Source organism: Lagopus muta, chromosome 5 (genome assembly GCF_023343835.1).
Source record: "Lagopus muta isolate bLagMut1 chromosome 5, bLagMut1 primary, whole genome shotgun sequence".
Lineage (NCBI taxonomy): Eukaryota > Metazoa > Chordata > Aves > Galliformes > Phasianidae > Lagopus > Lagopus muta.
In genome coordinates this window covers 41,253,223-41,369,046 of record NC_064437.1, presented here as the reverse complement: position 1 = coordinate 41,369,046, position 115,824 = coordinate 41,253,223, and the positions used below count along the sequence as shown (strand labels likewise).

Sequence of the window (115,824 nt, the reverse complement as noted above, 5' to 3'; positions counted from 1 at the left end):
ACTTTCTTCCTTAGTTTCCATCTGCTAAATATTAATTTTTCATGTATGGAATTGCTGCAGTTGCCACAGAAATGTTGCATGTTCAGAAATGGGAGGGAAAACATCCAGGAGAGGATCTTTTCCTTCGGATGTGGTCCAGACAGCAAAAGAGTCCGGGAACCTCAGTACTATTGCACAATTTCATCATTTCCTTCCTTCCTTCGCCCATTTCAGTCCCAATCTCACCAAATTTCTTGCATGACTGCGGGTTGCCCTTGCCTTCACCAAAGCCTTGGCTGACATCAAGGACAACAACGGGAGCATCTGTTGGGCAAGAGGAGAGTGTAAAGGCTCCTTTTGCTCCTGGGGCTGTTGTTCATCCTTTCCTCAGCTTTTCCCCTAATTGACCAAGACTACAAGCTGGGCTCAGTGCATTTCTAAAGTGGATTTCTGTCCATTCCCATGCTCAGCCAACATCAGCACCGGGGGCTCAGCCCTACCACCGCACACGTTGCCTTTTGCAAGCTGGGAAAGAAATCCGGGAGAGAGGTGTGAGGTCATCAGTGCTTCAGGGTCGCTATCTAGACTGACATACATGTCTGACAGACAGCCAGGCAGGAGCCCCTGTCTGTTGTTCATAAGCATGAGTTTTCATCAGATTTTAATAATAAGAAATAAGTGGGAACAAATATTTCCCATGGTAACATAGAGGACTCTGCTCATCTCTTTAGCCATGAGCTTCTGCTCACAGCAGTTGAACCAGTCTCGCTTGCCAGCCTCTTGGAAACCCAGAGCTTCTGAGTGAGACAAAGGTGCTGTTAGCTCAGGACAAATTCCACTTTGGCTAACGATGCTTGGTCTGCCTGACTTCCTCTTGTTATTTCCATTGGCTGTCACACTCCTCACGGCCCGTCCTAGAAGTCTGCATGTGGAGACAGGTTCAGGGGTCGCAGGAAGCCAGGATACAGTAGCATATATTGTCAGCACTTCTCTGGTGGTCCCACGCATTTCTGCCAGACTTCAATCTTTCATTATGATATTAAATTTCTAGCCCTTTTTGTTGCAAAGAAAGCCTGGGCTGTGCGTCCTCCTCGCCCTGCAAAAGCACAGACTGCTCTCCAGGAGATGTCTGCACTGACCTATTGCTTTCTTTCCTGTTTCTAACGGCAATAATATAAATGCCAACATCACTACTAGTTTTGTGCCACATCCTTTTAGCATCAGTATGCGCCTGCCTGGGGCAGCTCCCTCCAGAGTCGTGATCTCTTCCCTGTAACCCAAATCTAATGCTGAAATACATTCACTTCAGTGGCCAGCCCTGAAAGCCCCTGGGATAAATGACTGCTGAAGGTTTGCGTGGATCAGGGCTTCCAGCTGTAAAATACTTTCAGACCTTCTGGTGTGGAAGGTGCAACTTTTTGGAAGATTGCTCCATTAAAAGGGACTGTGCTCATATATCTGTGGGAATCCAGTCCACAGCATTTTTGACTTGATGAAAGGGGAAAATAGGTTGTGCAGCAACTACTTCTCCTCGGAACGTCATCTGCAAACTGTTTAAGACATTTTTGCAAGAACAGACAAAAGATGACTACCGTATGTTTAACTTCTCATATTCCTTCATACAAACCAAGTATAGTTACTCCATTGTACATGAATATAAGCCATTTCCTCTGGAAGGACTGTGCTAGAGACAATATAACGTTTCTTTATAATCCTGTGAGATGTCAATACATGGCCTCATTCCTTGCATTACTTCTTCTGATTCACTGTGGGTCTCTTAATAGCTGTAAGAAAACTTCTGCAATAACCTAGCTGTTTTCCTGCAGCCTAAATCATCTGCGCTGAGGTTTTGCATTAGCTAACATTTGAAAAGGAAGCTGTCAACACACTTCTCCCTCTGAAATTGATAGCTACCCAGCTACACTTGAAGGCCCAGCAGTTCAGCAAGCCTGGGTGATAGCAGCAAGCAAGTCCCTACAGCTCAGCTTGCACCATGTGTTTGCGATCTGTCTTTCCGTTTTTCACAAACATGTCTGGTTCAGCGTGTGGCATCCAATGCATGTGAAGCACATGCAGCTGATCCCCCTGGGGTATGTGGGGCCAAGTGCTAACGCACAGATTTCTGAGCCCTCGCATTTGCTTTGTCCCCAGCCCTGCAATCCCTTTGTCTCACCCTCAGAAGTTGTGACATAGCAAAGGACAACTCCATCCCAACACGGGTCCTGAGCACCCACAGTACTTGCTGTTTGTGAGATCCCAAGGTGGACACCACAGACTGGAGACTGCCAGTTCATGCCCCACAAACCATGTCAGTAGCTTGTACACCATAGAGTTTCAGTACTTACAGGTGGACCTGAAATAGAGAAAGAAAAAAAAAAAAAAACCAGGAAAAAAAAAAAAAAAACAAGAATTAATTTTTAATGCAATAAATCCTAAGGAGGATGGCTAATTAAATATGTTATTACTGCCTTTTTGGGCTGATACTGATGTTGCTCCCATTTCGTGATGCACTTCCAACCACCTCCTTCGTCCTTAATTAAGATATTCACACAATTAGCAGCATTGCTTGCCAGTCACCACAAGTACAGGGCAGCCCCAGAAAGCACCATGTTGGGAAGGCTGTAAGTCAGGCTGTACACTCGTTGTTGGTCCCTTGGCACACAGGGGTCTCCTTGAGTGTGACACTGCTAAGCATGGGGGACTCATTACATGCAGAACTCCCCCTCACATCCCACCTGCCCATCAGAGTCAAGAAAGTTAAACCTGGGAAAGTGAGAGCCCCTGTGTTGCTAAGATGCCCACTCATCTGCCATCAGCAAACCCACAGAGGTTCATGAGGAAAACTATAACACATTGTGACAATGTGACTGAACACATTGGGTGCCTTTTCTCCATAGTACAAGCTCATTTTCTCTTTTGCTTTTGCCTCTTCCCATAGGAGGCAATCTGCCCTCTTGGAAGTAATCCTCTCAAAACCTACAGGTTTATTTTTGATTGGAAAGCCTTGCAGAAGCCTTGCAGTGCTTGTGTAGCACTGCATCTCCTTTGTATAGAACCACTGCACCATACAGAAGCACACTTCTTTCATCAGTTCCCAGAAATTTCCTCAAAACCCTGACAGATATTGTGTGCAGAAAGAAATCCTTGGGCTCACTATTTTGTGGTTTCCTCTCTGTGGGAGAATTGAGACACACAATACAACTGTCAGGGGTTTCTACATTTTCCATACTTCCTAGACACTCTTTTTCCCTTTTTTTGTTTTGTTTTGTTTTGTTTGTTTTTTGTCTCCACATCAAGCGCCAAGAGGTAAAACTAAGCAGTATAGCAGGCAAGCTGACAGATAACAGGCAGCAACCCCTACTTTGCACAGGGCGTAGACGTCATGCCAAACACCTGCAGAATACATTGTCATCCTGAAAATGCCCCTGAATGAATGTCCATAAAGTACAGGAGACTTTAGATAAACAAACATTTTCTGTGTTGGAAAAGTCTCATCAATATGATGCTAGCAAACAGTTTGGCTAGCTAGCTTCAGTAACCTAGAATTACATGCTCAGTGTTTTTAGTCCTGTGCTCAGCTTTCATCTAGGTTGATCAAAAAAAGGGTGCTCTTCTCTTAAAATAATGTTAAGAGTTAAGCATGTTGCTGGGGATCAACAGAGCTAGGGCAGAGCCAGAAGGCTTAACAACTCAAAATGAGAACAACTCTACCCAAATTTAGGACAGGAACTCAGTGGGCACCAGATTTGGTTGATCAGCAATTGCCTGCTGCCAGTGTTGGCACTAGTCACTGTCCTACACCATGTGCCACATCTAAACAACAGAAGAGTTTCTGATCAGAGGTCATTTTGGAGGTCAAGGTCAGATTCAGATCCAGGAATCCCAATTTCTGCCAGACTGAGAGGAAAAAAAAAAAAAAAAGAAAAAAAAGAAAAGGTTTTTTGAGTTTGGCTTGGATGACAATGAGGTTCTATGAGAGAACTGTTTTGGAGATATTCTGTTTCGGAGTGAGCACCATGCCACAAGGTCACTGCTTACAGCCTGCCAATACACGGACTTTATTTCCATTAGCAACACTATAGACCCTTAATAATCCGCCTACCTGTCTGCAAGGCTTTGGGGCACCCGTGGGTTGCATGAACCAAACTGCTTAGCTGACATTAACGGCAAACAAACCCTGAGCTACCCCTGCCCTTCCACGCCAAATGCAGCCGGACGGCAGCACAACCGGCAGTGGTACTGCACTACTGCTGAGAGAAAACACGAGCTTGTGTTTGCTCTAGAAGCTGCGTCTGCAGAGCAGAGTAAATCGGCAGTGCCGGCAGCTCTGGGTCCATTGGGCTGTGCACCCCACGCAGATCAAAGGCTGGAGGCATACTGGAGGCCCATCTTTGTTATATGCCCTCTATAAAATTAATGGCTACACAAAGAGGAGCTGTACAGCCTTGTGTAAACATGCATCCGTGAGCTACAGGGACACGGCTTTGGCTGCAGTAACTCAGTCATAGAGACCATCCAGGGATCAGGATTCAAATGTTGTGTGATTCAAAAAGCAAAGCTCTGCAGTCACTCCTAAAGGCCGTGTTACTTTGCATAGGGTAGGGAGGGAGGAAGGAAGAGGCACTGCTGGATGAGCTGCCATGGAGCACCAAGGATTTTACAGATTGAAATAATGCTTCAGCAATGTAGATTTATCGTGTTCTGTCACAGTGATTAACAAGAAGGTTAAGTACAGCTTCTAAAGAGGCTCGGTCTTTACTATAACAAGTAGTTTAATGCATATTAGAGAAAAAAGCGAGTAAGGTGGGAGGGGGCCTTCACGCCTCTACTCCCACTATCCTTGTGAGCAGAGCTACCAAAACCAAGCAAAAGCCTCTGAACACCTGGGCAGAGCTTGGCAGAGCTCCACAGGCTGCCTGTGTTGCTTCTAACAGGTGAGCAAAGGTGCTTAGAAAAAGCCAGGTGAACTGCAGCAGTCACCATAGAGTCACTGCATTTTGAAACCCACCTCACCAGGGCCAGAGCACTCCTGGTGCTGGTGCAAAGGCTGCACCATGACCAATAGACTCCAACAGGAGGGCTGAAAGGCACGGGAGGACTGTAAGTGATTGCTGTTTATCCAGCTGCAGCACTCATCGAGCAGCAGGGGACAGAGGGATGGGACGGAGCAAACGTGTTGGGAGTGGACGAGTGGGAGGAAGCAGCCAGCCTCCTGCAAAGAGGAGACCTCCAGAGCGCCTCTGAAAAGGAACATTAGAATAACAAAAAGTTCTTGTGGGGGTACCTGGGTCCCTCCAAACATATGGCCTCTGGAAATTAGCACCATATGCATCATCACTTCTCTACAGTGCTGGTTTTTAGGCAGATAAAAACTCTCCTTATAGAAGTTTGCCTTTCCTGTAGGCTCAGCAGGTGAAAGAGCAGCCATGGTCTGCAGCCCACCATATTGCACATACAGAGAAGACATGCTTGCAGTGAGCTGCAGGGCTGTGTCACAGAGCCCTCCATTCTCTTGTCCTTCCTCGTGACCTGTTCAGTGACTCTATCTAAAACAAAACTGCAGTGACTCCTTTTCCCTCAGCCACACAAAGAGATAAAAAGTCACTCTCCAAAGTGCAGCCTCTTTGGGCCCAGAGTAGGGGATGCTTAGTTTTGTAAGTGGGTCATATTTATCCTAATCTGGAAAGTCCCATGTCTCTGTACATTGCATCTTAAAAGCCAGACAGCATTAGAGTGGGTCAGCATGGTGTGAGACCTTTCTGCTGATGGCAGAGATATCTCCTAGCAGTTCTCTCCAGACTGAAACTATTCCATCCATTTAAGGGCATTTCCCAACATCTGGAAAAGTGGCCATTCTTAAAACACTCTTAAATGCTGATGCTAAATTTTTGTTCCCCTGGCTTCTTGCAGTCAGTCTACAATGTAGGCGTCTTCCAGCTTGCTCCAAACATGAGGAATATTCTCCACATATGAGGAATTTCTTTATACTCCATGGCACAAACAATATAAAGGAGGGTAGGGAAAACACACAAAGATGTTGTCATTGCTTCCTTGGATCATCCTCACTACACACAGGAGGAGAAATGTAAACATGTAATCCATCCCTGCAAGGAAATCCAGCCATTTCCAGAGCCAGAAGGAAGCCATAGCGAGTTAGAGAGATACAGTTACTTCCTGACTGTTAATTGATGACAAGATAGTTATAGCCAGGCAATTAGTTATGAAATGCAGATTAAAATGTCAGCAGCCCTAGCACAACCCTACTTGGGGCAAGAAGCCACTTTTAGCAGCACAGCCCTATTTCGGAGCAGGCAGAGCCCTGCTGGGTGTGCGGAGCATGGATGGTAGATTTTGCCTGTTTTGAAGACTGGAGAAGTTCTCATAGTCTTCTGGAGATATTTTCCTACCTCCATCCAGGGACAAATGATTCAAGAGAAGGTGGAGGGAGCATTAACTCAGAGAGCTGCAAATGAAAAGGCAAAAATAGCACGTGCCTGCCTGGTAACAATGGAAATACTTGCCATAATTCAATAATCTTAGTTCTAAGTTAAATTAAAGCCAACTGAAAGCTTCAAAACAGAAAACTTTTTATCAGCAGTGATTTCCCTGCTGCATGGCCCCCAGAAAAGTCATTTCAGGTAATGTCAGCTATGTGTAAAACTCCCTCCAAAGAGCACCAACCTCTGCCAAAGGCCAGGCCCTGTCTCCAGAACAGCTCCATGCAGCAAGGCAAGAGATTCTTCAAAGAACCACAGTAATGTTGGACAGCAAAAAGGCTAGCAGGATTTCACTGCCAAAAAATGTGACCAACGCTAAGCTGTGGCACCAGGTTATGCCAGTCACTCATGCTTGCCTCTGAAATCAAACCCATGACATCACTGAAGCTCGGCAGTTGATATCAGCAGCTGTTGAGGATAGAAGTCACTGCTCAGGCACTTTGAGCATCCCCGTGCATCACCACCAGCCCCAGCCAAGGAGGAACCGTCAAACAGAGAGCCAGAAAGAAGACCATGTCAAAAGCGAGCAGCAAGGAGGAGAAATAACTAATGAATTTCTCATGGATAAATTAAGATGATTTAACAGCAAATGCAAAAACAGTAGAGGGAGTCTAATAGTGAAGTTAAGCAACGGACTCAAAAGCATCTCTGAGCATCCACATATTTTAAGAAATGCCTAAAAACACAAAAGAAGCCAAATGAGCCTCCAGAGCCAGAAGAGGAAAATCTGGGCCATCCGCAGCAAGTCCATTAGGCAGAGTAAAATGCTCAAAGGCGAGGGATCAGGAACAGAAATACTCTGACAAACATCTGGGAGAGTCCCTCGTGAAAACAAAGGGAAAGGGCCAAGAGCAGATAACCCACAGGGTGCTATGGCTGCACCCCAGGTGAGCACAGCACCGCTGGCACTGCCACAGGACACAGTGGGATGGCTGGAATGGGGCAGAACAATACTTGCTTTGGGCAGGCATTCATGGGTCAATTTGCTCTTTCCAAGCAGCAAACAATCGTGTTTGTGCTGCCATGCTGAAACACTTAGCACCACAGAAAGCGAAGAAAACAGGATTGGGAAGGGCCCCTGGGGTCAGCGCTCTCAGTGGGTTTTCTCTCTTGGGATCTGGAGGCCCCCTCTGGGTTTTCCAGAAGCAGCACGGGCCCCTGGATGGTAAATTAAAACCGGATGGCAGCAGGCTCGCTGTGCTTCACCACCTTCTGCCAAAGAGCCGGTGTGCCCTTGGGCTCCTGTAAACTGTCAGATGAAATCCACAGCTCTCAACTGTCCCATTTCTCTCCCCCTCCTGCCTCCCTCAGGCAAAGCAAACAGAGATGAAAAGATTCCTGGGGAATGAGAGGGACATGAAATCAAGAAGGGAACATCTTCAAAGCAACCAGAGGAAAAAAGTCTCTACCTAGCCCATTTGGGCAAATATTTCTCTAACCTGCTCCTGTCCCTCTGCAGATGTAAAATTCCACACTCTTGCCTCGTGATCCAGTCCAGGGAATACTCATGCCCTGATTCATAAGGCCCTATTTATTATCTTTCTTAGAGGCTACCCAAAATTTCCAGTGTTGTTTAAGCCAACCGATGATCTCTCTGATGTACAGCAGGCTTGAAGAACAGACTTGTTTTATTTCTCTCCTCTTTGCGGTCACCTTTTACATGTTTGAAGTCTGCTTTCCTGCTCCCACTAGTCTTCTCTTGTCTTCAGACTAAACAAAACCTAATTCTTCCAGTCCCTCTGCAGCAGCCATGGACCTCCGGTCATTCTCATCAGCTTGCTGCCTAAGTCAATGGCAGAAGGCTTGGCAAAGGCAGAAGACATGGTGTCAACATACCTCACCCATGAGCTCTTAGTCACAGGGGGAAAGTGAGTTTCTTCCTGACACTGCCTTTGCTTGATGTCCTCGTGCCTAGTGTCCACTCTCCTGCTCCTCTGCAGGTCTTCTCACTTACCACAAATTTCTGCATTTTCTTGGTGTCCTTGATAGTCCTACAGTACACTATGCTTTCAAGTTTTCTTCTTGCATACTCATTTGTTTCAAATCCTTCCAGCTTCACTTTCCTCGTTGTGAATCCCAGCTGATTAAGGAGTTTATGATTTTCTTTTGTTGATTCCTTCCTATATCCTTTAAACCAGGATGGTTTCAGCACATACCTCTATTAACTCTCCTCAAATCCTTCCCAAGGGACCCCACCACACTATTTCTCTTGCTCCTTCTTTTGAAGTCCATCTCAAAGAACTGATCATTTGCATGAGCACCTCACAACTTTTAGTCTGAAGATATCCAATGCAAAAAGCTATCAGCCCAATGAAATCCTACTCTTGGCAGAGTAGATGTTTGACAGTCTTTTTGCAGTCACCTTTCCGTATCTAACACGTCCTCCAACACACCCTATTCCACACCAGAAACCTGGAAGATAGTGTCTGAAAGCTCTAGAGATCCAAGCTGGTTTGAAAATCACATCTGGTTATTCAAAAGATCTGAAATTCCTCCACCAAGATGCTGACTACTTCCTGCTTGGTCGTTCCCTGTACAAGTCCTACTCCCCAGTGAGCTGCAGAATTAGAACCACAAGGAAGAACTGGACAAAGTAAATCACGGCTGGTAAAGAGAAAAACAAAATTCACTGCACTTTTACTTCCTGCTGAAAAATCTCTCTCGTAATGCGGTTGTCTGGGAACAGCAGAAATTTGGAGCTTACTACAGCTAATAATTATTTAAATCCATTCTCTAATCCCACACTTAAAATGCAAATGATGCATTTCACTTGTCAAATTTCATACATTAATTTTCTTCCTACGTCACTTTCGCAATTTGTAGTTTATTTTAGTGCACTGTTACTATTTTTCTTTAATTCTTGTCTTTTTTTCTCTCTCCTCCATCTGCTAACTCTTTTCTTCTTCCTTCCTCCTTCCAAAATATTTTGCAACTTTTGTAACAGCAATTTCTGTCACCTACTCAGGAAGAAACAAAAGACTATTGTGTTCCATTTATCTTATTTATAATAGATTCCTTCCTCAAATACCTTGTGGACTGCCAATGCCGTCTTCCAGATCTTGTCTCACACCCTTTTGAGTTATAAAAATGCTTGGGAGGGTCTTTCCTTTAACCGAGACGTTTTTCCACCCAAGTTGATTGATAGCTCCCAGTTACCACTAATTACCCTATCAGCAGTTGGACATAAGCCTAGCCACAGTGCTCTTCCTCCAGAGGCCAGCAATACATCCCTGTCACTTGTTGTCCTCTTCTTCAAGGATGGAACAAACTGACTAATTAAAGACACCATAAATTCTTCCTTTGGGCTCTTTCCTGATGTACTGCCTTGTTTCCAAACAGACCATGTGGAGGAGAGCAGGGCTGGTGCTAGTCCTTTCAAAAGGAAAAATGCGACAGGGTTTCTGAGCCCAAGTGGGTTTGCACAGCATGTTTTATTGCACGGGAAGAGAAGGGCACCCATTCATTCATTCAAATCTAGTTAACACTTTCTTAGCACACCTCAGACTCTGAAAGGTTTGCTTAGCTTGGCTCCTACCCTTGTGCAGGGCTCTGCCTGGGGCAGCTCACACAGATGGGGACAACCCATGCTGGCTAACAGCAATAAAAGGATTCACAATTATTCCTGCCTAGAATGAACTGGCATGCAGATCTCTTCCATGAAACCTCCAGTGCCCAAATCAGATGTATTGCACAGCTTGTGTTACAGAGAGCCACAGGACTGGAAAGGACAAAAAATAAAAATAAAAAGAAAGAAAAAACAACCCCCAACCAACTCTCTGCTACATTCTCGGCCACACTCGAGAAAGCATGTGTATTCTGTCATCTTCTCACTCTTGCAAATCAAACTTAATGAATAAATTTGCTAAACTCTACATAGGTTTTTTGTCCAGGTGCTATATATACCTGTCAGGGCCTCCATCTTGAGGCCAAAAAAATTTTTTCTTCATCATATAAGTTCCTATTATTTAAGGTAGTTTCTTGAGAATCTCAAGAAGAAAAGAAAGCAATGAAGATGGAAAAGTGAGATATTTCCCCCTGGAGAAGAGGAAAAATAACTTGGAAGAAAGCCAATGAAGGCAATGGCTGAATGCACAATGAACCAACCAGTCCAAGGACAGAACATGTCCCACACCAGCCCTTGATCCAAGAGTTGCACAGCTGAAATTCCCCTTCCTAAAGGACCTGAGAACCCACCATCTTCCCAAATCATGAATCCCACCATCTTCCCAAAAACTCCGGGACCCCTTCCCATGAAAAATCAGGTTAATGCGATGGCAGAAGATGGTAACCCATCCGGGAATGCCTTTGAAATTCAGGAAAAGAGGAAGTCATGAGCCAGTCAACAGCCCCCATTCCCTACTGTTTCCTCAGGAGGATAGATAGACAGACAGACAGACAGACAGATAGATAGATAGATAGATAGAAATTTGCCATAAGTGCACAGTGTTCATCTGTAAGCAAAAGTAAAAATCAATACACACGCAAACCAGCAGGGAACTGAGCAACAAGTTATAATGTCTTTCCAAAATACATATTTCTTTCCACTTCACCTTTCCTTCTGTTTTTAACAGCAAGTTAAATCACACTGCACTCAAGATGCCAAACAGAGCTTCACAACATCACTGCAACTCGTCAGATTGTGCCACAGACCCATAAGCGCTGTGCACTTTTGAGCTCAATCATTCTTTCATGTTGCACATAGTAGCGCTGATGGGGGAGTTGATCTGTAGGCTACCTTTAGGGGAGACAAAATTACTTCCCTTTTGCTGCCAAAATCCTTCTACTAAGGAACTAATATTTTAAAAGTAAATAAAAGAGACAAAAAATTAAAAATTAAAAAAATCCCAGTCCATTGTATGCTGCAGCTCTGTTAGGGACCAGCACAGAACTCTCCGCAGCTGCTGCTGCCTCCAGCAACATCTCTTGGACAGCAGCAGTTGATGATGGAGGACAACAAACACTGAGCAACCACATGGATCCGGCTACATCCCAGTGCTGGGTCTGCCCTCAGAAGGACCCTTTCCCAAGGTAAAGCACAGTCCACACCCCCAAGACCCTCTACCTGCTGCTGGTTCGTCCATATAGTGAAGGGAGCTGATGTGGTCGGGATCACTGGGTGGTCCCCAGCGTAGCGTGCGTGCTGCCCAGAGCAATACCAAATCATAATAAACAAGGTCCCTCACACAAAGCACTGTCAGTTCAAATTCCAGTTTGGTTGATATAATCTTCATCTTCTCTTTGAAATAAAGGTTTAAGAAAAAAAAAGAAAGAAAAAGAAAAAGAAGAAAAAAAAAAGAAAGAAAAGCAGACATCCTAAGGGAGAGGAATGAAGCAAGCGATGGATTGAGACTGTTCATGTGTGCTTCAGCCCCCCGGCGTGGGGAAAATGTGCTGTTAATCAGCTCCCTCCCTGGGGGATATGCTGATTTAATTACCTCCCGTCTGCATGGTCCAGCCACGATGCTGCTCGCCCAAGACATTGCATGAAGAAAAAGCAGACAGTGAGCCTCAGCAGCTGAGTTGGAGCAGGATGGGAGAGCAAAGCAGGAACTCCTTCAGCCACATTTGGGGAACAGGGGGTGAATCAGTCCAAGGAGACTGTGCAAGGGGGCTGCCTCTTGAACTCCCCACACAAGAAGAGGGCACATCACCACCCCACCAGAGCCATAGGCATCACAGAGGAGATGGATGCACTGAGGGGTCAGTTCTATACCTGAAAAGGGAGCTGGTTTGGGGAAGTGCAGCAAAGACATAAAACAAGGATGTTTCCAGATGGGAAAAGAGAAATAGCCAGATGATATGAAGTGGCCCAGTTAGTAGCACCTGATAGCCTGGGTGTTAGCAGGCCACCCTTCAGCTCCCATGGGGAAGGCAGCTGTGACATAGTGTCACAGCTGCACCACCCGTGCAGCACAGACCCTTCATATGAGTGTGTCTCTTCAGCCCTCCAATTGTCACGCTGTTGGCATTTTGTGACGCTAAACATGGGATGCATCAAAGCACTGCTCCAATGCAGACACATGTTTTCCAGGGCTAGTGTTTCACAATGCTCACAAACGTCAAAGAAGAAGCACACAGCAGAGCAGCATGCCAGGAAAGCAGGGTGTGAGCTATGGTGAGCCCATCAGCGAGTATGTGAGCAAGAGAGACCTCTGAGCTAGGGGTTATACAGGGGCTGGGGCAGGGAAAAATGTGAGAGCAAAGGGCCACTGAGCTTTCCCTGCAGAGAGGGCACATCCCTGTGTCAAGTGGGTTCAATGAATCTGGGACATTCTGCAGCAGAAAGTGCTGGGACCAAGCATCACACCTATGGTACTGCCTGCCAACACCCTACAGTCATTTTCCAGGAGCTGAGAGGAGATAACTGCACCGTAGAACTGAAGTTCCTCCCTTTGCTTTCTTTTACAGCCCCAGTTGGGTCCTGACCCAAGGCAGGAGCTCAACCACAAAGCTTGGTTCAGCTCCTGGACAAGAGGAGTTGCATCAGGAGCATCTCCCTTGAAAACAACGCACTGGACAGTCACTTTGAAGTGGATTCAGCACTTCACAACACATGAGCTTCTGTTCTGCTACCTGAGGGGCAACCAGGATGTTTAATAATTAATGTCCCTACGCTTGCCTGTGCAAAAAGCATTGCTGCATCTTTAATGGCTGCCAGCGATGGGAAACTCATTGGAGTGTGCATTTGGAGGGGGAAAAGGTTAAGATGATTAACTGGTGCTAACAAGTTTAGGATGTGGAAGAAGTATTTTCTTGGACGTCCATCAAAGGGAGGATTGAATGTTCCCCGGGTGGGGGGGCGGGTGGTATGTGTTTAACAGATGAGGTTTCTGCCTCTACCAGCTCTGCCTCCCAAGGCCTCCCAACCCTGCATAATGCAACCTCTCCTTTTTAAACTTCTCCCCAGGCCCCATCAGCTGTACCTGTGGCCCCACTGCCTGGCACAGAGGCTGAAAGTTGATCTGGGGGGAGGAAAGCCGCCCCGCCGCTCTTCCTGTTGATCTGCGCCCTGGGACACCTTTTTGGGCACCAGCACATCAGCCTTGCTCTCTCCCCACGGCTGCGAAGACACAAGCAGATGCCCGGAAGAGCAGACAGGGAATCGGGTATCGCCTGACGCCTCACAGAACAGGGCTCCTCGTGTCCCCACTGCAAAACCCTGCTCCCTGCCTGGGACACCAAGCAGAGCCATCCCCACCAGCAGCAGCTTGCTTTGTACCACCCCATCACCATTAAGCATGCTGCAGCAGCTAACACTGGCACCAGTGCAAAGTCCCCTTTGGAGCGAGCTGCTTGGCGCCTGCAACATCCCCTTTGGCCCATCCTGGATATTTTCGGTGCTCCTCGTGGGCTGGCAGACGCTCACGCTTTGCGCAAGTGCCCTGCCATAGGGCCTGGCGGACGGTGCAGCTCACCCTCATTCCTCCCACCACCACAAAGCTGTCGGGATGGGCAGCACACGTGAGACCCGCATCGCAAGGCCCGGACATGCGTCAGTGGCTGACGCAAACCAGCCCGGCCATGTGCACGCAGCCCAGGCCTGGGAAAACTCCTCCACCCCAGTAGCGCTCGCACTGAATCAAAGCCCTCGAGTACAGTAGCAGCGCATTGCGCTCCTTGGGTTTCCCCAACCATCTGGGATGTCTTTGCCTTGCTTTGTCACGGAGCTGATTTATGCCCATATGTACCATATACATTGCAAGCACAGGCACGCAATGGTGTAAACACTTCCACCAAACATCTGTACATAAACCCATTAAATATGCAGAAGCTCTCTGCCACAGCCATCCACATGAATCCTGGGTGCCCTGCAGGCAACCTGCTGGGTCCTGGTCTGAATAAAGGGTGCCAATCCCCACTAGGCCCATTATTTGAATGTCTGTGGCAGCAGTAACTAAAGATCACAGTGGGACAGTTTCCTCTTACAAATGCAGTCCTCCAGTAGTAGAGGGTCAAGAGTGGAGCCCAGGGTTCCCAGGAGACAGGCCCAAACATGGCAGTAGGGAATTACACAAACAAGCAGATGGGCCCAAACAAACAGGCCACCTTCTCGCAGAGCACCTGCGTCCATCATTGTACCTCAGCACCTTCTTTTTTGACTGCATCAACTCTGTTTCTAAGCATCTGCTGGACAAAGAGGGAAGGCAGAAGTTCTTCCCTCCCTAGCTCGTCTCAGTGACAGCAGCATCAGGGTGAGCTTGTACACCAGTTGTCTCGCAGCCTGAGCAATACTTTCAGCTGTATTAACTGCTCACGTGAGCCCACAATAGCAGGTTCACTAAAATCGCTTAAACAAATGTGAATTAAGCCACTTTACATCCCAAACGTAGACTAAGCAGGATGAGCTGATGCTTAGGAGAGCAAGGAGCATCCTTGCTCCCTGCTACCATCCCTCAGAGGTGGATGCGGTAAGCTCCAGGTGAGGCGAGGCCTCGATCTGCCCCAGGCAGTTGAGTAAGAGCACAGCTGCCTACGTGTTCTGAGAAAGAGTTAGTTGACCAAACAAACTGTTTGTTTGTTTTTTTCTGAGTCGCTCATCCCCATCTATTCATAACTGCTCTCAGAATCTGTGGAATTCATTGTGTGGTTTGCATCTTCAAAACAAATGAAACAACAGTATGCCTAAACCAAACAAACCCCAACCCAAAATACAGCCAGCAGGCCATGGCGCATGAGCAACCTTCGAGGCTGAAGTGTGTGTATACTCTAGAGGGCCAGAAAAATGTGGACGGGAGAACACAGTTAAATTTCAGGGAATAATAGAATTCCCAGGGAGAATTCTTAAAAAGGAGGGAGAAATGAGCAGAAGTATTTAAGCAATGATGATGCTGCAACTTTGCTTCCAGACGTGCTGCACCATGGGGTGCTGTGCCAGCTAACAGCACTTTCTGATGCAGCAATGTGCTGCTCCAGCCACAGCACTGCTGGATGCTCGGCCATGGCAGCCCAGAGGAGCTCGGCTCTCCAGCAGCCCACTCACAAGGGCTTTGCTGGTATATTCAGGGAAAGAGGAGATGCATAAAGTTTCATTCTCTCTTTTTTTTTTTTTTTTTTTTTTTTTTTTGCCTTAGAGGTTGTTAATAAGCTGCATTTAGACATTTTTAGAGCAGAAAAATCATTGCCTTACAGCCCAGACCATCCTCTGTGTAGCCAACACAGAAAACTGCTGACTTATCCCAAAAACGGGTCAAACAAAAACATAGCACTTCAAACACACCTCCTGACAGAGGGGCTGTGAGCCTGAGTGTTTCATTATCTGCTCCTGCCTCACATTTCTCTTGGCTCTGAGTCAGAGCCACCGACTCAGCTTGTAGCCCCTGGCATTTAAATAGCCACGGATTGACCTTTCCACTCCACACCAGGGCTCCAAAATCCTGCTTGGGTGCTGCGATGCTGCTCAGCCCACACTGCCCAGGATCACTCTCCATCCCTACCATCCACATCCGCCAGACCTGGTCATGCCCTTCCCAATGTTTCCTCCCTGTGCCGGGCCAGGCAGGGGTCAGGACGTGGGAAATCCTGCTGCCTCCTGCCAGCTGGCCTTGCCGGCACTGGGTGACACATCCTGGGTGGGAGCCAAGGCCCCGCCTCAGCCCTGCAACACTTCTTGCTGACCTCCTCCTGGGGCAAGCAGGATGCTTGGACCAAGTGTGCACGCTATGCATTACACAGCCCAGGCCACTTTGGGGCCACCACTGCACCTCTGCTCTCACCAGCCACCTTACAAGGTAAACGTAGCAACATTCTGAGTTGCAGTGGCTACTACTAGTAATATTGAATGGCCAAACAGAACTGACAAGAACAGCCAAGAGGTTGGGGCAGGCAATGGGGTACACAGGTGAGGTTCTATGCAAGCTGCACCGGGGCTGAGTGACCTCCTGCTGACCACCCAGCTCATTCCCAGGAGCTGAAGGGCAAGAGCTACCATCTTCCCAAGCCCACCTCCCTCCTGGGCCCTGGGGGGGATGGAAATCATCCCTCCGAGCTGTTTCCCTGCCTGTGCAGCTGACCGCCTCCAGCACTGCAGACTCCCAACCTGCCTAAGGAGAAACCGGACCAAAACAAGCAGTGCGGAGGCAGAGGGAAAGGAGCCAGCCCTTTATTTTTTTAAGGGATATTGAAGACTGGAGTAGTGAGCCAGCAAAGTGAAAAACAGTCGTGTGGGGACTGTGAAAATAGGAGCTGAAGAGAGAGAGATGGGAAAGGTCTAATAAAAAGAGTTACAGTATATAAAATACACAGGCGCCCACCTCCGCCAGGAAGGCTGTGGGAGGGGGTCTTGGTGGTAATCTTTGGCTGTTTGAGATTGTCCAGGCAGACAATGTCTGTACTGCAACTGGGTCTGGATCAGACCGGTAAGGATCAGTGTTTCACTCTCTCAAACTCAAACACAATGCTTTTCCCTTACAGCATTTCATTACTGTGTTATTCTGTGGCAGAAATCAAGGGAGGTCACAAGAGGCTCCTCTGAAACTCAGGTAGCTGTCCTGAGCTCTCAGCTATGCCCAGACCTCGTGTGGAAAAGAAACACTTCCCTCATGTAAACAAAAGCTACAAGGGAAGGCTCTATCCAAGAAATCAGACCCAGGTCCCACCAAAATCCCACAAGTATTGCCCTGTGCTGAAATCCCCACCTACATGTTGCCTTGCTGCCAGGCAAAGTGTGGAGCTAATGAGCAATTCAGTACAGTTATTGCTGCCAGTGAGGCTTCAGAGCCTTATCCTAACTCGCATGAAGCTTACCAGAGTGGTGGAGAATCCCACTGTGACCTCTGAACTTGAAAAAAACGCCACAGAGCAACATCTCACTCACAGGTAGTAACGCCCAGTCCCAGCCCAAGTGATCTGAAGTACCAGCTTCCCAGCTGAAGGAAACATATAATTCCTTATCGTTTGCTATAAATACAGCTGTGCTGTTTTCCTGACCGTGTTATTCTTACAGTCCTTATCGTGTGCACTCAGATAGCCACGGCACAGTCACACACTTCACAGCCTTCTTGCTCCCCTGTTCCCAGTTTTCCCAAACCACTTACATTCTCAGACTCTCATGTCCTGAAGCCCTCCTATGGCAACGGGTGACCCTGCCCAGGACCTCCACATCCGTACCAAACAGCTCAGCAGATGAACTTATCTTCCTTTTCCCCTTCTTTGCCACACAGAGACCTTACTCAGAATTAGGGATGTACTGAAATGTCACTTCTGATAAACATTTATTTCTGGTGAGGAACATGATGTGTGCTTGTTTATAGGTGGTGGAGTAGGCCGATGAGAAGGAATACGCATGTGCTAAGTCTTGCAACATCTTAAATGTTTCTGAGTGTCTCAGAAGGATCACACGGTCTGGTCCTCAGGGCATTTGGACACACAAAAAAAAATGCACTGGGGAAGAAAATTCCCAAGGTCTTGGCCCAGAGACTGAAGGGAAACATGCCACAGTAAAATATCTCAGATGAGACAATGGCTGGCCAAAGGTACCTTCATTTCTGCACTGCTCACAGCCAACCAAGACTTTACCTGCCACAACTTCACATTTGGACCAAGGGAAAATTTGGTGTAGGATATGGATTCTTAGAAACAGATTATGTGGCCACAGAGTATTTGATGAAGACATGAAACTTTCACAGGTAGCCAGGAAGCCTGACCCTTTGAGACATTCACTGTCCTTCCAAATCGTAGCTGTCTTTCAGAAATACAGTGAGCTCCACGAAATGAGCAGGTACCTTGAGTTTGCTACAAGAAATTCAGCATCAACTGCTGCCAGGGTTTCACAAAAGGAATGTGAGTATCTGTAACCAGGTATTATGACCTTGATGCTCAAATGCCCAGGTTGTAAATCTTATCACACACACTTATTGCAGGAGAGTCACACTCAGATGGCCTCAAAGATCGGGGAATCTCTGTTTCGTCCTGTTTTGCATTTAAGTCCTACAACTCCTTCTCCAAGCTGGCTCAGAAACACCAGGAGAATATTCATTCCTGTGGTTTTATGGCATTTCTAAGTCAAGTCTAGGCAGGAACTTGAAAATGGAGTAGAGATATAGTTTGTGTTTCCATTGAAATAAAAAGGTGAAACTTAAAAACAGTTGAACACAGTTTTGATCTAATTTTGCAGAAGTTGAGAAGGCATTTCATTTGTATGGTCTTTTAAATCTGAGCCAAAACGGTTCCTGTTGTTTAAGGGACATTTTCCACTGTTACGCAGATCTGACCCCTAGATTTTAGTTCTCTTACATCACAAACCTGTAGAGCTTTACATCTTGCTTTTGCAATCTACCTTGCAAATCCATTTTAATTTGAAAAGAGAATATACTTCCTACGCTTGTACAAAGACCTAAATGTGCTGAGTATGAGCAAATACTGGTTATAAAAAAGACGGACTCTTTCATCACTTCTTTGACTGAAGACAGGCCCCTTTATCAATTCTTCTACAAGTGTCCCATTGCTGATCATACTAAAATACACTTTGACATTTACATTACCAAACATTGTAAAATACCAAGGCAGCCAAGAAAGAAACCACAGAATATGCAAATGCAAGTCTTAGATACTTATTCAAGCACAACTTTCCCTGCCCTTCTTTTTGAGATGAAGTTCAGCTACTCAGTTTGGTTGTACACATTCAAGCTCTTCCAAAACTTCAACAAGTTTAGAAGAATGCTGGCTATCCTTCACATCCATTTCTTCTACACAGTGAAATGTACCAAAAGACAATGAGGAAGGCTGTATGATTCATATTAATGGAATGAAATGCCATTCACAAATGTTTTTTCCATAGCAATTTGTCACTTATTGTATTGAAACCACTTCAGAAGAAGAGTCTCAAAGAGCCTTTTGATATTAGCATGATTAAAAACATAATGTAATTAAGCAATCCCATAAGATTTCTGTATGTTATGAGTAGGACCTTCAGTGACCACTTCATTCAACCACCCTAATATACGGGTGCTTGTAAGAGAAGGCTATTATTCTGCAAGATGCCTCAGATAGTTGTATAACACCAAGGAATTCAAATCTCCTTGCTCAGAGCAATTTTGTCTCACCAAAATTTAGTTATTCAGCTTTGGCACTGGATCTAGCCTCTGTGCCTCAAACACTTCTCAAATTACCCAAAAAGACAACTCCTAAGAGTCATTCTGCCCTCCTCAATGTTGATATCTAAAGCTAATGGGATCATTCGCCCCCTGGATGCATCTTTCTCTCTTCATTGACTAGCCAGATGACTTTCTGGATATCTGTAGGTTTTCCTGCTGTTTCTGTCATATGCATAATTAGCATTTACGTACGTACTCATTACGTGCTTGTCCACGTTCATTTCCTATAGCCCAAGCATGCATAACTTCACATTCATATACAATGCAGCACTATACAAGCCTTCAATGAGAAGCAAACAAAAAACACCCTTCCAAGGTGCACGCAGTCACAGACCCCTACCTGCTGGGCAGTTGCATCGCTGGTGAGTCTCTCGAACTTCTCGATGTCTCGGCAAGTGAAACTTCAGTTTCTGTTAAGGAAGGGAAAAGAGTAAAAGGAGTCACTAGCACAGCTGAAACCCAAAGCTTCAAATTCTTGGAAAAGTGGGACTGGAAGACAATATCCAAGCAGAGATGGGAGAGAGAGAGAGCAGACCAGCTTGGGAATGAAAAGAGGCATTAGAGTTCACAGTCTTTAACTAGGGTTTGATTAGAAGCAGACTGACGGAGTTTCATAATGGCCTCCAAATGTGGTCCTTCTGACAGGCGTTACAAAGTCAACAGCCATTAGTGGGGATCACATCCTCATGAGAAAGCTGCATTTCTCAGAAGACCCACTTGGAAGACAGAAAAATAGAGATGTGAAGAATGCACTCTTCCCTCCATGGTAGACTTCATATACCCACAGATATACCTGGACAGGCAGAAAGGTTGCATCAAAAATTACAGCTGAAAGTGGCCTGAAAACAGCAATGGCATTTCATTAAACCATCAAGGCTTTGAAGTTTAATGTTACCACAGCGCAGAACAAAACAAAACCTACTGAGAGCCTTCACAAGGTGGAATCATGTCAAAATGCTCGTTTCCAATGAGTTAGTATTTCTTAATAGAACTGATGTGTAGGTCCACTCAAGGCCATGGCCTCCTCACTCAATGGAAATGTCAATAAAACTGTTCCATATCCAGCGCAAAATGCACTTTGGGGTCAACATCCCCACTACCTCTTGTAGACATAATTAAAATAACTGCAATTTAGTGAAGAAAATGCAAATCAATCTGAATAAGTTATTTATTAATGCCTGTGAATCACACTTGGTTAATGATTTCAGCTGCTTTGAGAATACTGAGCTGCAAGGGTGTTGTGCTAAAGAGATCTTCCCTCTTACCATGTAACCCTCAAGCCCAACCGTGCAACCTGCATCTTACAGTCCAATCTAGTAGCTTCATAGCCAGGGCTGATATTGAGAAAGAAACAGTCCTGTGCCAGGCTAAAAGAAGACCATGCCCAGGATCATATACAATTGATCTGATTATCACAAGTTAATGAGAAGTGTCCTGCAAGTAAGCATCAGTTTGGAGTTTTATCAGTTTTATTTTAGGAAGGAAAAAAAGGCACATTTCTTCCTAGGTCAGAGAGCAGTAGAACTGGCTGGAATGCTTCTATTTTTCACTTTGAAAAGACTGGCTTCCTTATTGCAAGTCTAAATCAAAATGAGCTGTTAGAACTGACCAGAGACTGAATATTTCCAGAGCATCTTTGTTCACTGTATGCTGAAATGTTTTGATAGTGACTTGATTTGATATCAGGGAGGGGAGAGGGTTTCACATGAGAAAAGCTACCAGTTCCCACATAGCATTTAATCTGTGTCTGCTGTCTCAGTCTAAAAGCAGAGATACTTGAATCTTTGCATTTGGGCACCTTCCCATCTAGCTGCCACCCCAAACGGCACAGCTCTGTTCCACAGCACTGTCTGCTTTGAACACATTTTGCTAATGGTCAAGCATGAGCACAAACAGGACAGCAGAGCCTTTATTTGGATAGTCAATGGTATGCAGACTCAAGCATTCTCATTTCCATCTACACACATGCCAACTAAAATGTCTCAACATGAGACTGCCACATCTGGGTGAGGTTCATGTATTTGGGAATCAGGCTTCACACAGCTTTCATGATTATACAGGAAGAGTTGGTGGTTCACATGGATGGGGCAGGAAGTCAGTTCCTAATCAGCAAGGGTCTGACACTCTGCCTACAGCAGGACCCTGCAAGGAAACACACAACACAGAGGTCCCTAAGGACCAGGGAGGAATAGTCCATGGTTGGGCAGAGTTAGGATTTGCTACAAGAAGCCTTGGCTGCATCTCTGCTCACACACAAGGAGAAGAACAGCATGACCAGACTTATCAGGGGAAGTGACGATCCAGCAGGACGCAAGCATGACCAGGAGAGGAACAAGAGTGACAGCATTTCCCCACAACTTTATCTGCAGGGTTGGGGGACTGGAAGCAGCCAGGTCTGCTGAAGTAGCCTCCCCGTGGAAAACAGGCCCTGCAGGTGGGAAGACAGGAGTGCTACTCTGCAGGGCAAGCACTGGTACAAAGCGTCCACTAGGCAATCATCAGTGCTGGGCATTTTCCCCATCCCTGGCCATCTAGGTGCCTCCCCAGAGTCCAGGAGCTCCACAGGCCCTGTGCAAAGGGCAGTGCTGCTGTGGGATTGCTCCTCTTTAGCAGGAGTCAAACCTAGCAGGAATTTTGGAACGCCTGGATTTCCTGCAGAGTCTACTGAACAAACACTGACAGCAATAGAAAAAGACCTCAGGTCAAATTTGGACTGAGATGGCAAAGCAAAACAAATTCCCAACGTTTTCTGCTTCCCTCATTACCACTGTGCAAAATCCTGCCTGGTCCAGCATGAGAAGCTAGATTTGCTCAAGACAGCAAAAAAAAAGGCTTTCCTCTAAAAGTGGCTTTTCCAGCACAACAGAAAGCAGTCATTTTAGGGCAAAGGCTGACTTCTGTAAGCAAAAATGAAATGATTCGGTCTCTGCAAATCTTAAGTTTTTGTGATCTCCTGAGACCTGTGGTTGGCTTTTCACCTGGGTGATATCTAGAGCACTAGGCATCAGAACAGACAGTGGCAACCTCTTGCTTAGACAGAAATGCTAAAAACACTTCTTAGAACATCAGCCTGCCCATATGGCATGCTTGCTCTCGCCTGTCATACTTTCCAGTGACTTATCTTCCCCCTACACATACGAATGTGGCTGAAGAAGCCCGTGCCAGCGGCAGGGCTGACCAGCTCCTACAAGGGGCCTCCTAAGGCTTGCAACTGTCTATTTTGGATGGGCACTTGAGATTAGGTGAAAGAGAGGGCACTTCTTCAAAGGGGGCAGATTAATAGCTCTTTAGCAGATGCAGTTGTTTGCAGTCACCCGGGGAGGTGAAATCATTTCCCACCACTATCTCCAGCAGCTAAAAGAAACATGTCTTAAATAGATAATCTATTACAACCATCAGGAGGATTTCAAGGGCTGGTGGTTCTGTTAACTCTCATTGTTTTATTTCCAATTTTGCTGTTTTTTCTTAAAGGTCCAGTCCCTAGAAACTCAGGACTATGTGTCAGAAGCAAAAGCAAGCAGCAAGATGAAAGAAAGGGGGATTTAGGTAGCAGAAGAATCAGAAGGAAAAACAGAAGAACTCTCATGATTTTATCTTAATGTTTTCCACTCCTAGAAGTAAGGCTTAGAGGAAAACCTTCTGACACTTGGGAATACATTTTTCACTGTAGTTCTGAAGATATTTACGCAAATGATAAAAAAAAAAAAAAAAAAAAAAAAGGAAAGAAAAAAAGAAAGAAAGCTTCAAGTGAGGTGGGAAATTGAGTTTTCAGGTGCTCTTCCTTTGCTTGCTTAAGTAAGGAGAGTGTCCCAGGGAAATCAGACTACTGGGACAGCAGCGATGACCAAAGCCCCCTTCCCATTCATGGCACAGCCCCTCAGCATCACTAGACAGGTGACAAATACCTTTGATCCAAACCGGAGAAGCCAAGGGCACCCATCAGGGAACAGAAGGGCATCTGATCTTCCCCCAGGCATTAGAGGATACCTGCTTTTGTTTTACTCACACACAACTCCTGCTCTTTTTCCCCCGCCAGCAGCATTAAACCCATCCTGCTCTCCACCCTGCCAAGCTTTTGGCAAGCAAAACAGTACCAAATGTTACCCAGCATGGGAAAGGACCTTGTTTTCTTCTTTGGAAAGTTTTCTTTCTACTACTAATGCCAATAATGAGTTTATTCGTGATCTTTATATGATTTTCTGTTGCCTTATAAATGCAGAGGAATTCCTACACAGAGCCAAAGTTCTCTCTGAAGTACCCGTTCTGGCCCACTCCATGCAGACATTTTCGGGGGAAAACAGTCAATTTGTGCCTTGCAGAAAACTCCCCTCTGGTGTTCGCTGTAACCAGGAAGAGCTTTTTACTGTAGCAAGCAAAGCAGTGCTGGCCAGGCTGCCTCACAGAAAGATTCTCTCTCTGCTTGTCTTGCTGATCTGAGATGGAACATTCCCACCAGTTGGCTTAAACTTAATGCTTTATACAAACCAACCCATCTCCTCTCCCTGTCAGTTCTGCTTTATTTCTGTTTGTCCAGCAGGCACCTGCCACATCTCTGGCATTTTGCACTTCTTGGTGCAATCCTTATGGTGTCCCCAAGGCTGCCTGCACACCCTGGGGACACCCAGATGTGAACACGTCACACTCTGGAGGGCACCATGTGCTCTAGCTAACAGCAATATGAGTTTAAGCACAAACTTAGAGTTCCTCTACCAGGCTTCAGAAGCTTTGCTTCTTACATTCCGTCAGCTCATGGGCAGACAAGATAGGGAATGGATAGCAATGAAGAGGAGCAACAGAGATTTAACTCATCCATAGCAAAAAATGGAGCATGCCCTGGGCAAGAGCCTCTGGCTCTCAGCACCTTGTCCTTTCCTGCTGTGCTCACCAGCAGCACTCCCCTAAACCCACAAAATTTCAAGGGCTGACCTCAGCCTTGCTTCAGTGCCCTCCTATGTCCATCACCTCCCACTTCCCCACCCATCATGGTGAGCTCCTTGCAAAGCTGAGGCTTCTTTAAAGCCTTGCTACCTTTTTTTTTTTTCTTTTTGTGTGTGTGATGGATAATGCGGAGTTGGAAGCTGTGAAACCCATTAAGGTCAAAACAGGAGGAAACTGTGGCAGTGAAGCAGCAAGGCAGGAGGAGGAATGAATATCTCATATTCACACCCACCACAGCCATTCTGGCCACAGCCACTATTTCCCCAGCCCAACTCACCACTGTCTCTTATTTTCCCAGTCTTTCTTCTCTCATCTTTCCCTATTCCCTTCCTCCTTTTCTGTTTTTCTCTCTCCTTCTTGTCCCTCACCATCCATTCTGGGAGACCATAAAACTTAACCTCACTTCAGACATAACAAAAAGAATGGCGAGGTTGTGTGTGCCAGCCAACCATCATAGCAGATCTCCACCCTGCACCTTCAGCTGCTTGTTCCATGCCACCACCTCCAAAACGTCTGCTTCAGGAGCTGAGCCAAAGCAGGCAGAGAGGGCAAGGAAAGTCCTGCAGTAGGGTGCACAGCCCTCCTGCTACGCCTGCAGGCAGCAGCTCTCCCCTGAATGTTAAAAACTCAAGACCCGAGCCAGGCATCTCCTGCTTGGGCTCTGGTGCCTTTCTCCAAGCTGTTTTTGATGCTTTGGCCAAGCAGACAGCTGTCAGTCTCAGCAATATCAGTCGTGGAAGCAGGAGCCCCTGTCCTGTAGCTGCTCCGTGCACTGGCTGTGGGACTGGGACCACCACAGGGCTGCTCAGAAAGCAGTGGTGCTGCTGGGCATGTGGGCAGTGCGATAGCCCCATTTCCTTGCTAAGCTGTGCTATAAAAAGGCAGAAAGGTGCCACAGGCATGAGGACGCTCTGTCCATCCAGCCCCCCGGCACTGCTCCCAGGAGGGGTCCTGCAGCACGTCTCAAATCACCCAGGATAAACCCTGGCTTCCCCTGAGACTCACGCAATCAGTGATGAGGAGGACGCTACACATCATCCTCTGCCCGCTGGTGGGAATGCAACCCCTGCACAAGGGTGCAGCCGTGCAGTACAAGTCTGACCAGTGGCACTTGCGCTTACTCTCCTCACAGCTCTCCACTCTGGGATGTTGCTTGTGTAGCCTCTGATGTATCAAAATGACTTCAACATCCTGATGAAGCAAGGGCTCCTGCAGGGAGCTCCCTCCAGGGGCAAAGACCCCCATACAAACCCCACTAGCATCAGCTCAGTGAAAGGAAAGACTTTACCAGATCAATGGTGGAAGTCCGTGCTTTTCCACCCTCTCTACTGGCTCAAGCTCAGGCTTCTTCAGCAGCAGCTCTCCTGTCCTCATCCTTAGAGGAATAGCCTGTTGGCTCTAGTGGGGTTTGGATGGGACCCAAATGGGTGTAGCATGGCCATATGCTTTGCAGTGATGCCCCAGCAGTACCAGAAATTATCTTGGCAGCACCAGCACAACTCACTTCCCAAGCCAAACACAGCAGAAAGGGTCAGGGCAAACACAACAGAGAAGCCAGCCTGTCACGACTTTGGCCTTTTAGCAGCTACCTGCTGCTACAGCACAGCTTGGGCTTTCCCTCCTCCCATGGTCACACCAGCTATAGTGTACCTTGCCTGTCCCTCTCCCAGGTCTCAAACCAACACTGAATTCACAAATTTAATCTCCAGCCTCAGCTGTTTAAGCAGGCAATGCCACCAGTCACCAAACAGAGAGTGCTGGAGGCTCTTCTCCCCTGCAGGGAATGGGAATGAGGTTTCCCCTTTTGCAAAGAGCTAGGGCTCAGACACAGCATGGGCTAGGGCTGAGGGAAGCAAACAGCAGGCAGGTTTGAGAGATGGGAGGGACCTGAAAGCACGGGAAATTCAGCCTAGCAGCATCACTCCCACAGAAATACATTTCTAAAGTGGGGAGAAACACGCAATGCAAATATATGTGTGCACACATTAAAACGTATAGTAAGGCATACCATCCACACAAAACGAAAGGACACCAACCTCATCAAGCAGTTGGTCAACTCTTCCCAAAATAGCCGTCTCCATTTGGTCTGCTGAGAGCCAGGCAGGGAGCTGCGTGGATCTGTCCGCTTCCAAGTGGGACACCCGGGATTGCAGATCAGAGGTCCGAAAGTACAGCAGAAGGCTGAGCACCAGAGAGAGCAGGGAGATGCCAGGCAGCCCCGAGCCCAGCAGCAGCGGGAGGCGGCAGCATCTCTCCCCGTCGCTGGCCCTGGGGGTAGCCACGCACCCCCTTTCAAAAGCTGTTTCGCCAACACCTTTCCAGCTCTTCTCCTCCAACATTCCCTCCCTGTCCTGAGAAACAATAAATAAATAAATAGAATAAATAAAGCCTCCCTCCTATTTCAAGAAGCACAATCCAGAAGGCATAGAAAACAAATGTCCAAGGAGATCCCGGTGCCAGCAAATGACAGTTAACAGCAAGAATGACAAAAGTGGACGGGGGTGTCCAAAAAATGCAAAATAAAAACACACATACAAAAAGGGGCGCAGAAAAAAAAAAAAAAAAAAAAAAAAAAAAAGAAAGAAAAGAAAAAGAAAAAGAAAAAAATGGATCCAACTGCAGCAAAGATTCAGAGAGAAAAAAATCTTATGAGAATTTTTTTTTTTTTTTTCTGTCTTTCAGTCTTTTGAGTCGCTGGTAGGTTTTGATTTCCTTTTAAGCTGCTAGTTTCAGTTCCTTCGCAGACCGGCCAGGAGCTCACACATGAAAGTCCCCATTAGAGAGAGGTAATTCTCAGCTGTTCCGGCGACGCTGCGCTCTGGCTGATCGTGGCTCCTCTGTAACATGACACACTCCCTCCAAAAGACGGGGCTGGGATGAGCGAGCCGCGGCTTCCCAAAGTAACCTCCTCTGCTCGCCCGCTCCCTCCACCTCTCCTTCTCCGCATGATTTATTTATTTATGCAAAGCGCCGGGGTGGGATCGGGCTGTGAGACGCCCCGGTCCCGCTCGGTCTCCGAACCACCTCTCCGCCGCCAGCCCTTCCCTTTGAAGTGGCTCTCGCTGAGGTTATTTATAGCGGCAGGAAAGAGATTGTAAAGCAGAGGCTGGGCTCGCACCAGCCCGCGCCTTGCTTTCCTCCCGGCAGCCGGAGTGCGCAAATGGGACGGCACAAGTGGGCTGCCGAGCCCCCAGCCGGACCCCAAGGCGGCACCGAGGCAAGGGGCCGTGGGGTATTTTGACCCCAGGATTCGGGAGGAACAGCTGGGCAGGGGGAGAGCCAGAGAGAAACAGCTGGGGATCAAAGCCAAGGATGCTCACAAAAACTTAACCAAAGGCAGAGGAGAGTGATGCCCCAGGCAGGCAAACCACAGCACGAGGTGGGAAACGCCTGGGGCTTGAGCTGGTCCTAAGACCCAACAAGCCCAGGAAACACAGACGTTCAAAGGAATTAATCTGCTGAGGCCCTCTAGTGAAGCAGAGCTTCCCATCATCTCCCCCACATCCCACTGGACATAGGGCAACAGGCAGAACCCCCCTCAGCAGAAGGCAGCCTCCCCAAAACGTGCTACAGGGGAGCCCCAAGCCACGCATCCAGGAAACAAAGCCCCTTTCTGTTCTTCAAGAATAAGAGGCCCACCTCCCCCAGATTTTCCAAGCATGACATACAATATTTTACCCTCCAGAGTGACACACGGGCTCTGCTGAGCCCCTGCCTGTCCGTCCATCCTTTGATCTACATCTTGTGCACACACAGCAGCGAAGCAGCACAGGGCCCATTGCTGCACGCACTCGTTAAAAGCCGGGCAGCAAATTGGTCTCTTAAAATCTGGCTCCCTTGTGGCTCCTTTGCTGTCATTTACACATTTTAAATGAAGATTTTGCGTGCAGTCTGTGCTGGAAATTATTGGCAGAGAAAACTCATATTCATCTCTCGCCCGCTCTCCATTTCAGAGGGCTGGAAGAAATAGACCTTTGGGGAGCAGGCTAAAGCAAGCAAGACTTGTTTCTTCTCCTCCAGACAAACCCTTGGAGGGCCCAGTAGCACACAGCCCCAATTCTTTGAACCGCCTCATGCCTTTTGCAGCCACTCGCTTCCCAAAGTGGGGTTTTAGTGTCTGCAAGGCAGGAAATCCATTCTTTATTTCTTTTAGCAGGTTTGTTGTCATCTCACTGATCGAATTCTCCTCACCACTCTGGTGTGCATGGAGAACAGTCCTCTGATGGCTGCAGCTTTTCATCAGTTTCTCATATGAGCAAACAGGGCTGTGTAACACACAGACCAGATGCATGCAGGGTGTCTATTTGTTCAGGAGGTGCAGCTCCCCCATCTGACACCCCTTGCTCAGTCACTCACACACATTCACAGCCTATTTTCTGGCAGAGGGAAAGGACTCTTCAAGGCCATGGCTCTGCCTCTTGGTGCTGGACAGAAATCATTGGTCCACAGAGCCACCTAAAATGCCATCTGCCATCATAGCAATATTTTTTCTAAATACTGAGACAATGAGAAGTGAAGAAGAGATGCTGAGAAGCTGAGGATAAAAACATTTGGAAATTGTTGATGTAGATGGGGAAATAACTGGGATGCTAGGCATCCTAGAGGATACTGAAGTAACATGACTTAAAGGCCAGGGTTCAGCTGCTGAGGACAGCAACAACCTGCTTCTATCATACATAGCTTTAACCGAAGGCTGTCTCATTTATACCAGCCGAAGCATCAGAAATCAGGAAAATACACCCACTAAGCTGAAAGTGGAAATCTGCTGGGTGTCTACATTTCATTTCCCTGCACCAGCTGGGGAGAGCTCTCTACTCTTTCCCTCTGATTTGCAGTAAAGATCCTGCTGTCCAGTCATGAGCATCGCCTGAATGACTCTGTAAGTGCCTTTTCCTGCCTCCCCGCCAGCTCCTCTCCAGCTGATCAGTTCACTTACAGGATATGTTATAGCTGCCACAGGCTGGGGAAGCTGCAGTCAGCTGGGTTTCACAGGGAAGCCTGGGTTGTAGAGGGGTAATTTTTCTATCTACAATGCATTTAGGAGGCCTGTCAACCCATGCCAGTACAAATGGACTAATTTAGCTACAAACCTTGAGCCAACTGTGCGTGTAGAGCATGCAGCACTGCCTGTTGAACAAGCTGCCTCCAGAGACCGCCCCAGCACACAGAGTCATCTCACAGCTCCTGGAGTTAAGCTAAGCCCAACATTCAGCTCCCTCTGCAGCTTAAGAGGTGGTCGGTGCCAGCCTGAAACCAGCCCTCGTGTAAGTTCGTGACTCTTGAATTCGGTCAAGTAGAAGCAGATGCTCAGCAAATCAGTGACCAGCAATTCTCAGAGCCTCTTCTCCAGGAGGCTGATCCAGTTCTTGACAAGGACAGTGACCATACATTTGCACTACTTATAACTGGTCCTCCAGGGGTGGTTACAGACCTCAGCACATATATGCAATGAAATCTGGAGCAAATATAAGGTAATATGCATCTCCCAAGACAACCAAATATATCCATACAACAGAACACAGTGTTTCACATCTAGCACATGGCATTGGGTCAAACAGGGTACTGGACATGGTTACATACAGGTAAGAGAGCCACCAGGTTTGCCAGTCGGTAGCTGGCACCAGCACTTTATCCATCCTGGGACATTCACATGTGGGCATCAAAGTCCTCCACAGAGAGGTTCCTCAGTGTTTCTCTGCTACAGACACACAGTGCTCAAAGGGGAATGATGTGTGGGGACTCCTCATAGGGCATAGCAAGCAACCAAGAGGTCTCATTGCAGAAGACCACAATCCCTCTGACTCCAGAAGATACCACCATACACAGCCAGTCAGAAATGAGATAGCCGGGCACAGACGAGATTTCAAGCTTCTGCACACATGGTTCAAGCCAACAAATTACCTAGAGAGTCTTCATTTGGCCTGGAAAAGGGTGGGCAACAGCAGCAGACCTTCCTTACTACACTTTAAGTGGAGCTTTTCATTAAAAAAAAAAAAAGCAAACACGCTCTTCCTGTCACTAACTGGAAGCTGGAAGCTGAGGCCAACTGCATGGAGATGGCTGTGCACTCAATCCCATCAGTAATCTCTAAAGCTGCCTTGTAGAGAGATTCTCCTTTTCAGTCCATTTAGTAAGGAGAAAATAAGCCCAACCCCACTTCTCTTTTTATCCTCCTCCCACCCCCCCAGGAAATGTGGGGGTCTTGATGTGCTCAAACGAGCCATTAACTAGCAGCTGACATCTCCAGCTATTGTAAATATATGAACTCAAGGCCTTTTGCTGCGTTTATTAGACTCAAGAACAACATCTGGAAACAGATGTTTTCTGAGAGCAAAGGAGGGGAGGGAGGAGGGAGGAAAAAACAAGAGGGAAGAAAAGGACTCTTCCAAGTGGAAGTGCACGGGTCTGCAGACCATCCCTTCACAAAACACTGTTCAGAAGAAGCATTGCGAGGGGCTGAGGACAGTGTAGCCACGTCACTCCTACATAAGGCAGGGAGAGCAGGTCATCCCAGGGGGGCTGTTGGAGAGAGGCAATGAATGGGGAGGGGGCTGAGGGGGGAAAATATAGAAAAGCTTGTCTACTGAGAACAGTCACAGAGCTCACAAAAATGAGCTCTCCTCATCACGAGCATCCCAGTCCTCAGCTATTCTGTGTCCCACAGAATACCAGGCTTGTGGCAGGGCACTGTTCCCCATCCTGCAGTCTGGCAGCATCTGCCACAGTGACCCACTTGCCTTTTGGTTGGGGCACAAAGCAGGCAAGGCCTGGGATTCCCAAGGAACACTACCAAAGTCCCATCAGCCACAGGGAGCCCTTTCCCAAATGGCAAGCAAGGTGGGATGCTCCCACCTGAAGGCTGTGAAGGACCATGGGGCCCTACTCTGACTTAGTGATCTCTCAATGATTCCACACCTCATGTTTAGACAATGTTTAGAGAATTGTGTAGTGCTAAGAGGGGAAAAGGTTACATAGGCACATGTGTATTTAAAAATATAAGCCATGCATCATTAGTGAAACTCCACTCTCAACTAGACACATTTTCTCCTACGCGTCAGAGGTGACAGAGGTACAACAGAGCCCTGATACCAAAACTTCCTTGAAAAGCTCCTGAGGGAAATGCGTCTGTACCCATATGCTTACAATGCATAAACTCACGTTCTTTACAGCCATCATTTTCTCTTCTGTAACCCCAAGCTCACCTCTAGTATCTCCAGCCCTATCTCTACTTTGATACACAGCTACAAATAGTTTGCTACTCAGGTCAGAAACATTGAGTATTACCTACCTAATTTGGCAGTAGTTTATAGGAAGCATTAAGTAGTCCACGGAGCAGAACAATTCCCGCCCGAGGAGCTGCTCCAACTCATTGTGGAGTTATAGAATAAAGATGCTTCTGATCCTTTGGGAAAAGGATTATGAAAATGCATGGAAAAAATGTACTGTCCACACATAGTAATATCATGGCTGTTTTCAATCACTTGGTCCCTACAAAACAAATGGTCTCACTGAACAATATGAACTCCTAGCCCAGACAAGGGCAGAAAGACAGGAGCTAGTCACAGCCCATCAGGGTTTACATTTTCATAACCTTAAAATGCTCATACTCAATCTTGCTTCCCTCCTGTTAAAGCCAAACTTGCTTCATGCATCTGCAGTGGCAATAAGCTGCCGCACAACAGAGCAGAGCACGGCTGTGCCAGGGGAAGGATGCGAGCCTGGCCACCAGCAGCTCCTGCAGAGGCCAGGTCAGAGCCTCCAAGGGAAGAGAAAGCAAACCCTGGTTTTGCAAAATTTGAAACAAGCCCCTCCCAAAGGCTCACCACCCCATCTCCCATGTCCGCTTCCCCCCCCCATAGATGGAAATCCCTGATCATCTTTGTAAGATCAGCAGGCAGCAAGAGGTGGATGCATAGTTTAGCTGCCCACATTCCCCTGTGTTTTCAACTAACCTCTTGCCTGTTCTTCGGAAATATTTCATGGCCAAGCAGGGGGTGGGGAAGTGTTTTATTCCCATTTTGGCAGTAGATTTTTTTTTTCTGCCTGGTCTGGAGCTGATTTTTAATGGGTTGTGCTGGGTGCCGTGGGAGTCTGTAAAGATGGTCATCTCTGCTGGCCTCATTTTTGCCGTTATCTTGATTCTTGCAGAGCCTGGGTGGTAAGACTTGTAGGGGAAGAGAAGTTAATTAAGAAGAATGACATTGCTGCAAGTAAAACAAGAAAAAGCCTCTACGCCTGCAGCGACATTAGCCAAATTTGCTAGCTTAAAAATAAACACAGCAGCCTGTGGAAGATATGTTTTGCTTAGGACTGAGAGATACCTGCCTCAGGAAAACTGCTTTAATAGTAAACAGTTCTGCACAAGGTCGCTACCACTGAAAGTCTGCAGTCTCACTGCCCAGCTGGGTTCTTGCATCCACCTCAAAGACCACATTCCTTTTACCATGCCTCTCTGCCACACGCAGGGGTCCTGTTCATCCACAGCTACTATTTTCCAAGGACACATTTCTAAGTCACCCCTTTCTCTTGCCTTCGGCAGCAGCATTTCAGGCTGCCCAGAAACCCAGACAAGCAATTCACACAGGGTGAGCACACTACCAAGATGAATTGGAAACCCCAAAATCCTACAGCCAAGCCCTACGTGCCCTTGCCACAGCACTCATATCCTGAGACTGACAGAACTGTGTTGCATCTCAACCTTGGAAACCAAAGCCTACAGAACCAAGGCAGGCGTGTGCCCATGTGCGAGCAGCTGGGGAACCCACAGCAGCTTTGTACAGCCTTTGAAGCTAATGAATTGGAGCTGGGAGGGTTGGGAAACCCAGACTAAGTGTCAACTGCACTGAGGGAAATAAAAATAATGAAGCAAGGCTCCTCCAGAAGATGGATTGCTTGAGTCCAGGAGCAAAGGGGAGTGGATATAACTAGTTCAGGAAATTGAAAACAACTTTTGGTAAGAAGTTCTTTTCGCTCTAACACTTGGTCTTTTATCAAAGCTCATTTGGATCCTGACAGCAGCGTGCCAAGCAGCTCTGTTCCGTTGTAATGCAAAAGACAGGCCCAGCAGCCAGGAGGTTAACAGCTAATGGAGCGAAGTCAGGTTTGATTTCCCTGGAGATTGCTCACAAAGGAAAGCCAGGAGACAAGGAATGCTGCAAATGTCCTTCTGTGACAGCACAGTTTCCCCTTGCACTGGGTGAAGCCCTTGCTTGTGCTCTCTGCCTTCACCCCACAGCTCATTCCTGCACTCCGGCGGGAGAGCAAATTAAAGCAGGAAAGGGGAGATATGAGCCCCTGACCTCAGACCAGAGCAGTGCTGGGGAGCAGCATATCTCCTTGCTTCAGGGATTTTTCCCTTCACCCACACTGCTTTCCTAGTACCCGATGTAAATCCTCCTGCCAGGGGTTAGCCTGACATATAAGCAGCTCTAGCAGCAAATCCTCAGCCCTCTCCTTGTCTCTTCCCACTCCTTGAGTTTTCCAGATGCCACTGCAAGTTTGCATCCTTTCAGCAGCATTGCAAAGGGAGCATGGAAAGATGCTTTTGCACCCCAAATGAACTCTGGCAAGGCTGGTTCACAAGTGCACATCCAAGGTCTTCCTACAGGACACTGCATCCTCATAATGCTGGTGTGCTCAAGGGCACATTTAAAGCAGACTGCCAAGAAAACAACTTGTTTTAAGAGAAAGGGCCCAATTCCTCTCACTTGGGACTTGTTACAGCCCATGGAAAAAAGACTTTTGGCTTCCCTAGGCTTCGCCTTATATATCTCAAGGTGGCTTGACATCAGTGTAGTTGCTCCCAATTCATGCTGGTTCAATAAAAAGGAATCCATTGTGACAGGTCCCAGTGAGAAGATGGGAGAGTCGGGTGCTCCAGCCACAAAACTCTACATATACAGGGGGAGGAGTTGAGCCTCCCTCCCGGTCTTACCACAGGCATCTGAAACTGCCTCGTGATACTTTATAACCTTCTCCTCAATAAATCATTGCTATCTGCTTTGTACATGTAGACATAAAAATAGCTGGAAGTTGCATTGGAGCATTGGTACCTGCTTCAAATTTAAGAGGCCTGTTGCAAATTACAGCAGCAGGGAATAAAGCATGAATACTTAATAGATGAGTATTGAAAAGTAGTAAACACACTGTCACAATTTCCCTTTAAGGACATTAGCCAGTAAAAGTGGCTCACATTCTTTAGGCTCAAAAATATTTAGGTGTTTTGCTCATATGCTGTACCAACGAAGTAAAGAAGAATCGCTTCTCTATGTTAAAAGGGGTAAGCAGGGTGAGAACTCCCCTCATGGGTGCTGCTGCTCACCACCCACCTTGCAAAAGCTCATCCTGCACAGGTAGCATACAGCATCATGGTCACTACAGTGGATGTGGGCAAAGCCACTGCAGCCCGTGCCATCTGCACAGGTTTTGCCATTCCCAAGGGCTTCACTTCAAATTGGAGGAAGAGAGCTGCCTCCTGCGGATGCTGGGCCACGCACAACTGGCCCTGCATATTTGGAGCATGGGAGTTAGCGCGGAGGCTGAAATATCACGCTATCAGTAGGGCCCTGTGAAGAGAAAATAGCAGAGGATCTGGTGGCAGTTTCCTTTCAAGACGTACAGGAATAGCAGCACACATCTCTGCTGGATCATATGGACTGAATTCCTCTACCCAAATCCTTTGGCTTTGAATTCTTCTGCATTTTTTCTCTTCCTTGGCTTGTTTGTTGTTTCAGGACCACTAAATCACGGAGAATGGTTTATATTATATAACCACCCTGTCCTTATTGCATTTTGGGGAGGAGATTCTGACATACAGCCAGATCTAATTTGTACTTTAAATTGGCTTCTGGGCCAGGCAGTCATGCCTTCCAGATGGAAAATCCAGTTGCACTCACCAGCAAGTATCCCAGTACGCTTGGATCCCAAGTCAGCTTTGTTCCTAGCACTCCAAAGCCTGCTTTGTGGCATGCTTTCCTTTTCTTTTACAGCTGAAGAGAGGTTGATGATCATAGCAGTTCCTGGTGAGGAAGCATCACGTTCCACCACCTGTACCAGTTCAGCTGTCAGCCCTGCCTCGCTGTCCTGCTATTTTTCCTAGAAGCCTATTCAACAGCTGTAGCTTGATAGCTGCCAGATTTGGAATTTGTCTCCCAGGGTAAGTCCTTTCAGGTTGCCTTTTCAAGAGTGACTCTGCTACACTTGCTCAACCTGTTAAAATTATTTTTGATTCAGGGTAGCGTTAAAGTAAAGCAAATGCCATGTCGCTTTCATGTATGCAAAGATTTGCGTGGCACAAGATCCTCTCTTCTCCTGCCAGAGCAGAATCAAAGGTTCTTTTGGCCCTGGATTATGTTACAGCCAGGACCTGACCAGCAGCACGTTATGCATGGGGCACTCCAACACTGCTCTCTGTTTCTGTGAGCTAAAATGCTGCTGTTGATGGTGACAAGCCTGAGTTGTCACTTGCTTTGAAGAGGGCCAGTGAGGCAAGGTAGCCACTGTCTTGAAAAAGCCCCACATGCACCTGGGAGCATATCTCAGAGCTGTCCTGTTCCACATATCCATCTCTGGGAGCCAGTGGAAACAGCAGCCCAGGTAAGGCACACAAGCCATATCTCACAGGGAAGGTGCAATGCTTCGACTGGCCATCTGTTTGTATTCATCCACTGGGGAAACACCATTCAAAGGCATAGTTTTCTGCACCATAGACAGATGTGAATCTGCATTTTGTCTGTGGCTTCCTCACCAGTCCCTGTGACACTTTTCATTTTTTTAGCCTTGATCTCTCAAGCCACACACAGTTCTAAAATAGCATGGTCTCAAAGATAAAACAACAATATGATCCTTTTCCCATCTCTACCACTCTTCCACTTGGTAACACTGGGAAAGGCCACTCGCTCTTCGTATCACCATCCCTCTTTCCCTATCTGTAACATAAAACAAGTGACTCTACTTCATAAGCTGCTCACAGATAAAATGCTGACCAGGGTTATCGTTTGGGGAAAAAGGACAGATAAAACATCAGCCACAGAACACTTCCAGACAGAATTACCAAAGCTCTCCCTTACATACACATCCTGAATCTAACGCTGCCCATGATGAACACATTGTCTTTATTGGTCTGGAAAGGCTTGACACCAGGGCATCAATTAAGCCTGCTAATGCTCACCTCACACATGCCACTCATCACCATGGGAAGTGAAGAGTGGTGCTGTGGGATACCTAAGAAGTCCTTCAGGGCAGCACAGAGCAAGGGCCCCTGACTATTAATGGTCTGTCTGATACCGATAGAGGCACAGCTACCTCACCACAAGCCTTCTGCAACCTCCTCAAGTTTCTCCATGTTTTTAGGAGCTCCCTTTGCTCTGCTTTGAAAATGCATGGGATCAAAATGAGATCTTGGGAGAAAGGTTAAGAGTTTAAGAATGAGCTTCCTTGGAGTTATTATCTGTGGACAGCCAAAGATTGAAAAACAGGTGAGAAGATTGCCAGTCATTAGCTGAATGAGCAAGATCACACCTGAAAGCCTTCATGAGAAACCCACACCTGAAAGTCAACGTTGCAGCTTGAAAGCATATGGGTGGTTTCTGCCCTGATGGGCAATCAGCACTGCATTGCACAAGAGCAGGAGCACAGTGGCTGGCAGGGACAACAAGAGTCAACCAGGCATATTTATTGTGCAGGAGAGCCGAGGTGTTGATCAACACATCGCAGAGATGGACATATCTGCAGCCACGTCTCCACCACACAGCACCCACTCACCTCCTGGGTTCCCATTTGCAGCACCTCTTCCAGGGACACATATTTAGCACAGTAGTATAAACCACCATTGAATCTGAGTGGCCGCACTTTATAGCCACTTCAGCTCAGGCCCAAACAATTGCAGAGTCCACCGTAGCAAGGATTAGGCCCGTATATTATTTTTAAAGCAATAGTTTGTTTTGGTTTCACTCTCGTCTGCACCTCTCTGAAACTGCCTGCTGTTTGTTTGGGATATTTGCAGGCATGCAGTATTTTCCCATCCAACTTTACAAGGGACGTTGCCGTCTTAGCAGGCTCTGCCTTTGACTCCTGCGCTGCTATGGCCAAGTCCTTGGACTCCTTGCAGAGTAAATCAACTGATGTCTACAAAAGCAGATGTGAAAAAATAACATATGCATAAGAACGGACACATTAAACTATGAGAAGTAATTGCAGGTGTGCAGGAGAGTTCCAAGACCGATGCTTATTGCTCCAGTGGATAAAAAGGCTACAAGGACTGGGGACCTACACTTCATACTCCATGTGAAAACCCAGGCAAATCCTCTCTTATTGAAAACTGGCACTTTGAAAAACAGGGAATTGCAGCCCAGTGCTTCTCCCAAGATCTTCTCCCAAAGCTTCTCCCAAGCCCTGTTTGATGCTTCCCTCATGCAGGGCTGAGGCCCAGCAGCAGGGACTAGCTAGAACTGGCTCCTGAAAAGATGGAAAAATAGTTTCCTGAGGGAAAAGAAGAATTAGGCTTGTTTCACTTTGAAGGCTTGTTTGTTTGGTGCCTTTGGAAAAAAAGAAAAAAGAAAAAAAAAAAAAGGAAAAAAACAGTGATGTTTTTGATATTAAAAAAACACCCTTAAACAAAGAAGAAATCATTAAAAACTACATAAAGCAGTTATCCCTGTTGACAAACACTGCTGGCTGGCTGCAGTGCTATGCTAAGTTAGACGTGGCACAGCATTACTCAGCAGCAATGAGGGCTGCTGCAGATCACCACTGACAGCAGCTGCTGAAAAACCCTGGTCTGGTTTAGAGCCCACAACCCCTCCTGCTCCACTGCTTAGACTGGTGTCTGCTATTGTGTGAATGGTACAACGTTAGCAGCACACGTGTTTATCTACCTGTTAGTGCCACACACCAGCTCCCACCCCACTGTGCTGAGGAGCATCCTTCAAAGACAGAGCAAGGCCTCCTTCCTTCAGGAAATCAAGCTGCCTTGTGCTCCCAGACTCACTATGACAAAACCAAGATGCATAATCCAAAGAATTAATGTAGCCTTTAAGCTCTAAAACAGCTATTTCATACATAGAGCAAATCTGATCCTGCAGTAGGAGGGATACCTTTCTTGGCATAGCTGCCATCTGTGCTCCCAGCACAATAGCAATGGAATTACGCTACTATCTTTGGTTAACTTCTCACTTATCTACCAAACACCCCATAGTCAAAACAGCTTGTCTCGCAAAATACGTTGCAAGTGTCAAAGCAAATTTTCTCCATCTTTCCTTAGACAAAACACATTCTCCATCCTATGAGTTAACACCATGAAGAGTTTCCTACATGATTACAGAAAACCAAGAGCCAAACCCACGCGGCTCCACACTGAGACGCCGAGGGCTCTGAAACTGGAAACCCACTCAAACGCTTCCCTTCGGCTGAGCCAGGAGCCTCAGGGGTCCCAATAACCTGAGGTAGTGCTCCAAGGTCTGTCACTCAGAGACAAAACCCACTTTTCTGCTGCCAAAACACAGCAAAAAAACAGCTTCCTGCCATTTCTTCAGCCTATTTCCCCCGAGGCATCACCTCAGCTCCTAAGGGAAGGAGGTGGGAGGGCAGAGCCAAAACTTGCAAGAACCCTTTTCAACCTTCCAGAAGGCTTCAAAATGAGTCCCCACAGCACCACCAGGTAAAGAGGATGCTTCTCTGCCAGTCCTCCTCAGTCAGGGGACCCAAAATAAGTCTCCATGCATGCTCAAGGAGCAATTGCCTCGGGGATCACCTCAGGCCCACAGCGTTTTGCCTCTGCCCCAGCTCAGCACCAGACGGGATGTGGGAAGCTGCACACCGCTGGCCCTACCTCTGCCCACAGTTCCAGAAATGGCAGTAATTAAGTTGTAAATGCAGCAATGCTCTTCCAACCCCCCCCCCCCCCCCCCCCCCCACCCTATATGTTTTCATTCAGCCGTACAGCAGAAATATTTCCTGGCATCTGTCTTCAATTGAGGGCAGGGAGGGAGGTAAACTGATGAAGAGAAGACCTATGGAAGGGACGTGTTCTTAGAGGTCCTTTGGGGAAAAGGAGGGGGAGACAAAAAAGAAGAGCAACAGCGCCTTTGATCAACATTTCCACAATGCTGTGTTTAAGGTAGTGAGCATAAGCCCCATTATTTCAGGCACGTGGTCCACATGCTCCAGTACCAAGCTGCAGGCTGCTTCACTTCTGAGTGCTAGAAAAATATCCTCACCTTCACTTGCGTGTTTCCTTGCTGGAAATCCAACAAGGAGTATCCTCCCCAGAATTAGCAAAACAGATACCAGTGCAAAAGCCAGAATGAGAAGAATAAAATGCTGACAAACTCACCACGAGTCTCAGCACAACACTCCTGCCTGGGAAAGCACAGAGGCACCACGTCCCCATTGCTGCCTGCCTGCCTGCATACGCAAGCTGCAGGAACCAGGAGCAGTAAGAAACAATTGCAGGCAAAAATCAGAGACCACTGCTGGAGGAGATAATGATCCACACCTGCTGCACGCTGGGGAACACCTGGGGCTGGGCTCACAAACCAAGCCCTGGGAGAAAGCTCAGCAGCTGCTCTTTGCTAGCAAGTGCTCACGCCATCACAGCCCTATGCAAAGCTGGCCTGTGCCATATGAGCAATGCACAACAGTGCAGTGAAATATCACCTGTAAGCAGCTCTTGCTCTTATACAAGGCAATTTCACCTCACTCCTGTTCGCTGCACGCACACAGAGAGTTTATTATCCTCTTTCCATCTGTAAGACATCAGGTTTTCTCTTCAATGTTATAAGCCTTCCAACAGAACCACTTGTACTTTTTTTCCATATCCTTGCTGGGACGTATAAAAAAAAAAAACCCTCTCAACGCAAAGCTGTTTCCCATGGCACACCTTCCAGACTGCCCTGCTCCTTCCCACAAGTTCCAGCTTTTCTCCCAAATCCACCTTGTACCAAAAAACAGCATTTACTTACACAAGAAACACGTTGTTCCCACTGTGTCGTGGCTCCTTTGTTAACATACAAAGGTCTTGTGAACAGTGCCTGCCAATTCCAGAGAAAAAGCCAAGCAATTAATGGCCAACAGAACCCCAGCTAATCATTCTGCATGCATTACCTTTGCACAGAAGCCAACAAAGTAATAAAATCACCAGGGCCAGTGTGAACCACTGCATTGCCCAAATGGAATCACCTGCTGCTATGGTATTTCCATAAAACCCTATTCCTTCAGGCCACTCCACCCCCACATTTCTTTTCCTGTAGTATGGGCTTAAAGGGCAAAAGTGGTCACAGGAGTTGCATTGCATCATAGGAAATATCAGAGTGTCTTATCTAGGCAGCAGCTGTCATTCTTCCTCTCAATGACCTGAAGAAAATCCTAAAATGTATACTCCCTCTAAACACTAGAATGTGCACCAGAGTTAAAAATAATGGCAAAAAATAATAATAATAATGGGGAGGTATATCCACACCCAATGCTCAGAGCTCTGTCTTATGTGAGAATACACAGAAAATCCTGATTTTGTAATATTCAATTTCCAGGTTACCCTAGGTCCCCATGACAGAAGGACCTAAGTCCCATCTTTCAATGCAAGCATAGCTCCTTAGCAGATACAACCCTGCATGACCAGTCAGGTTGAGCTTGCTGCCATGCTTCCAGGTGGTCCCAATTAATCCCACGGAGTTAGAGCACAGCACGTAATCGGGAGCTCGCCTGCTCAGTCGGCAACTGGGAGCCCCAGACGTGCTGTATTTATCTGTAAATCAAAGTGAAACTAAGCAGCTCCCTGTCCTTGACAGCATTGGTGTGTCTCCCAGAACGTGTTGCAAATGACTTTTATGACATGCTATGCGTCTTTCCACGTTGGACAGAGTGTTTATTCAAAGGTTTCTTCTGAAAAAAATATCAGAGGCCGTCCAATGGGACCAGAATATATTCAAGAGCATATGCCGTCTTGTTTTATATTTTTTTTTTGTCCATCAATAGCCATTGTGCTGTTTGAAAAATGAAGAAGAGTTTTGTTAATGGAAAAGCTTTTCAACGCTTTGATTTCTTGGTTTTTCTCCATCCCCTTCACCCCCTCTTTCTTTCTCTGCAAAATGCCACTTGCAATTCACCATCTTTTTGTTCTGGGTGGTTATGCTAAAACTTCTGACCAAAGGCTTCTGGCCAAATTTTGCCCTCAGATATGCGCATTCAACTGCTGGTGAAATTAGTGGTTTGTTTGCGTGCAAGTTGCAGGAAGGAATTTGGCTCAGTCGGCAGCATTTTCCAAGTGGCCACAGAGTGCATGCACACCAATTGTTCAGACCCACACTTTGGACAACATGGCCCCAGGGCAGCCAAATTCCCAGACCCCCACGCATCACATACCAAAACAGTCATGGTGCTGAGCTGCTGAGAAAGCATACCTCAGCGTTGGAGGAGGAAGTAGAACATCTGCTTGGCATGCTGGCATGGGAGCTGGCTGCTGGGCTTTTGTCTCCAGGCCGCTTTTGTGGCTACAACCCTGCTGAGCTACCTGAAGGAATCTAATGGCAGGGGCATCACAGAGGAAAGCAGGTACTGTGTGTTACAAGTGTGCATTATCTTGCATGTCTACATGACTGCATGTCTGCTGGTGCATTGATGAGTGACACAGCACACACAGAACCCTGCTTGCTCTCCACTGACTGCAGAGTAGGTGGGTGCCTCCACAACACTACCTGGAATAATGTCACCATACACCCAAGACCTCTAATATTGCATGCTATGAGGTGGTGACCAAACTTTCCAATTAGGAAAAAGCCTGCTTGTGGAGAGTCTAGTTGTTCTATGTATGCACATTCTCCATGGAGGAATCTGCCTGATGCAATTAGGTGCAATTAGGATGGAGGAAATGACACTGTTCATGGCTGGTCCCCATGTTTCTCCCACTGTTTCAGTTAGTGGCAGCACAATAATGAGTTTCAAGAAGAGTGGAAAGCAAAAGAATGAACAAGCCCAATATTGAACTCTTTTGTTCATTCAGCTAACAACAGAATCTTCACGTGCACCATTCTTCAACTAAAAGGATGAAGAGCAAATGCTATGACATGCCTACAGCATTTCCAGCCCAAAGGCCTTTCTGGTACTTGTATCCATCCCTGTGCCAGCCTTAAAAACCTCTCCTGCATGCTGAGGTACACAAGGAGAAAACAACATCCTTGACACAAGACCTAGTTCACATCCTTTTTAAGCCAGATTATTCCCACTCATGTATTTTGGGAGACAACGTAAACATGGTCCAAACTTGTCAAACTCATAGAAATTTCCCAGGTACACCTCTGAACTGAAAACAAGTCATTACCACTTTACAGAAACCACTTCTTTTTGTCAACAGGGTTGCTTAATGACTCTCTGGACCAATAGCTTGTTACAGAAGCACACAGACTTTCTCCTAGGAAAGCTACACAGAGTCTGCAAGCTTCTTCATTCAGATGAATTTTTTGCCCTGACCCTTCGGTCCATATGCTGCAACAGTCCCCCAACAACCATGAAGCTCATCATGAAAAGAATGCTCCATGACATAAGCAAAAGCGCTAGAAGTGACTTTGCAAGACTGCACCTGGCTTATAGACATATAGACATAGCACAAGAGTTTGATCTTTGACCAGGAAATATTTCTAACCTTCTAGAGTCTGCACCTTCATAAGCATGAGAGCTTTTTGGATTGAACCTTTTCTGTGACATCCAAGTAACTCCCAGTGGGGATGAACAAAAAAAAAAGCCCAACAAACCGCTCAACTAAAAGAACAGAAAATAATTGCCCTCAAAGGAAGAACCTCTCTAGTGTCTTGGCTACATAACACAATGATAAACCTGAATAAAATTGGTCTTGGTCTCTGCTGACACCAAAGACCTGGATGGATATTGTTGTCATCACTTTGAACCGAAGGACACAAAAGACCTCATTTATTCTTCCTGCTTCATTCCCTGCCATAAAAGCCAGGAAATGTAGTAATATGGCATTTCCAGTGCCATTTCATTCACTTTGTGCCTGAATTATTTTTATTTCCCAAGACAAATGAAGAAGTGTGAGACAAGCAGTCGTCCTTAATTCCAAATTTCCTGCCATTGACCAGTTTAAACCATAGATCTGATGTTGTTAGGACAATATTTTCTTCTATATATGTCTTACTGGTGATGTTAACTACTTACTGTTTATTTCCTACAGCAGCTGGGAACACGGAAACATGTACTGAAAGGGCTGAGTCACCTCTCTGTTGTTTAATGTTAGCATCACAGCCTGGACACAGCTTGGTAAGGATGTTCGTGCCTCCAAAACCAGGAGCTCCTGTCAGGGTGGAGTATAGACCTTCAAAAAAAGGAGAAAAAAAAGCAGTGAGAAGCAGTGCCAAATGGGGGAGTGCCAACAAACAGTGAGCATGGATGGACAGTCAGACCTTAATCCCGCTAAACGGAAAGCAGATAGCCCTGAAGGGAACTTCTGCTACTCTAGTCTCACCAACCAAACAGTGAGGTTTTCAGCTCTTTGTGGACAAGCAGAATTTGCAAAGAACAACAGGAGTCACTGCCACTATCTTCTCCCCTCTTTGCTTGCCAGATGGAAGCAAGCCCCCAGCACAAGCCCCCAGCACAAGCCCGGGGACTCCCCAAGGATTCAGTTTGGGTTAATAACATCCACGTTCCCTGGGAGCTAGGGATTTGTTATGGAAACGCTGCCAGAAAGGCTTAGCTTTGGCTCCTCTTCCCAAACAGTCACAGAAAGGCTGCAAAGTGTCCATTGGAACCCTGAGCTGAGCTGAAGACACAGGCAAGCAGGGAGAGATACACCATCAGGGCTGTGGTTCTTGGCAGAGACACGGGGCATCATCAAGCTCTGGTTCTCCAAGGCTAGGACAGATGGGGGGTCCTCTCCTTCCTTCCCTTCGCAGTCCTCCTTTCTCAAATGCTCCTTCAGAAAAACAGGTGAAGGATATCGGGGGATTGCTCAGAGGCCATCTCACTTCCTGCTCCACCTTTGCATCTTTCCATTGGCAAGGAAGGTGCCATTTGGGGCTGCTTGTCACCAGCTGAGAGATAAGCAGAAGTACAAGAAAAAATAATAGCCCTTTGATTTTTTTAGGGAAATGCAGAAAAAGAAGGGTAGGGGATATGGGACTGCTGGCAGGAAACCACGTCTTAGTGAAGTGAGGTGTAATGAACAGAAAACACCAGTCCATAGGGCTCTCTGCAGGAGATGGTCACAACCCTAATGGAACCATCAGAAAAATATTGTTTTCCTTGCAGTAACACCTCAAGACCAATTTACTACAAAGAGGAGAGAGCTGTAAAAGAGTGGGAAGTCACTTCATCCAGTGCTGTTTCCCAGGGACTGCATAAGGCCAGTTCAATTTGCACCTTTTATCACCCTTGCCCGAGTCTTGATGCTGCTTTGCAGGAGCCCTCTCCCCAAGGCAATAAAACCAAAATTACTGCAGAAAGCATGTCATGGAAACAGCTCACCTGGAATTCAGGGGAGCTTTGCTGGGGTGAGAGCCACCAAAAGACACTGATGGAGTCATCTGTCCCAGGTATCCAAGCAGACCCAGTAAAGCCCCTCACACAGCACCAGGTGCCCTTCCCGTGTGCTGAAGCAGTATGAGTTGAGCTCCTCATTTCTGTGGACGCCAAATTACAACCAGAGCATCCCCATGCCCCGCAATCCACTTCCTCCCTTACACTTTCCCACTGCGTTTCTTTCCCCTTCAAGAGACCCTCCGCAATTTTTTCCATCGTTTCTCTTCTCCATTTCTGAGAAATGAGGGTTCCAACAGCTGCTTGCCTCTCTTCTGCTCCAGCACTGCTGAGGATGAGCTGACCTGCTGAGAACCCCCCCAACCCCCCTGCAAGTCCAGATCTCCTCTCTCCCAGCTTTGTTTTCAGGCAAAATTAGGCTGAGTTTCAAACAAACCTGGGCCAGACTTCAACTGAGCTTGAGCCAAGTCCTAATTTATGCTGTCAGTGTATTGTTTGGGGTCAAAACCATAAGACACATGGAGGCTTCACTTCTTTTTTCTCCAATTTGAAAGCATCTGAGATGTCCCGGCTGCATTTAGCTGCTGGCAATTGCCCTGACCACAACACAGAGCAGGACTCATCTGGGAGCTGAATGAGGGGCTGGGCTGAGCAAAGGGTTAATGTATGGGGCTTCAAGTCCGGCCTGGGCAGTTATTTCAGGGTCGTGCTCTCAAGTGATAAATTCTCAAAAAACAAATCTCAGTGCAGGGAAAAATGCCGTTACTCTTAATTATATGGAGATGCATTTTAGCAAGTAACCCTTTGCCTGCAAGGGATGCATATGAGGAGAGGGCTTAACTAGGAAAATGCTTCTTCATTTAAGCACATGCAGCCAATGATTTTGATTTTGTCAGGTTAGGGTTTTGTCTGCACCACAAAAACAGAAAGCACCCTGAATTAGTGACGGGAGCAGTAATTCAGACTGGCATCAGGTGCTGAGGTAGGAAGTTCCTTCCCTCCCACAAATTTTGTTAGCAGCAGGGATGGAAAAGTTGATTAAGTTCAACTGAGAACATCTACCCTCTGCACAGCTCCCATGTGTATGTAACACAGGTATGACAAAGCAGATATGAGATACCTCCTCCCAGCACCAACGTGAAAGAGGCAAGCCATGGTCTGCTACGGTGAGTGGAGGGTCTGCATCTCCTCCAAAGGAAAATGCTGACTTCAGAGATGCCACCAAGATGACTGCTTGGAGGCCAGCAAGGCCAGAAGCTGGAGCACAGCTCTTCTCTGCAAATTTTGCTCTCCCTGATGGGAAAGTTTAGTCTTGCTGGGAGCCTGCATTTATCTTGTGGCTGGAGGAATTGCTCTGAACTGGAGACCAGTAAGTTAAACAATCTCCCCAGCTTGCCTTTGTGCTGCAAACATGTTACACAGCGCTTCCATAGTTTGGGCAATAGTGAGGCTGTGTGTCATGTATTATTCCTGGCCATCTGGAACAAGCATTAACCACAAATAAGCAAATTTGCTTGTTCTTTACTGCAAAGAAAGAACTTTGCCAGAGCAATGCTCGCTTCCACCGATGACAGATGTTTTGGGCATGCTTGGGTACCAATGTGCATGCAAACCAGAAATCACCCTCCTCCGCCCTGAGGACTCGCCAAGTTTTACAGACTGAGATTCTTAAATGCAAAGAAAAAAAAAATCCGGTTTTTAAGTTGACTCAAGTTTACTTTTTTCCTGGCTCTTTGGCCTGGTATCCCTGTGGACCAAAGCTCACCCCATGGTTCCAACACTCTTTGTCCTGCCAAGTTTTGCAGCGGCGGGCAGCTTGCAGGCGACGCGGGGCAAGCAACCGTATGGCTGAGGTTGGAGGGACACACAGAAGCAAGACCCCCACCAACACATCTGAACCACTGCCTGGAAAAGTCCCCAGCCCCAGGATTAGGGGCTTCCTACAGAGCCAGCCCATACCCACCCGCACACATTCTCCCTCTCCTCTCATACACTCACACGTACACGCGGCCGCTCGCTTACTTTCAACCTCCCACGCAAAGCAGAGGACAAAATGAAATCAATAAATAACCACTGTTAGCTCCTGCATTTCCAAAGTAGTGAACAGGGATTTGAGTACATGTAATTTCCATTAACCTCATTTACTCAAAAACCGTAACACCCTGGCCACTGCTCTACAAATGTCCAGGCTCACTGCAAGCCACCGGTGCTGGCAAGCCCTTGCTGTTTCTTTGCCCAGAACCAGGATTTTTTTTGTTATTATTATTTTATTTTATTTTTTAGCTGGGCAGCTGCTGTCCTTAAGCTTTCATTTCACTGTGCTGTTCTCAATTACCAGCATTATTCAGAAGGGGGCTGTGGTCCAGAACCACCACCCCTGGGTGCCTGGGATTTCAGTAGCAGGCTGCCGGAGCACTCTGCATTTGGCTGCTAACCTGTGTGCAGCACCACTTCAAAGCTGTCCCATTTCTTACAGAAATTGTCCTGAAAATGTGTGTGCCCACAGCCTCTACTACCCAAGCAGGCACAGGGAGATGTGTCTTACCCCATTTGACACTGTCTCCCATAACATCTACACAGGTAAACTTAGGAAGTGTGGGATAGACAAGTGGAGCATCTTCTGTAAGAGAAAACACTGAGACACCTGGGGCTGTTCAGCCTGGAGAAGGGAAGACAGAGGAGGATCTTATCAATGCCTGTAAATATCATCTCTGGAGATGTTCAGCACCCTTATTATTATTGTAAACATATTATTATTGTATGTTTCAAGCCCTGATAGTCAGTCAATGCAAGGGAAATCAATCTTTTTGGTTTGTTGCAATCTTCCTTGCCTTCATTCCACATTGTGCTGAGCAGCTCTCCAAATTGCAGCATAGCAGCATGTTGCCCTACAGTCGCACCCTGACTTACCCAGACTTCCGCCTGTGCATTTTTAGAGGCTGCTCAGAACTACAAGGAGACAAGGCAATTGAGCTCCTTTTTAGGAAATCCTTTTCAAGAATAGCAACTTATAATGGGAGCACAGTGCAAAAGTAAGCACCCTTCCACAGGAAAGGGTCTTTACAGCAACCCTCAAAGCACTGGGGAACAAGGCAGGTGAAGTGTTCTGGGTTTTCCCTTCGTACTCATTTTCTTTTTCTGTCTTCTGGAAAAGGGACCAAAAAAAAAAAAAAAAAAATACATATATATATTATTTTTAATGACTAAACTATATTTTGTAATGAAAAAAACAGATGAGAAAGGAGCATGTACATATAACTTCCATGCAACTGAAAACCACACTTTACGTAAAGATGCATTCATATGTGTTTGCTTCCTATGGACAAAAAAAAAAAAAAAACAAAAAAAACAACAAACCTGTTCTCAACACTTACCTCAAAATGTTTTTGAACAAATGCCTTTTGTTTAAAGAAATTCAGCTGCATCTCAAGCAGCTTAGCACACATATAGCCAAGAGCTGCTGGCAGAGACTGTTTTCCAGCACTGCATTTGCACGGTTTTCCTATACAGATTCCAGAGTTGGGCTCTTTCCTTGTTCTTCAGCGTAAGTGATGCAAAGCATGGTTTTACTTCATGAATGGTTTGTTTACATGCACAACGAAGCAAAGCTCTCTTTCAGGTCACATCTAGAGACAAGCAAGCAAACCCCAAAAGCTGTATTTACACACAGAGATGCATTTCCATCCACCTGGCTATAAGGAACAAGTCCATCTACGCAGCACAGAACCAGTTGCACAGAACAATACGTGCCTCTGTGCACACAGCTGCCCAGCAGAACAGTTTATGAAAGCTCATGCACTTCATCCTCAACCATCTGGCTTGGGCTTACCAGTGTCCAGCTCAAGCCATGCTTACGCACGACCCTTCCGTCCAACACAACATGGAAGGATGTCTTTTTTAAAACTTTTTGCAAGGCCACCTGTTTTCACAAACCCTCCCAAAGTTTGAATCTTGGCGTTGTCTTTCTCCCCTGTTGCCTTTTGCTCAGGGTGAAGCTGGCCGGCTGGGAGGACACAGCAGAGCCCTGCGCACAGCAGTGTTGTGATCACTCTACAGACCACTCCCCACAGGGCAAAGGTGCAGGTGAGGTCTGTTCACAGCACACATCGGTGCCCCTACGCACCTCTCATCCCCAGCTTTCCCCTCGCATAGCATGAGATCTGCCACCCTAAAAATAAGTTCCCCAGCCGACAGCTGATCCCCACACAAAAGACCCTCCATATCCCAGGAATTCCACGGGGCTGACAGGCAGGGGAGCAGTCCCACTTTTTTGCTCCCAGCCCTGAATACCGCCGTCAGCCCAGCGTCCTCGCAGCTGAGCTCGCTGCAAGCCCAAGCAGCCCCCGTGCTGGTGGCTCCAGGCTGTGGTGGGGGTTAGCAGATATCAGGGCTGCACAAGTGCCACCTGCTTTGGCCAGTCACTGCTGCAGACTGAGCCCGGTGCAGATGGATGGAGGGCCGTAGTAGTCTGCTAAATGCCTCGTCTCAGCCTCACATTACCCATATGCACTGCAATCCTGCTCAGAGCAGCTCTCCAGCCACAATCCCTGCTCATGCCTGCTGGCACAGGGCTGGCGGTGGCATCAGGACGGCACAGGCACTACTGACACCGAAGGCCTTTGTTGTCTATTTATACCCTGCCCTCTGGAAGCAGCTCACTGGCTGCAGTCCCTCCATGCCTTGTCACTCCTCACTTTGCAAACTGGCTCCCAACAGCCCCACTGCTGCCATCTGGAGAGTTGCTCCCTTCTCACTTGCTCCTTTTTAAATAGAGCACCATTAGGCGTCCAGATCGCATTGTCTGGTTAAAAGGGAGGGAAATACTCTTCTTATCAAAGACATAATAACAGGCTACTGACCCCAAGATCCCAACCTTTACCTTCCTCTTGCTCCTGGCATGCTGAAGTTCATGCCGCCTGCTACACAGGTGGGTACTAGGGGCAGAACTCGGAACAGGGCTCATTGCAATAACACAAATACACGATGCAGCCATTAGAATAACCAACTTACATATACCCCATAAAGGAATTTCTCTATCATTACCCTCACTTTTCAGAAGGATTAGATAACCCTGGTGCTGCTGAATGAACTAAAAGCCTTTCAGCTCTCAAAGAGCACTACAAGCTCTGTGATGAATCCATGAATGGACATAGCCTGTGCCAGAGGGTAACACTACCTCCCTTCACATCCTTCCTGTTCCTTTAAGGTTCTTCTACTCACGTCTTAAGGGACTCCCAAAACCCACATTGCTCAAAACCATGAGACAGGTATTTGGATCAGACCAGGGAAAAGGACGTGGTGCCCAGCAGAGATCCTCTGGACGCCCTACTAGGGACAAGCCCTCTGCTAACCCTCAGCCCCATTTCTTCCCACCCTAGTGATTGGGACAGCAGACAGACACCCAGAGGGACTGACAGACAGGATTTATTTATGAGCAGCGCATGTCTGCGGAGCCCAGGGATCCTCCAGCTGTCTCTGGAGCCACTAACAAAGCCATGAGGCCAGGAAGTGTCAGCTGGGGCTGGGGGAGCTGGGTCATGTTGCAGAGGAGGGGACCAAGAAGAAGGAGGAGGGCCATGGCAGGTGATGGATGTGGCACACAGCAGGTGTCCTTCCTGACGCACTTTTGGGGCTACTGCTGCTGCATGCACTTGGGAAATCAAAGGATGAAAGGAAAACAAGCAAGTTCGCAGATGGCAGAGACCCATGTAGAAAGGCCACCCCAACCTGACCCATCTCCCTGCCCATTTGGATGCATCCAACCTTGGTCACTGCACCAGCTACCCCAGCCTCACCTCCAGCTGCAGCTCCTCTGTAGTGGGACACATCCGTGGGGTGGAACTGGTCATCACCAAAAAGCAGAAGCACAAAGCAATATAGCCCCAAACTCCCCACCCTGAAAAGCAGCCAAGGCCACATCCATCCCAGGCATGCCAGGAAGAGCCCAGTGAGAGCAAACATGCACATGTTCCTGGTAAAGCTTTGAGGACCATATTGTTTGCTAAAGCATTGCTCCACAGGCCCCAGAGGACTCACGGGAATGAAGGAACCAAGCACTGGTTTTTGCTTTCCTCAAACAGATTGCTCAGTGGCACCAAGATCTAAAGAAATCACCGTAAAATGCAATCCGTTTGCTATTTGTGCTATTCTCATTAATTTCTTCCCTGGAATTTGGGGTTTGCCCTCCCTGGGAGGCTGTTTTGTGCAGAACCTGGAAAGTTCCAGCTCTTCTCAGCAGCCCAGCTGTCCCTACATCTTGAGCTCACCAAGCTCTCTGGAGGATACTCCATTTTGCTGGGCTCCATCTCCCACCTCTGGGCTAGTTTTTGGGCAAAGCCTAAGCATGGCCCTCCAGCAGACCTGGGTCCAATGGTTCTTCTGCCAAAATGTTTTTTTTTCCCATGCAGAAGAGAAGTGACAGCTGCCCTCCTGCCTGAACAGCTACACAGCAGCCTGGGGACAGTACCTGCATTCCTGCACTTTTTGGAAGCACTCACATGCATCAAGGGGCTGCAAGAAAGCTGTTGTCCTGTAAAGTTTCTAAATGTTTTACATGCACACAGAAAGAGCAACCGTGAGGACGTGAGAAAATATAAATGAAAAAAGAATAACCACAAGCATTAGTGATGTATTGTTTGAGGCAAGGGAGACCTAAAGGAACATTACATCTTGGTGTGCCACCACAAGCTATTGCTACTGCAGCTCCCCAGGTGGGATCTTCTGTCCCTATTACCCCCACATCTCCAGTCCTCAGGAGCTGGCAGGAAACTTGGCCCCAGCTTCAAAAAGCTGCTGGCATCTCCTGGAAAGAGTCTCCTTCCTCAAGAAAGAGGCAAGAGCGCGCTGGGGCGGTGAGCCAGAGGTGAGCACAGCTACTGCCATCACCTGCTGTCCTAGGCTGGCCCCATCCTTCTGTGATGGCCCCTCCTGACTGCAAAGCCAGCATCTTTGCTAGGAGGAAACTGTCAAATAGCACTGTTTGCTCTCCCTCACTGAACAAAATAAAAATCTCAGCCATCCCTCCACAGTGCTGTGTGGACAAGGCGCTCAGGTTGCCGTCCCCAAATGATGGCACACACAAAGGCGCTGCAGATTGCCTGTGCCAGGGCTAGGAGCTGCCCGTGTAAGTGTCACTGCAGTATTTATATCCTTTTATTATGCTTTAAACCCTTCTGGAGAAACAGGTGCAGGGCTGCTTGCAAAACAGCAGCCAGCGGCATCTCCCTATTATGGGCACACACATCCAGGGGGACAGGGGCGGGTCTTACAAATCCTCACTGAGTGCTGAAGTCATGGGTGACAGCAGCCCCTGGAGGAGAATACACGCTCCCTTCCTCCTCCCACACCAGCACACACAGAGCACATGGGATCTGCTCCCCTGCAGAATGTTTCCTTCAGAGAAAAGCTCTTTTAGACGCAACCCAGACCAATCCTACCTGTGATGCTGGGAGCTCCCCTTCTTCCTGACTGGAAACAGGGTGCTTTGCACCTTCCCTTGGGAGGTGCCCAGGGAGATCCCTCACATTCTGGATCAGCACTCTCCAGCCGAAGGTCAGGAAACGTAGAGAAAGATGCTCAGGCTGACTCAGCCTTAAAACACATTGCTTTCAGGTGGTGCCACTCTGACAAGGACAAGACCAGGTGCAGCTGTAGAAGCTGTATTCAGCTCTATACCTGCTATTTTTCCAGTCACTGGGAGTCTGCAGTGCCCATTGTCCACATTGTGCCTATCATCAACCCAAGGGCTGCAGCAAGTGGACATGAAGTGCAAATGGGCTCTCGTACAGCAGAGGTTACATGGGTCAGCACAGCAGCAGCTGGCTTTGAACATTCCAAATATCCCTGACCTCAATGCAAGCTCTGGGCACCTCTTGCTGCTGACAGTTTAGCTCTGCAGATCTGTAAAACATCTGGCTCAGCAAGGGGGGGACCCCGTTCTGGATGTCACCACCACAGGGAAGACACTTCCTCTCCCTCCACAAAGGTCGGGGAGCCAGAGGGAAATTTATGTCCTTCCCCTCCTAAAACTCTTCTCCAGATGGATCTCCAACACCGGAATTCTTTTTTTCCAGGAGGAGGAGGGAGGAGAGGAAGGGAGATGGGCAAGGGCACAACTGCAGGTCATGTTCCGCTCCTGGCAAAAGCATCAAGCAGAGAAATGGCCTGGTGGCTCCTCCAGCACCCACAAGTCACCTCTCCAAGGTGTCCCAGCCTTGCTCAGGAGCACATGGACCGCAATGACCTACCTGAGCAGCCCATGACATTCAGCATGGATGCTGAATGCTGGGAGCCACCAGTGGCACACGCACAGCTGCCCCACACCCACAGGGACACCTCAATGGGAAGAATTGATGGTGATGAGGGCCGTCCATCGGGCTGCACGCTGGCCCCACAGATTGATGGCCTCAGCGACGGGCTGTGCACAATGGCCAAGTTCAGGCTGCGGTGGCCGGGAGCTGAAAGACGACGGCCATAAATAAGCTGGGGGGAAGGGGGAGGCAGAAGGCTGGCAGGGAAGGATAAATAAATACACTGTGGGGAGAGATGCTGCTGTGGGGTGGCTGATTTGGGATGATGCTACTTATCTAAGAGCCCTGAGACATACTCCCACCTCCTGTTGTCCCCTTCCCACCCAGCTGCAGAGCAGTCACCATCACACATCCCCCAAAATACAGAATGAGGCTCTGCACAAGTGATTTTAGGGTCATCATTACACCATTATCAGCACAGCTCTTCCCCCTAAGACCTTTAAATCTCAGGGGGTTTTCTATGGCCAGCTAACACTCACTGCCTCCCAAAGCACCAACCCTGAGCTCCCTTCTGTTGGCCACCAGGGGACTTGGGGGGAGAAGGGGGCATGGAGCCGGACACTTCCCACACTGTCCCCATCTGCTTCCCTGGTGCCGGTTGCTCTTCTCCAAGCTAAATAAGCCTTTTGCATTTGTTGTGGTCTCCTCTCTCTTTCTCTCCCGTCCGCTGCTCTGTCAAGGCAAACCTTGCCCAAAGAGCTGCTGTGATTTACAGCGCTGCTAACAAATGTCGGAGCCAGGGAGCCGTGCTGGAGCCGCTGGCTGGCAGCCTGCCTGGACAAACACACTAAAAGTCAACCCCAGTGTGGATACTTGAGGAATTAGTGTCCATACAAAGATGCATTAAACACAGGGAGAAAAATGGGCATTTCTTTACAACGTAGGGTTGAAAGGCTCCTCAGGGCTGGTTAACATATGTTGCATCTCCCTGCACCTGCCCCGCAGCCCCTTGCTGTCCGTCTCTGTTCCTATCCCCAATCCCACACACAAGCATCCAATGAGCACTGCTCTGCTATCAGCATTTGCCAAGGGCCTTGCCATCATACAAGGGCCTTCACCCATGTTTGGGGGTTAACCCCCTCTCCAGCATCTTCTGCTCTGTGGATTTGTCCATTCCCTGCCAGGAGAGGCAGCTCAGCCTTGTAATGCTCCTTGTCCAATGCCAAATTTCCAACAGACCGGGAACAATATGCAGAAAAATATCATGTCCTAAAATATAAAAAAAGAAATAAGTAGCCTCTGGGGCTCTTAGTCGGACACAGCATTTTTCCCAAGCAAACCTATTCCCATACACGCGCGGCTGCACGCCGCAGCTCTGGAAAGGCCATTATACAAACTGATGTGCTGTAAATCTCCTGCATTAAAGGGGGATACCGCAACCCACGGTAACCTGGCAGCTCACAGATCACCACACTGCCCCAGCGGACAGCCTTACCTTATTTTACCTTCATGTCTCATCTCCAAAGGACAACTCCTCACCCACCAGGAGATAGGTGGAGAATGGAAGCCTCCCCTTTATCAATGCATGGAATGTGGGTTGGTTTTACTCCAGACACACAGTACCATCCATGCCAAAACCCAACTGTCATACTCTAGGCACCCAGTTGGCCATGACCGTGCCACCCAAAAGATACCCTACAAAGCCAGCATGGAGATCCTCCAGCTGGGATGGGGAATCAAAAAAGCAGCACTTTTTCATGCTGCAAGAGTCACCAAACAGGGTGAGCCCCAAGGGCTGGGCTTGAACCCTGCGTGCAGCAGGTACACAGAAAGATCCTGTTTGTTCCAGACGGGATCACCATGAATGGCCCTGCCACACATCATAACTTGAGATTTTATTAGCCCCCAGCCGCAGTGATTCCGGGAAGTTCTAAAAAGTCACTTTGATTCTCAGGCTCTGTTTTTTCTTTGGGAATTAAAATACCTTTCATCGTTGCAAAGAACGTAGAGGAGTTACAGAAAAAGGGTGGGGTAGGAAATTAAAGTAATTAGGGGGAATGGCTGGAATGTGCCAGGCCACTTTGGGCGCATCCTCACGTGGGGCGAGACTTGACCCAGCTCTGGCAGGGCAGAAGCATCGCTTGGGGCTATGGTGACTTCCCTATATGGGTGACGTGTGGTGGGAGCCCTTCCCCATGGCCATGGGGACCTTGGGGCCAGGAAGCATCTAAATCAGGCAGTGCTGCAGCACGCAGCAGCTTCCTGCCCAGTCCCACAGGAAAGGAACCAGTGAGCGAACAGCAGTGTGGCCAAAATGAAGGTAGTCCCCTGAGTCAGTAGGTTCATTTGGAATGCCAGTGGGGGTGTGAAAAATGGAAGCTGGGGGCCCAGGGGAAAAATAAGCAGGTCATGGATAGAGTCCTGGAGGCCTTATGGCCCATATAATCATAGAATCATAAGGTTGGAAAAGCCCTCTCAGCTCACCTAGCCCAACTCCAGCCCATCCCCACTGCCCATGCCTCTCAGTGCTGCATCTCCATGGCTCCACAACACCTCCAGGGACAGTGACTCCACAGTGAATTCATAGAGCTGTCTGCAGATCAGAGACCATCATGAGAATCATGGCCAAGTTCAGGGGGAAAAGGGAAAGAATACAAACTTAGGTCACACCTTTCCTCAGCTCAGTTTCCAGAAACAAAAATATCTTGGAGTGGAAGCCGTGGGGCTGCAACTCCGGTGCTGTCACCACACGGAAGTGCATGCAGGGCTTCTGCATCCACCATGCTCTGCTGTGTTTATTTGTGGCTCCAAGGGGGACCCCACAGACAGGGCTGCATATTGGCGAACATCTCCCCAAATCTACGTGTCAGCAGAGTGGAGAGGATGCCAGGGAAATACACTGTGCAAGCATCTGTCTGTCCGTACAGCTCTGAATCTGTCTGTGAGGACACGAGGCACTTCCACATTTCCATTTGCTTCTCATCGAGGGGCATCTGGTCGTGCCAGCACAGCAAAGCCACACTCGGCTACGGTGTATCGTTAATTTGGGCAGGCAACAGGAAGCCTCTTCACAGCCTGGGAGGCACCAGGCTGGAGGAAAACAATACTGGCTGCTGAACACTCGGGGCCCGGGTGCTTTTTTTGTAGAAAGTAAGAAGAATGGATGTTTACTTGCAGGAAAGCTAGGAGCGGAAAAAGTTATCAACTCCATTGTTTGCCACAAATAATTTCACCTTATCCAGTCATAGGGTGCATTTGAAAGAAAAATATCCCACAAAAAATTGTTATTAGTGTCACTCAGTGCCTTACCATGGAGGCAGCACCATCTCCTGGCCGAGCTCCCTGCACTGAGCTTGTAATGCCCCAAAGCACTGACCCACAGCTCACTTGCAGGGGTTGGCAGTGGGACCTTTGTGTTTTTGGGCATCATGTTGTGGAGAGAAGGGACAAACAGCCACCAGCTGGCTCTGGAAGGAGGGCTGATAAATGGCTGCACCGTGCTGCCTGAAGAATTATTAACATCAGGAAGGCTGACACCTTGGCTTTATTCATACAGCTGGGTCTGGGGCAGGAGTGGGGAGCCCACTGCTTCTCCCTGACAGGTTTATGAGCACGATGCTGGGGGGGGTAAATCATTGCCAGAACCACAAGGCTGAGAGATCCCTAATGCAGGGGGCTCCTCACCACAAGCACCCCAAGCTCACATGCTTGTTGGTTTGGTGCAAACCACAGCCATCCTCTCACTGTCTCTCCAGCTCAAAGAGAGTGGGATGGAGCCGAGCGCTAAGTTCCAGGCTGGCCCCAACCCTTGTTGCCTTTGTGCCTTCTTTCCCCAAGACCCCCCCAGGGGCTCCAGGTGGCCACAGCATAGCATCAAGTATCGACCTGGTGTTATCAGCTCCCACTTTATCAGGAAGGGGCCCCTCCACGCCAAGCACCTGCCCCATCAATCTTCCCCCGTCCCTCAGTGCAAGGACCCAGCTGGGGACAGAGTGGCAGCAATGGGGACGAGCCTGCTGCCTGTCCCAGGCTGGTACCTGAAGGCTTCACAAATGATGGACGGGCACCAGGTTCTGGCTGCAGACATGCCTTGATTTGCCCTTCTGTCTCGCACTACAAAGTCTCCCCACTGCCCTCCCCATCGAGTGCAGCCCTGGCCCAGACGGGCGGCGTTCCCCCTCACACGGCTTGGGATCCCCTTTCAGCTATCGCTTTTTGTATCAATTTTAAAAGGGGGCACTGCAGCTTTAAAGAGATTCCCAGACTTGCCTTTGTGACCGGAGGAGAGGGTGGAGTGGTGGCGGAGGTGGGGACCCAGAAGAATGAAATAAAGAGGAGTACAACAAAAAGAAGTTAAAAATGTGAGTGACAAGTTTGCGGCAACAGGCTCCAGCCCCTGTGGGGTCGTTTGCGCGAAGAATGGAAACAAACGAACAAATGAGCTGGATTTTCATGCTTGGTGGACGGTGAATGAATAAGCATCTTTTAAAACCCTATCAGGAACTCTTTGGATTGTCATTATAGCTGTGGGGGGGGGGTGGGAGGCAGACTTTTGAGTGCTGGCCATGTGAAAGAATCCCAATTCTTTGCCTTTTCTTTGCCAGCGAGCGTGGCTCCACTGCAGTGTGCAGCAGTGCGGGAGCTCCGGGTCCACATGTGGGAGCATCCCATGCCCATGGAGCATCCCATGCACACAAGCGCATCTCATGCTTGCAGCTGCTGAGAGGCCATGGGGTTGGGGAGTGCCCCAGCCCATCAGTATCTGCTGCACTTGATCGCTTTTTGGAGGTGAGGGAATGAGGAGGAGCGGGGACACGTCTGTTGCCCAGAGGAAGGGACACGCTGCTTCCCCTTGGCTGGCCCTGGCCATGAGCCTGACCTTTCCAAAACATGCACATCACATATTGATGGACAGGTCCTGGTCTGAGTCGCTTGCTGTCCAAAATCTGGTCCAGCAAAATTCTGTATTGATGAGGCAGTAGTAAGCATAATATTACATATTCCAAATTTCCTATCTAAATCCAAATATTGTAGTGAAGGGATCCCCCCCTCTGACTGCAAAACGAAAAGTCAAGTGCTCTGCAGAGGATTTCCATGCACAGGCCTGGCACAAGCCTGCACCCTGGGCTAGTGCGGGTCCCCACAGCCACCTGTCCCTTCCCACCACAAAGTGCAGAGGCATAAAGGCAGGCACTGGCACTGGGACAGCCCCATAGGGAGAAATGAGACCATCATGCACTGAACATAGAAAAAAGATAAATGGAAAAGGAGTCTTTCATTCTTCATTATCAAGTTTCCATGGGTTTGCCAAAACCATAGCAACCAGTTCAAGCAATGATTAACTTAATAATGTGGAGGCAAAGGGGGGGAAAAAAAAGCATTCAAGCCCTTAAAGAAGTCACTAGTTCTCCTGAGGTAGTAAATCCGACCCCCCCCCCCCCCCCCCCCCCCCAACACACAGCCCCACACAGGACCAGAAGCATCCCAAACTCCCAGAGAAAAGAAACTGCAATGCCACGAAGTCCACTGCAGCAGCCACATTCTGGAAATCCAGCTGTGCTGTCCCCTTTCAGGACTTCTGTAACACCTGCTGCCCACTAGGCTTCATTTTCTTACCCCTTCTTCTGCCCATGCGTACCCTGAGTTCCTTTTGCCTGCTTTGACAAATGCTGCCTTTGCAGCACCCGTCCAGTTATTCTCCCCATCCCATGGCACATGCAGACACAGAAGAGTGATGTCCTCCGATACAGAGAGAAGCTGGGAAAGCATTAAATGATTTTATCACCCAAATAACCACGGGTTCTTGCCTGTGGCCACACACAGAGGCCTTGGAGCACTTTGCAAACTGTTAGGGTATGAAAACAAAAAGCAATTCAAGCAGCAAGGGGGGAAGGGGAGGAATACTGTTAGGTCTTTCATTCTGCCTGTCTGACCTGCGGTGCAGATAGATCACGTTCGGGAGCAGCGCTCACAGATGGGCGCACGCTGCCTGCTCCTGGCCTCAGCCTCTCCCACCGCCTGCGTTCCCCGAGGGGCAGGAAGAGCAGATCCCTTTTAAAAAGCCACGTATACATCCCAAAATAACCCGGCAGAAGTTTCCGAGCGCATCAGCCCCTCGCGGCCCTCTTCCCACCCCGCGGGCCGGAGCGCACGGCGGCGCCTTCAGCACCATGGCCAGGGCCCGGCGCGCCGCCGCGGGACGGCAGCGGGGCCGCCCGCGCAGATTCCGCGCAGATCCCGCGCAGCGCAACCGGATCCAGGACGAGGCGCCCGGGAATCCCGCACCCTCGCTCTCGCCTCCTTTTTTTTTTTTTTTTTTCCTTTCGTTGCGGGGCCGGGAGGCTGTTTGTGCGCGCGCCTTTGTTTCCAGTAACCAAATTTCTTTTGTTCTACAAATTGCCTCAAAAGCGTCTCTTTGCTGCTGGCAAATGGGCTCAGATGAGAACAATTAGCATCACAATGGGCTTTCGGCCTCGCAGGGCGCTTTGTCTAGCGACGACCATCCCGCTGGGGAGCACCGAGCGGGGTGGGCGCCCGGCCGTAAATCTCCAGCTACAAATTGAGTCGCGGGAGGAGAGGACCGGGGAGGACTCGCGGGATCCCCTCCTCCCGGGGCCGCTGACGTGGGGCCTGTTCCTTTTCCCACCGGCTCTGCGGAGCTGCCCCGAGCCCGGCACCCTGCGTTAGGCTGAGCCCTCCTGGGGAGGCCGGGGTCGCGCCGGGGCCGCTCAGCTGCGGGCACTCGACTTCAGGAGCGCTGCGCCCCGGGGACGTCCCTAAAACTGCCTCGGGGGGCGAATCGGGCTCTGAAAATCGGGGGACCACGGTGCGAAGTGCGCGCAGGGTGCCGGAGGGCTCACGGCGGATTGCTCAAGGGCACAGGACCCCGATGAGCCGCTTTGCGTGCACACAGTGCGCAGGCCTCCGCGAGGCCAGCGCTGTCCTCCCCGGCGCGTACTGCGAGCAATTTTGAAAGATCTTGTTGGAAAGAAAAGCAGCAGGTTGCACAGGTCTGACCGCGACACACTTTATTCTCCTCTTCTTCCAACAGTAACTAAAAAATAATAAGGAAAAGAATACATCCGCGGCCCCTCCAACGGTACAAACATGCGGACCACCGCTGCCAAAAATACTCTTATATACAAAATATATATTTGTTACGAAATATAATCAATAAATACAGATAGCGACAAATTAATATAATTTACCGTTTCCGAGTACAAAACCGTGATTTGTGTCTGCCCGCCCGACCTCAGGCCTGCTCCGCCAGGCAGGACGGGGTGGGACGAGGGGCCCAGCCGCCGCCCCCAGCGCAAGGTGCGCAGGGAGACCTTCGGGCCGGGGGCGATGTTCAGCGCCGGAGCGCGGCCCGACGGGCTCAGAGAAAGGCAGGGAAAGCGGCGGGACCGCGGCGCGGGGCGGCGGGCGGCGGGGCAGCGGGGCAGGGCGAACTCCAGGGCCCGGAGGAGGCGGCGGCGGCGACGGCGGCAGGGGGCGGCGGCGGGGGAGGCTCGGGCAAACCCTGCTCGGCCAGAAGCAGGCTCTGTGTGAGCGCCCAGATGTAGTTGTGCGCGAAGCGGAGAGTCTCGATCTTGGTGAGCTTGGCGTCGTCGGGGAAGGTGGGAAGGACGCTGCGGAGCGCGTCCAGGGCGGAGTTGAGGTGGTGCATGCGGTTCCTCTCCCGGTCGTTGGCTTTCATGCGCCGGCTTCGTTTCTGCTTGCTGAGCGGCCCCTCTCCGCGCGCCTTCCCGCGGCCACGCCGCGCCTTCCCCAACCCCTTCCTGCGGGCCACCTCCCGCGGGGGCAGCGCGCTGCGGGCGGGCGACGCGCCCCGGCTGCCCGCGCCCGGAGAGCCGCCCGCGCCCGGGGATGCGGCGGTGTCGGGGCCGCCGAAGTAGGGTTGCCCGGCGCCCGGGGCGCGGTCGCTCTGCGGGGCCATCGTGCGAAGCCGAGCGGCGTCGGCCCGCGGGGAGCCGACCCCGAGGCCCCGCTGCGCCCCGCGGCCGCCGACTGCACCTGCGCGCCTTCGGGGAAGGCTCCGCGACCTCCCCGTGCCGAGCCTCGAGCGCGGGCAGCACGGGTTGTGCGGCCGGCACACGACTGCCGTTAAGCCCCTATATATAGGGCCGGCAGACAATGGGGATTTCCCGGTCGGGCGGCGTGCGCGCCCCCCCGCCCGCACCCACCCCTTGGCACGCTTTTATCTTATCAGCCCGCCGGGAGCGTGCCGGCCCGGCACCGCCCGCAGCCCCGGCCCGGCCGAGCGAGAGCCCCCGCAGCCCCTCCCGTCCCGCGCCCCCCAGTCTCCGATCTCCGGCACCCGGCCGGGGGAGGGGGAGCCCTCTCTGCCGCCCACTCCCGCCGCTTCTCCGCTGCACCCCGGGAAACGGTGGCTGCTTCCCGCCGGGGAAGGGTCCCCCCAAAGTGTCCCCGGCCCTCCTCGCCCCACCGGACCCGCGCTCGGCCCGGAGAGGGCAGCCCCACCGCCGGGGCTCGGTGCGCAAAATGAGTCCAGAGCTTTGCGCACGGACGGTGGCGGGCGGTGGGGAGCGGTCCCCTCCCTGCCCTCGTTCGCCCGGCGCGGTGTGGGGGTCCACGGACGGCGGGGCCGGAGTCCCCCGCGCAGCACAGAGCCCTCGGGTGGGGCGGGCGGGTCCGACTTCGGGGCGCAGTCCGGGTGGGGCGGGAGCCCCCCTCTCCATCACCAAAACGGCGCGGCGGTGCCCGCAAGAGGACGACGGCTCCGCCAGCGGCCGGGCCGGACCGCGGCGGGGCGGGGGGCGCAGCCCAGGGCCGGGCCCCGCCTTCCTCTCCCCTCCGCCTGCCCGCAGCCCCCGACCGTGGTTCGTGCCCGCGGGGGAGGCGGCGCGGGGCGCGGGGCCTCTCCAGGAGCGCGTGGCGGCGGCGTTCCCCCGCGGGCGGCGGTCGGGGGATGGCGGAGCGGGGCCGCGGGGTGGGGGGTGCGGCCCCAGGCGGCCCTCGCCGAGGGGCTGCGGAGAGGGCGGCGGGGGATGAATAGGGAGGGCTCGGCGGGGCCTTTTTTTGTTGTTTTTTGTTTTTTTTTTTTTTTTTTTTTTGTGCCTGTGCAATTGGATGACAAAAAAATCTGGCGAGCGAATTTGCAAGGCTCAGACTGCCCACTTCAAACGTCCTTCAAACAAAAGCTGGAGAGGGAAAGAAAGCCCCACCTGGTACCGCTGTTTGCTAAAATAATAATAAATAGATTTCGTTTAATAAATAATTACAAGAGATTGTAAAGTGGAGTGCTTTGGGAAGCATTAATCACGGGGCCGGGGGCAGACATCACCTGCTGGCGGACGGGACAGCGGCATTGTGACATCACCTTCCCCCGCCGCCTCCCGATAACTGCCCCGCGCCGCACAAAGCCGCCCGGTGTGTTTACCCACGGGGGCAGAACCGGCACAATATCGCCGCGGACGTGATAAAAACCCGCGGGGGCTCCGCGTCGCGCTGCCGCTCGCACCTGGCCGGGTCCAGCGACGCGGGGTGGCACCGAGCGGCCCTCGGCCGCGTTTACATTGCCCCATTTTATGCTCCTTTACAACAGGTTTACTGCAAGCCCTATCTCTCGGCCCTATTTGTCTTATTTTATTGAAAACATATGGTAACCAGAGCGGCCCCCGCCTGCCAGGCGTTGGAGACGTTTCGCAAGCCGCAGTCTCCCGGCCGCTGTTTGAGCACCGGACGGGGGGGGGTGTACACGATGCTCGCCTCCCCCCGAGCCCCTCGGGGACCTCGGCCGCCCCCATCCCGCACAGCGCGGCCCCGCGCCCCCCGCCGGGGCTCCCTCCGATCCTCTCGTCCCCCCCCGGAGCTCCGCGCTGCGCTTTGTCACTCTGCGGAGGCGCCCGACAGATGCGCGCGGCCCTATCCCGGTGCGGGCGCGCACGGAGCGCAGATGCCAGGCGCGGGGTGCGCAGATGCCGCTTTGTGAACGACCGCTGCGAACAATATTTCTCCCTTCCTCCCCCCATGGCGGGGAGAGGGGAAGGGGCGAGGAAGGGAAAAAAGAATTAAAGAGAGAAAATAGGAGAAAGAGAGAAAAGCGGTCATGGAAGCGTGTCCCGCTCAGCCGGGCGCACGGAGACCGTCGCGCAGCGTTCGGCACAGGGGAGGGGGCGAGCCGCCTCCGCGAGAGGGCCCCCAGGCGTCTCCTGGCCCCATTCGCCAACCGGATCCCGCGGAGCACAGCCAGAGGCTGAGCTAAGGCTGTGTCCAAGGAGAAGGGCTGTAGGGAGCAGGAAAACCAAATGGCCCGGGGAGGAAGGAGAGGCAGCAGGTGCCGAGCACAGAGCGCTCAGCGTTAGCCGGGGTCTGTGGTGCACACACAGGTGGGTGCTGTGAAATTGTTCTGCTGAGGCATTCCACAGCGATGTGGGATGTATACCACGTGGAATTGCAAGGTCCTCGGTCACCACATCCCACCAGCCCCAGCTCCCTTCGTGGAGAGCACTCAGTGGCCCCACGCTGATTTACCATCACCAGGAGAGCTGCTCTCCTTAAGCTCTCTGGCTGTGCCTGAGCTCCACAAGCTCCTGGGGAGATCTCGCAGGAGCCCCCAAGGCTGCACCCTGCACCCCATGACAGCTCTATGGGAAGCACAGATCTCTGCCACCAAGGAAGCAATCTCAGGCTGCCAGCCCTGAGCACTCCCAGCTGCAGGGCAAAGCCCAGCTCCTGCTTTGCAGGTGCACGGTGGATTTATGACTGGCACAACCCAGGATGCTCTCAGCAGCTGCCCGTCAAGCACACAGAAGAATTGAGCTGTGCTTGGCTCTGCTATGGAGCTTCCCTGGTTACACTTTAGGACACCAGGAAGGTATCCAACAGATGCCAAGCACCAGCCCTGATGCTCTCCATCTCCTTCCAGTCCTTTCCACCCTGCTGCCCAGGCCAGGCCAGGGCAAGGCTACTCCCAGAGAAAAGGAAATGTGTTCTGCTGTGGAACAAAGTGTGCAGTGGATGAAGTGAGCCCAGGAGTTCCTTGCACAGGAGGTGCCCATCCCCAGTCTGGTTGTGCTGTTTTGGTGGGGTGTGCAGGGGAGGGAGACAGCCAGGGGAATGGGCAGCTCTGGAGAGAAGATGACGTGTGAAAATACATTCTTGAAATACATATTGAAAATAATAAAAATTTGGGTATTTTCATCCAAAGCACTTTGCAGTACATACCTCATAACTCTACCACCACTCAGCCCTGAAAGAGAAGCTGAACCAAGACTGAAGCAGCTCTGGGCACTGCAGTTGCAACAAGTCATGCTCCAACCTTGTGCTGTGAAAGGTGGTGATTTCAGCATGGAACCTCACAAATACTCACCTCCCCAGGGCTGCATTATATGGGGAGCCAGATGACCCTCAACTGTAAGGGGAGACCGGTGGTTCCCTACCAGCCATGCCTGGACTGGGGGGGTGCAGAGACCAAGAATAGGATCCTGCAAACCTATCCAGGATGGAGGCTGCCACCAGCAGCCCTGTGGCACCGTCTGTTGAGCCTGTGCCCCAGCTGAGCTGGGCCATCATCGCAAAACATAGGAGGGAGTACTGGTTCACCCCCTCCACTGGCTGGAACTGCTGCCGTGCCCCACTCTGGGCTCCAATGCTCCCCAATCCGCTGCTGGTCCCCGCCCCCCACTGGCGACCAGGGGACTTGAGGCTGCCTTCCCCCTTACACCCACACCCGGGGGTGCCATCACCCAACACCTGCTTCCAGGTGTTACGGACATGCAGGGCAGCGTTGCCTGGACTGGTGAAGCAGTGGGAGCTGTGTGACCCCAGCACACTCTGTGGACGGCTCCAAGCCACCTCCAGCTTTGGGGTCCCCAGCCCGACACAGCCCCTATGCCCCGATGTCCCTCCCTCCCCCAGCTCTCACAGTGGTCCCCATATTTTCCCAACATCATTTAAGTTTCTGGAGCAATCTTTTTTCTCTTTTTTTGTCCTTCTTCTTTTTTTTTTTTTTTTTTTTTAAAGCAAACCATCTACCATATGTTCTCCCCTGAAAGGGGTAATTGTTAACAGATCATTAAAACACCGTGGCGAGTGCTCTGAGATTCCTTCCCTTGGTCTTACGCATTATCCCGTCTCTGTCACCCTTTCAATGCGGCTTTGAGGGCTCTGCTTTTCTAACTTCCTTCTCGGGGGAGAAAAAAAAAAAAAAAAAAAATGAAAGAGCCACTAAAGTGACCCTCTTCACAGCTCTCCTCCTTTCTTTTCAATGTCTTTTTCGACACCCAACAATAATCGGGGCCGGCGTGCTGCAAGCTGGGGGCTGAGGGCCGCATCCTGCCCCGCTCGTGGGCACTGGGGTTCAGGGGCAGCACATGTTGTGGCATCAACCTTGCCCTTCCCTTCTGCAAAAGGGGTCTGCACATCCCCAGCCCTTCATCCCCTTGACTGTGGAGAGTGTGGGCACCGGCAGTGAGGTTTGGTTCCACATTTCCTGCTCAGTGCATTTTCCCCCGATCCCTTGGTTGCTCCCCCCAAGCAGTGCTGCGTTTGCATGGCTCAGCACAGCCTTGCTCTGCTCCTCCGTGTTTCTGAGCAGCAGCATGAAGCCCTAGAACCTATCCCTACCCACCTCCGGCACAGAAGCCTGGCACAGGGTAGAGGGCACTGACACCTGTGTTGAGGCAGATGGGAAGGAAAAGCCACTTGAGTTTAAAAAAAATTAAAAAAACCAGAAGCTCCCAAGCCCGGCACGCGGATTCTCCAATGGCCTCCAGTAGCTCAGTGCCTGTTGCCTGCATGTAACCCTGGGGTCCAGCAGCAGGACGCAGTGATGCCTCCAGTAGCGAAAACATCGGCACGACGCATCGGCAGACGGCAGCAAATCTCTCTGTGCTCGCTGTTCCCCAGTTCTGCCGTGACGCACAAAGCGTGCGGCTGCCTCCTGCTGCTGGACATGGGCACAGAGCCCCAGTGACGCGGTCCCACTGAGCCCCTGCATTCTCAGCAGCGACGCTCAGCCACCGCCACGTCCCTGGGCTGCAGACCGTCTCGGGTCCCACAGCACCCATCCCGCAAAGCCCATCTCCACTTCATCCCGCTCCCATCTCGCTGCAGAGCCGCCCGTACACCCCCTCCCAATCCGTGGCTGAGAGCTGCTTGTGGAAGGGCACAAACGAAGCAGACACCAGCACTCGCAGCACCAAAGGATGCACAGCACAGAGATCTTGAGCAGCTGGTATAAAAAGAAAAGAAAAAAAAAAACAGTTTCTTGTGCTCTGTCAAACCCACACCGCTAGAGGGGGGCTGTTTGTCGCGGCCCCTCAGGTTTCCATTGCGCAGTGGCACAGAAGCAGCAGCTCCTAGAGCACTTTGGGGGGATGCAGATCGGAAGTAAGCAATGTTCAGCACTATTCAGCACTCTCAGGAGGAAGCAAGTGCTGCTGGATCCGACCCACCTGAACCAGAGAACCATTTCACGCCAGTATCCATCCCGTCAGGAGGGCAGGAACTCCCTGAGAAGGGCTCAGCTGAGTGCCACGAGCTGGGCCACAGTGGGTTCTCATAGAGGCAACCACTGCTGGGATCAGCACAGCCACATGGGCACACTGAATGAGGTGCTGGCAATGGGTCCCCAGTTCCTGCTGAGCACCAGCAGGGAGGAACCAGTAAAACCTACTGCCAAACACTGTGCCAAGAAGTGTGGGTGGCCCCAAACCCTTTGTGCCCTAGCACCCGCTGTGCTGAAGAGCTGCTCCCCAGCAACCCCAAAGATTCTCCCATTATTTTATAACCACCCAACATCTAGCCATGCTTTTCTTGCCCCCTGCTTACCCACATTCCCGGAGCAAAGACCAGAGTGTGCTTTGGAGGAGACAACCAGACACTGCTGATGGGTAGAGAGATGTTTGACCTCTGTAACCACCATCAGCCATGCTGTCAATAGAGAAGGGTTGGGCCAAGGTCTTTCCAAGCGCTGTGGAGATGTGGCACTGAGGGATGTGGCTCAGTGGGAAGGTGGGGGTGGGCTGGGTGAGCCAAGAGGGCTTTTTCAACTTGAGTACTTTTCTGATTCTTTTCTGGTAGCTGGAAAAGCACTGAACTTCCTCAGAAATCCTTGGTCAGGAAGAAGCCCTTACTTTCTCAGCACTGAGTGTCCAAATCGTTTTGAAAAAAAATATATTTTTTTTTATTTTGACAAGAATCAAATTCAGAAACGTTTCAACATCGATAATTCCCCCCCAATCCCCTCTAACACTTAATTTACTAATGAGGAAAAATACAGTACGTATACAAGACTTAAACATCTCATAAACTGATACAAAAGCCAGACAATAACAAACTGCATTAAAAGTCTATCAAGCATTACCTGATTAATCCAACATTGGCATTTGCCCCATCATTAAAAGGCACGAAGGACCGAGCAATGAAGTGTTCAGTGTCACACCCATTACTGTCAGTAAATTGATCGAGATTAGCATAAAAAAGTCATTAAACACATGTTTAATATTCACCCTTTAGATCAGCAAGAAATCTCTCCTCCGATTTGCAACCAGTAAGAAATTGAAATTGGGAAGGGCACAGAGAGGCTGCCCAGGACATGGGGCTGCAGCCTCACCTTCCAGCATACAGCCAACAGCTTTAACTGCCAGCAAGGCCACCCTGCTTGCAGTGAGGCCCTGGGGTGCACAGGGAGTTGGAAGTGTTGAAGATCCCTTCCAACCCAAGCCATGCTGTCATCCCATGCAGCACCCCGCTCTGGGGCCAGTGGGCAGCCCCCAGCATTCTGCCTGGTTTTAGCCCCTAAAGAGGGAGGAGGGGGATAAGGAGGGAGGAAGGCGACGTGGAATGGGGCACGCGTGGTGATTCCACAGCAGTGTAGGCACGGCGGTTACTTGGTCCGCTTCCCAAAGAGCTAGGAGCAACCTGAGCACGGCACCCAGAGGTCTCATGAGAGCTCAACATACACCCAGAGGCAGCGGAAATGTTAGAAATATTAAGACCACGGGGTAAAGAAGAGACTCTGGTTTTGGTATTCTGCTTTAAAAGAAATACCAAAGAAGAGTTAGAGTTGATCAGTTGCACCCAATGTCCGTAATGGCCACAGAAGCACAAACCAGCACGCAGGCTCACAGGCTCCAGAGGCTCCTGCTGTCAGCCTGGGTAGCACATGCAGCAGCCTGCGCTGGCAAACTCGGGATCGGAGCGTTGCTGCGTCTCCCCAAACAGGCTCTCGCCAAGCTTGTGCTCAGCTATGATGTCTTCCACCCGCGTGATGTACAGCAAGGACAGCAGCACCCCCAGGAACTGCAAAACAAGGGCATCGCACGCTGCTCACTGCACCTCATGGCACTGCTTGCACAAAGCACATACACAGCGCAGGCAGAGGGGCACAACGTAGCATACGCACTGACATAGAACCGTGGAGTATCCCAAATTGGAAAGGACTCATAAGGATAACAGAGAGCAAGCCCAAAAAGCTCCCATCCCAGTTAAGCACAACAAGAAGTGGAATATCTCATATTGAAATTTCTGATGGGCATTTTGCATATAGGAGAAAATACAAGATATTGGGGGTTGGAACTGGATGATTCTTGACGTCCCTTCCAACCCTACCCATTCTATGAGAAACGAATAGTGCTTGTGAACAGCTGATATGACAAAAGATTTCCCACAGCACAAAGCAGCACTCCCTGTGGAGCCACGGCCCTTTTACCTGGGGGAGCAGGATGCCCAGCAGAACACCAGCCATTATGCTGTAGTTGTCCAAAAACCAAATGAGCACTGCATTGGTGCACCCGCGGACATAGATGACGTCTTGGATACTCAAGCGCTGCAAAGCAACAGAGCAGACATTATTAAAAAACTACAAGCCACCCTCTTTTAAGCCACTCCCACAAAAGCAGTGCATCTCATTCTAATTGTAGACCACACAAGAAGGACAGAAGAGTCTCTGCTGTTTTTATCAGTGCTTCCAAGTTTTAAATGCAGCAGTGGAAAAATATTAATAGTGGACAAGCTTTGCAATAGCCTACAAAAAGGTCTGCAACCAAAGCAGAGGCTACGTGCCACAGCACAGCCCAGCAGATCTGCTCCTCTTCCAGGAAAGAGCTCTTTCCAAGTATTTCAGATCCCAGTGGTGGGTATTTCATTCTGATGTCCTAAATTGGCTGTACAGAAATTGACTGTAATCACATCACTAATTTGAATATTGATGTGTCCCTCTTTGCTGAGCAGTGACTGTAAGTGGGAGGTTATTTCTGGAAATAAATGCTTCACGCATGTGTCAAACAAGGAATCACAGAAAATGCACAGCCAAGTACAATCAGTTTAATGGTTGCTTTAACTTTTCAGTAGATTCAAGGATGCAGAAGATCTTTTGTTACTGACAAGGATAAGCTCACAAAATCAGAACCTTTTACCATCACGAGGTGGGTGCTGGTTACTTTACCTCTTTGTCAATAGTCTTGTATCCGCACATGGTGTTGATAATATCTGTCTGAAAAGAAAATAAAACGTAGAGTAAAGCAAAAACTCAGAGGTGCCACCACCCCGGGTCATGGGCTGGGGACAGCCACACCACACTGCTTCCTCAGTTCACAACGCAGCCGGGAAGCAAGGAGGGACAGCCTGCAGCAGTGATACTTGTGCCCAACTCAGCCTTGGGGAAAGCAGAATGGTGATTACAGCGGGGAGAACCAAGAGCTTGTCCCAGGACCCCCAGGGTCAGACCTCCACGAGGCAGCTGACCCCTATCCATCCAGCAACGAGTGCAGTGCCACAAACCGAGGCTGGCCATGACAGACCTCTAAGCTACGGCTGTTTCCATACAACAGCCAGTTCTAATTTTAAGGCTTTAATGGCTTAACTTGTCACATTAAGAAAGCCGGGGATTAAGGCCGTCGTTCCATCACGAAGACAACTTTCAACTTGGAAATACCTGAAACCTAAATAATTTCCAATACTACAAGCGCTTAATGAACACATTACAAACCCAAAGCCTGAGTGTTTGCATTCACAGACGCTTACCAAAACACTTTCTGCAGCCATTTAATGCTTTGCTTGAGCTGTGAAGCCCAACTGGCCTGACAAGGCTTATAGGAAAGTACTGCCCTCGACTTACAAACCAAACATAAAGCCCACCGAGATCAAATGAAGCAATGCACACAGTGACAAAGCCAAATGAGAAGAAGAAAATGAGGAAAAAAAAAGCAGAGCAAACTCGACCTTGCTGATATACACCCCAACACAAGGAAAGACATAAAATTGAGATTTCTAAGTGTTAGTGGGTAGGGTCACATCTTTCATGCACCCCAAAAGCCAGGCTCTCCCTTGACCATGTGACAGGCAGGCAAACCAGGTTTGGGGCACTCTGTAGAAGCTCTCCCAGTCCGTTTCTGAAGGCACAAGGGGAGGTCCCAGCTGCAGTAACAGGGCACAGTTGTGAGGGGACTGCCTCTCTCACAGCACTTGAGCCTGACATAAACACACGGCCACCAGCAAAATATTGGACACCAGAGAACTTCATGACATCATCGCTGAATTTTAAACACAACATTTGCTAACAAGACATCATGGCACAAGAAACTGTGCTCAATGGAGATAAATGCATTGAAAACCAAAGTTTGCATACATCCGGGAATTGGATTGTTATCTCAGCTACACTTGTGTAAGTCTTTAATAAATACTTTGACTGGACAATAATTCCTTCAGATTGCCTCAACAGCAGCATGACCAGGGCCTGGCTCATCCTGTACAAGGCTTTTAAAACAGATCTGAAGTCGACCCTCCTACACGAACAGGAGTTTTCCATGACTACAGAGTCACTGAGTAATTACAAACTGTATCTGTGGCTTTCCAGGACAGAAACCAGCCTGTATTTGGAAGTATTTGTCAGACAGCCAAGATTGATGCATCTCCCAATGTTTTCCAAAGGCAGCAGGCTGTACAGTCACGCTGCTAACACTGCCCTGCCCAATGCACAGCCCTGCAATTGCAGCATAGCTACCAGCCCTTATGCTTTGCAGCATCTTGCTGAGCTCTCCAACATTAAATAAAGGGGTATCCATCATCTGGGGTCTTCTTTACACTTCTCAGTTAACTTGTCTGAGTTAACAAACCACATGCTACATCTCCTCTGCAAGAAACCCTATCCCTCCTTCCCCAGTTGGCAATGAAACAAGAGGAAACAGAACTCCTTGCATTCCTCAGAGAACTCCTTGGTTTTAAAACATTCCTGACTTTGGGCTGCTCTTGGAATACACAGTCTATGTGATTACCCGTCCCATGGCATGTGGCATTATCTCTGTTCCCCACAGAAGCAAGAAGAGCCCATTTGTCACAGACAAATAATCGCTCAGTTACAAAATCTATCAGCTCAAACACTGCGTAAAATAAGGAACACGCACCAAACACACGACCTAATAATTCTAAAGGAAACATCTGTGTAGCACCAACAGCCACTGCTTGTTATAGCGTTTCCCTTTACAGCACTGCTGCAATTCTACACACATGAACTGAGCTTCTAAAAGAAAGCTCCAATTGAGAAGGGCGAGACTCAGAAAAACAAGCGGTCCATTGAAACCACACTGAGCAGCCAGACTGCTCTCTCTAAGCTGCCTCTGCCTCCCTTCATCACCAACCGAGGGCAGAAGCCTGAGCTCTCCTGCCAGCTCCACACAGTTGTGGATCAGCATACATCACTTTCAGATACACGACTTCTCAAACACCTCGGGCTTAAAACATAGCTGTTTAGCTTTGGTTTCTCAGAATAAATCTCAGCTCAGCACAGATCTAAACACACTTCTTCTGACACACAAGAATGTGTAAGTGTAAGCAATAGACACCTTTGTACTATACACACTTCTCAGCAATATCCAGCTGGATTACTGAGATTACTATTGCGTTTCTCTTCCCTTCTTTAATCAAACACCCAAGCCCCACAAGGAAAGGGCAGCACCTAACAGGCACCAGTGGGCTATCCATCACAGGTCTCTGTTGGAAGAGCTTCAGGAAACAAGACTCAAAGTGCTGACACAAGTGGCAGGGCTGGCACTGAGTGGGAATCACCACCCACTGCTGGCCCAAGGGACGTGAGCACAATGAGGCAGTGGGTGCCACATTTCAGCAGTGGTGGCAGTGGCTCACCTCCACTGGTGCAGAGGTTGGACGAGAGGTGATGGCCTCGGGTCGTGCCAGGGAGGTTCAGGTTGGGTATTAGGATACATTTATCCTCCAAAAAAGCAGTGATGCAGTGGCACAGGCTGCCCAGGGAGGTGGAGGAGTCTCCATCCCTGGAGGTGTTGCAGAGCTGTGGAGATGTGGCACTGAGGGACATGGGCAGTGGGGGGTGGGTATGAGAGGGCTTTTCCAAGTTCCATGCCTCTATCTTTCTATGACTGAGTGGTGATAGGTTGATGGTTGGACCTGATGATCTTGGAGGCCTTTTCCAACCCTAGTGATTCTTGGATTTGTCCATCTGTGAGGACAGAGGGTGGCTCAGCTAACGAGACAGCAGGCTCACCTTGTTCCGGACACAACACGTATAAGGCACTCCGCAGGCCAGCGGTCCCGGAGCGGCACAGTCATGGTAAGCATTCTTTGACCAATCCGTATAGTCTTCCCCACCGCAACACTTAAACTGCAAACACGACACAGAAGGCAAAGGCAGATTGCAGATAGTTACAGAAACTCTTCTAACAACTGGAGAGAAAAGTAGGAATAAAGCAGTTTTAAGAGCGCTGAGGGATAGGGCAGCTCCCCAGGAATATACATGTACTAGGTAAGTATAGTTATATACACAAGAAAAATACATAAAAAAGGGGAAAAAAAATTTCGATTAGACAGGAGCGACAAATATTTACACCTCCTGAATGCTTCCAGAATCAGCCAAGCTATAGAGATCAGTGCAAAATGGGGAAGAAAAGGCTCTTTGATTGCAAGTAGGAACGTTGTTTAATAATATATCTTATATAAAGTCACATCCAACGTGTGAAGGATCAACAACGGAATGCTTTCATGATCAAGACAAACAGAAGAGGCAAAAAGAGACCCAACTGGCATCTAAAATATCTGAGGGTGGCACAGCCAAACCAGCATAGCTCAGCATGGACTATCAATTCAACTAACAATATTTCTGATCACATCTAAAAGAAAAAAGTGTTGATATAAGGTATTAAATATATATATATATATATCAAAATATTTCAGGCATAATTTAGTTAGTAGAACTGAGATCTGGCAAAAATAAAATACTGTAAGTTTACATTTGCTTAATACAAATACTCGCTCTGTTTTTTAAAGGAAGGGAGAAGCAGCAGTTTACTTCATCGCCACCATTTATCTCACTGCATATATACAAGATTTTGGGCAGTGCATGGAAACTTCAAAGCATTATGAAGTATTATGACAAAACTTCCTCAGACTTTCCGCGCTGACTCTGTTTTTCAAAGTAGGTTGCCCTTACCATAGCGGTGTCATAGAACTCCACAGCATTTACTGACCTAACTTTTTCAGTACTTTTTATCTGGGCTGGCCACAGGCACCACGTAAGTTCTGCAAGCACATTTCTGAACGTTTTCTGCTTTTCCTGTCATCCCTGAACTGCATGGCAATACTCTTCCTTAAGCCAAGAAACATTTCAACACAGCAGCATTAAAAAAATATAGGGCTGTGAGTCAACTGCACGTGCCATTAAGTAATGCTCAGCTGTGCTCACTGCAATTTCTGAATTTTAATTGCAGGTATATACACTTCCACAGGGATTTCATTTGAATAACCACCCTATTAAAGGGCTTGCTATATGGCCTTGAGTGAAAACACGTCAACCAGGTTCAAACAGCCCCACTGCCACCTCTCTTCTCCTCTTCCAGCACTTCCAATAGTTAACCATTGGTTTTGGATGTCTTGGACAAGCCAACAGAAACACAAAGAAGAACGTGGGTGGAATTGAAGCTGAATTTGTCCAAACCTGGCTGTGGGTCCCATAAAAAAATCAAACACTTCAGGGCTCATTGAGAATCTGATTACCACATCCCTGGATCAATGAGGACCCACCACATCTTAGCATTGCTAAGACTGAGCTGGTCTTCAAAAAAGGAAAAAATAAACAAACCCGCTTTTGAACAGAATCCATGATGTTCTTGAAGTCTAAATCATCGTAGTAATTCTCAATTCCTCTTCTAATGTTATCATTCAGAAACTTGATTGTCTAGAAGGCAAAAGCAAAAAGATTCATCAGTTAGAAATGCCGAAAGTTAAAGAAAAGGTCAAAGTTGTCAGGCTCTGAGCTCCTGATGGAGTTGTAGGTTTCCCTGTTCACAACAGGGGAGTTGAACCAAATGGCCTTCAGAGGTCTCTTCCAACTCTAAGGATTCTGTGATTCAGTAAGTGCCAGCTGTGGGTGGTGAGCACAAAAGGACAGCCTGTTTTCTATTTATTTTCGTAAAACAAGAATGGTTATCATGTTGGAAATTAGAAATGCCACCTCCATTTGTCACACCCCAACGCTTGATACTTGCCCTTGGGATCCTGGGACACACTCTGTCCTTCAAGAGCACCAAACACATGTGAGCAATAAGGACAAGCGGTTGACAACCAGTGAAAACCCATGACAACCAGTTGTCCCACATCCCCAGTGCACCAAGCCAAACGGGCACGATGGACACATGCTCACATATACAGGCAATGCTTTCTTTGTAAATACACACCACTGAAGGGTATTTCTTACAATAAGCACTGCTCAAAGAAAAGAAATAGAATGCTTCATATCTGAGAGGGGAATAGGGAAATAAATGGGGGGGGAAAAAAAAACATTGGGACATGTGCAACAGTCAGCATTAACATGGAGGCTCTTAGTCTGAGCTTCTATTAAATGCTTCCTTCTCCTCCCCATCCTCACCCCAACGCACCCATTCATCTCACAGCACAAACACAAAGCTCTGGCCCCCAACACTGCCACCAACAAGCGCGCTGGGAAACTGCTTAGCACAAGCAAATCCAACAATGTGCTTTCTATGTACAAAAGCCAATCACTGTTCCTCCTCACCCTCTCAGCAAATACCATTCGGTGTTTACTTCACTTTCTGACCCACGACGTTCCCTCCTACACCGCATGGGCTGCAGTGCTCCAACCACGGCTCATGAGAGCACAGTGCACAGGGCCAAAGTGAGCCACGGGGAGCGCCATCTTACTACTAAACACAAAGAACAAAATCTATCGTTTTCCATGAGTTTGGGGTTTTTCTTTTTGGTTTTTTTTTAAATGAAGGTGCGGTAAGCTTGTACATGTTGATGTCGGCTATAGAACCGAGCTCTTTTGCTTATGGACGTGGGCAGGGAAGAGATGCCACTCTGGTCAAGCATGTTGGCCAGTAAACAATGACTTGGTCTCCAAATGCAAATCTGAACTGGCAACCTGAGAGACAGAAGGAAAATATAAACACGCTCTGCAATACATTAAGAGCTGAAAACCCGTTTTGCCTGTACCAAACCACACACAGATATTCTCCAAATTCTCCATCCTTGAGTTCATTTCCAGAACTGATGACCAGTTCCACCCTTCCCTAACCTGAAGAGCCCCGAGGAGCCTGTGCTTATCTTCAGGCTTCCTTCAGCTCTGCTGATGAACTGAACGCCTCTCTTTGCTCAGCAGCACAGCCATAACTCCACCCTCATAACCCCAGCTCACCTGGTTTCTGAAAATCAAGGCCACAACAGCACCAGCCAGCTCGATCATCAGGCACAGACCCAGAATGTACATGAACTGGAAAGAAACAACAGCAAGTGAGATCTTACAACAAACCAGAATTGCTCCTTCAAGGACTGTGATCGAGTCTGTGACACTGCCAACTTTCTGAATATGAGATGTGTTCAAAGAAAAATAGATTTTGTTTTGTTCTCATAAAAATTGCTCATGCCACAGACAAGACTTCTTTCCTCGCTTTGATTTCTTTTTCCCCCAGTCAGCAAATCTATAACCTCCTGCTTTGAATGGAAACAAAACTAGGAGGTGCATGCATCGTGCTGAGATATTTCTACCTACAAGAGCACCCTGCTTCATAGCAAAGCTCATAAATGCTCAGCTACATGCAGAATGTTACGCTTTTATGCTCCAAAGACAGCAATTACCTGTTAGCTTTCATTTCTTTGGTAAAGTGGTGCTTTAAAGTAATCCAAGCCATTTTCTATCAATTTGTCAGTGTTAAATCAGAGCCAAGTTCTGGCCTTGCTACATTTTGGCACATAGCACATTCATTCGGCACATTCATTTACTTGTGTATGCCTTGTCCCTTCATAACAGCAAAATTCACCATGGAAGCTTCACAATCTCCAGCAGTGTCAGAGCAAACCCATGGCTGATCTCAGGAGGAGGCTTTTCCCAATCAGTGTAATTTTTGGACACAACCCGCTGGGTGGTAAAACCCAGATTCTGAGCTCAACTGTTTTGGATGGACAGCGTACATGCAGCACCACCTCAGGAGTCCCTGCTCTTCCATCAGTAATGAGTGCTTTAACCAAAGCAGATGTCTTTTGCTTTCACCCCAGACTTCTCCCTGCAGATCCTCCCGTGCCATGCTGCTTTCAGCTCTGCGCCACCCACACCAGTACCACTGTTCCAAGTTACCAGACAGACAGATGTCTTTGCTGCTGCTAAATGGGGAATCAGCCCAAGAAACAGACTGGGGGACTTCCAGGCTCACTCCCACAGCATGAACAGAAAGCGTGCTCTGTGCCAGACAAGGAAGCACAACCCCCAGGACAGGTTCTCAGCCGTTTGATGAGGAGAGCACAACACTTTTCAGCCAAGATCCAGCAAATAGTTTCAAAACTCACTATGACCTCTTGGTCTATGTAACATCCTCCCCCACCTCCTCCCCAGGCTAGGGGCAGCCGGGCCCCAGCCATTTCCATGCAATGTGACCAAGGCTGGTTCTTGCTCTTGTGGCTGCCTCTGGTTGAAACAAGAACTTGTTGGAGGAACCACTGTGCCCAGAACTAAACCCTGTGCCTCATGTTTCCTCAGTCTCCCAGCCGGTAGGCTGCGAGAACCCCCTGAGAAGCTGCAGCCTCCGGCTATGGGGCAGCACTCCAAACATCATTCACCCCCCTGAATGTGCCCACAGTACAGGAACAGGCATGTGCCACAGCTCCAGGCCAACCTCTCAGGGTAGCAGGGAATCAGCTATCAACACCTGGAATCTGCTCCTTCTAAACACACAATGTTTTTAGGTCACTTTTTGCATTTTCAACAGCAGCTTCTCTAAAAAAGCAGCCTGGCTCCCTCCATCCAAAACAGATGACCTCAGGATCTGGGTTTTACCACCCAACAGGATGCACAGGAGATGTTTCCATAGCACAGCTGCTCCCCAGCCTTCTGGAGCACAGCCAGCTCCAGACTCCCATTCCTCATCAGTTTCTCCATGCCCATGGAGCAACAAATCACCCACTACAAAGTCAGGGAGTGCAATGAAATATTTTTCAGCGTAGACCTAGAAAGGGCCCCAGCTCTAAATCTAATCTATGTGATGATACAAAGCAATAAGCTCTAACTACCATGAAGAAGAAACCAATGGCACTTACTGCTTGAAGAAGGCAGAGGTTGTCCCTCAGTGAAGCCAGCACGCCCACAAAAGACACAAAGAACATGATAATGCCCAGAACGATTAAAATGATGGCTGGGGCTAGGAAGGCACTTTCCAGAGTCTTGTACCTCTGTCTTTCAACTTCTGCATAGATCCCGACAGCAAGAACAAGGCCCCCGATCACCTGGAATGACAACAGAACATGTTTTTCACTCCTGCTGTACCAGATCCATGATCAGGTGGATCTGCAACCTGCTGTCACCTGAATAAACCCATGCGAATTCTCGTTTTAAAGCACAGCACAGCCTTAGCAGCGCTCTGGGAATGTGGGCAGCTCGAGGCTGTGGGGTTGTATGCATGCCCCCAGGACAACCCGTACCCTGCTGGCACCAGGGAGCAGCCAGCTCAGAGCATCACAGGACGGCTCAGGGTGGAGGGGACCTTCGAGACCACCCAGTCTCCATCCTGTGCCGCAGGCAGGGCTGCGAGACCAAGTTGCAATCCGGGAGGGATAGCGGGAGCTGCGCGCCGCTCCTTCGCCCTCCTCCAAGCGCAACCAGCGGCAGCATCCCAGCCGTCACCGCCCGCTGCGCTCCTGCAAGCACACAGACCGTCCGCCCGTTCACCAGGCGGCAGCCGCTCCGCACCCCAAAACGCTGTAAGGATGATCCCGTTCCTGCGAGCAGAGAGGAAACGCAGCCCTTCCGCAAGCACCCGCCTGCTTACATCCCCATCCCGGCCTCGGCTAGCTTTTCCCAGCAAACCCCTGGGGTTGCCTCTGGGGCTTTCCCACGGAGAAGAGAAGCGACTTCTCAGCACTACCCGTTCAGCTCCGCACGGGTAGCGCTTCCCCTTAAAGCGCTCGCTCACGGCAGCGCCTCCCGGTCACAGCGCGGGGGGTGGTTCCGTAGGGTTCCATAGGGCGACGGACACGGGCGGTGCTGCTGGCAGGAGGCGGCCCAGACGGGGCTGCAGGTGCCCGGGTCCCGCGGGGAGCTCCGCCCCGGGCTGCGCCTTGTGGCCGGAGGGACCCCGCGCCCCCGGCGCCGCGATAAAGCGGGGCTCGAGAGCAGCCCAGCGGCCAGCCCTCTTTTCCCAACCACCGCAGCTAGGAAACGCGGGCGGGTTTCATCCCCGTAGCCGCGCAGGGACAAAGCAGCCCCCGCCCCGCCGCTGCTCCCGGCCGTTCGGCTCACCCAGAAGGCGGTGCAGTAGGTGATGAGGCTGAATTTGAGGCAGAGGTAGGAGAGCCGCGCGCAGTACCGCGCCTGCTCCGCGTCCCCCGTCGCCATCCCGCCGCCGCCTCCCGGCAGCACCTGCCGCTCCTCTCCGCTCCTCCCGGCACCGCCGCTTCCGCCCGCGGAGGGCGCGGGCTGCGGGGACGCGTCCCCGGACCGAGCGCGTCCCCGGCAATGAGCGCGTTCCCGATGCCGAGCGCCGCGGCTGCGCGCTGCCGGGAAAGGGCTCGGCCGGGAGCGGCGTCGCCGTCACAGAGTCGCGGTTCGCTGCGGGAAGCGGGCAGCGCGGAGCTGCTTGGCTCAGCGGCCAGCCCGGCTACCCGGTGCAGGCAGCGGCAGAGCAGCTCGGAACGTATAACACCAATAACATAGAACAATCATTCCGAGTATTCCTTGCCTAAGTTATCGCCTATTTCGAATGCCTCTGACATCTACTGCCTCGTCCCGTTGGCATCACTCACAGCTGGATGTCCCTCAGCATCACCCCTGGTTAACAACTCGTGACTTCAGTTGCCCTTTCCCAACATATTCCCTTGTTTTCGTACTCCAGTTTCGGCAAAACATAACCTCAGAGCAGGACACGCTGGATGGGGATGCTGTGTGATAGCATCATCCATTTGCCCATTTGTGTTACTCTGAGGTTTCTATAAGGAAGCCATATGAAAATAGTTGAATAACCTTCTTTTGTCTAAATCCAGGCTTTGCTTCAACACTAAAACAACACCTTTCTGGACACAACTAATAGAGGTCAGCAGTAAATGGCCTTCCTCTCAAAGCTGAGGCCAACATGCAATACAGTGAAAGCCTCCACCACCTCTCTGTGTTATCGTTCCAAAACGCAAAATGTACCTTGTTCACGCTCATTGACCTTCCAGTCCCACATCTTTTGTTTGCATCTCTCACCCTTTGCTCAACCCTCTATCGTGCCCATAGAAAAAGCAACAACGACAGCAGCCAAACCCAACCCCTGCCTTAGGTTGCCCCTTTCCCCGCTGTGTCCTCAGCAACATTGCAGGAACAGATTTTGCTCATGGCCACGGGCAAGTGTGAATTCTCAAGGAACTTGGAGCTGCCTTTGCAAAAATCACTCCAGTTTGGAAGTGAAAAGGCCAAGAGTGCATGCTCCCAGCCAGCCAGGTGCCAGCCTTGTCGCAGCAATGCCAGCCGGCGAGTAAGGACGATGATTGGAAGTGAGCGCAAATCCCTGGTGACAGCATGACACACATGGGACACATCCTGCTTCCAACAGAGCAGGCATGAGCTGTTGCCAAACAGCCTTTGAAACCTCAGCCTTGCCGTGCTGCTTGTATTTATGTAGTTTGCTCCAGCTCTGACAGTGAGCAGAGCTGTGCTCACTCAGCCCAGGCTTCTCACACACTTTTCTGCACCAGATGGAAGTGGGGCTGAATTTTCAGTAGCTGAAGGGAGATTTCTTCAGAGGGACTCTGAGAACCAGCATCCCCCCTAAGCCGTACCAGAAGTCACTGCTCAGATCTGGCTGTGGCAATAGGCACTGGCAATCCTTCATGCACCAACAGGACATGCTGCTTCCATTTGCATACATTAAATCATACTCCATCTGTTAAACATTGATGGCTGAGTCATGTTGCATTGCACAGTCACCATTCAGTGAAACGTATCAAAATGCTGATAAGCTGACAGATAGCTGCAAAGGGCAACTTGCTCAATTCTTGTTGAGGATCATTTCCTTCTTGCTGCAGGAGTTCCCACATAGGCCCTGGATATACAGGGACCACAGCAATGCTGATACAGCAGCACTTCCATTTCAGAGTTTATTCCCAAATAAACGGAGGGAGGAAAGGAACTTTAAGCACCACTTTGCTGCGTTTCATTTGATGCCAACTTGGTTGTTTAGCTTTTGCCTGTGAGACTCCACCTCCTTTCCGAATCCCCTTAAACCACATACAACATCTGTCCCAGTGCAGCTCCTGCCCAGCACACCAGCAGAGCTGTGTCCCCGCGGTGCTGCAGAGCAGTTGGGCACCCGGTGCCTCCAAAAACCACCACCACACAATGGGATTCCCATTGGATTGGAAGGATTTGTGGCTTGATACATCTATCAATATCTTCTTGTCCCTCCAATAATCTAAAGGAAGAGATTGCCTGGCACCAACTTCGGAAACATCCCTCTTCCTATTTTAAAGGAAAAAGGAGCGCAAGTGGGAAGAGTTCTTCTCTTGGTTTCGCTCTCCGCATGCAGGTTACAATGCCAGGCAGGGAGGAGGGCCTCTCTATCGATCATCTCCTCCTGGCACTCTGCTGCCTCACTCAGAAAACAAGAGGAGAGGACACGAGACACCTCATCCCAAAGTGTTTTTAACTGCCCTTGAACCATTGGATTGAGGATTCATAACACCAGCATTTACTGCAAGAAAGCACACAGATGCCAGATGATTTTGTTTTGTGCTTAGCTGGAAAGAAAAGATGAGCACCTTTCCCATTTCAAACGCCAGCAACATTTTGCAGGTCGACTACCTTGAGGACGATGACAACTGGACAGCAGTCACCCAATTCACCCAGCCTGGATGGCAGATCGCCCTGTGGGCCATCACCTATTCCTTCATCGTTATCGCCTCCATCATCGGCAATGTCACCGTCATCTGGATTATCCTGGCGCACAGAAGAATGAGGACTGCCACCAACTACTTCATCGTTAATTTGGCCCTTTCGGATTTGCTGATGTCCGCTTTCAATACCATCTTCAATTTTATCTACGCCAGCCACAATGTCTGGTATTTTGGCGAGGAATTCTGCAGGTTTCAGAACTGGTTCCCCATCACCGCAATGTTTGTGAGCATTTACTCCATGACGGCAGTGGCGGCAGAGAGGTAAGAGGCAAAGGGGCAAGATCTGAAAAGCCTTCCCTGAGTTATAGACCATGATTGCAATGCTTTGTGCGATCGGCCCCCACCTACCATGTCAGGTGCCTTATCAGAAGAGTGGGGTGAGCGCTAGGCAAGTAGGCTATGGGGTTACAAGCTAGTCCTGGCATGAAAGTGTGCTCTTCTGGCTTATCTCCACCCTGAGTCTATAACGAGTAGAAGTGGCTGCAATTTTATTGTTCCCATGTTACTGGTCATAAAATGTTCCTTCGTCATCATGTTATCTCGTTCTTTCTTTTCAAAACACGAGGAGCCATCCCTGGGATGGAGCTGAAGCAATAGGAACACACTGTGGGATGCTGAAAACATTGTAAACCTCAGTCCCACTTGCTAGCCCAGTGCGCTGGCAAACCCCCAGCAACAGTGGGAAGCAGATCAGGGACGGCGGTTGCAGCGGTTCACAAGAATGGCACATTCCAAGAGGGAGGGAAGTAATCACAGTGATTTTGTTTGACTTCTGAGGTAATTGGCATTTTCATAATACTCTTTACATCTGCCAAGCCTCTTTACTCGAGCTTAACTTCGGGCACTCACTGTGTTTACACCTCATTGGTAAGCAGTGTAACGCTGTTTTTCTTTTTACTAGAAAGTGGTCAGAAGTCCATGGGAATTTCTTGCCCTGCAGGCAGTCAGTGAGGGCATGGAGCAGCCGAGCGCCCTTCGGGACTCTCTGCCCTCCTTCCTTCCATCCTTCTGCCCTCCCTCTGTTCATTCTGCTGGCCGCCTGACTCCAGGAACCTTTTTGGCAGAGGCCTGTCCCCAGGCATCCAGAAATACTGCTGCTTCCTTATTGAGCACTCCTGTTGACCCCACATTCCCCTCCGATTTCCTGTTTCTTATCAAGCGTGCATATCTGCAGAAGCTCTTCCAGGGAGATGGTCCCTCTGGAGCCCCCCCGAGAAGCCCTACTCTGTGACTCATTGGGGTGAGCCCATCGCTCCCGCCCTGCTCGGGGCTGGGCTCGCCCCACACCCCCAGCAGCAGGAAGCAGGAGACGAGCGCATCGCAGCAGATAAACAAACCAGCTGGCAAGAGAAGGCCTTGCCCTGTGTGCGTGACGCCCAGAAACCGGCCCTGCAGCTTGCCAAGTACGGGGCAGCGGCTGCCATAGCGGCTGGAAGGGTTGGTAATAAGCATGGGGATGACTGATGTGTTGATCGCCCTGCAGATGAAAGCAGGGCTGTATTTAGATGCAACAGCAGCTCCTTCTGAGACTCCAATACTCTTTTGCTTTTCCTGGCTTGAAATCAAGGGCTGTCAGTAACAGCTGTTTCATACACACAGTCTGCTAAATGGGGTTGAAATAACCCCATTTCGGCCTGTCCCCTCGGCTTCCCGCTCTCATTGTTAGGGACGTTCGATGGAAGTATCTATACAGCCAAAATCTCCCTGGTCACATGGCAAGGATCAGAAAGAAAACTTGGCATCTCCCCACAAACCATATTTAGCTATTCTCGCTTACCCTTAAAATAGATCCTGACACGGTCTCCTGGAAACTCACAGCTTGCATTTATTGTTATGAGAACTCACGTCCTCTTCGGCTCCATTGCTTAGGTTTAACAGAACACTGTCTTTAGAACCTGTTTATTGTAAGAAAGGGGGACGAAAGTGTTTGAATCCATTTGTCATCACTGCCTGCATGGACAGTCACGGCTTCAATTGCTCACATCCACATCCTGGGATGTCCCGTGGATGGGGGTATAAGCAGGGGGCAAAGGCAGATCTGCACAGCAAGAGGAGAGAGGAAAGCACGGTGATACTTTGGGTTCCTGCAGCACGGGCTGCTGGTCAGGCTCCTCCAGCAGCACAGCAGTCGTACCTGGCACCCACTGGTGCTGCAGATCATGGGTTTGGGAAACTCTTTGGAGAATATTTGCCATGTCATGCTTCCCTGAGCAGGTTCGAGCATTGTGTAACACTGCCTGCGATGAGCTAAGGAAATGCAAGGTGACACAAACATTTTATAGCTAAAAAAGGCTCTGCTGTGTGCAGCTCTGGCTTGTTGACCGTGCTGCCTGTGGGGCAGCCACCCTCCATCCTGCAGCAGTGTCAGCGGAGCTCCCTCTCAGCAGCTCAGCCAACAGACAGCACAGGATCCACAGATTTCCACCAGAGGCCATTGGCATTTTCCACTCTATTTTGCCTTTGTAACAACTGTGACAAAGACTGTGGAAAGCATGACAAGAAATGCATAATTGATTATGTACTCATTATGATCACATGCGTTTCTGCTTGGGGAACTTAAAACCAGGCAGAGAAGTAACCCAATAGTCAGATGTGGCATGAGGGCCCTGAGCAGGTGTGGGGCAGAAGCGGCAGCCCGTCCCTTAAATCACAAGGACTCCGGCTTTGGCAGGCAGAGGTGAATGGCACAACAGTTTCCCACTGCTAAGAATCAGTGGGAAAAAATGCAAAGTAAAGGATATTGAGGTTCCAATCTGCTGCCTTCATGATAGCCGGTATCAAATGATATGGACACAGTGGGAACAGCGTGTTTAGGTCTTTTTGCTCAAGGAGGGAAGAAAAGTAGCACGTAACTCCAAACAAACACAAACAGTTCACAGCACCAAATTTTAGACCAAATATACAAAGCATTTTTAAAAATAATTAAAAATAAAACTAGCAAAAAAAAAAACAACCCATAATTCAAAGCAAGAGAAATACTTGAGAAGTATCGTCTGCAAACAGACAGCATAGGTGGTGCTTCGTCCTTGCACCAGAGGTATCCATCCATCCAAATGGGACTAACGTCCTACCTTAAGACTTGCAGTCATCCCCTTCAGAATGGACTTAGCTCTTGGAGCCTACCAGAATAGCTCTGCAAATAAGGCCCACCATATCGTTGGGTGAATTTTTACACTTGTTGTATTTGTTGCAAAGTTTACCAATGCAACCATAAATGTATTACCCATTTTTCTTGCAGGTATGTGGCAATAATTCACCCCTTCAAGCCCAGGCTTTCTGCTGGAAACACCAGGGTCATCATTGGGATAATCTGGCTGGTGGCCTTTGGGCTCGCCTTCCCACAGTGCTTCTACGCTGAGATCATGATGGACAATGGGACAACAAAGTGCATCGTCGTCTGGCCAGATGACGTTGGGTCAAAGCACCAGCTCACGTAAGAGAGAGAAGAAAACTCACCATTTCTACAAAAAGTTACCAAACTAATTTCACGTCTGAGCTGTTGGCTGCAGACAGTACTGGGGGAGAGGGCTGAGGGAGGGGGAGATATGAAAGAACCACATAGTGAGGGAAAATAGGTTTGAGGCAGCCCATCCACGCTTAGTTTTAGTCAGCTGAGGGAACAGCTGCCATATGACCATGTTCATAGTAAGAAAGGGTGACACGCAGTCCTGCCCTGCTTTGCAAAGTGGCTGTAGGAGCTAGGCACTCTGGACACCTCCTGTGGCTGCTCACTGCCTCTGTAATTGATTGTCACACAATTATGTGCCAAGTTCCAGGAGTTCTGTGTGATCTGCAGCCTGTCCAGCATCATAAATCTTTGTGCATCTGCTAGCTCACTTCTCCCATGCAGCCTCAGACCTGAAGGATGGGGAGGCAGAGCTACAGGAGGCGGGCAACAGAGCAACCATCCCAAGGAGCAAACAACAGCAAGCAGCCTGATACCGATCCCTGTGGTTCTCTGCAGAACAGCTGAGCCTGGTTCCTAACGCAATGAGGAGTTACATGGTGTTGTCACGCAGAGAAATTGCACGCATACCCAGCCTTGTGCAGGCAGTGCCAGCAACGTGTGCCAGGGCCCTCCTTCCTAATCCCAGTTTTCACACTGTTTATGTTAATTTGACAGCCACTGTAATTGAATGAGCAGGTTGTTCCCTCCCCATAAATGGTGCTTGCTTAAAATAGTCAAACCCAAGCAGAGGAGCTGTGGGGTAACAGGGAGGGCCAGAGCTCACATACAGCCGAGGACCATAGCAGCACTTTCATCTGGAACAGAAATGGAGCAGTGTGCCGGTGAGAAATGCTTTCAATACACCACTCTCCTGCTGTAGCCCAGCAGTGGTCTATCCCACCACGAGAGAGATGAGCCTTTGCTGGAGTCACCATCCCTGGTGTTGCAGAGTCATGGAGATGTGGCACTGAGGGACGTGGGCAGTGGGCAGATGGGGGTGGGCTGGGTGAGAGCAGAGGGCTTCTCCAACCTCATGATTCCTTGATTCTGTTCACAGAAGCCCCTGTAATGATGTTGGTAGGCAAAATTTCTTGATGGTGCTTTGGCAATGAAGTTGATGGGAGTCAGACAACTTCTGGAGATCCCTTCAGGAGACACACTGATATGGAAATGTGCTTGTTTTTCTTTTTCAGGTATCACATTGCCGTGATCGTGTTGATTTATTTACTGCCTTTAATGGTGATGTTTGTTACATACAGCATTATAGGAATTACGCTGTGGAGCAGTGCGGTTCCAGGCAACCACGTTAATCGAGTCCGATACAAACATCAAGTTAACGCCAAAAAAAAGGTCAGAAGTGAGACTCAAAAATGAGTACCTTCAGCACAGCAGCCCTTCTGGCTCCTGCTTCAGTTAGAGCTTGTGTTTGATGTAAAATCTTGTGGGATCTTTGGGCATTAAAGTTTGATGGACTGTATCTTAGGCCAAGGGGCAAAGGGCATCACCCAGTGAGCAGGGTAAAAGCAATGTTCTTCACACCCCAGCCAGGGTCCAAAGAAGGCAGCTCACATCAGTGGCTGCCCGGCAGAACTCCATGCCTGGTGAATCCACATGCCTCCCATTTCCTCCACCGGGACTGGTTTCCTTGCCCAAACAGCCCACACACAGTACTTCAGGGGGCAAAACAGGCCTAGAACAGTAGCAGAGTTTTGTATATCCCAGCAAAATCAGCCAGACAGAGGCCCAGGAATAATGTACACTTCTTGTTTCTCTTCCCCAGTTTGTGAAGACCATGGTAGTGGTTGTGATCATTTTTGCTGTCTGCTGGCTGCCCTATCACATATACTTCATCCTGGGGAGTTTTAAGGAAGACATCTACCAGCAGAAGTACATTCAGCAGGTTTATCTAACCATCTTTCTGCTTGCCATGAGCTCAACAATGTACAACCCTATCATCTACTGTTGTCTCAACCAAAGGTGAGTAGCATGCCTTAATAGGAGGGAAGAATCTGCAACCCCTTCAATACATCTGCTGGCCCAGCACCAAGCTGATTCAGTCACTTGCCCACACCTGAACCCCCAGCATAGGCATGATGCTCATGTGGGTCTGCACACCCCTAGCAGCACCAGCCCAGTTTCACTGGGACACCACCAACAAAATGCCCAACTCTAGAGCGGAACCTTTTATTTCCATGGTGATGCAGGAGTAGAATCACAATGCACGTTTGCTCTTTTGATTGAAAAGGTCTTCGCATTTATTTTCTTCTCTTATGCTTACAGGTTTCGTTCTGGTTTCAAATTAGCCTTCCGGTGGTGTCCATGCATAAAAGCAACTGAGAAAGACAAGCTTAAACTCACGGCCCCATCTCTCTGTCAGTCAACCCGCAGAAAGGCAAGAAGATCAAGTTCCAACACTGAAACTCAATTCAATGAGAAAGAGAAGACGTCACTTACCCTCACCCAGCAAACCCTTTGATTTCTTCTGAAAAGCCTTTCTGGAACTGTGCTGAATTCTGGGGTTTTCAGCCCTGCAACTTCCACTCTCACCAATTAGAAGTGAGAAACGGTTCCCTAAAGAGTTATCTTTGCATGGATTTCTGTAAGCTTCTACCAAAATATGATGTAATTTTCCTGTTAAACTGTGCTCAGGTGACTCCTCCACCTTCACCTCCTTCATTGTGGCACCCAGTCGGGGACTGGTCCTCTGAAGAGTCACAGACAGGGTTGGTTGAGCCTGTGAGCTCCTGTCCCTAGGGAAGGTGCTCAGCAATACCTGCTGAGGGCAGCTCCTTAGCCCCCACATTGAGCAGCACATGGTGTGATACATAGGTGTGCAATAGCCTTGGCATTTCTGAGCTTTGTACTCTGAGGCTGCCTGTACCACAACCTCAGCAGCTCTGTCAGGTCCCCATCACAGAAGCCCCTTTGTTTTCCCCTTCTAGACTTACCCATTTCTGTCATCACCATTCTTCCCTCGTCAGATACTAAAATAAAGGCTGAAATGTGTCATCTTCAAAGCCTGAGATACGCGCATGTATGCAAAACAGAAGCTGAAATACAAAAGTGATATATAATGTGACACAGCATTTTATACCAGGTTGATAAGTAGCACCTTGCAATCCCCTTCACCCTTCATGATAGGTTTGCATGTAGCGTTACAGAGCCACACCTTGGCATGCAGGAAGATCCTACAATGTCAACAAGATCCAGTTATTTCAAATACGGGGTCTAGAGGTTGTGCGGACTCATGCTGCAGGGAAGCAAACACCTCCCCAGTGAGCTCACTATTTTGTTCTCACAAGCCAAACCTCTCTCACATGCAGCAGTCCCTGAGGACTTCTATTCTCTAAGGGTAAGAAGCAGTTTGGAAATGGAAGCCCCACCAGTTCCCACTGCTTCCACCTGTGGTAGGTGGTTGCTATGAGCTGCATCCAACTAACAAAATCCAACAAAACCTGTGCCCTCACCTCCAAAACTCAGTCACCCTAAGATCAGGGTGCTGTCAGCTCTGTGCCTCTGCTGAGCTATGAGGGGGAGCACGAGGCACAGAGGCCTGCACGACAAGCACCCTGTTGGAACAAACACACACACACAAAGGCACACACCAGAAAAAAAAAACAAAACAAAAAACAACCAGGCACTATCAGGATTAGGTTCTGGCTCTCCCTGCACAATAACTCTTCCCAAAGCACGAAGCTGGCGGCCAACAGCACCTCTTCCAGAAAGAACCACTAAACACCAGGTAACACACATCAGAAAGTTTAATATTGTCACAAATACCATGTAACACTAGTATCAGAGCTACTAGTGTGCAAAATAAAAAGACTCTCTACCTTTGCAAAACCAGTCAGGCATGCAATTTTTCAGGTAGACACACTTAAAGCTGCAATGACTGTTTGTGACTCACATGTTACTTTACAACATTCACTCACAGTGCACCATAACGCATATTGAAATGTTATCGATAGGTAGGGCAATCCAAATCTTACGGGTGGCAAGAGGACGAAGAGGAACAGCCCGCACGCTGACAGCTACTTTCTGCGGGAGAAGAGAGTGGGGAGAACCATGCTGAGACTTCACATGTATTTTGGTAGAAGAGTGGGAATTCAGCGCTGCTGCGTGGTCTCCCTCTTTGCAGAAAGCAGAGCGACTGGCAAGTGTTATTTAGCTTTTGCCTTCCTAACTGCTTCTCAGTGTAAGTAATGCAACTGACTGCTGTGCAGATACAGTAATGGCACCGACTCGAACTCGACAGAGGGCAGGATGCACCAAGTGTACACGATCTTTGTCATTGCTTTAGTCCTTGGAATAAGCCGGGCCTGATGTTGTCTTTGTGGTTTGTTTAGGTCCTCAATGTCAAGGATAAAACGAAGCCCTCATGTTCCTTTCTGGTCATTAGCTCTAGCTGAATGCTCGTGTTCTGAGTGCCTGCTTAACAGTACTAAAGATTAAAGCTTTGTGTGGAAGCAAATACCCATTTAAGGCGAGAGGCAGAAGTACGCGTCTGAGCAATACTACTGAGCTGCAGATTCCTAGGAGGGCAGCCGCACACCCTGAGCTAAACTAATGAGAAGAAATAAAAAATAACTTTCCTAAGAACTCTTTAAACAGATGAAGGTCAGCACAGCCCAGGGACCAGAGGTTTACTCATTTCCCAGGTCTGAAGATTTGGATTACCCCAATCACCAGCTGCTTTGTTGGACTCCGTAGGGATTTCGTGCCAAAATGTTACAGATTTTGCTCAGTAACACAACACCGTTCACAGAAGCAAGGGGAAATACCAGTGGAACCAGAACAGTGGGACAAGGGCGTTTACTTTAATTTTACCATGACAAAACAGGCATCAAGAAAGCAAGTAAGTCGCGTTGTCAAATCCCACTATAGAGTTACGTGCGTGCACAGCGCCGACACACCGCAATTCTTCCAAAGTGGCCTTAAACAAAACAACAGCAGGTAGATCTGCGGGAGGGAACTGTTGCTTCCCTTTCACAGAAAGCATCAGCACCCAGGCATGGTGGTCAGCGTGCTGGCAGTGCACTTCACAGGGAAGCTGCAAAGGTCACACTCGGTACGACGCAGTGGCAGATCTCAACGCACATCAACTGGGGGGAATTTCATCTCGGACAACAACCAATTGTTTTGTAACTGCGGAAATTATAGACCAGTTTTGTCCATGACCTACAGATGGGAAAGGTACCAACAAGGTGAATAAGAAACATGCAGATTGGGGTCCATAAACAGGAGATATTATTAACAGCACACATTCTATCTTGAATCCTATTCTTTTTATGTCATTAGTTGCATTTTTTTTTCCCGATAAAGCAGTGAGTTCTGCTGTTTTCTTTCTTTTCTTTCTTTTATTTTTTTTTAAACCAGTTCAGACTACGCAGTCGCTGCTTTAGGAGAAGGTGCTCACGAGACAGACTCAAGGCCAGGGTTGTGGAGTTCAGTTCTGCTCGGCATCACGAAGCCTGCATCCCACTGCTGTGATGAGCGCTGCCCCTTTCCCGCTGCCGTCTTCTGAGAGCAGGAAAGTCACATCACACTTGGGTGCCAGGTCTTTGACTGTTTGGTGCATAATCCTCGAAAAGCTGCAAAGGGAAACATTGGCAGTGGGCAAGGGAGGTCTTGCAGCACCTGCAGAGCACAGCACTGCTGCAGGCCTTTGCAGTGCTCCCCTTATCACAGCAAAGGCAATTAAATGCTGGAAACTATAGTGGGTGAGAAGACGGAGCAGAGGTCTCTTCTCTCTCTCTCTCTCTTCATATGGGTCTACCTGGACCGCTAGAACTACAGCAAAGTGGAAAAAAAGATACTGCATGCTCTTCTCCTTCTCATCTACCTCCTTACACTGGAGACAGGCACTATTCCTGTCCTCCCTGTGGACCTAACTGTGCTAGACCCCCTGCCTTCGCCTGTCGCTGCTTCCTAGTGGCCCATCCCCTCTGCCTGATGAGCAGAGCCATCTCCCAGAGAAGCATCAGGCACTCAAGTTGCTCTGTCATTGTCAGAGATCATTCCCTTGCAACGTGGCTTCAAACCTGTTCAGCAAGCTGTGTCGCCTTCAGCTTGGCACAGCCCCTGAGTCCTTCCCAAGTCTTTCTTGATCCTCTCATAACCCTCTAGAAGGCTCCAGCCAACCCTGATTAAGATCTCTTTTCCCTGGCTCTCATCCTAGCAAACAAGTGAAACCACCTGGGAAAAGGACACGCAGCAACACACTACAGGTCGCAAAACAAACACAGAGGTGAATACTCACTGTGGGTGTAGTTTGTACAGAGTCCCATCCACACCAACCGTTATCTCCAGGTGCTCTAAGCCTCTGTTCTCCCTAATTTTATCTACAACTGCAGCCATTCCAGCACCACACAACTGAGCTGCTCGCTTCGACACCGCTCCGCACACTGTCTTGACAATGATACTGTCATCACATGTGCTGTTGAGCCCCAGCTGCTGAAGAATGGTTCGCACCTGAAGCAAGGCTAACCTGTCACTGTGGGAGCAGAAGAACACAGCATTAGAGGCTTTCCTCAGCTGAGCCACTGGCAGGAGCCTCACTGCATCAACAGCTGCTTCCACTGTCAGGCCTCGCCAGCAGCACGACAGGTTACCGCACTGATTCACTCTGCACAGCCTCCCACGCAATGCCTTTACCTTTCAATCTGTGAAAGGAACTTGGTTTCAAAGATATGTCTGGTCTTCAGTGTCTCTGAGATCTGCCCTCTGAACAGGAACCCTCGTTTGGTGAAGTCAATCAAAATATTGCGGACTATTTCCCCCAGGTACATCCCACTGATCATCTTCTCATACCTGCAAGGAAAGACAGCAGCACAGCTCAGAGGGACACCTGACAGAGGGACACGTGCAGGCAGGGCATGAAACATGCAAACCAATTGAAAAAGAACAGTCATTTATTATGGCAAGAAAAAGCAGAAACACCCAGTGGCAAACCTTGTGAGTCCATCTAAAAGTACCTCACATATTCTTCATGTCCATTTCTGCCCAGGCAGGCAGTTGTTAATGACAGTTAATATTTCTCCCATACAAAAGAAATGAAAAATTGTTGCCAGAGAGACAAATAGTGCCTGAATGGAAGCTGTTTGCTGTGCATTCCTTAGCAAAGTGCTGAGCAGAACCTGGGGAAAACCTGTAGCCACTGTCCAGCTTGGGGAGTCCTCTCAAAGCATGGATGGGACCTTGAGTAGAAGAAGCTCAGTGGCTCCGTGCAGGAAAAGTACAGCAAAGTCACAAGGTATGGTCACTCTGAGCACAGCATTTTTAAGAGAGTGCTGCAAAATACCTCTTGAAAGTTTAAAAAAAAAAAAAAAAAAAAGTGAAGAGGTATGGTCAGCACATTCCCAGAGTCACTGACCTGTATGCTAGCAAGCCAGGGGACCAGGGCTGGTTTGGGCTTTTCAATTAATTCCAGCACCTGATTTCCTGTAGTTCAAAAGCCAGCAGAAGGAACCAAGCCATTCCAAACCTCTCACTCAGCACACAAACCCTAGTTTCCCACCAGGTCTGCCCCAGTCTGCGGAGAGGGAATGTTTTCCCCTCGCAGACTTCCTCCTGGCACACACCAAGTAGTGGCTCTCCATGTGGCCGTGGGCAGCCCTGTGGTGAGGACAGGAGTCTGTTTGGCTCTCCTTCCCTTCCAGCATCATTCTGGTGTGAAAGGAGCATTCTGTGCTCCGTAACCGAGCTGTGCCCTTAGCAATGAGAACTGAACGCTTTTTCACTTAGTGAAAAGTGCTTTCAGTGATGCATCCTTTATTTCACCTCCTGAAGCTCTAAGCAGGGTTCCTGCCCTGTAGGGAACTGAGCCCAGCAGAGCAGCCACCTGGAAGCAGGCCATGCAGTCCATTTAATACAGGATCTCTCTCCCAGGCTTGTACCCAGTAAGGGCCCTGAGTGCCCAACTCTTTCTGGAATCAATTATTCCCCCTGGCAGCCTCCCTCCTATGGCTGTTTACTCTATGCCAGCTCCACCGCTGCATGAGCCTCACTCAGTGTCTGCCCCTCTGCGCCTGTTTGCACTTTAGCCTCCCAACAGCTTCCTCAGGGACCTTCCCACTTGCCCACATCCCCGAGGTTCCCAGGCAGGTTTACTTTTTTTGCACAGTTTTCTTATGCACTGCTGCAGAGAAAAATAGCAGTCTGGGCATGAGGCAGCACATGTGTGTCACCACAGTAATGCCATGCTGGGTCCACTCCTTGTCAGCCCTTTCTTACAGGGCACAAGGAAACGCTCACACAAGAGCTGAGTCCCCAAAATGGGGCCAAGGTCCTCTAATGTACCACATTACCCAGAAAATTGCCTCAAACAAGAATTGGCTGCAACTGATAGAGAGCTCATAACTGCATTACAGTGATTAGCTTCAAGCTCCAAACCATGCCAGCAGGTTTAGGCTGAGCATTTCAGCCCTCCAGAGATTGGAGTTAAATGATTTTGAGGTCTGTACCTACTCAAGCCATCCTGTAATTCTGCAACTCCAAGAGCTCTCTACAGGGAGAGTTCAGCTAAAAGAGATTGAACTGAGATCAAGAGCACAAGAATGACAAGCCATCATGACACCACTGCACACAACATGGAATGAGAAATAGGGTAGTAATCAGAAGTCTCCTGAGACTCTCACCAAAAGCCCTGCACCACAGTTCCATGGCAGCAAACAAGCACTGGACAGACATTCAGTGGACATAAGGGCTCTACCTACCCAAAGGGCTGGAAAAGGAATTTGATAGCAGTTAAAATGAACTTAGGGCTTTGTAAAGAAGACACAGAGATGCTGCTGCAGAACAGCTTGGCAATGATTAGGATCTCAACTACCAATATAAAAGACAGTAGAAAGAGAAGATGAGAGATGTTTGCCCTCTTGGAGGCTACAAAAAGAGAAACAGAGAAGGAGGAAATCACACAGGACAGAACGGCTGCAGTCATTCTCCACTCTTGACCTCTCCTTTCTGAGACCTGGGAGAAATCCAGTTCTCTCTTAAAAGCATTCGAGGCAGCCTGACTTATTCTCAGCACAACATTTATCCCACAGTACCTTTGCTTTCCAGCATTTAGTGAATAGTCATCAACTGCTTTGTCATATATTGTCCTGATATCGTCCAGGCATCCATTATCCCCGAACGCTCCCCACTCCATGTTCACACACATCCGTCCTTGCTCACCATCCACCATCTCTATGTTTCTCATCTCCTCCATGTAACAGGCATTGCTGCCAGTTCCTGAAGAGAGAAAACATTGAAAAAATATTGAAATTCCTGGCAGTCACCTTCCACAAAGCCCATAGACCTGTGAAATCTGGGGGAAAATCTGGCGACGGGAAAACTTCAGGAAGTTCTGAGGCATCAGAACTTGGGGGTTGGAACTACATGATCCTTGGGGTCCCTTCCAACCCGGGTGATTCTGTGATTCTGTGTGATTCTGTGATCAAGCAAAGAAAGCTCCAGAGATTTTAGTGGCTAGTGGCAGGGTATTGTTTAGTTTTTGCTTGTTTTGTTGGGTGGGTTTTTTTCTGATGCACAAAATTCAATTGCAGACTGACAGGCTGTAGATGATCTCTTGTTGCCAGCAGGCAAAAAGCAGAGACCCAGTCTCACCTGTGGCAGTTTCCAAAGTATTCAATGGCCAAAGCAATTCAAGCAGGGGACAGAGAGCTGCTAAAGCCCTGGGGTTTTTGCTCTTATTATCCCAGGCCACCTACCAAGCCCCTGCTCTGCACGCAGACAGCAGCTGCAGATTGTGTCTGGCAGGGCTACAGCACAGACAGAGGATGCTCACAGCATCCCAAGGACGTCATGCCCTTCCTGCAGGGAACTCCCCCTGCAAACTTGTCAGCGGTGGAGCGGCACAGACACGGCTTCCTACCCACACTGCTCTGTGCTGACTCATCCTGGACATTCTCCAGCTGTCTGAAGGAGTAATTGGTAATATTTTATCTTCCTCAAAGCCAATTTGAAAGCATTGTTTAAGCTCACAGATGCTTTGATCCCTTCTCTTTCTTACTGGGCAAGGCCCAGAGAACTAATTTCTCTGGAGAACTTTGTGAATTCACACCATCCATGCCATAAGGTCAGCCAAAGCCCAGGCATGACATGTGCAAAGGCATCAGCAGACACCTATGGAGTTAAGCTCTTTACTACGAGAGTGGTGAGGTGCTGGAACAGGCTGCCCAGAGAGGTTGTGGATGCCCCATCCCTGGAGGTGTTCAAGGCCAGATTGGATGGGGCCCTGGGCAGCCTGGTCTACTATTAAGTGTGGAGGTTGGTGGCCCTGCATGTGGCAGGGGGCTTGGAGGTTCGTGATCCTTGAGGTCCCTTCAACCCTGGCTATTCTGTGATTCTGTGATTTCAGCTGTTCAACTGCCAGAAAGGGAGCTGGTAGCAGATGCATTTTGTCAATCAGATGCATTTTGTCAATCAGAACCTTCCTTTGTGTGCACAAATGGCATATTTTTAGGAAAGCACAGGGATATCCCAATGAGAATACAGACAGAAGTATTTCAAACATACCCACAATGAGTCCGATTTCACAGTTTGGGTCTTCATAAGCACAAGTCATCATTGTGCCCACTGTATCATTCACTACAGCTACTACATCCAAGTCAAACTCCTTGGGAAAAGAAAAAAATAACAGTGAGAACTCTGGGTTTGGAGAAACCCCCCACACCAAAGGCAGCACCAAAAGGGACACTACCAAAACAAACAACTGGAAGTACTGGCCTGATTTCACATGTGCAAAAGTCAGAAGATAACATTCCAGCAAGCAGTGACAGCACCTTGCATACTCTACCTACTAAAGACTATAACAACAGAAGGAAGTACTTTTCCAGCTGTTCTCTTTGGCTTATGCATAGTTGAGTACAGATCTTGTATACAGGCACACAGCAGAGAGCTGTTGTCATTCTGTATTTCAATAGTGCAATAGCAAATCCAGCAGCACTTGCTGATAAAACTCAGCTAAATTTCACGCTGTCCTCTGGTTATTTTCTTCCCTTACTAGAAAGCATCAGTTAAGTTGCTTGAAGCTTTTTAAAGAACAAGTGTTACAGGGGCCTGTCATTTAGGGTGCACTGAGAAGCATTCCTACAGCCACTACATTGAATACTCCTGCTTTCTCAGTGCTCTGATGCAGTGGCAATCGCCACAGGGTTTGAAAACTGCTTTGAAAGCTCTGTTCAATTTAGCAAAGTCAGAAGCCTCTGGGGAAAAAAAAAAAAAACGAAAAAAAACAACTAAGCGAAGAAATTCCCCAGCATGGCTCATTTTCAGCAGCAGTTGCAGTTTGGTGGCTGAACTCTCGCATTTCTCCTAGACTGCCCTCTATGGTGACCAGGACATGTGGCCAGCAGAGCCACAAGCCACCAAAGTAGCTGCGTCTGGATCTTCCATGCAAGGCAGGAGGCACACTAACCCCACCAGAGGGAGCCAGACTAACCAGGAGTTCTGTAGGCCTTGCAGGGGGGGGAGAATTAGGAGGAAGGAAAAGTAAAATCACCTCTCTTCTTTTAATTCCTTCTCTTAGCAAATACACGACGTCTTCTCCTTCACAGTCTGTAGCTTTGAATCCTTTTGTCCAGTTGAGAAGGATACCCTACAAAAAAAGCAAACAGGTTATCACACTTCCGGATGTACTGCAGAATGCCCCAAATCCCATATCCCCCTAAGGGAACATCACTGAGTACTTCTATCTAATAATTTCCCTGCATATGCATTCGAAATGTGAAGTGCTTTAGTGTGTAGTTTTACAGAAGGTTCTGTTATCTCTGGAATTTGCATCTAACACTACTAACCATGCTCAGTCTCCAGACTTCCAGGACAGAAACACTTGCTAATGAGTGAATCATTCTGCATCATGCCCAAAGACAGAAGAAGACAGTTAAAACGAAAAAGGAAAACATCAGACATCTCAGTTTGAGACAGAAACTACTTTTTTTTGAAAGCACAGCTCGCTACAAAGCCATCACACCAGGAGACAGAGCTATTGCCCAAACTGCAGCAACGCGACAAACTCAAAAAGTAAAGAATGCAACAGAAAATGTATCTTTCTTCCAAAAACAAACAAAAGAAAATGCTAAGAGAACAAGAAATTATTAACAGCTGCACAGGTGGAATTGGTGGTGATACATGGCAGCAGAGGAATTCAACAGGAACTGTAGGCTACAGCAGTCCCTGGTTCATCTGGCAGTACCAGATCAGCCTGGGAAGGGCTCTGGCAGCACGGGGGGACAGAGCCAGTGCTGCTTACTGCTCACACAACCAGGGAGGTAGCAGAGTCCAATGTGTTTATATGGTTGGAAAAAAACATGTTGCATTAAAAAAAGGCACATTGCCATTATGGAAAATTTAAATGCTCTTATCTGTCACGGCCATGGGCTAACCAGCATTTGAATTACTGCCTTAAAAAAAACTATAGGAGAAGCTGTACTAGTCATAGTCAGAGCATGAACCCCCCCCCTCTTACGACTTCCCTGTAAGTGCCCAATGGCTGATCCAAAAGCAGAGAATTCAGGCCTAGCACAAGCATAAAAGCAGATTCAAGAAAATTAAGGAACTCACAGCGTCCAGACTGGTCTGCTTGCAAGGGAAGGAGAACGTGAAGCCAAGAGGAAGCCGTGCACCTTTTATTCCCATATAATCCAGGAAGTCGGAAATGCAGGTAACGATGTGGTCAAACAGCTTTAAAGAGAAGAGTCAAGCATTTGAAGTTGCACATCACACAACTGTTCTTCAAAAAGCAGCAGTGCTGTAGAAGAGAAACACAGATAATCACCTCTTCTCCCGTTCCCTGCATCACCTCTATAGGAATTGCATAGATCTTGTTGTGCATTTCAACTGTTCTCCTTTTACCACTGCGAATTTTCACCAGCAACACTCTGAAGTTTGTCCCTCCGAGGTCAAGTGCCAGAAAGTCTCCGTTCTCTGTAAAAGAATATGTGTGTGTGTGCATTTCAAGAATAAGAAGCAAAGACATGGGGTTGGGCTACCTGCAGCACAAGGGTAGCACAGGCTGCCCTGCCCGGGACTGGCATTTTCTCTTTTGAAGGAGTCTTCTCTTTCATTACAACAGACCTGCTCACCCTTCACCAAACCCAAATCTCATTGCAGACGGCTCACATTGGGTGCCCCTCATCCAAGCCACATCCTCTTCTCCAGCTCTGGTACTCCCATACCTGTGCCATCTGGTGTGCTGCGGACAAAGGTGGGCAGCATTTTCACTTTGGCAGTCTCATGACTCTTCTTCTTCAGGCCTGCTTCCATCTCTGTCCTCATCCTCTTCTTCACCTGCAGGAGCTGCTCATGGGTGAGCTTGAACTCAGCCAGCGTTTCGTCGATGAGCCGGTGCTGCTCCGACAGCCGGTACGCCACCGCCGTCACCATCGCTGCCCCTTTCCCACTGCCGCTCTCTGACAGCAGGAACCGCACATCTGAGTCAGGCACCAGGCGCCGGGTGGTTTTGTGCAAGCGCCGAGCGTACCTGCGGGGAGAGGCTGCGAGTTCATCCTCTGTGCTGCCTCCCCACCGGGCCCCGGAATCTCGAGCTACAGCCTTTCAAGAAGGTAAACTGCCAGGGAAGAGCAGCTCTTCCTCACTGTCCCTTTCCTCCTGAATTCCTAAGTGCTATAATGTAGGTCCTCCACAAAGCCAAACCCATCTGCGCAGCTGAAGACTCTGTAAATGAAGTCTCCTTCTGAGACATTTATTGAGACCCTATGAGAGAATACGTACTCAGAGACTACATAGCTTTCATTGATACTGGAGTATCCAATTACTTCGGGGTTTTGGCTGCTTTGTTATCTTTGGGTGTTGTTTTTTGTTGTCTTTTTGTTTGGCTGGTTGGTTGGTGTTTTTAATCTCACTCTTCAATAAAAGGCAGGTTTCCTTCCCATAAGATCCCCATCTCAGACTGAACTGCCCACACCCATTTTTTGGACACCTCATCATCTCACATCCAATCTGGGTGACATTTTGGGATTACACATCCAACTCTTTGCAAAACAGAACCTGTGGCTGGAGCCAAGCAGGGAACTCACTGTGGATGCATCTTGTAGAGGGAGCCATCGACGCCCACAGTGGTGCGCAGGCGGCCAACCCCTTTGTTATCCCGCAGTTGGTTGAGGATGGCACCCAGCGTGGAGGCCACCAGGTTGGCCGAGCGGAAGGACACGATGGTGCAGACGTGCTGGACTGCTATGCAGTCCTCGTGGGACGGCTCCACCCCCAGCCGGGTTAAGATTTCTTTGGCTTTATTCAAACCTTCTTTGCTCCTACAAAGAAAGCGTAGTAATGAGTACTCCTTAGGCTATAAAATACAGGATTGAGACACATTCAGCCACATATCTTCCTGCATAGCATATGAGAAAGGGGCTAGAAAGACCAAATCTTCAGACTCGAACCAGCTTCTCTGGAGCTGGAAGCACCAGCCTCACCACTCAGCACAGGTCTGAGTGCACAGCTAATCCAGCACCCGTTCAATCAAGCAGCATGGAAAACAAAACCCCAAGCGAAGGTTGCCTAAGTGATTCATTCTGATGGCTCTCTTTTCAGACTTTTACAACATCAATGAATTTCTGCCTCTCACACTCAATTTTCCCATGCTAGAACCCAGCCTGAAAGCAAAGTTTCTGGCAAAACTCACTCATGTACAGCTCAGTCACTTCCAAGACAAAAACAGGAGGTGTATATCTTGCTGCCATCACTACACTCCCATACATCTCTTTAAGCACTCTCGCACATAGTTAGCACCAGCTAGAGATTTGAAGCTGCACAGGAATGTGCCCCCTACTTACAACCAAAGTGCTCTTTGGACGGTGAAGTAGAATTTCAGGTCTAATTTTGCTCTTGATAACCAAGTTTCTCAATATCTACATTTTTCTCACTGTTGTTCATCACTACACTGGCTCCACATGGATGTGAGACCAGCACGAATGGACCCACACATTCACTGGAAAGCTGTTCAGACTAGACAGCCTGCAGGGAGTCACTGCCTGTCCCCTTGGCACTGCACTCACTGCACTCCCCTTGGTACACGAGCACCAAAATCAGAAGCTTTTCAAAGAGAAAAGCTGGCCCAGTCACTACAGCACAAATACCCCAGTGATGTGAATTTTAAGAACGTGGGGGACAGAGCCAGTAAGCACTGACCGAAAGGGTGATGACACTGTAAGAAACCAACTGGTGCATAGCTCAGAGGTCGCCCAGCACTGCCTACGAGACTGAATGCTCTGCCTTGTCACACTTGTTTTCTTGCTGCCCAGCAATCCCGTGGATACAGCAAGAAGCAACACAAGTATTTGGGAGGAGGCACTAAGCCAATTCACTCCCACGTTTAGCTGCAGGGTAGCAACTTTTAGGTCTTTGCAAGCTGGGTGAGTGGTAAAGCACAGTAGCTGTAGCAGTGTGGATGGTCAGGCTTTCATCATGCTTCCCAAAACACACACAGGGAGAAACCTGCTGCCTCTCAGCTCAGCGGAGCTGGTGGTTTTGAGAAAAGGGTGCTGACTGCCTCCTGTGGATCCTCACATGTTCAGTATGTACCCATGCTGGAGGACGGCTGCCATCTCCAGTGCAGCTCATTCCCCAGCAAAGCAAAAAGAGAGATTGGAAAATTAACATTCAGAGTCATTTGGAAGTCAAAGCAGAAGGGAGTACTCACTTTTCAATGGCAGAAACATGCTTTGTCTCAAACTTTCCTTTGGTGAGAAGCTCAGGGGTGATTCTTCCCTCAAAGAGCAGTCCCTCCTTGGCCATCTTCACCAGGATAAGCCTCACCAGCTCCCCCATGTACATTCCACTGACCATCTTCTCAAACCTGCAGGAGAGGGCAGCAGTAGTCAGCCATGAGCTCACAGGCTACACCAAGAGGCATAGACCAGCTATGCATTTGCACCACATACACCAAACAGTGGTTTGCATTGGCACAGGCAAAGTCAGGCTTTCTTGAACTTCTAGATTCACAACATGAGTGGAAAAGGGAGCACAATGCAGCAAAGAAAAGCAGCAAGAGTTAACTTTAATTGTCTGGCTCCAGGAAGGGCTGCGTTGATAAGCTGTGAATTGAAGCTAATGAGTAAATAGCCCTAATCAAGACTTTGGTAACTCTGATCATATCCTTCCTCCCAGAAAGGTCCTATCTGCATCAGGGCTGCTAAAGGAGCAATTCTGAAGCAAAGACAAAAGAGGCACAAAAACCGACCTGCACAGGGAACAACCAGTCATCCTGTCAGATGGCCAACTGCAGGCAAAATGTGATCATGCCTGGACCACACCACCATCTCCTGTTTCTGGTGAGAGCAAATATTTTGCCAGAACCACGCCACACATCAAATGAAGCCCAAAAGTTCATAAGTAACCGCCTTACTCACAGTTGCTTGCCAGGATTTAGGGATCCACGGTCGATCTCTCTGTCGAACTCTGTCCTGATGTCTTCTAGTGAGCCGTCATCACCAAAGGCCCCCCATTCTGTGTTTATGCACATCCTGCCCTCGTCCCCTTCCACCAGGTCAATGTGCCGCATCTCCTCCATGTAACAGGCATTGGTGCCAGTGCCTTTATGGGAAGGCCATGAAAGTACTAATTAAACACGCCAGGCAAAGGGAAAAAAGCCACATGAATTCTGCAGCAGAAATGTGTCTTACCAATGATCAAGCCAACTTCACAACGTTGGTCATCAAAACCACAGGTCATCATAGTCCCAACGGTATCATTTACAACAGCCATGATATCTGCATCGTAGTCCTGATGGAGGAAAAACAGTACCTGTAACATATGGCTTCTCTGGAAAACACTGCTTGTGTTTGTCATTGGTTTGCTCAGAACTAATTCCACCAGGAAGAGGGGAAAATCATAGAATCACAGAATCATTAGCATTGGAAAAGCTCTCTCTGCTCACCCAGCCCAACCCCATTGCCCAGGACCTTCAGTGTCGCATCTCCATGGCAACACCTCCAGGGACAATGACTCCCCCACCTCCCTGGGCAGCCTGTGCCACTGCATCACTGCTCTTTCTGAGGAAAAATATGTCCTAATGCCCAGCCTGACACTCTCCTGGCACAACCTGAAGCCATCACCTCTTGCCCTATTGCTATTACCTGGGAGGAGAGGCTGACCCCCATCTCACTGTATGAGCCCAAATTCATCCCATCTCATGCTCAAAGCCTTCTTGTCTAAAATCAGCAACCTGGTTACCATCACCCTCCATAAAATCTGCAGAGAGAAACTGCAAGGAACAACACAGCTCACTGAGCATAAAACTCCCCTTCTCTTCTGCTCCTCTCCCATGTCAGCCTACTGCACAACTTTGCTGAGCTGCTGCGGGGGAGCCTGAACCATGACATGCAGCTTCTCAGGAATGAAATGTGTGGGTATTGCTGAAAAACTGTGGAACCAAAGGGCAGCACTTCCTCAGTTTTTAGAGGGTGACAGAATTGCTGAAGATTGCCAGCAACAAGCCGCTACGTAGTAGTTGAGTTTTGTGCTACTAGGAGCATCACAGCTTCCACACAGTAATGGTGAGATCACTTCATTTTTCCCAGCAAGCAGCACGTCTACATGCAAGTGCACCATCACTCACACCACATGCTCAAGTCAGTGCTGTGAACAGAGGTCTGTGACACAGAAACAGCAGTTTGCTATGATGAAGAGTTTAAAAGAGGGAAAAAAAAAAAACAAAAAAACAAAGCCCAGTTTACCCCACGTTTCTTGATGGCCTTGTTAAGCAGCTTCACAACATCTGCTCCCTCCACTCCGCTCGCTTTGAAGCGCTTTGTCCAGGTTATCAGAATACCCTGATGAAACAAGAGAGCAACCTTAGATCAGTGCCACCATAAAAGCTAGTCAATTTTACTTTTTTCCCTTTAAAAACAAGATTTTGTTCTTAACAGCATCCATGGGTCTCTGTTCTTAAATGGAAATATCGGAAATGGAGCAAGGGTTAAAATGCTTAAACACCCATGGTATGTACCCATGCTCAAAGGTAAGTACTGGAATCAGGTGTATATTTAACATATGTACACATATAAAAAGTCATTATAGCCAAGGCTTAGACACAAAGTCTAAGCATGAAAATAATTTATATGCTGAAAAGGATGAAAATAAGAACAAATGAGGCAAGAGAACAAGATTTTAAAGTTAAACAAAGAAGAACCTCAGCAAAAAGCATGTATAATATGATAAACTCTATTAAAAATCCTGATATACAGCATGGTTCAAATACATCACACAGCTCAAGCAGTGTGAAATGTAATCAGCACTGCCTCACCTGGCCCTGCTCAGCACCAACACTAGGAGATGTGCACCAGGGTGCCTGTAGCCCTGCAAGCTAGCAAACGGGTCAGGCTCTAACAGCACAACCTCTTACTAAAGGTGCAGCATGGGGTTGACTTCCCTGCATTTATTTGCTACGTCATTGCCATAGCAATGCTGCACCAGGAGGCTGCTGAGTCACTTGCGCTATAAAGAGCAAAAGAAGGAAAATATTGTAGCACACTTGTCATGGGAATCACACCAGTCACTCCGTGCAAGGCTGGGTTTTTTTGCATGCAAAAGCATGCTGCTCCCAGGCAGCATATGCAGGAGGGCATGGCTCAGCACCACTGCTTGCGAGGAAGACCCCAAGCTGAATTGGTGTGTGCGCTTGGGAAGTTCAGCAGCAGGATGGGCCCTTCCCAGTTCTCCTCCACACAGAGGTGAAAGGCTGCAAACCTGCTGCTTGTGTTTACACAGCGAACCACAACCCTGAGGAGCTCCCGCAGAGGCAGTATAAAACATCAGATGCCTCTTTGTCATCTGCTAACCAGCTTCCTCGCACAGAAGCATAAATACCAATCTGACAGTGAAGCACAGCACTCACTTACTCCAAAAACATGAAACCTGTCTGGGATTCTAATTTCATAGCATTCTTCTGCATGTTAAGAAAGGTGTGCAGTCGTCTTACCTCATCCAGCTTAGATTGTCTGCACGGGAAAGAAAAGGTAAACCCAACTGGTAACTTCTTGTCTTTGATTTGTTGTTTCTCCATAAAGTCTCCCAGGCATTCAGCAACATGATCAAAAAGCTGCAAGGAAAGCAGAAAAGCGCCTTGATGAGAGTTACGGGTTGAGGGAGGGCACACTTCCACAGCATGTGAGGAGAAAGGGGAAAAGGTATACTCCAGATTTTTAGAGATGTTATTGTCAGAACTACAGAAATATTCCCAGGCCGTGTGCATGTCCTGTGTTATTTAAAACACTGAGGGGGATAATTGGAAGGGAGTACCAAAAGCTATCTGTTGGGTGCAATTAGCCCTTGCAGCTTCACTGAGAACAATTTACAGTCTCAGAGACAGCAGAGCACTACAGACAATCATGAACACCAAGAGGAATGTCTGGCTGTCTGAAGTGGGTCAGTGAGTGGTGTGTGCAACCTTACGATTTAACAGAACACCTTTAACTCGTTCCTAAAACGAGATCTAATTTGATTAAGCCCAGCAACAATGGTTTCCCAGGGAAGAGGCTGCCCTTTGCTGTCTGGGGCAGATCAAGGCCACTTTGCTGGGTACACAGTGATGCAGCATGGGACACACTGCACTCAGTGAAGTAATAAGACACGATGGCTTCTTCGGGAGGCACACAGTAATAACAACAGCCTACATCTCTATTTTGTTTTTCATTTGGAAGTATCTTGCTACATACTCAATCTCATTAAAGCTCCAGCTGCCAGAAGAATTACAGACAACAGCCAGGGGCCAAGTGTAAACCCCTCAGGAGTTTGGAGAGCAGGAAACAGATACTGACTGAAGACATTGCTGCAAAATTCCTCTCTTATGCAACAAATCACGACCATGTCAAGAAGAGACAGGGCATGCTTCATGAGTCTGACTACAGAAGATCCTTCAGCATTCTCAGTGCAGCTGGCTGTGCAGGTCCTGGCAGCCCACTGGGATGCCCTTCTGCAGGTCAGCAGGCAGGCAGGCTGCAGGCAGTGCACCGTGACTCAGGAGGCACGCAGCAAGCCACGCGCGCACCGCTCCGACCCAAAACGTGCATGGGCAAATCCAGTTAACTATTAGCTACATTCTTCATGTTACAGTAGCTGTGTCTGCTCAATAATGCATGCTCTGGGTGTGCTACTGCTTTCAGTAAAGCACAGAATAAAGGCATTGCTCAAAAGAAGGGGAAAAAAAGGGAGGCATTTATCGATTTTGCTACCATTAAGCGCAGTGCGTTTTTCCTAAGAAGACTCAAGGATGCATCTGTGTGCTCCCCATGTCCACACTAACATCCACTTCTCACAAATAACCAGTTCTGCCAGGACGGTAGAGGCAACATCACAAGTTCTTGAGGATTTCATATAAGTGAGGCAGGCAGATGGAGGAAAAGTCCAAATCACAGGTGTGCAGTCCTGGAAGCCCAGCAGTATCATAGATAGAACTGTAGAATCATTGAGGTTGGAAAAGTCCTCTCAGCTCACCCAGCCCAACCCCAGTCCACCCTCACCCACCTAACAGGTGGGGGAGCAGAGGCCGACCCCCACCTAAACACAACTAAGCAACCAGGCCAAGACTCTGGCCATGACGTTGCCTGCTCAGTTGGGCCCAGAGAGGTTTCCTCAAGGATGCACTCAGTGGGAAGCCAGCAGGCTTTGGCAGGCAGCTGCAGACCTGAGCTCAGGCTCAGACTCCTGAACAGGGAGGACTTAAAAGGAGCAAGGAAACCTTCAGATCTGGAGAACAGTCACAAACTCAAAACCTACCTCCAACACAGAAAGCAAAACCGAAATCAAGCATCACACGTGCTCCCATTTGTTGTGCTGACACAGAACACAGACTTCTTACAAATTTTAGACCTGCTATTACATTGTAGGAGTCAGTAAGAGTTTTGCCCTTGACTTCGACAGGGAACTGTCTCCAACTGTCAAAGCTGTCAGGCCACACCTGACAGATGGGGAAAAGTAGAACTTTGAATGCAGTGAAGTAGGAAATATCAAAACATACTGCACCAGCAAGGCACAAAGCCACAAATAGCAATCCCTTCAATAAGGTGATTATATATTAGGCTAAAAGAGTATAACTCACCAAAGTTAATCACACAGTCTGCTGAAAAACATTTTCATAGCCTACCCTGCGCAGGCAGTTCAGTCCAAGTATTCCACTAATCTAGCTCAGAGATCTCACAAACCTCAGCCACGTGCATCACTCATAAGTACCAAATCATCACCTGCCTGTGTGCCTCCCAGGCATCTGCCATGTTTTCCTGTCAAGTCTCACAACAAGCATTTCAGTCGTGGTCGCATATTGTCACAAGACAATTACGACCTGGATGCAATTTCAGTGATGGTCAGCCCTCTTTTTCCTGTTAGTTAAATACCAGAAGTACTGCCCACCATGAGTCACTGGAAGCCATCCTTGCTCCCTCTCCCAGTTAAAAAACTATGAGAGAATCTATCAGCCTGAGCTCCAAGCTGCTGCCTCCCAACAGCAGAATAGCCTTGGGATATTTAAAAACCAAAACACAAACACAACAAAGCCCAGGAAAGAATGCAGCTCCTCTCTCAGCTTCTCCTTAGTGTCCCTCTTGTTCCTCCATCCAGTCTCAACTGTGTTAGAATTGCAGGGCTGGTCATGCCATTTGCCTACAATACTAAGTCGTCTTCCTGCCTTGCATTCCTATCTCTGGAAGGTAAGTTTACTACAAACGCTGGAATTTTTATTTCTGGGCCAATTTGCTCCTGCACAATGTCAGGCCAAAAGTCTCCTGCACAATGACAGCAGAGCAGCAGTAGGCATGAATGCTCTGTTACTAACTACAGCTTATTTATTCTCAGCATTGACAAAGAGCTGTAGGGCATCCATGCGTGGTACTGTTAAGATGCTCCGGTCATTCTTGCGCTCTTTTCCAAAAAGTGCAGAGTGAAAGCAGTGAATCTTTAGGGAGGAGTCATAAGGAAGAGGCACTTACCCGTGTCCCACTGCCATGCATGATATCTTCAGGTGTATTATAAATTTCACTTTCCATTTGTACTGTCTGCTTTTTTTCATGCGATACTTTCACCCGCAGAATTCGAAAGTAAGAACCGCCGAGATCCAGAGCGATGAAATCTCCTTTCTCTATGTGGAAAACAAGACACAGGTGATTAAAAACTGCATGTAACACACACTTGGGAAAAAAATAATGCACAGAGAAATGCACAGTGCTTATGGCAAGCAAGTCTTTAGCTGTAGGGCATCCACGCAGAGCATCAGCCCAGTTCCCCCCAGCTGAAGATGAACATGGTGCAAAGGCAAGGATGGCTGCCATTGATGCATGGGTAACTGCAGTGAGGGCTCATCCAGAAAGAACGAACCGAGAGCGGGCAGTTTGTATCCAGATCTCATGACTAAGCTGGCAGAGCAAGGATCTCAAGAGAAAGCTGAAAGGATGTTGGAAAAAGAAGAGGAAACGAAGGGATGCCAGAGCACTGATGAGCCCGCCTTGTGTTGTAAGTAAGCCTGTGTAACTTTGGCAAGTAGCAGCAAATAGTGGCTGATTTGTGCTCTGCTTTGAAATCAACAGATTACAGGGAAACATAGTTAAGCAGGAGCTACCCATTCCACCCCTAGAAGCAGAGATTCACTACAATCTGCAGTCACGTAACAGAAGTCAGAGAAACGGCAACCCGACACACCACGCAGAGCCCTGTGCTGCTGCAGGAGTTACTTGAATCTGCAAGCCCTTGCATAGAGCTCCTAAGCACCTCACCAGGAATCAGGGCAGAAGTGAGGGTGCCTCCATCCCCCTCTGCACTGGGAAGGATTTCAGAGGTCTGAAGCCAAATACACAACCCTGCGATCAATCCAGCTATCTGGGAAACCACACTGTCAGTACCCCCTGGAGAGTAAAGCAAATACCATCTGACTGAACTGCTCCTGCTATCTTCTCTTATCGAAGAGGGAACAAAGACAGCCATCACTGAAGTCTGTGAATAGCATTTGGGGAAGCAGCAGCACACCTTAACAAACAGCCATGTGTGCCCAGGCTGCAGCTAATCACTGAGGCTATTTGCAAGCACCTGCATGTGTACACAGCATCCCCGGCTCACCCAGGCTGCTCTGAGGGAAGCAGCACAGGCACGCAGTGCTTTCTCACCCTTGTTTTTTATTGGTTTGTGCTTTTTGACAGTGCCAGAAGTACTCTGCACAGCAAGTGGGATGAGCTTCATCCCCAGCTGCCTTCCATATCGCCAATTCCATCCCACAGCACTCTTCAGGCTTGCATCTAAGGCTGTTCCAACTTTACTCTATGCCTATGGGAAGGCCATTCCCAAAATCATCATTTCTCCACTTCTAACTAAATTCTACATGGAAAGAGCACTCACAGCTGGGAAGATCAATATCTATTGATGTGCCATGCCGCTTCAAACCTCAGCTCTTAGAGCTGTCTGACTCCACACTGCTGCCAAAACACAGGGTATGCAATGAACCATGAGGATTAGCAGACTCAAACTCACTTCTGAGATAACTGTCCAACATCAGGCCACAACTCCTCCTGTCTCACAGCTCCTCCGCATCACCCCACCACCCCAGGAGCCCTGCTCCACTCAGCAAAGCCCTCCAACAGCCAAAAGAGGCAAACACACAGCAGAAGCCCTTATGGTTTTGCAATATTGTGGTCTAACACAGCAAACAACCACTATATGAGAAATTACAAAGAGCAACAGCCTGTTTACAGAATATGTAATGAAAAGACAGTGGAGCCCATAACTTCTACCAGCCCTTAGAATTGCACTGCTTTTCAATGCAGCCTTCTCTTCACACTGCCTAAGACATGGGCAAACTCAGAGTTTGCTGAAATAAGGACTGCACAGTGCCTGTCTTCCTGCTTCTGAACACTGAAGCTTTGAATATTGCTTTGCACCATTGAAGATGTCATTGAAAATGTGAACACATCCAAATTGCACATGCAGTTCTCCTACTGGGGTTTGCATCACAGATTCTGTCCCTCACCTTCATTGGGACAAGACTGGAAGGAAACATTTACCAGGAGCACCTCATTAAGCCAAATACCTGAATAAGCTTTATCATTACAGGGTATCATTTCTTGAATGTAAACCATTACCTTCAATAAATAAATGAAAAATCAACACTGGGCCAGATGGCCCTTTTTCAAGCCTAAATGCACCTCAGTACATACTTCAAACAAATCCTGCACTTCAGAAACAGCTTCCCTGGCAGCAAACTGACAGATCAGGCTGCTGATTTCCAGCCAGACTCATAGCAAGGTAATATTCAGTAAGAGCTATCCTTCTGCATTAAAAAGGTTGAAGCGCTCTGAACAAAACCTAAAGCTTTCTGTATGTCAAGTGACAGTTTTCTCTCCGACTATTTCAGGAAAAGAAACTCAACTAGCAACAGTGAATCTACACTTTATACCACAAAGATGCTGGAGCCAGAGGAGCAGGAGGGACCAGGCAGAGCCCCTTTCCCCATGCCACACCACATCCCCAGTCCATACCGTGGAACAATCTGCAAAACTGTAGCAGCACTTGCATGTGATTGCCTCTCCTGCAGTCCCTTAGAGCAAGCCCTGCCCATTACCCAGCTGCATGCAGCAGCTTCATGGCTGCCTTTCTCAACAGGCTGCAAATTTCCACACAACATTGCAACATAACAGTTAGCAGTGCTAAATCAAGGGAGATGCAGGAATTGGGCTTGTTCTATCTTTATTTTTTAAACAGAAAATTGCATTGAAGTTAAAAAAGCATAAGGTGGCAAGAACACAACAGCAGAGCTATCAAAGACTTCCATCTACCAGACAATTACAACTACTACTCTCAGTAGTGCTTTGGACCATTTCTAACAGGTATCCCATGAACCACACCATCTTTAATAAAGAAAATTCTCAGATCCTTACCTGAGCCATCAGGAATAGACCTTACAAAGGTAGGGAGCATTTTCACTGTAGCTGTTGGGTTAAAATCTCTGGAGAGGCCGTTCTTCATTTCTCTCCGGAAGCGAGCCATGATGTCTATCAGAGTTTCGTCAGAGAGCCGCATGGCGTAAAGGTATTTATCGATCTGCGGAGAGAGATGAACACAAGCATGGATGTCCCAAGGTGTCCAAGCAGAGCTATATGAGGTACTGCTCCTGAATTACACAGATAATACAAGGATAGTCCTTAGCACTGGTGCCCTGCCCAAGCCAGGAACACAGTTGAGCACTTCATGCCTTGTCTTTTGATACAAAACCGAGGAACAAGTACGAGTGCTATGACTTGCATTAGTTGAAGCCAACCCATCCTACTGCCTTCCCAAGGCAAGGCCCAGCCCCACATCACTCTGCATTCCCCATCCCACAGAAAAAGCTTACCCACAGCCTCACACCTTTACTGCCAGCCTTCCTCCACCTCTCATCTCTCCTGACTATCCACAAGCTGAAAAACCACAGCTAAACATTTCTGTTGTCCTACATGGGGGGATGTAGGCATTGCCGCAGCGCACCAAGGTGTCTTGTGTTGAAATCTTCAATTGCTAAGGAGCCGCTGCAGCAATTTCAGCGCTATGTTAATAGCTGAGAGATGATTCCCGACTTCCAGAGTACCTTCCCTGTGCTGCTGCAAACCATCTCAGCCAGAGGCTTGGGAGAGGCAGAACTTTGCTGTGGGCAGGTTGAGCCTTCCTCCTCAACACAAAATGTCAAATTAAAAGTGGTTGACTTCTCCCTTCTGGTTTCCCAAGACAGGAACTTCATCACCCTGGAAAAAGGAGATGTTTCCAGACTCCTGGTAACGTTGCTTTCATAACGTTACAGCCATCTTCAGTGCCAGGAAGAGTGAGAGATGCTTTGCACCTCAGAAGTACAACTCAGCCTTGGGAGTCCTTGCCAAATGTATGACCCACTCCATCCATCTAAGCTGCCAGTCTATTCATGCCTTCATTTATTATTTGCCTCAGAAACATGATTCTGCAAATGGCACACAAATGGTCCAAACTGAAGCCACACCTCTGGGGTTGCTTTTGCTCGTAGCTTAGCAGGATCGAGGAAATAAAGCCCTACTCATGTTTTATGTCCTCAGCAAAACTGGAAGAATCACCTGATTCAAAGCCACACCTCCGTGCCGGGGCTCTGCATCTCCTCTGCTGCTGTGGAAGCCTCAAGAGCACTCATCTCCCTGCTGATGTTACGTCTCAGCAGGAGCAACAAGAAAACACCCCTTGAAAAGTGTATATATGTAAACACTCCATATACCTGGGACTTTGATACAGGAAATGATGGATAATGCCAAACATGAAGGAAACACAGACAGCCAAAATGTAATTAGAGCCTAAGCTGGTCATAAACCCAGCGCCACTTGGATTGCTCTGCAAAAAGCACTTCTGCAGTACCAGATAGTGTATCAACCCACACCAGATGTACTCCAGTGACAGGCACTTGTGCAGCCAAGGAAGGGGGAATAGATGGCACCAGCCAGATCCAGAACAGCAGGGCTGGGGGCTGAAACGTGGGGCTGCAAACGCAGGCAGAGCAGACCCTGCACATCACCAAGCAGTGTGCGGACAGACGGGTGCTGAGGCTGGTGCCACGCTGCAGGAAGGTTTCTCTCTGCCACTGCAAATGCCGCCAGAGCTTTTTTTAGCAGAGCCTGTTCAGCAGTGATGTCAGAGCCCGAGGTTATTCCCTTTTAAAGGAGGGAGGGGACTGGAGCTATCATGGCTGTCAGCAGCCCACGCTGCCGCTCAGAGGCCCCATCACCCAAATCCCCCAGTGACAGCTACGCTAATGCATCACGCCATGAAAATACCCCCTTACAACATTGCACTCTCCTTCTGAAAACAGGGCTGAGGCCCTGAATTCCACCTTACCCAGCCGTGAGTGCAGCTTTTGGTGTTTGCACAGTCAGGACCAGGCAAGCCCATGCTCCTAGAGCTGCTCTCCTGCAATGGGGAAAAATGGGAGGCAGGGCTCTGGTTTCACCTTGAAAGGCCAGTGAAAGCCATCAGCCTCACCGGGCTAGGAGCATCATGCTGAGGCCATCTCCACCGCTGGGACTCATGGGGCAGGGAAGAGGGGAGGCAAGGACAGAACCATGCTTCAAAACAAAATAGCTCCTGTGTATTAGTTTGGGGGGGGGGGGGAAGGGGGAATAGCTATTTTCTCCCAGGCAGGAAAAGGGTTAGTCATCTCATCAGGACAGCCAAAGGGAAAAGCAGCACTCCTCTGAGGGAAAACCCCCAGCAAACGGCAGTGAATAACTGGGCAGGGAGATGGGGGCTGGATTACGGGAGGGAGGTTTAATAACACCCCACTCTGCTCATGGCCAAAGCCGATCAGAGAGCAAATCCCAGCCTTATCCAAAGGGATGTGGCAGCAGGGCGGCAGGGACAGCGGGACTCCTGGTAGCTGCCTGCCAAGCACAGCCCTGCACACAGTGCGAGCAGCAAGGGGCGGAAAACACTGCTATATGTAGCTGCCTCCAGGATGGGCATCCTCCCTCACTGCTCCTGTGCAAGCCTCCAGGAGCTTTCCTTATTTCCATTTTTTTAAAATGTTTTTTAACAGCCAGACAGAACTTGCAAGCATATTTTTTTTTTAAATGGGATTTCATCATCCAAACCACACATAGGTAATTTTTCTTGGTCACATAAAAAAGACTCTTTGTACTGGGAGAAAAGGGCTGTTTGAAATTTGGAATATTGCAGGAGCCCCATGGGAAGGTGTGGATCATCGTGAGTGGGTAATGCAATAAATAGCACTGAGGGCGCATCCTCACGCACACTGCGGAAGACGAGGAAGGCTCCATGGACACCTGATAACAGTCTCTCAGTACCTGGAAGGAGCTTATAAGCAAGAAGTGGAGCAACTTTTTACATGGACTGATAGTGATAGGACAAGGGGAAATGGCTGTAAACTAAAAGACCTGATATTCAGGTTAGATGTTAGAAGGAAATTCTTCACTCAGAGAGTGGTAAAGAGCTGGCACTGCTGCCCAGAGCTGGGTACACCATCCCTGGAGGTGCACAGTGCCATGGATGTGGCTCTTGGCAACCTGAGCTGCTGAGGGACAGCCAGCCCATGGCAAGGGTTGGGGCTGGGTGGGCTTTGAGGTCCCTTCCACCCCAAACCATTCTGTGGCTCTGTGATTCTATGAAACACACAGCCAATAACTCAGACACTGCCAGCAGCATCCAAGAGCAGGGCACTCCCATAACTTCGGAAATCATTAACATCTTTTGTACCAGCGTAGTAGCCTTCGTGTAACGCCCATCCCCATGCCAACACCTTCCTGCAGATCTGTGCTCCTTGGGAAGATTCACCAGGAGCCACACATGTTACAACAGGCAGCTCAGCCATCCCAACCTTACTGTTTATCAGATCAGTTTCTGAAAAGCCTTTACACAACAGGACAGAGCTCCAGGGGTTTTCTTGATACCTACATTTTATGCCCTGTTCCATCACATTCTTTTCAAAGTTAATAATCTTGGTGTCACTCTCAAAAGATTTTTTTCTTCTCATGTCAGGCAACACGACAAAAAGACACTGTTCCCCTAATAGGGCAATCAGGCAACACCTAGTGCTCCCCACTCCAGAGGCAGCTCAGCAGGCACAAACCTGCTGGGACCAAAGCATTCAGTCACGACCCAGTCAAACCACCCTATTTGGGTAGTACATGGCATTGCACGTCACCTGCTTGCTTCTGCGCAGCAGGCTCATGTGCAAGTGTGCAAGGCTTTGTGTGTCCTTCAGCACCCTACACACTGCCTTGCTCCTCCTGCCTGCTGTGACTCGCCCTGTACAATGCTCCAAAACCTGCAAGGTGGGGCCAAAATTCCTCTAAAACAGTAAGAGAGTGCCTAACATCCAGCAACACAGAAGCAGCAGACCCTGCTCCTCAGGCTGAGGGAGCCTGAAGCACGAGCCTGGAACCAGCCTGAGGGTCACACAGGGGCTGAGCAGCACAGAGACTCTACCTAAAGACGTTCAAGTGAAGGGGCTCAAAACCTGCCCCAAGTCATGTAGGCAGGAGCAGATGTCTGAAGTCCTCCAGAATGGGCAGCCTGCTTTTCTCTTACTGGATTTCATTTTAGTTTCCAAATCGAAGAATGCCTCCCTGCTCCCCAGCCAAATGATTTGCCATGCCACCAGCCATCAGCAGCTCGTGCTGCCAAACCAGCCTGCAATAAATAACCCCCAGGAGTACCGTGGAGGCCTACATGCTTCCTCTCAGCCCTCCCCACGCAGCACCGCAGCAAGCAACCCTACGCTTATCTGGGGTTGCTAAATATAACAGCACAGCCGGGCAGGGGAGGCCTCACCCAGGCACACAGGCCCAGCATTGGCTGCAGCGTGCACAAATCCTATGGGAAAGGGAAAGAAGGGCCTTTGGGAGCAAGGAGCTGCTACTGCAGGGGCTGAAGGCCCTCAAGGCCTTCCAGCTCCTCACAAGAGCTGCAGAATGGAAGAGCCAAAAGGCAAAATGGTGGAAGGAGATGGGGAGCAAAAGGGGTGCTGCTTGGGTTGATGCAAGGGAGGAACGGACCGCAGGCAGGCAGGGCGGGCAGGGCAGTGCCCCCGGGCACAGGCAGGGGCCCCAGAGAGAAGATGGCTCTTCCTGCAGGGTGAGCCCCACAGAGCAGCCCTGTCAATGCCACGGCCGAGGCCTCCCCACAGTACTGTAGGAATGGATGCCTTTGGTGGGCACTGGGCTGCGCCGAGTGGGTCACGTAGCAGCGCCGGAGGAGGTGGCAGAAAGGAAGGGAAGCCTCTGCTCCGTGACGTCAGCCCGGCAGCACAGCGGGGCCTGGTGACATTTGCAATTATTTTCCTGATTTGCATCCCCACATCCCCAGCCCTAGGCTCCCTGCTCCGCCAGCCCTGCAGCGTGCTCGGCCAGGACCTCCCTGCCATGTTTGTATCTACCCCGTGCTGTGCATCACGCCACAGGGCTGCTACGCCAACCGTGCTGCTTAATGCAGGAGAAGAAATAAAAATACCCACAGAGCAACTTCTCCCTTCCGAGCATCGCCGCCTATACATTCAGAAGACACGGCGAGATGAAACTCAAAAACGATCTGCAAGCAATTGCTGAGCGATGGATGCTCACGGCGGCCCGGAGAGGAGCAGTCCCCTGTTGAAGGATGCCAGTGCCAGGAACGGCCCCTGGGGTTGCACCCATCCCCATCAACAGCACGGCACTCCAGCCGTGCCCACCTCGCCTTGCTCGGGCTGGGTGAAGCTCACGGTTGTGCCGCCCATAGCGGGGTGGCCATGGGGACAAAGCAACGACGGCAGCAAAATAAATAATTTAGGAAGAAAAAAAAAAAAAAAAAAAAAAAAGAAGAAAAAAAAAAGCAGGCACTTGGGCTGCGGCGGGGGTGCAGCCCTTCCTCCTCGAGGCTGAACCCTACCTTTTTGACCTGGTCCTCCTTGAGCTCGGTGAAGTAGTAGGCCAGGAGCTGGGCGGCGATCATCCTGCCGGCTGCAGCGGGCGGCTCCGCGCACGCAGCGATGCGGCGCCCCGGGATGGCCGCGGCGCCTCCCCTTCCTCCACTCCTCCTCCTCCTCCTCCTCTGCTGCCGCCCCGGCCCCGCCCGCTCCCGGAGCTCGTGCGGCACGGAGCCCTCGGCCCTGCGGGGGGAAGGAGGCAGCGCGAGCGAGGAGAGGAAGAGCGCTACAGAAATGGTCTTTTCCAGCAATGGGAAGGACAATGCAGGCTGCTGGGGCTTGCATTACTGTGGAACAGGAAAAGCAAAATGCAAACAAACAAAAACTTCGGAAATTCTGCGCTACAGCCTCTCCATTCAGAAGCATT

At 49.0% G+C, this 115,824-nt stretch overlaps 4 protein-coding genes across 6 annotated transcripts; 1 reads left to right on the top strand and 3 right to left on the bottom strand.

The window, feature by feature from the left end:
- Positions 1-10,127: 10,127 nt before the first annotated feature.
- Positions 10,128-39,944, bottom strand: LOC125693398 (collagen alpha-1(XIII) chain-like). Its single transcript, XM_048945310.1, has 4 exons — positions 39,837-39,944; positions 26,542-26,856; positions 19,908-19,977; positions 10,128-10,194 (listed from the first exon to the last, which is right to left on the bottom strand). Exons 1-4 carry the CDS (start codon positions 39,891-39,893, stop codon positions 10,154-10,156), a joined length of 483 nt encoding a protein of 160 aa, XP_048801267.1. The 5' UTR covers positions 39,894-39,944; the 3' UTR covers positions 10,128-10,153.
- A 27,440-nt stretch (positions 39,945-67,384) lies between these two features.
- Positions 67,385-79,210, bottom strand: TSPAN15 (tetraspanin 15). Its single transcript, XM_048946668.1, has 8 exons — positions 78,980-79,210; positions 77,782-77,967; positions 75,890-75,964; positions 74,315-74,410; positions 72,725-72,841; positions 69,653-69,700; positions 68,918-69,034; positions 67,385-68,508 (listed from the first exon to the last, which is right to left on the bottom strand). The coding sequence occupies exons 1-8, from the start codon at positions 79,073-79,075 to the stop codon at positions 68,356-68,358; spliced, it is 888 nt and encodes a 295-aa protein (XP_048802625.1). The 5' UTR covers positions 79,076-79,210; the 3' UTR covers positions 67,385-68,355.
- Positions 79,211-81,229: 2,019 nt separating this feature from the next.
- Positions 81,230-88,306, top strand: TACR2 (tachykinin receptor 2). 3 transcript variants are annotated; one of them, XM_048945849.1, is made up of 5 exons: positions 81,230-81,870; positions 84,848-85,042; positions 86,317-86,407; positions 86,838-87,034; positions 87,338-88,306. In XM_048945849.1, the coding sequence occupies exons 1-5, from the start codon at positions 81,467-81,469 to the stop codon at positions 87,531-87,533; spliced, it is 1,083 nt and encodes a 360-aa protein (XP_048801806.1). In that variant the 5' UTR covers positions 81,230-81,466; the 3' UTR covers positions 87,534-88,306. The 3 variants fall into 3 exon arrangements, with proteins under 3 accessions (XP_048801806.1, XP_048801805.1, XP_048801807.1); XM_048945848.1 differs by having other exon boundaries at positions 86,251-86,407; XM_048945850.1 differs by lacking the exon at positions 87,338-88,306 and having other exon boundaries at positions 86,251-86,407; positions 86,838-87,038.
- Positions 88,307-88,800: 494 nt separating this feature from the next.
- LOC125693658 (hexokinase-1) lies at positions 88,801-115,572 on the bottom strand. The gene is made up of 18 exons (XM_048945847.1): positions 115,421-115,572; positions 109,930-110,092; positions 106,999-107,147; positions 103,998-104,117; positions 102,754-102,849; positions 101,701-101,800; positions 101,428-101,611; positions 100,719-100,874; positions 99,097-99,330; positions 98,236-98,540; positions 97,836-97,984; positions 97,622-97,741; positions 96,561-96,656; positions 95,576-95,675; positions 94,105-94,288; positions 91,712-91,867; positions 91,317-91,550; positions 88,801-90,648 (listed from the first exon to the last, which is right to left on the bottom strand). Exons 1-18 carry the CDS (start codon positions 115,481-115,483, stop codon positions 90,504-90,506), a joined length of 2,754 nt encoding a protein of 917 aa, XP_048801804.1. The 5' UTR covers positions 115,484-115,572; the 3' UTR covers positions 88,801-90,503.
- Between the last annotated feature and the right edge of the window lie 252 nt (positions 115,573-115,824).

Excerpts from the sequence above, each read along its gene's own strand:
- LOC125693658 (XM_048945847.1), bottom strand. The coding sequence starts at position 115,483 with ATGATCGCCGCCCAGCTCCTGGCCTACTACTTCACCGAGCTCAAGGAG. Across the intron at positions 96,657-97,621 it reads AGCAGACCAGTCTGGACGCT|GGTATCCTTCTCAACTGGAC; the intron begins GTGAGTTCCTTA and ends CTTTTTTTGTAG. Across the intron at positions 91,868-94,104 it reads CTAAATGCTGGAAAGCAAAG|GTATGAGAAGATGATCAGTG; the intron begins GTACTGTGGGAT and ends CTTTCCTTGCAG.
- LOC125693398 (XM_048945310.1), bottom strand. The coding sequence starts at position 39,893 with ATGGGGACGTGGTGCCTCTGTGCTTTCCCAGGCAGGAGTGTTGTGCTG. Across the intron at positions 26,857-39,836 it reads GTGTTGTGCTGAGACTCGTG|GACAGGGAGGGAATGTTGGA; the intron begins GTGAGTTTGTCA and ends ATTGTTTCTCAG. Across the intron at positions 19,978-26,541 it reads TTGACCAACTGCTTGATGAG|AAACTGAAGTTTCACTTGCC; the intron begins GTTGGTGTCCTT and ends CTTCCTTAACAG.
- TACR2 (XM_048945848.1), top strand. The coding sequence starts at position 81,467 with ATGAGCACCTTTCCCATTTCAAACGCCAGCAACATTTTGCAGGTCGAC. Across the intron at positions 86,408-86,837 it reads AAGTTAACGCCAAAAAAAAG|TTTGTGAAGACCATGGTAGT; the intron begins GTCAGAAGTGAG and ends TCTCTTCCCCAG. Across the intron at positions 87,035-87,337 it reads TACTGTTGTCTCAACCAAAG|GTTTCGTTCTGGTTTCAAAT; the intron begins GTGAGTAGCATG and ends TTATGCTTACAG.
- TSPAN15 (XM_048946668.1), bottom strand. The coding sequence starts at position 79,075 with ATGGCGACGGGGGACGCGGAGCAGGCGCGGTACTGCGCGCGGCTCTCC. Across the intron at positions 69,701-72,724 it reads CGTGTTGTGTCCGGAACAAG|ACAGATATTATCAACACCAT; the intron begins GTGAGCCTGCTG and ends TTTTCTTTTCAG. Across the intron at positions 68,509-68,917 it reads TGGGCATCCTGCTCCCCCAG|TTCCTGGGGGTGCTGCTGTC; the intron begins GTAAAAGGGCCG and ends CTTGTTTTGCAG.